The sequence below is a fragment of the Balaenoptera acutorostrata genome, chromosome 4, assembly GCF_949987535.1.
Source record: "Balaenoptera acutorostrata chromosome 4, mBalAcu1.1, whole genome shotgun sequence".
Classification (NCBI taxonomy): Eukaryota; Metazoa; Chordata; class Mammalia; order Artiodactyla; family Balaenopteridae; genus Balaenoptera; species Balaenoptera acutorostrata.
The window spans coordinates 31585925-31716580 of NC_080067.1; the positions used below are offsets into that span (position 1 = coordinate 31585925).

The 130656-nt window shown below is 36.6% G+C and overlaps 1 protein-coding gene across 2 annotated transcripts; it reads right to left on the bottom strand.

The window, feature by feature from the left end:
* Positions 1–1636: 1636 nt before the first annotated feature.
* PLOD2 (procollagen-lysine,2-oxoglutarate 5-dioxygenase 2) lies at positions 1637–108806 on the bottom strand. 2 transcript variants are annotated; one of them, XM_007188095.2, is made up of 20 exons: positions 108473–108763; positions 68398–68489; positions 65580–65716; positions 54320–54483; positions 51078–51190; positions 49472–49535; positions 48151–48248; positions 31600–31701; positions 27824–27949; positions 26037–26158; positions 22940–23044; positions 13483–13608; positions 11112–11253; positions 9894–9956; positions 8779–8892; positions 6034–6099; positions 4818–4922; positions 3500–3646; positions 3265–3390; positions 1637–3093 (listed from the first exon to the last, which is right to left on the bottom strand). In XM_007188095.2, exons 1-20 carry the CDS (start codon positions 108582–108584, stop codon positions 2938–2940), a joined length of 2280 nt encoding a protein of 759 aa, XP_007188157.2. In that variant the 5' UTR covers positions 108585–108763; the 3' UTR covers positions 1637–2937. The 2 variants fall into 2 exon arrangements, with proteins under 2 accessions (XP_007188157.2, XP_007188158.2); XM_007188096.2 differs by lacking the exon at positions 9894–9956 and having other exon boundaries at positions 108473–108806.
* Between the last annotated feature and the right edge of the window lie 21850 nt (positions 108807–130656).

Consider the following 130656-nt stretch of genomic DNA (forward strand, 5'->3'; position numbering starts at 1 on the left):
AGGACAGAGAAAGACAAATACTGTATGATCTCACATATATCTGGAATTTTAAAAAACTGAACTCACAGAAACAGAAAACAGATTAGTGATTGCCAGAGCTGAACTGTTTCAAGCTATAGCTTTCCCTATCCATCTAATCCTGCCAGATTTCCAGCTTTCAAATTTTTGACCTACTTAGGGCATTTGTCGCACTTTCACTCATTAATTATGAATTGTTCTCTTTTTTGTTTGTTTGATGAAACCTCCCCCGGAGCTTCAATCAACACCGATGTCCTCCCTCCTCCTTCCTGTTCATTTATAGCAACCATTGCTTGCAAAATGCACACATTTCCATTGTTCATGTTTTATATAGTATTTCCTTATCTGATAGTCTTTGTTTATTAATTTAACTCTGTCTCCTACACAGATATAATCCTATTAGAGGCAGGGATCATTCTTACAATTCAGTTTTGTTTTCAAAAGACTGGGAGTTAGTGGAAAAAGACAGACCTTTGGGAGCCAGACAGATCTGTGTTTACAGACAACCTCTGCTTCTGCAATTTGCCCATTGTGTGCCCTTAGGAAAGTCATTTTATCTTCTTGAGATTTCGTTTTCTTCCATAAAATGAGGATAATAAAACTTGCACTGTGAGATTGTTGTGACAATTATAGATAAACTACATAAAGTAGCTGGCCTACAGTAGGGACTCAATAAATGGCCCCAATTATTATAATATGGTGCCCACCCCATGTTATGATCAGCACTTAGTAATACTTGATGAGTAATAAAATAATGATGATAGTTGATAGGATAACAGTAGGACTAGATTTAATCTTCAGGATCAATTGTTCTATTTAAAAGTACATTTCATATCATTTCATGAAGTCTGGAAAAAGAGGAAAGGTAGAAAATGTGCTCAGCTGATTGCCTTGATCCAATTTCTGGCAACACAGCATGAGATTAAAATAGCTACTATAAGTCACCACCTACTACTGGAAAGAACTAGTATCTGGTTATGTCTTTCCTCTGAAGTGTACCACAAGGGACATTAAGCTGGCTTGCACTGGTAGAACTGTTTTTTATAACCAAAGTCTGTTCTGAATGGTTGGTATCCATGACATACCAGTACATATTTAGAATAGCAGCCCTGAAGTATAGTAATATAATTCACAAATAATTACTAAAATATCTCTTCAGTCAAGTTGATGGATAGTAGGAGTTTACTTTGGATACTAAGTGCCAATAAAGAACAAAAAGGTGATAGAACCCAACTCCTTATTTCCTAAATCCATCTCCCAGTAATATAACATCTTATTCATCACCATACCTTCAGTGCTTGGACCAGTGCCTGGCCCACAGTAAGGACTTGAAAAACACCATTGAATAAATAAATATATATCAAATAAATATTTTTGTCTCTGTTTTCTCACTTGTAAAATAAGTTAGATCAAATCCCTAGTCAGTCTGAAATTGAAGATATTACAAATTCAATTTGGAATTCAATAACTAGAATGTTTATTAAGTTCTGATATCAGTAAATGTACCAAGCAAAATTTAAAAATCACAGCCTATTGCATCCAGATATTCTTTCAGTATACTCCACCGTACATTCTCTTCTAAAGATAAATCACCAATAATAGAGAGAACAACAGAAACTTATTTTAAATTATTTTATTTTTCATAATTTTCTAACACATGGTGTTAGAAAAATGAAATTTGGCACCATGACTTAAAACTTTTTTCAAGTTTAACCTTTAAATTAAAAACAGTAGCTACAATAAGAATATTTAAACCTCACTCAGAGTAATGGTAAAAAAATCAAGTCACAAATTTTTTTGTGTTGGGGAATTTTTTAAAGTGGGATAAAAGGAAGGTAATAAAAAGAGTAAGAAGGATAAAACGGAGACTATGCTGGGAAGACAAAAAAGTGAATCACCCTCCGGAAGAAAAGAATTAGGAGGAAGACAAAGGGCAAAAGGGAAGAACAAAGGCTCACCAACTTTATTTTCCTGATATAAAATTCAAGTACTTAAAAACGTAAAAAGAGTTTTTTAAAAAAAAATCATAAAGTGTTACTACTAATCTCAATGAAATTTTCTTTTTCCTCATTATTTTCTAGAATTAAAAAGAAAAACCTTGTTTTGAGTTAAGGACACTTGCTGATCTTAAGTTGATACTTGATGTACTTTAAGAAATCGAAAGGCTCAAAAGCTTTCCTAAATCTAACATCTACTTAATATAATCCACCTTGGAAAATTCATCTGAAGGAACATAAGGCTTGATTTCTACTGCAAATGTAAAAAAATCTGTCTAACAATCTAAACAGAAATAGTTTCCACTGGATATGTACCTCAGTTGTATTTTGTACTAAGTTTCTTGAGGGAAAACATTGTGTAATATTGTTCTTTGTATTCCTTCAGTAACTACTGTAAAAGGTACCTATATAGGCAGTCAAAAAAGCACTTACACAATTAGTTGCATACAAATTCAGTTAGAACTCCAGTTTTTCAGCATTTCAAAAATTGAAATTTTTGAAATTTTCATTTATATCCATTTTGTCTACATGTTGATAAATAAAACTCTTCCCAGCCTTTTAATAAGAAAATATTATTAGTCTCATTTGTCACTTGTACATCTGTACCTGAATACTTTATCAACTGAAACACAAATTCAGAAAATTGTCATTATTCTCAGAGACAATAAGGCATAGAAATAAATATTTGCTTTTACATTTTGTTCCTTTTTCTTCTTCTTCAATCTGTGTTTTAAGGCTCAGAGCAGACATTAAGAAATATCAATTTTTTATAAAAAGTTTTTCAAATGTTTGGCCCAAAGTGAAGTTGTTCTGTGGAAGTTATTAAAATTTTCTTCTCATCGTCTCAAGCACAACTTCAAAGACATGTTCATGCCAGGCATCCATTCCGAAAGAAAACTGAATTTAATGAAAAGTAAATAACTTAGGGATCTATAAATGACACGGCAATGTATCTCGTTCCATTTTTAACAGGAAGTCCTTCATGCAAATGCGTGAGTCTCCCTGGATGCATGAAACTCCAGCCTTTTCTTGGTGACTCAATAGAGCAATTGTACCTTAGAAATTTGCATCCACCACCCTAAAAAAGATAGACCAATAAATGTATCAACTTGGTATGTTTCATTTTTAATGAGTGATAAAATTCAAATGATGATATCTAAGCAGAATCTAAAAGAAAATAAGGCAAAGCCCTTTCATAATGACGTATTTCTTTTGAAAAATGTAAAAAAAAAAAAAAAGCCGTAATTACCTGAAAATCTTCTCCCACATTATTGAGTGCAATGTTGATGGTAAATGTAGAAGCGTCATGATGAGGGCGAAGAGAGCGTTGTCTTTCAGGGGAGTATTTTACTACAAAATTCAATAGTGCAAACCCCTAAAAGAGCAAAGTAAATCAATGGATTTGCTTATCAGTAACAATATAAAATAGGACATTTGTGTAAAAACTGGTAGGAGGTAGGCAGCAGGAATGGGAGGATAATCACCTTAGTATAATAGCCTGCAAAGACCTTCAGCGTAACAGGTGCAATAAATTCCCGGATAAAATGAAGCCATACATTCTCCAGACCAATTTGCTTCATGTGGATATCATCAGTTGGGACATTTTCATAACCACCAGATATACGGCTATCCTAGAAAGAGTATTCATGACATCATAAACTGTGGTCTGTGTGCAATTCACACTTACATTATCTTGGAATTTTTTTCAACCACAAGATCATAATAGACAATAAAAATAACAGTTCAATTATGGTGTACCATCTGCTTTAATTGCGAAACTATCAAAATAACTTAGATAACATGGCTTTGCAAATGTATCAATGATGAAGCAAAGTATTACAGAGTAAGACAGCTTTCCTACTTATTTAATAGATATGTGAGGTCTGATGAGAAAGTAAATAAAATTGATTGCCAAAGCCTTCCCATGTCCCCTAGAAAATGAGTTTTTTCACGGTGAACCTTCAGGCAGTCTTAGCTGGTGATGGGCATAGATTCTGTTTGTCTGCCACTTGGATTACCTGTCACTGAAAATAAACTTTCCCTGCCACGTTCCTCACTTTTATTTTGTGGCACCCAAAGTCCTTCCATGATTGCTTTTCATTATCCTACCACCTGCTGACTTCAAGTTCTTCCTCATACTTTGAACTTCTGTCTTCCTGATCAGCTAACTAGCTGGGGAATATATAATTGAGCAGAGGCAGTGATATTCCAGAATATTCCATTAAAATTCCTCAGTACTGTGACGGAGCTGGCATCTGTGGGTTCTCAGAGGAAAAGAAATACCTTGAACCACCTACAGTAATGCTTTCAGCCAAGTCTTTGACTCTGAATGTAAATGCAAAACTGAATTACACCAAAGGCATTCAAATAGATTCCTCCTGCCTATGTTTACACAAAAAAAAATAGCTTTGGCAGTCAACCAGAGAAACTTTGTCTTGGTATTTTCACTGCAGCTCACTGCAAAAATGCAGAGAATAAAAAGTGGCCTTGGAGAAGAGCAATATCACACAATAGGCATATATTACCTTACCATCCCCAGCCAGGAGACACTGACCCTTAAGGCCTATCCAGCATAATTGGAGATGAAACTGAGGCCCGGACAGATTAAATGTTAAACAATTAGTACCAGAATTAGGCTAAAAACAAGAGTTCTCTTGACAGCCTTGGGTAGCCCCTTCATTTAGGTCTAAGACTCAGAGATGTAAGACAAAAAGGACAAACCTCCTCTACCTTCTCTAAATATCTACGCTCCTCCTTGTCCCACATACACATTTTAGTTCTTTGTGTGAAATGACAACTTACATGATGTTTCCCCCCAGACCACTGGCCATAATGCTCCATTTCTTCCACCAATTCATCGCAGGCTTTTTCAGAAAATATAGGAAACCAAAAAACATCTGGACAAGGCTATAGATAAAACATGACATCACCATTAAGAGAGTAACATTTTGTGTCTTCTTACTAAGAAATGGCATTTCAAAAGTATAGAATATTCAATATTTATCTCACGTAGATGTCTTTTTAAGAAGTTTGCCCAACATTACTGACATTACTGTTACAAACAATACTAGTTTGGGTTTTTTTTTTTTAAACAATTTCTAAGACTTATTTTCATTTATTTACTTATTTTGTTTGCATTTTAACCTCTGTGCAATCAAGACGTGTCTCAGAGACACAGTTGGCCAGGCAGCCATAGTGATGTAGTTGTTAATGCCACAGGGCATGTACACTTGGTCAGGCATTCATTCTGTCCTCACTTTGTGTGTTTGTATGTATCTATCTGTGTGTGTGCACATGCACACATTTAGTTGGCACTGCACTTGTTGACTTGCCCTTTGAAACATCTTTTTAAATGATTTACACTACCACTCATTGAAATGAAATGCTATCATGTATACAGTGCTCTGTAACATATAACATATATGCCTTAATAAGTCTAAAATAGCTCTTTCAATATGCATAAAATAAAAAATTCTAAGTGACTAGAAAACATTGCATCATAGTTTAATTGGCAGTATTTTTTTCCTTTCTCACGGTACAGAAAATAACAGAGCATCTCAGAATTAAACACATTTTAGACACTTTACATTCTCTGAAATAAGGTATTAGCAATAGTTTGGAACACTAACCTCAAACAGAGTTCATTTTTTAAAAGACCTCTCTGAGAAGAGACGTGTGGAGCTCAATTTCTTTCAAAGATAAACTTTCATTGAAAGAGGCCTACATCAGAGATCTGCCAAAAATTCCTTATTTTTGAGATAGCTATAACATTTGGGAGTATGCTAAAAAAATGGCATGATCTTAAAATTATTGTTAATTCTCATTTTTCTACATGTTTACAACTGTAGGACCCTTAAGGCTGTAAAATTGGTAATTAAGTCATATGAATTTTACCTAAAGGATAAAGTTTCTCCACTTTCACAACATCTGCTGCTAAAGCAGTATTGCATTAATAATATTCCCTGCTGGAAAATATAGCAAAAATGCTCTACATATCATAGTAATTATTAATACAAACCTGTTCAACTATATTTTCAGTGAAAATCTTTGAATAATCTCGGTTTATATACTTTTCCTTCCAGTCCTACAAAAAAATCAGTTGCACAGATTAAAGCAAAAACCTTTTCATAAATACTTTAATAGAAAATATAAAGTACATGCACTTTAGAAATTGCTCAAGCAATTTATAAATGACTACGTGTAGTAGACAAAGTAGGAATTTTCAGAAACCGCAGTTTATGCTTTTTAAACTTTGCCTGATTCTATATATGTTCACATCATTTTATGAAATGCAAAATTTTCATTTACGGAGTTTTATAACTCAGGATTGTAAAATTTGAGTAATCTTATAGTCACTATATTTGTATGCTATATTCTATGCATATACATAGGTGTAGGTAAATATGTGTGTTTTAAAAGTGAAAGATAAGGAACATAATCCTACCAACAAATATTAGTAAAAATTAATCCTACCAACAAATACTAGTAAAAATATTAGTATTAGTAAAAATTAGTAGGTAAATATGTGTGTTTTAAAAGTGAAAGAAACATAATCCTACCAACAAATATTAGTAAAACTTAATTAGTAAAAATTAGTAAAATTTGTAAAAATATTAATCAACTTGGCCTTACTTATAATTTTATAGTGAATTACTCTAAAATAATTTTGATTTTTTTAAATGTATTTAAAATTTCTGCCTTCAGTTTTAGATGTGTATCAAAGAATGATCATGGGGTTACTATTTCATATCTTTTAGTTACTGAAATTAAGGTATAAGACCATATATTGAAAAATAGCTCCTCTTCATACTAATTCATGAACCTGAATCTTCTCTTAGTCCAATCACTGACACGTAAGACACACGCTAAGATACATCAATTTTTGTCAGTATCAGCTAAGGAATCCTTTTCCTGGGTCAAGTGTTTTATTTAAAAACCCAATATTTAAAGAGTATATATTAAAATATGAGTCAATATCCAAAATGATCTTTTCTTAAATATATTTAGACCATTTAACAAAATTCTTAATTTTCTCTTTGCAAAGTACAAATTAAGTGAGCAAACAGGAAAGAACTGAGATATGGGCTCAAAATAATTCCAACCAAAATACGTTTCAAAAATATTTGTCTGAAATATATCTTTTGAGGCCACAATTCAGAAGGGCCCTGATAATTTATTTGCCATTCTTAGTTTTGCATATCTCTGCTTATATGTTACTCAGAAATTTTTGATATGGAAGAACAAAAGTTATCTTCAAATTCTTTAACAAATTTAATTTATACATAGTATATCATTATAAGGATCAAATTACTGTATTATCTCATTATTCCCTTTAATATTAATTGGTTCTCTGATTCCAAAACATGGGGGAAAATTAGCAGTAAATAATCATACATAACATTTCAGAATCTTTAAATATTTTTAAGTATTCTTTCCTGGAATCATTATAGATTTTTTGAAGTTAAAGAAACAAGCTCCTTAGATTTTACATTAAAGCATTAATATTAACTTTTCATTTTAGACTGCTTTTCAAATATCATGGAACAAACTGACTTTACTAATTTCTTAGAAGTTCTGATAATGGGATAATCATTAAATATTTTGCTATGGGATACCCCTCATGAGGCATGTCAGTCAGGCTAATTTACCAAAAACAAAACAAAGCATGGAAAGAAAAGCAGTTCCTATTATTTCTGATATATTCATTGCATACTCTCTAATGATTTGAATTCTCACACAAATATCTACAGGATATAACTTGGGACATTTTTTTCAGGAAGTTAATTATTACCCAAGAAATCAAATAATTCTGTCTCTTAAAATACCAAGAGATTCAGTGCCAAAGTAAAATATGTAATTCCACCCTCACCATTTAAAAAAAGCCTCTTTTCAATTCTATTCCTGTGAAATATGGAGATATGCAGCTAAAATGAAACAGAAGTATTTTTAAAATACCCCCAAAAAGTCAAAAGATATTCTTTTTCCTTCAACAGAGTTCCAGAGACCATTAAATTTACTATTCCCAAAAATCACCTACTACGAAATAAAAGAGAATTCTCATCAGGTGGATTGAGTCTTTGTAATTTAAAACTTTTACTATTGGGAAGGAGAAAACCATAAATAGTAGTATTACAGAGATTAGAGAGAGTATTTTCCCTTGAATAATTGTGCCAACTTGACTAAGGAAAACCAACCCAGTAAAACAAAAAAGGAATTAATGCCTACATGATTCAAATCTTTCAGAGAAGAAATAATTTTGGACTTCAAAAGGAAATCATTTCCTCAACTTAAGACTTTATATGCTGAATCCACTTACTCTGCAATTTTCTCTAGCTATCTTTGGTGTACATTCACAAAATTGTTATAAAAAACAAACAAAATGATAAAATAAAATCCATTTTCACAAATTAACTTTTTGAATTTTTTACCTGAAAGTCAAAATGTAATATTGTCATACGTGAGCTACTTGGAAACATTTTCCTCTGAAATTGTGATTAAAAATTTGTTGGAGTTTTTGAATATATAAAACAGAGATATTGGGAGAAATCAAAGAAACTGATAATTCCCTTCCCCAAACCTCATATGTCTTTAAAAAGAAAGTTCTTAGTCAAGAAATATAATTAATTATGCCTTAAAAAAATATAATTAAAAATACCTTTTAAAGCCTCTTACCATATTTTCATATTATTAACCTAATTGATTTACATCCATTTAGAGTTATAGGAAAATAAGTAATAAATGAAGCTGAGCATGAAATACATACCACAGGATTTTCAAAAATCTGCCAGAGGTCATTGTTATAATGGGAAATATTATAATTAGCAGTTGATAATAGTCTTCCAAATTCATGTCTATTAGAAATGTACATAAACACACCCTATATGCCAAAAAATAATAGTATTAATAATCTTGGAGGAAAGTACAAGAACATAAATTTAACCACAGGAAAAATATACAGAAGATATTAATTTCAACTTTTATATCTCATTCAGGAACATGCATTTTTATTTTTCACATAAAACATGCATGATTTAAAATAAAAAATAAAATTTTCATTAATTATGAATTCAGACACCACACAAAACTAATTGATAGCACTGACACTCAACTGAGAAAAAGAAGAATAACTGTTTTTGTCCCTTTCTCATTGGTCCTAAATGTAGACATCAAGGAAAAAGAATTCCTGTTTGAAAGCAGAAATATTTTTGAGACACCAAAGTGCAATTAATTGTACCTCTTTCAGCTTCTTTCCCTTTCGAAGAAGATATCACATTTTTAAACAAGAATTCAAATGTCAATTTTATTTTGTCAGTCTATTTCATACTTTTATTGTCCTGATATTTAAAGACTGAACACAGAAATTACTCCTGCATTATGAGGCAGCTAAAGAAAATCAGTCTCCTGTCCTTGCCCCAAACCAAATAAATGTGGCAAACACAGTTAAGGTAAGGTTGTTTCTTTTTGTACCTGTTTTAATAGTAAAAGAGTTAGTTAGTAATAAAAAAAAAAATGGTGAAGAGTACCCAAATCTCATTTTAATCAGGATGTACTTTATATTTACTCCTACTTCTTCTCTCCCTTAAAAAAACAAAAACTGGAAAAACTAGTTAAAGTGATTTGGATTTAACTTTCTCATTTGTCAACCATAAAATCTAAATCAGCCCAAAGAACTAAGAGGTGAATATCACACAATGCGTACCCCAACATGCAAAGCACACACATACATATACAGATTCAGAACCAACGAATACCGACCATTTACACCAAGCTAAAAGGAAAGAAGACTCTTAAACTTTACTTCTAGACAATATCTAGTATTTTAATTAAATAAACAAAATTAAATAAACCAAAACAAGTAAAAATAAATAAAAATAACACCTTTGGGGGCCTGAGCATTTGGAATGTTTCCGGAGTAGGGGAGTCTTTTTCCCTTTGTAAAGTCTAAAATGAAGAGAAGGATTGGGTAAGTTGACCTGCACACCCACTCTCTCAGGTATTCTTAGGTAAACAAAAATAGCAGCCTTTGATCAAAAGCTGACATTCTGAAATGTCCTTCACAGACAACATGCAGAACAAGCAAAGCTTACAGCGCACACAAAGAAACAACTCCAGCCCTTTTTTTTCTGTTGGTCAAACATAAATCCAAGCTCATTCCTTAGTAGAATTTTCATTAGATAACAAAATTAAGACAAAGGAAAAAATGTGTAAGAATGGCCATTCCAGGATGCGCTGTTGAGTCAAATTAGCCAGACATGAGCACAAATTACAGTCACAAGTACTGAGTATAGTCAATATAACAATGGACATAAGTTTATAGGAAAAACAAATACATTCAAACAATACATGCCTTATTAAACCAGAAAAAAAGTACTTGCCAACTTTCCTGATTTTTTCCAAAATCACATTTGCTTATATAAATTTAAATAAAATAACCCAACCATTTTAAAACAGAAAACCATATAAATGTTTTAAGATGTATTAACACATTTTGAAAAACAAACTATTTTCTACAATCACAAGTTTTATCAAGAAAGTACATTTGTAGAATAGCAATGTATCATTAATTTTTCACATAGATTAAATAGACTACATGTTTCAATCCTTCTCCCAGATTACTGGTAAGGAACATCTTTTTGAGAGTATGGGGTTAATAATGATAGAGAAAATATGGACATTGATTTCAGGACAAAAGTGTGTTTTTCTTAAATGTGTAACTGATCATTTCACCCAGACTTCATATAGTTAACTTTAATTAGGTCAGGTTTTAACTATAGAATTTCAAATGAAAGTAAAGGCAAATTCTTAAAAATGCAAAGCTGATTTGTAATAAATCTGTTTATTATTGAAAATCTTACTGTTGCTTATGAGTTAACCTAAGCACCAAGCCTAACTTTTTTCAAGTTGTTTCTATAGGTAAATGTTCCACAGGTAAATTATTCTCCATAATTGCTTCCAGTATTTCAATACGGAACCAAAAAAATTGGCTAGTACTACAAATCAGAAAGAAAAAGGGCACCAAAACAAATGACACATCAAAACTGGGAAAGCAAGCCATCTTACAGAGACATTCAAGCAAGCCATCATTGTATACCCTACCATTTCTCTAGCATTTCGGCAAAGAGCCATATCAGGATCCAATTTATCACGAACAAAATAGTTCCTTTCATTCATCTCTGATCGGAGTGTCTTTCCTTTAATTAAGTACACGTTAGCCATGTATGGGACATTCCATATCCCTCTGAAAGTAAAGATAAGACGTTCCAAAATACCACAAATACGAAGTTTTATTTTTATGTTTTTAAAAATAAATGCCTTCAATGTTTTAAAATTTTGCAGATATAAACTACTGAATCAAGTTACACACAAATGCAAACACATTTAATGATATCTGGCACATATGTACACACATACACATGAGATTACTTGGTAAACACTACATACTATGAGATAAATCACTATCTCCCTACATAAACTTCATTTTAAGGTTGATATGTTTGGCATTTTGGCTGTCATCCCTCACTCTGTTGATACAGCTAGAGTTATACTATTCTGCTGTACATTTAAGATTAAGCAGTCTGATAGCAAAAAATAGCACATCCAGCCAGTGGCATACTGCAGCCAGCTCACACTGGCTCTCCAGAGCATTTAGCTTCCCTTCTGACTTCACACTGGAAGCTTGAAGTCAGCCGTGGTAGAACTATTCAGAACACAGAACTGGGCAAACACTACAAATCAGGGCATCCTCCAACCCAAAGAGCTAGTTGTTAGACATTTACCAGCGCATCACTGAATACAGCCTAAAATTCTCCTAAAATATGGTCTTTTGAAATTCATTAAGCTACCTCAATTGTCCGTAGAAAAAGGAAGATATAAAGAAACACAGCTGGAAGTACACGAGTGTTGGGAGACACTGTTTATTTTGTCCTTCATTCTTTCCCACACTTGTCTCCTTACTCTGAACATGACTCATTTCATAAAAACAATATAATAGAGGTTCACCTGAAGGGATATGCCTTTGCTTTTAGAGCACAGAAAGGGAAGATCCTGACCAAGGAAATGTAGTTAGATATTGAAAGCAATATAGGTAACATCATTTTGTCTTACTAGATGAGCCTCAAAGGAAATGGCCAATCAAAAATATACAATGTGTCCGCTGAATTCAGAAATTAATCACTGGTATGGTAGAGTGTGCACTGTTTCAATTTTAAAGGAAAACACACACACACATACACACACACACACACACACGTCACAAGATGTCATTCTTTCATGTAGCTTTTATTCATAAGGTACATTCTTCTATTAACTAAATCAAAAACCTCTACTTTATTCTTTTCCTTACACTTTAGACAACAATTACAGGAGGTTGGACAGAAAAACACCAGTGCCTAAAACAACTTAAATGAAATATGAGTTCTCTATTTCTACTTCTGTGAAGCCTTAGCCCTGCTATACCCACAGACAATATCAGGCATATGGTCTATCCTGATCATTCCAGAATCAATTAACATACTTTGAAACAACAGAATATGATCTTAATAGCATTTTCTCAGTTATCATGCTTCTTAACTGCAGCTAACAAAAGCCTTTATCGTTTACATCATTCAAATTTACTATTACTGTTTTTACACCTATTATTATTTTCACAAGCAAAACATCTCTTTACCACTCAACTGTTCAACAAGAAGTGTGTGGGGTTTTTTTTTTTTCTAAATTTTAACCCTTTTTAATTGAGCCGATGTATCTGAGAAATTAGGCAAAGCACTTAATGTCTCAGTCACTCTGGCCCATCATCTGTATGAAAAACAGGACACATTCTTCCTTAATATTACCTTAGCAAAAAAACTACTTCAAGTGTGATTAATTTTTAGTTTAAAAAATATCAATTGTTATCTTTGAAATAAATATCAATCATGCACATACTTTGTAGTAAGTATATTCTTTTCAAACTCTAGAAATGGAACTCATACTGGCAAAGCAATTTCTCTTTAAAGCAGAATACTAGCTGCTTGCAAAAATTCTTGCAGAAAGGAAAATTCTTGCAAAAGGAAATGTTGGAAGGTTTGATTGTTGGTGTTTCTGTTTGCTCATTTATAAATTTTATAAGCTATCAAACAACCTTCACCCTGGCCACTAAAGAAATTAGCTAAACTAAATTCCCTTTCCAAACTTTAAAGAATATTCCTCTTCTAACAACCATAAGATGACTACCCATGGTAATCATACATTGTCTTTTAGTACTTCCCACAACTGAGAGTTTGCGCCTTTGAAGATTTACAACTTTAAGAACAATTTTTTAAATATTAGTTTTACACTAGTATTGCAGGATCCCAAGTGGTCTCCAGGTCTTCAAATTTCCACTTAACATAAGGAGATAAAAAATGTTTTAAAATTCAATATAATATTAACAAGACCATATCTTTAGATAAAAGTATTTTACATTAAAAGATCAAATCAAGTAACTTACACTCTATTCCCTTGAACAATATCCACATAATCTTCAGATCGAGCGTAGTATCCATCAGGACTCAAGGCCCCCCAGAAGTTGGACCACAGCTTTCCATGACGAGTTACAAGAGGAGCAATGATCTTTCTAAAGATGAGAGAAAAACAAATCCAGATAATTATTTATTTTTTAACTGCCACAGAATTATGTGTTTTGGGCTTAACGTGACACAGAAAACAATAAAGTTCATTTAGCACACATGTAGTTAGTCCAAAAAACTAAATGTAAAATAAAATAGAGAGGAATTTCCTCCCCTCACTTTTTTTAAAATAAGTACATTGCTGACTTTCAATGATGTTTTTTAAAAAAGACTAATGAGAAAGGAAAAGTAATTGAAAATGTGAATGAAAGTATAAAAACAACTTTTAAAAGTATCATACTTATATCCAAAGAGTATAACTACCTTAATTATTTAGTTATTTTAGTATTTCGAAAATTATACTAAATGAAATCAAATATTTTCATTGTTATTAGGCAGACGTAACAGTCCCTGGTGCATTAAGGTATCCAGTAAATATTTGCTGAATAAAAAAATGTATGAAGATGGGCTGAGATATTTGTAAGTAGGCCAGTTTTCCTAAAGTTAAGCCTTGAATTACTTTAAAGTATGTTTCCGTTTTTTTTTAAAACTTTTAAAATGGGTTGTGCTAGCCCCGGCAACACTAAACATTTTTCTGGTCTTTTGACTATTTTAGAAAACAAAATAGAAGGTAACTGCTATACCGTGCTGTCTCACTACCTACCAGGAAAGCAGCCCCTTTAAGACAAGTATATGTTACAAATTCAAAACATGTCAGATTTCTTTTAAGGAAATCTAATTTATAATGTGTCAACATTTTCCAAATGAGGTAACAAAATCTGAAGTTCTGTTAGAATTATTTTTAAAATGAAGTAAATTGTAGTGGTGTCATACAATTTTGAAGAAAATCTCACACAACTCCGCCAAGAGGAAGGTTATAGACCAACTATTTCCACAAAAAAACCTATTTCACAACCCTCCAATCTTGTGAAGACCAGGTGTGCCCTTTCTCTTACCTATGGAAAAGTGACACACAGTTTGTAAATACACTTCATGCAAAATAATGATTGTAGTTTATTTTTCCTGGTTCCTATTAGAATAAAATGTTAACCAGATACATTTATATTTTGTTTTGTTTAGAATACCTATAATATTGGAAATAAAAACATAAATTAGAATCTACATATTATGTTAATCTAAGGAATGAATGATAATTCAATGTTGATAACTAACAAGATCAAATATTTAATAGAAAAAAATCTTGTAATTTATAACCTTAGCTGCCTGACAGAGCTGGGGAAAGAGACACTGAAAATCAAAATCCAACAATCATCGACAGGAAGACACTGGAATGCACCAAAAAAGATACCCCACATCCAAAGACAAAGGAGAAGCCACAATGAGACGGTAGGAGGGGCACAGTCAGAGTAAAATCAAATCCCATAACTGGTGGGTGGGTGACTCACAGACTGGTGAACACTTATACCACAGAAGTCCACCCACTGGAGTGAAGGTTCTGAGCCCCACGTCAGGCTTCCCAACCTGGGGGTCTGGCAAGGGGAGGTGGAATTCATAGAGAATCAGACTTTGAAGTCTAGTGGGATTTGATTGCAGGACTTCGACAGGACTGGGGGAAGCAGAGACCCCACTCTTGGAGGGCGCACACAAAATAGTGTGCGCATCGGGACCCAGGTGAAGGAGCAGTGACCCCGGGGGAGACTGAACCAGACCTACCTGCTAGTGTTGGAAGGTCTCCTGCAGAGGTGGGGGGTGGCTGTGGCTCACCGTGGGGACAAGGACACTGGCAGCAGAAGTTCTGGGAAGTACTCCTTGGCGTGAGCCCTCCCAGAGTCTGTTACTAGCCCCACCAAAGAGCCCAGGTAGGTTCCAGTGTTGGGTTGCCTCAGGCAAAACAACCAACAGGGAGAGAACCCAGCCCCACCCATCAACAGTCAAGTGGATTAAAGTTTTACTGAGCTCTGACCACCACGGCAACAGTCAGCTCTACCCACAACCAAAGCCTCCCATCAAGCCTCTTAGATAGCCTCAACCACCAGAGGGCAGACAGCAGAAGCAAGAAAAACTATAATCCTGCAGCCTGTGGAACAAAAACCACATTAACAGAAAGACAGACAAGATGAAAAGGCAGAGGGCTATGTACCAGCTGAAGGAACAAGATAAAACTCCAGAAAAAACAACTAAATGAAGTGGAGATAGGCAACCTTCCAGAAAAAGAATTCAGAAAAATGATGAAGATGATACAGGACCTTGGAATAAGAATGGAGGCAAAGATCGAGAAGATGCAAGAAATGTTTAACAAAGACCTAGAAGAATTAAAGAACAAACAAACAGAGATGAACAATAGAATAACTGAAATGAAAACTACACTAGAAGGAATCAATAGCAGAATAACTGAGGCAGAAGAACGGATAAGTGACCTGGAAGACAGAATGGTGGAATTCACTGCTGTGGAACAGAATAAAGAAAAAAGAATGAAAAGAAATGAAGACAGCCTAAGAGACCTCTGGGACAACATTAAATGCAACAACATTCGCATTATAGGGGTCCCAAAAAGAGAAGAGAGAGAGAAAGGACCAGAGAAAATATTTGAAGACATTATAGTCAAAAACTTCCCTAACATGGGAAAGGAAATAGCCACCCCGGTCCAGGAAGCACAGACAGTCCCATACAGGATAAACCCAAGGAGGAACACACTGAGACACATAGTAATCAAATTGGTAAAATTAAAGACAAAGAAAAATTATTGAAAGCAGCAAGGGAAAAACGACAAATAACATACAAGGGAACTCCCATAAGGTTAACAGCTGATTTATCAGCAGAAACTCTACAAGCCAGAAGGGAGTGGCATGATATACTTAAAGTGATGAAAGGGAAGAACCTACAACCAAGATTACTCTACCCGGCAAGGATCTCATTCAGATTTGACAGAGAAATCAAAAGCTTTACAAAAAGGCAAAAGCTAAAAGAACTCAGCACCACCAAACCAGCTCTACAACAAATGCTAAAGGAACTTCTCTAAGTGGGAAACACAAGAGAAGAAAAGGACCTACAAAAACAAACCCAAAACAATTAAGAAAATGGTCATAGGCACATACATATCGATAATTACCTTAAACGTGAATGGATTAAATGCTCCAACCAAAAGACACAGGCTTGCTGAATGGATACAAAAACAAGACCCATATATATGCCGTCTACAAGAGGCCCACTTCAGACCTAGGGACACATACAGACTGAAAGTGAGGGGATGGAAAAAGATATTCCATGCAAATGGAAATCAAAAGAAAGCTGGAGTAGCTATACTCATATCAGATAAAATAGACTTTAAAATAAAGACTATTACAAGAGACAAAGAAGGACACTACATAATGATCAAGGGATCAATCCAAGAAGAAGATATAACAATTATAGATATATATGCACCCAACATAGGAGCACCTCAATACATGAGGCAACTGCTAACAGCTATAAAAGAGGAAATCAACAGTAACACAATAATAGTGGGGGACTTTAACACCTCACTTACACCAATGGACAGATCATCCAAAATGAAAATCAATAAGGAAACACAGGCTTTAAATGACACAATAGACCAGATAGATTTAATTGATATTTATAGGACATTCCATCCAAAAACAGCAGATTACACTTTCTTCTCAAGTGCGCACGGAACATTCTCCAGGATAGATCACATCTTGGGTCACAAATCAAGCCTCAGTAAATTTAAGAAAATTGAAATCATATCAAGCATCTTTTCTGACCACAACACTATGAGATTAGAAGTGAATTAAAGGGAAAAAAATGAAAAAAACATAAATACATGGAGGCTAAACAATACGTTACTAAACAACCAAGAGATCACTGAAGAAATCAAAGAGGAAATCAAAAAATACCTAGAGACAAATGACAATGAAAACACGACAATCCAAAACCTATGGGATGCAGCAAAAGCAGTTCTAAGAGGGAAGTTTATAGCTATACAAGCCTACCTAAAGAAACAAGAAAAACCTCAAGTAAACAATCTAACCTTACACCTAAAGCAACTAGAGAAAGAAGAACAAACAAAACCCAAAGTTAGCAGAAGGAAAGATATCATAAAGATCAGAGCAGAAATAAATGAAATAGAAACAAAGAAAACAATAGCAAAGATCAATAAAACTAAAAGCTGGTTCTTTGAGAAGATAAACAAAATTGATAAGCCATTAGCCAGACTCATCAAGAAAAAGAGGGAGAGGAGTCAAATCAATAAAATTAGAAATGAAAAAGGAGAAGTTACAACAGACACTGCAGAAATACAAAGCATCCTAAGAGACTACTACAAGCAACTCCATGCCAATAAAATGCACAACCTGGAAGAAACGGACAAATTCTTAGAAAGGTATAACCTTCCAAGACTGAACCAGGAAGAAACAGAAAATATGAACAGACCAATCACAAGTAATGAAATTGAAACTGATTAAAAATCTTCCAACAAACAAAAGTCCAGGACCAGATGGCTTCACAGGTGAATTCTATCAAACATTTAGAGAAGAGCTAACACCCATCCTTCTCAAACTCTTCCAAAAAATTGCAGAGGAAGGAACACTCCCAAACTCATTCTATGAGGCCACCATCACCCTGATACCAAAACCAGACAAAGATACTACAAAAAAAGAAAATTACAGACCAATTATCACTGATGAATATAGATGCAAAAATCCTCAACAAAATACTAGCAAACAGAATCCAACAACACATTAAAAGGATCATACACCACGATCAAGTGGGATTTATCCCAGGGATGCAAGGATTCTTCAATATATGCAAATCAATCAATGTGATACACCATATTAACAAATTGAAGAATAAAAACCATATGATCATCTCAATAGATGCAGAAAAAGCTTTTGACAAAATTCAACACCGATTTATGATAAAAACTCTCCAGAAAGTGGGCATAGAGGGAACCTACCTCAACATAATAAAGGCCATATATGACAAACCCATGGCAAACATCATTCTCAATGGTGAAAAACTGGAAGTATTTCCTCTAAGATCAGGAACGAGACAAGGGTGTCCACTCTCACCACTATTATTCAACATAGTTTTGGAAGTCCTAGCCACGGCAATCAGAGAAGAAAAAGAAATAAAAGGAATACAAATTGGAAAAGAAGAAGTAAAACTGTCACTGTTTGCAGATGACATGATATTATACATAGGGAATCCTAAAGATGCCACCAGAAAACTACTAGAGCTAATCAATGAATTTGGGAAAGCTGCAGGATACAAAATTAATGCACAGAAATCTCTTGCATTCCTATACACTAATGATGAAAAATCTGAAAGAGAAATTATGGAAACACTCCCATTTACCATTGCAACAAAAAGAATAAAGTACCTAGGAATAAACCTACCTAGGGAGACAAAAGACCTGTATGCAGAAAACTATAAGACACTGATGAAAGAAATTAAAGATGATACCAACAGGTGGAGAGACATACCATGTTCTTGGATTGGAAGAATCAATATTGTGAAAATGACTATACTACCCAAAGCACTCTACAGATTCAATGCAATCCCTATCAAATTACCAATGGCATTTTTTACGGAACTAGAACAAATCATCTTAAAATTTGTATGGAGACACAAAAGACCCCGAATAGCCAAAGCAGTCTTGAGGGAAAAAAACGGAGCTGGAGGAATCAGACTCCCTGACTTCAGACTATACTACAAAGCTACAGTAATCAAGACAATATGGTACTGGCACAAAAACAGAAACATAGATCAATGGAACAGGATAGAAAGCCCAGAGATAAACCCACGCACCTATGGTCAACTAATCTATGACAAAGGAGGCAAAGATATACAATGGAGAAAGACAGCCTCTTCAATAAGTGGTGCTGGGAAAACTGGACAGCTACATGTAAAAGAATGAAATTAGAACACTCCCTAACACCATACACAAAAATAAACTCAAAATGGATTAGAGACCTAAATGTAAGACCGGACACTATAAAACTCTTAGAGGAAAACATAGGAAGAACACTCTTTGACATCAATCACAGGAAGATCTTTTTTGATCCACCTCCTAGAGTAATGGAAATAAAAACAAAAATAAACAAATGGGACCTAATGAAACTTCAAAGCTTTTGCACAGCAAAGGAAACCATAAACAAGACGAAAAGACAACACTCAGAATGGGAGAAAATATTTGCAAACGAATCAACGGACAAAGGATTAATCTCCAAAATATATAAACAGCTCATTCAGCTCAATATTAAAGAAACAAACAACCCAATCCAAAAATGGGCAGAAGACCTAAATAGACATTTCTCCAAACAAGACATACAGATGGCCAAGAAGCACATGAAAAGATGCTCAACATCACTAATTATTAGAGAAATGCAAATCAAAACTACAATGAGGTATCACCTCACACCAGTTAGAATGGGCATCATCAGAAAATCTACAAACAACAAATGCTGGAGAGGGTGTGGAGAAAAGGGAACCCTCTTGCACTGTTGGTGGGAATGTAAATTGATACAGCCACTATGGAGAACAGTATGGAGGTTCCTTAAAAAACTACAAATAGATTTACCATATGATCCAGCAATCCCACTACTGGGCATATACCCAGAGAAAACCATAATTCAAAAAGACACATGCACCCCAATGTTCATTGCAGCGCTATTTACAATAGCCAGGACATAGAAGCAACCTAAATGCCCATCGACAGACGAATGGATAAAGAAGATGTGGTACATATATACAATGGAATATTACTCAGCCATAAAAAGGAACGAAATTGAGTCATTTGTTGAGACGTGGATGGATCTAGAGACTGTCATACAGAGTGAAGTAAGTCAAAAAGAGACAAACAAATATCGTAAACTAACGCATGTATGTGGAAACTAGAAAAATGGTACAGATGAGCCGGTTTGCAGGGCAGAAGTTGAGACACAGATGTAGAGAACAGACATATGGACACCAAGGGGGGAAAACTGCAGTGGGGTGGGGATGGTGGTGTGCTGAATTGGGCGATTGGGATTGACATGTATACACTGATGTATATAAAATTGATGCCTAATAAGAACCTGCAGTATAAACAAACAAACAAAACAACTAATACTAAACTTTCATTGGGTTATTTGTATGGAAATATGTTAATATAAATGTTTCAGACATTACATGAAATTTCTAAAAATCTTATATGTTCTGGTATAATGTTATAAGTCATAATTCTAGTTATTACTTTAAAATGTATATCTCAGAAATAACTAAATTTCCTTGTCAATTGCTCCATTATGAACTTTCATCAAATCTTTAACCGTGGTCATTTTTAAGTCTTTTGTCATTTACAGACAGTTCTGGGTGTACTCCGATGCTTTTGCAAATATGTTCCTATAAAAGGGTTTCATCTTCAAGGAATTCATAGAAAAGACTCTGACAAGTACAGGTTTCTGGTAACTGTACTGCTGAACTGAATGAATAAGCATTTTCAGAACTCTAATGAAAAACTGATGAACTCATAACAGTGCTAACAAAAGATCAAGATGAAAAAAAAAATTAATTACATGAGACTGAGTGAACTGATGAGGATGATTATAATTTTTGTGACTTTCTGTTTGAATTAAAAAAAAAATCCCACAATGACTCAGAGGCAAAGAATATACAAATCAATTTTCACTGCAAAGTAAAGGAGCTGTTACAGTGGAGGATTACTGGACTGAATGTCAATATTATGACATGGTATGAGTGTGTTTCGTGTTTGGTAATTGCAATCATTGTTGCTTTTCTTGTGGTCATCCATGTACAATGCTTGGTGTCAGTCTATTTATCTCTTGTAAAAATAAAATACAGTGTGTGTGTGTGAAAAAAAAAAAACCTTCTTCATACTTTTTAAGCTTCCTTTCTGCTTATTATATAGTTATATTCATTGAAATATATATTTCTACTAGGCTTAATACCTGTTACTTGCTGGGTAAAAATATGAATGAGCACAATAATGAAATTCTTTTACACTTATTATTTTGCTATCTGCTTTGTACCAGTTTTCATTGAAATACTTGTCTATATATATTGTGGTTACCTATACATTCACATTTATTGCATTTTGTTGCTTGTTATGCATTTTTACTGATATATCTTCTCTGTCTGTATGTATTGGCTAGGAATTCATTCAAAATCACCTTCGATCATGTTTTTTGGTTAATAGTATTCACTAAAATAGAGTGGGCAAAATTCACTTTCATAATATTGCATGTATGGTACAGAATGTCATTTGTTAGTAAATTCATTATGCTTTGATACTTGCCTCATACCCCAGTTTTCATTAATATCTATGTATTTCTTTTTTGTTATGTAATATGTTTTTCATGATTTTTCTTTGTCTTTCTAGAAATTATTGTATCTTCCTCCATATAAATCATATGCAATAAAAATAAATAAATAAATAAATAAACCATTTCTATGTTAAGCCAAAAAAAAAAAAAAAAGAAAATCAAAATCCATCTTCTGTGTACCTCAATGTTTTCAGTATGGTATTAGAAGATTAATACTGAGAGGTTTTAGCTTTTGAAATAATAACTGAATTCTCAAATTGACAAATTATACAAATGATGGATTAGTAGAGTATAACAGACTTCTTACATATTTTATTCAGCAAAATAAAAACAGTAATTCAAACATTTCACTGCTAACCGTTCCATTTGTTAAGAGAAACAATTGTGTTAATAATATATGTGAACATACACAGAGTAATACCTGGCACTTAATAAGCACTCACTAAAGGTGGGGTATTAGTGAGAGTATTAATAGTAGTAGCAGTAGTAGTAGTAAATGAAGATTAATATAATTATAAGCTGGTATAGATGGTGCCTTTTACCCATTTCAATTCAGTTAAATGAAAACAGGTACTGCCTAGAGATAATTAGTTCAGTACTAAACAAAATCACAGATCAGGCTGTGGAATAATATGTACCTCTGAAATTTCTTTCATATTCTAAGAACTTCCAACTCTGTAATAACTTTTTAGGTCTGAAGTTTTATGAAATTCTACTTTAAAAATATCTGTGGAAAATAAGACAATTCTATTTTTAGATAGATCACAATTTCAGCTAGCTTTAAATAGAAAAATAGGTCAAATATAATTGATAAACATCACATTTGTGATTGTAACTAATATTGAATATTTTGAAATTTTCATCAGGTTGTTTTCTATTTGACTTCTTTAAAAGAAAACTAATTACTTAGAATTGAAAGTTTATAAGGTGTAGAAAATAATTTCTTGTGAGTTCCCTCAATTTGCTAAACACAGACAAGTAATTATAGCATGTCCACGTAGATACAGAAAATAATTATAATTTTAAAAATAAATTGACATTGAATCATATATAGTACCTGTTTTGTTCAATCAAAATTTTTAAAGTCCTTGGATTTGTCAAAACAACATCTGCATCCACACTAAAGTAATAATCACAGTTTTCATCCTGACGGCAAAAATCCCTGTCATTGAGAAAGAAATAAAATATGCATTAAATAAAATAAATATTTGCTGGTTGAAAAATGTTAACATAAAGCTCATAAGCAAGATAAGGTTTCTCTAAAATACTTTTCTAATCAAAATAGTAAGACTATATCCAAAAGGATAAATATTATCTTAAATTTCAAAATGGTCAGTTGATCAACACAGATGTTCACGGGTAGAGTGAAACTAAAAATTTTAGGGCAAGTGAAATATATTTTCAAGCCACTAAATACTTCAAAGCATAAAACATCCAGTCAGAAGGGCAATTTATAATTCAGCATTTAATTCTCTCTAAAGAGGGAACATAATTTATATCAATGTATTTATCAACAAATTTTTTTCACAAATCAAAATGTTTTCTGCACACAGACACACAAACACACATTCACAGTGTAAAATCCTGTATATCCAACAACTCAGTTTTAATTGAATCTTGGAAATACAGGTGTATAACTCTTTAGGTGTTAATACTTTTTAAACTTGATTTGCGTGGAATTCTTTCTAAGATGGTCACTGCCCTGCTCCTTATCCGGGTACACGGACTGTGATGTATGCTTTCTTGGTAGAGTCTGGAGCGTTATCAGGAACGCGAAGGAATGAACTACTTGTGATACATGATAGGCTTCCAAGTCTTATGGTTTCTGCATTTGGAGCTCTCTCTTTCTGAGCTCTCCGCCCTCACTGCTGATCCGAGTTATCACTTTCTGCTACTGTCAGTGTTTACCTCCATGACACATTTGTTTCTAAGCAACTGTCAAGCAGGACACCAGACAGGAAAGTTTGTTAAAATTGTGCAAAACAATTAGAGGAAATTTTTTTAAAATACTGTAACTATGCACGGTGACAGATGGTAACTAGACTTATTGTGGTGATTATTTCACAATGTATACAAATATTGAAGCTGTGTTGTATACCTCAAACTAACATTATATGTCAATTATACCTCAATAAAAATGAAAATCAAATAACTTTTTTAAAAACAGCTCAAATTATCTTGGAAAAAAAGTTAAAAATTTATACCACATGATTTCAAGATTAATATAAATCCCTAGTAATAAAGTGTAGCACTGATCTTAGAGCAACAAAACAGAATTGAGAGCTCACAATCACTCATAAATACTCAGTTATCTGATTTTTGACCAAGGCCAAGTCAATTAAGTAGGAAAAGAAAAGCCTTAAATTAAAAAGGAGCATTGAAACAACTGGAATTTCATTTGCAAAGAATAAAAGTTGACCCCTACTTCACTCCAAACACAAAAATGTATTCAAGATGAATTGCAGATTGAAACATCTTAAACATAAATGCTAGAATGATAAAGCTTATGAAAGAAAAATTCCAAAGAATGTCTTCATGACACTGGAATAAGAAAGATTTCTTAAACAGAAAATAAACCCCAAAGCACAAAGCATAAAAGAAAAAGATGAAATAGAATTTTATTAAAATTAAAATTTCTTCTCATTAAAAGACAATATTTAAAAAGCAAAAAATCAAGCCATAGAATGGAACAAATATTCACAAAACATTATAGATAGAGATAGAGAGTTTAGATCGATAGGTAGATAAGATAGATAGATTTTGTATACAAAATATATAAAGAATTCCTACAAATACACAACAAGATAACCCAATGTAAACAAAGATGCACAAAAGATTTAGATACCTTTAGATACCTAACCACAGTAAGATACCTTTTCATACCCAGTAGGGTGGCTAAAATAAAAAAAGATGGGCAATATCAAATGTTGACAAACGTGCAGCAGCTGGAGCTCTATTACCTTGCTGTTACAAGTGTAAAATGTACAACCATTTTGCACTATTTAGCTGTTTCTTATAAACATACATCTATCCTAACCCTATGACCTAGTTAGTCCACTCCTTGGTATTTTCCCAAAATATACTAAAGCATATGTACACACACACACACACATACACACAACACACATATTCACACTTCTAATAAAGAATCTTCATTAGCAGCCTTATTCATAATGGCCCCAAACTGGACATAGCCCAATGTCTATCACCAGGGGCGTGTGTAAACCACTTGCAGTATATTCATATGATAAAATACTAGTCAGCAATGAAAAGGAATGAGCTGCTGATAATTGTAATGACATGAGTGAATTAAAAAACACTGTGCTAAGGCAAAGCCAGATACAACAGAGCACATACAAAAATTTTTTAAATAGAGAAAATAAGTTCTAAATGTGGACCCAAGGTACTCTCCAATGATGATGTTACGGAACCATCAGTAATAACATCTGTTTGGTTTTTCTAAGGCCCGTTTTCCTGCCTGTCCCTTTACCCCCATAATAGGCACTGTCCATCACTTTGGGCCTGAAGCTTCCACAGCGCAAGACAAGAACATCTCCTGCTGAGAAATCACTGAGTCTTACCTTTTCATTACCAGCTTTTAACCCACTGATGGGCATATTCAATTAACATTCATTGAATAAGTGATCGTTTTTGCTATTACCAGAATTTTATTAGTAATCTGTCTGAAGTATTAAAGGGGCTAAACAAAGGACCTAAAATATTTCTTCTGTGGTTATAGTACTATTTAGATCAACAGGTAACTAGAATATCTGAAACACACATTTCTGCCACACAAAAGCTTCAGATAATGTATATTTAAATCACTGCTACATCAGTCACACTACTCATCTGTCTGGGGATTTAAATCTTGATCTGAAGTTCAGTTAATAGTCTGATTAAATATATTGACTCTTAGCCATTAAAAGAAAAACGTAAATAACTTTCATGGCCCTTTAGACATAAATACACACAAACATAGATATAGTTCGAACAGCAGAGGTATGCTCATGTGTGGGCACAAACACACACAGACACACACGCACACACACAGTTGAGACATCCAAGTTTAGGACACTAATTTTGAAGAAAAGTTGTCTTTCTTTTTTAAGTTTCTTTAGTAGATACTGGTTGAATTTAAATTTGCTAAAACATACATTCCCATGTTTCTGGCTTCGGCTTGACTTAGATTTTCTTCCGGTCCTACTATTTTCATAGTAGTGATTTCATGTTTAGCTTTATCAAAAAACACCTTGATGTCCTTTTCATGATAAACTTCCTGTAACATATTTTAAAAATTGAAAATTAGTTTAAAAAAAAGGAGAAAAGTAGTGAGATAAAACACAACAAGATGACTGAAGTATTCATATGTAGGGATGACTTCACATTCAAAATTTGTGAATTCCACCATTCACATATTCACTCACTACAGGCAAAGTGATAACTATATTAAGCATATTATATTGAAATATCATCTAAATATCACATGTAGAATCTAAAATACATACATATCAATTTTTTTTAAAAAAAGATACTTCAAAATTCTTTTAACATCTACTCCTAGTCCTTGCATTAATATTTAAATCCTGAGTGCTATAAAATATTTATTTCTGACTTGAGAGGGAAAATGGCTTGTGCCCTGAGAATCTTAGACATGTTTTGTAAAATATCCATAAAAAATATCTATTAAACCTAACAGATTAACCTGTTATAATCTTTTTTATAAAATAAATATTACAATATTATTTTAAGCAGAGAGAAAATGGTCACATAAAAAGTTGTGTCTTTTACAAAAAGAAGGGAAAGTTAAAATTTTATTGATAAGAAAATATGAGAAAATAATCAACATGAAAAGTCATCAAATTAGTGTGATTCAACTGTGCTAAAATTTAGATAAGGTTATCTATCTCCATCATTAGAGCATTTCAGAGCTCTTTATGTATCATGTCTCACTAAGTATTTTTGAAAGCTTTTCACAGCTTGTTACTTATCATACGAAAGCTGCATAATTTTAAATAAAAGAAGATAAAAACTCCTGCTATCAAGAGGTTTTAGGTCCTATGAAAGGAGGAAAAATATAAATAAAAGACACAATACATAAAAACAAAATACTTCAATGTAAGTACATGTATTACAATGCATTTTACAAAGCCAATGCTCAATACATTCACCCCTTTAAACTTATGTGAGGTGGTTTTCTGCAAATATAAAATAGTCTCTGGAAAAGGCAAATGATTAGCTGATATGTACATCAGGAAGAAAGAACAATCTTAAACAAAAAGTATTAGGACAAAAGAGAGAAAAGAGCATACTTCACAGCTATTGAGTTTTTCTAGGTGATAATAAATGCCAACTGTTTTAACAGGGAAGAGACAAGCAAAATTGAAAAATATTGAGGAAAAATGTCTTTAAATTTAGATTATACGTAGGAGGTATTTGGGAGGTTCTGAATATTTTTGAAGGAAATGACAGTATCAAAATCTTTAGAGGAAGAGCATGCCATTGTGTAATTAATCAAAACAATACTGTATATGGAAGATATTTCAAGTTCTGATGTTGGGTATTATCATTAGCTGCAAACAATTTAATGATCGGTTCTATAAAAGAAAGTACCAGAACTAACCCAAAGGCAAAGGACTAGAGGCCTTTTGACATCTCTTCATTATATATTAAGTTGAACATATAAAAATGGCTGATATTCAACCATTTTTGATCTACAAAAAACTGACAGTTTCATGTGTCTCATCCCAATAGTATGATACTAGTTTCTAAACTTTAAAATCCTTAGGTCCTAAATACGCAGAGTAGTAATGACTTCAAAAATCCCCCACTGAATTTAACTCAAATTTTTAAATTTTTTTTAGACCTGACTAAATAATAACAAATAGTTTCAAATAAGATCAAAATAGTTTTCCCATAAAATATTCATTTCTCAAATACTTACTTTGTTATGAATAAAGAGTTTAATGGCTTCTTTTGGGTAATCCAGTGTCAACAATATGTCCAGAAATCGAGGTAGAAAAGGGGTTGGTTGCTCAATAAAAACACCTATTGTTACATGTGGGTGAACCTTTGTTTTGTGGCAAACATAAAAGCAAATTAGAATTAGCATGGTTTTACTTTAAATTCTATTCAAGTTTTAATCAATACAACATAAAACATACTAGAATATCAGTACAACTTAATCTTCTAAATTTGATTGCCCCATGACAATTCTCTAATACATTTTTGTGGACCCCACCAAAGTGATTTTACTGAATCACATCTTGACATTATGATTTAGGTTGAAGAGGAAACTCACTATCGTATAACATAGGGATACTGTAATTAAGGTTATTGCCTGCTCTACTATTTAACGCTTCCTTTAAGATAGTTCTAAAAGAAACTTCCTTCAGATCTGAATCTATTTGACAGCTTCATCTATGAAGCCAGAATGCTAATTGTGCTTCCATGTTTGTTTCCATGGTTTGGAAGTTTAGTGGTTAATTTGTAGCTCAAAGAAAACAATCACAGAGGACTTGAGACTTTATTTCTATCCTTGAACCTTTAATCTCATTTTATTGATAGTACTTTATTTTGCTTCATCATTATATTATATATAAGGAAAGCTACTTTCTTTCACTAATATATTTTATCTTGTATCGATTTTTAACATTTTCTTAATTTCTGTTTGGGTATGTTTTAGAGAATAGTTTCTTTCATTCATTGTATGAACAATTCTGAAATATTCACTATTAGTCCGTCCTTGTGATAAGAAACATTTTTAAAAAGGAGTGAAAATTCCTTGCTTGGAAAACTAACAAATGATTGAGGAAGACAGAAACATAAGTAAATGCCATGTAATAGTGTTATTACCAGAACCATATGAAAGATTTCTTTATAATGCTTTTTTTAATCAGTGTCTTAAAGCCTGACTTTAAAGATTATAGATTTTTAAATTACAAACTACATACAGATGGGTGGAGGAGGTCAAAAGGTAAAAAAAATAAATAAATACAGTGCATTACTGAGCAAGAAAAAAATTTTTAATAAAGATTACAGATATTTTAAAGTACCATATATGTTAAGTGCTGAATTAGGTACCTCTCCCCTATCTTTTCACACATGATACCTCACATATTCCTCTGTTATCTGGATAATAACATTATTTGTTTGCATTGAAGTACAAGTCATACACTGTTGTCCTTCTTACCAATTCATTCAGTCACCCAAATATTTATTGCTAAATCAATAAACAAATACAAACAACTAAAGACAAAATATCTACCTTCTAGGAGTTCTCAATTTAACTGGGAAAATGAGTAAAAACTAGATGACAACTCTGCCTTATCAAATGATGTGATGCATTTCATTTAAATTTTGTAATAACCTTAGAAGTTATTTATTATCCCAAATTTACACATGAGGAAAATGGGACTTAGAAGAGTTAAGCAACTCAGAACACATAAATTAGTAGGTAAAGAACTGGGCTTCAACATGCTACATCTCCACTGTCAATCTAAGCTCATTTTTATATACTAATGATAATAAGAGTACAACAGTTAGCTATTATCAAGGCTTAGCACCTCATATATATAATTTATACATATAAAATATCATTATATATACATCTATATAATTTCATTTAACCCTTCTACCAATCCTCTGAGATAGCCATTATCATTTTTACATATAAAGAAACTTGCCTATGGCCCACACCTAAGTACATGGTAGCCCTAGATCTTAACTACCCACATAATTTTAATTTTTATATCTCTGTTGCATAATTACTACACATATAAAACACATAAGAAATTTATTTTGCATAATAAAATGGTTTTCCTTTCTAACAGTCTATAAGACAAAAAAGCTTAGCTTAAGAATTAGGTGATTTTCACCTATATGCAAAAAATAAAGATAAAAAACTATAATATGAATATTTTTCAATCTTTGCACCAGAAAGTTTATGTAAAAGGATACTAAACAGATAAAAAGCTTTAACTCTCCCTCCAGAAGACTTTGCAGAAAAGATCAGGATGAATTTTTAAACATCTTCATGATGAAGCTTCAGTCAGAAAGTTTCTGGCTTTCTTTCCAGATAGGAAACATGCAGTCTGTTATTTGAGAGACTGGCCAAAAAGTCTTATTTTCAAGTAAAACAGGGTTATATTCAGAAGGTCCTAAATGTGGACAAGTTACTCTTTATCCTCCTTTTCAGAATAGAACAGAAACTATTTAATTCAGGAGCCTGAGTGCTTTACAGTGAGAGTATTTTTGTATTTGCATGGGAACAGGAGTCACCAGAACTATATTAAGGTGAATTTTATTTCTGTCTATACTTATCTGGCATGCTGTAGATACTCAATAAACCTATGGTGAATGAAGGAAAGAATCAGTCTTAATGACAAAATCATCCCTAGAATTCAATTGTTCATACACATAATCGTCTTCCAAGTTACAAGAGAAATTTTTTGGAAGAAAAACGTTACTACAGGATATCCTAAAACTGCTCTGGTTGATGAGAGAAGGATGCATAAAATGTTTAATAGACACATAATAATTACTTCCAGTTGCTCATTTACTCTCAACGTATAAACGTTAAACCATAGCTATAATTCTCTATGAAACACATGTATAAGTAGCACTGTGTCTGGCATATAATATGTACATCAATCCAAGCGAAATTGCACAGTGATCAAGATTATAGGATCTGGAGCCAGACTGCCTAAATTTAAATCCCACCCCCAACACTTAAAAAAAGTCACATGCCTTAAGCAAGTCACTGAACGTATATATACCTCAGTTTTCTCATCTGTAAAACTCAGTCAACAGTACTACCTACTTAAGGGATTTGTGAAATTAATATAAGTTACTATCTATAAAATATTAAAACAGTCCTTAGTTATACAATAATATATTATTTTAAAATCATCAAATTTGAAAATCAAGCACAGATAAAATTAGTCCATATAAATAATGAAACATTGTACCTCAACACTTTGACCAAGTTACCAGACTAAAATAAAACAAGAGCACCCAATCATAGCCAGCTAGTAAGTATTAACAACCAAGCCCTTTTCACTGGGGTCAATTATTAACTGGTTTTGCTGGAAATACACAAATCCAGCAATTTTCGGAGTCATCATGTTTTAGCTTTTTAAATCCATTATCTACCATATTATCAATACTATAAAATAATGTGCTTTTTTTCTTTCACAAATTATTGTATTTCATAACAATGTACTTTTTTTTAATAGATCTTTATTAGAGTATAATTGCTTCACAATACTGTGTTAGTTTCTGTTGCACAACAAAGTGAATCAGCCATATGCATACATGTATCCCCATATTCCCTTCCTCTTGAGCCTCCCTCCCATCCTCCCTATCCCACCCCTCTAGGTGGTCACAAAGCACCGAGCTGATCTCCCTGCGCTATGTGGCTGCTTCCCACCAGCTATTTTACATTCAGTAGTGTATATATGTCGATGCTACTCTCACTTCGCCCCAGCTTCCCCCTACCCCCACTGTGTCCTCAAGTCCATTCTCTATGTCTACGTCTTTATTCCTGCCCTGCTACTAGATTCATCAGTACCATTTTTTTTTTAGATTCCATATATATGTGTTAGCATACGGTATTTGTTTTTCTCTTTTTCACTTACTTCACTCTGTATGACAGACTGTAGGTCCATCCACCTCACTACTTTTTATTACTACGTTTCACACAGAGTCAATTCCACTTACATCTACTGCAGACAAGTCAATTGTATCCACTTCACAAAGAGTGCAGCCACTGTCTTGTGTCCATGCATTAGGTACATAGTTTCCAAAATAATTCAGGAGAATCTAGCAAAAGAAGGAAAACTGTATTAACAAAAGTAAACCTTGGACTTCCCTGGTGGTGCAGTGGTTAAGAATCTGCCCGCCAATGCAGGGGACAGGGGTTCGATCCCTGGTCCGGGAAGATCTTACATGCTGCAGAGCAACTAAGCCTGTGAGCCACAACTACTGAGCCCACGTGCCATAACTACTGAGCCCTCACACCTAGAGCCCGTGTTCCACAACCACAGCAAGAGAAGTCACCGCAATGAGAAGCCCGCGCAGCACAACGAAGAGTAGCCCCCGCTCACCGCAACTAGAGGAAGCCTGCATGCAGCAACGAAGACCCAACGCAGCCATTAAATAATTAATTAATTAATTAATTAAAAGACCCTTCTCAAAAAAAAGAAAAAAAGTAAGCCTCTCCCATCAACGTGCTTTCATTCTATAAACCTCTAACTTCAAAGCATGTTTTCTGTATCAGGATATCCCCTTAATAATTCTACTAATACAGTGTACAGTGAATGGGGCAGTGCCAGTGTGTACAGTGAATGGGGCAATGGCAGTGTGTACAGTGAATGGGGCAGTGCCAGTGTGACCTCCTACCAGCCATCACCACACAAAACAAATATTGTATATACTTTATCACCAAAAGGCACTAAACTCTTCTGGGAAACTATGTTACCCACTATAACCCAGACTTCTGGGCAGTGATTCAAGGGCGCCAACGTGAAGAAAAGAAAGCCTGCAGATTAAAACAGATCTGGAACAAGTCCTAATTAGAGCCACCTCACAAATCGTATCAATAATAAACTAAAGTGGGGGTAGAACAAGATAGCAGAGAAGGAAGACCCTGGGCTCACCTCCTCCCAGCGATACACCACAATTACAACTACAGATAGAGAACCGTCTCTGAGAATGACCTGAAGACTAGAAGAAAATACTTTCCACAACTGAAGATAAAAAGAAACACTTACGGGCTTCCCTGGTGGCGCAGTGGTTGAGAATCTGCCTGCTAATGCAGGGGACACGGGTTCGAGCCCTGGTCTGGGAAGATCCCACGTGCCGCGGAGCAGCTGGGCCCGTGAGCCACAGTTGCTGAGCCTGCGCGTCTGGAGCCTGTGCCCCGCGACGGGAGGGGCCGCGATAGAGAAAGGCCCGCGCACCGCGATGAAGAGCGGTCCCCGCGCACCGCGATGAAGAGCGGTCCCCGCACCGCGATGAAGAGTGGCCCCCGCTTGCCGCAACTGGAGAAAGCCCTCGCACGAACCGAAGACCCAACACAGCCAAAAATAAATAAATAAATAAATAAATAAATAAGAAAATCCTTTAAAAAAAAAAAAAAAAAAAAGAAACACTTACAATGAGACAGGTAGGAAGGGCAGAGATGCAGTCTAATCAGAACCCATGTACCCAGTGAAGGAACCCACAAGTGGGAGGGGTATCACAGCCCCAGAGGTCTTCCCCAAGGAGTGAAGGGTCCAAGCCCCACCTTGGGCTCCCCTTCCTGGGAGACCTGCACCAGAAAGATGAGCCCCCATAACATCTGGCTTTAAAACCATTGGGGTTTATGCGCAGGAGAGCAGAAGGGCAGTAGGAAACTGAGACTCTGCTCTTAAAGGGCACATGCACAGATTCACTCTTTCCAAGTCCCAGTGCAGAGGCAGCAGTTAGAAAAGTGCCTGGGTGATATAAGAAAGAAATTCATTTACTAATTTTAGGGCATGTGCTTGAGGGGCAGGGATCTGTTGCAACTTTCTCTGGGTATAAAGGGGCTGGCAAATGCCAGTGTTTTTATTTGTTTTGTTTTTATTTGGCTCACCTTCTATCTAGCAACCTGGCACTAGCAGGTGACATTTCTGACTCTCTCCATCAAACTTAATAGTACCATTTGCCCCACCCCGGTTTGCCCATGGACCTGACACAGCCAGCATTCCTCCAAAGTGTCCCCCTACCTTGCCAGTCCCAACAAGCACCCTCATCCAGCACCAGAGCCCCACTAAAGCAGCCCTTCACCCTGCCAGTCCCAGCAGGTACCCTTGGTCGGCACCAACGTCTCCTCAAAGAGGGTCCCATCCCATTGGCCAACCCAGTATACCAGAGTGCCCACAACAGTTGTGGCCAGGCCTTATAGCCAGTTGTACTGGGGACCAGCCCCGTACACTAGTGAACCCACAGCAACTGCAGCCCAGCCACAACAGGAAGATGCACACAGCCCACACAGAGGACATTCCTGGAGCACCTGGCATGGGTGACCAGGAAGGACCACACCACTGGGCCCCACAGAACACCTTCTACACAAAGCCATTCTTTGAAGACCAGGAGATATAGCTGATCTACCTAATACATAGAAACAAACACAGAGAATTAGGTAAAGTGAGGAGACAAAGGAATATGTTCCAAATGAAAGAACAAGACAAAAACCTCAGAAAAAACTAAACGAAATAGAGAAAAACTAGAAACTAGAGGGAACCACCAGCAGATTAGATGATGCAGAGGAAAGGATCAGCAATCTGGAGGACAGGCTAATGGAAATCACCCAATCAAAATAGCAAAAAAGAAAAAAGAATTTTAAAAAAATGAGGATAGTTTAAGGAACCTCTGGGATAACAATAAGCATTCTAACATTTACATTATAGGGGTCCCAAAAGGAGGAGAAAGAAAGGGACAGATAACCTATCTGAAGAAACAATGGATGAAAATTCCCCTAAACTGGTGAAGGAAATACATTTGAGTCCATGAATCCCAGAGAATTCCTAAAAGGTGAACCCAAGGGGATCTTCACATATACACTATCATTAAAATGTCAGAAGTTAAAGATAAAGAGAGTATTATGGGCAGCAAGAGAAAAACAACTTGACACATACAAGGTAAAACCAGTGAGGTTATCAGCTGATTTTTCAGCAGAAAACTTGCAGGCCAAAAGGTAGTGGCATGACATATTCAAAGAACTGAAAGGAAAAACACAACCAAGAACCTCTAGCTGGCAAAGTTAATGTTCAGAATTGAAGGAGAGATAAAGAGTTTACCAGACAAGCAAAAAGTAAACGAGTTCATCACCACTAAACCAACCTTTTAAGAAACGTTAAAAGGACTTCTTTAAGCAGAATAGACAAGAACATAACCAGAAATATGAAAATTATGCAAGAGAAAAATGCCACCAGTAAAGGCAAATACAAAGTAAAGGTAATGGATCAACCAACTATATAGCTAGTATGAATATTAAAATAAAAAAATAGTAAAATCAAATATATCTACAATAATTATTTAAGGACACATAAAATTTTTTAGATGTAAAATATGACATCAAAAACATAAAACATGGCAGAGGGGAGTAAAAATGTAGTGTTTTTAGAATACACTCTAACTTACGCAATGATCAACTTAAAATAGACTGCTATATACATAGGTTGTTACATAAGAACCTCATGGTAACCATAAACCAATTGATATTAGATACACAAAAATAAAGAGGAAGTAATACAAACATTAACTGTAAAGATAGTAACCAAATCACAAGAGAAGAAAGGAACACAGAAGAACAACAAAAATAACCAGAATACAACTAACAAAATTGCAGTAAGTACATACCTATCAATAATTACTTTAAATGTGAATGGAATAAATGTTCCAATCCAGAAAATAGGGTGGCTGAATGGATAAAAACAACAAGATCCATATACATGCTGCCTACAAGAGACTCACTTCACAGCTGTCACACAAAGACTAAAAGTGAGGGGATGGAAAAGGGTATTCCATACCATACAAACAGACATGAAAAGAGATTGGTGATAGCAATCCTTATATCAGACAAAATAGACTTTAAAACAAAGACTGTAAAAAGAGACAAAGATATTACATAATGATAAAGGGATCAATCCACCAAGAAGACAGAACAACACACACACGTACATACACACACCCACAGGAGTATCTAAACACATAAAGCAAATACTAACAAACATAAAGGGAGGAACTGACAGTAACACAATAATACTAGAAGACCTTAACACCTCACTTACATCAGTGGACAGATCATCCAGATAGAAAATCAATAAGGAAACAATGGCCTTAAATGACGCATTAGACCATATGGACCTTTCTTTTTTTTTTAATGTTTTCAATTTTTTATTTTTTAACATCTTTATTGGAGTATAATTGCTTTACAATGTTGTGTTAGTTTCTGCTGTATAACAAAGTGAATCAGCTATATGTATACATATATCCCCATATCCCCTCCCTCTTGCATCTCCCTCCCATCCTCCCTATCCCACCCCTGTAAGTGGTCACAAAGCACCGAGGTGATCTCCCTGTACGATGCAGCTGCTTCCCACTAGCTATCTATTTTACATTTGGTAGTGTATATATATCAGTGCTGCCCTCTCACTTCGTCCCAGTTTACCCTTCCCCCACCCATGTCCTCAAGTCCATTCTCTATGTCTGCGTCTTTATTCCTGTCCTGTCCCTAGGTTCTTCAGAACCATTTTTTTTTTAGATTTCATATATATATGTTAGCATATGGTATTTGTTTTTCTCTTTCTGACTTACTTCACTCTGTATGACAGACTCTAGGTCCATCCACCTCACTACAAACAACTCAATTTCGTTTCCTTTTATGGCTGAGTAATATTCCATTGTATATGTGTGCCACATCTTCTTTATCCATTCTTCTGTCAACGGACACTTAGGTTGCTTCCATGTCCTGGCTATTGTAAATAGTGCTGCAATGAACATGGACTTAATAGATCTGTATAGACTATTCCATCCCAAAGCAGCAAAATATACTTTCTTTTCAAGTGCACATGAAACACTTCCCAGGACAGATGATGCGCTAGGCCACAGAACAAGTCTCAATAAATTTAAGACTGAAATCATATCAAGCATATTTTCCAACCACAAGGGCATGAGATTAGAAACCAACTACAAGAAAAAAAAACTGCAAAAAATACAAACATGTGAAGGCTAAACAATATACTAGTAACCAACCAATAGGTGACTGAAAATATCAATGAGGAAATAAAAAAATATCTCCAAGTAAGAATGGAAAAACAAGGATCCAAAATCTGTGGGATGCAGCAAAAGTAGTTCTAAGAGGAAAATATACAGCGATACAGGCTGGCCTATCTCAGGAAACCAGAAAACAATAAACAATCTAACCTTACACTTACAGGAACTAGAAAAAGAACAAACAAAACCCCAAGTTAGTAGAAGGAAGGAAATAATAATAATGAAAGTGGAAATAAATGAAATAGATACTAAAAAAAAGAAAAACGTCACTGAAACTAAGAGCTGGTTCTTTGAAATGATAAACAAAATCAACAAACCTTTAGCCAGATTCACTCAGGAAAAAAAAGAGAGCCCAAATCAATAAAACCAGAAATGAAGGAGGAGAAGTTAAAAAGGACACCACAGAAATACAAAGGACCATAAGAAATTACTACAAACAATTATATGCCAACAAACTGGCCAACCTAGAAGAAATGGATAAATTCCTAGAAACATACAGGCATACCTCAGAGATATTACGGGTTTAGTTCCAAACTACCACGATAAAACGTATATTGAAATAAAGCAAGTCACAGAAATTTTTTGGCTTCCCAGTGCATATATCAGGTTTGTTTACACAATAGTGTAGTCTATTAAGCGTGCAATAGCATTGTGTCTAAAAAAAACAATGTACATACCTTACTGAAACAATACTTTATTGCTAAAAAATGCTAACCATCATCTGAGCCTTCAGTAAGTCATAATCTTTTTGCTGGTTGCGGGTCTTGCCTCAATGCTGATGCTGCTGACTGACCAGAGTGGTGGCTGCTGGAGGGTGGGGTGACTGTGGCAATGTCTTAAAATAAGACAACAATGAAGTCTGCCACATCAACTGACTCTTCCTTTCACAAATTATTTCTCTGTAGCATGCAGTGTTGTTTAATAGCACTTCACCCACAGCAGAACTCTTTTCAAATTTGGAGTAAACCTCTCAAACCATGTCTCTGCTTTAAAACTACATTTATGTAATATTCTAAATGATTTGTCATCATTTCAATATTCGATTAAAGTTTGCCATTTTATATGGGTGAGGTTCATGACACCCCAAAACAATTACATAGTAATATCAAAGATCACTTATCACCATAACCGCTAACTGGTCACAGATCACCATAACAAATACAACAATAATGAAAAAGTTAGAAATATTATGAGAATTACCAGAATCTGACACAGACACACGAAGTGAGCAAATGCTGTTGGAAAAATGGTGCTGATAGACTACTCAACACATGGTTGCTACAAACCTTCAATTTATAAAAAACGTAGTATCTGTGAAGTGCAATAAAACAAAGTGCAATAAAATGAAGTAGGCCTATACAATCTTCCAAGAATGATCAGAAAGTTATAAAAAATATAAACAGACTCATTACTAGAAATTGAATCAAACATCTAAAAAATCCCAACACATAAAAGTCCATGACCAGACATCTTCACAGGTGAATTCTGTCAAACATTTAGAGAAGACTTAATACCTATTCTTCTCAAACTATTTCAAAAAACTGAAGAGGAAGGAATGCTTTCAAAGTCATTCTATGTGGCCAACATTACCCTAATACCAAAACCAAACAAAGACACCACCAAAAAGAAAATTATAGGTGATTATTACTGATGAACATAGATGCAAAAATCTTCAACAAAATATCAGAAAACCAAATTCAATAATACATTAAAAGGATCATACATCATGATCAAGTAAGATTTACTCTAGGGATGCAAGAATGGTTCAAGATATGCAAATCACTCAATGTGATACACCTCATTAACAAAAAGAAGGATAAAAATCATATAATCATCTCAATAGATGCAGAAAAAACTTCTGACAAAATTCAACATCCATTTACAACAAAAACTCTCAACAAAGTGTTATAGAGGAAACATACCTCAACATAAGGGCCACATATGACAAACCCACAGCTACTGTCATACTCAATGGTGAAAAGCTGAAAGCATTTCCTCTAAAATCAGGAAGAAGACAAGGATGCCCACTCTCCCCACTTTTATTCAACACAGTTTGGAAGTCATTGCCAGAGAAATCAGGCAAAATAAAGAAATAAAAATCATCCAAGTTGGAAAGGAAGAAGTAAAAGTGCCACTGTTTGCAGATGGCATGATACCATATATAGAAAACCCTAAATACTCCACAAAAAAACTATTAGATCTACTAAATGAATTCAGAAAAGTTGCAAGATATAAACAATATACAGAAATCTGTTGCATTCCTATAAAGTAATAATGATCTATCAGAAAGAGAAATTTAAAAAACAATTTCATTTACAATTGCATCGAGAAGAATAAAGTACCTAGGAATAGATTTAACCAAGGAGGTAAAAGATTTGTACTCTGGAATTATAAGACATTGGTGAAAGAAACTGAAGAAGACACAAATAAAGGAAAAGATAAACTATGCTCACAGATTGGAAGAATTAATATTGTGAAAATGTCCATACTACCCAAAGCAATCTCCATTCAATGCAATTCCTATCAAAATACCCATGACATTTTTCACAGAACTAGAACAAATAATCCTAAAATTTATATGGAACCACAGAAGATGCCAAATAGCCAAAGCAATCTTGAAAAAAGAAGAACAAAACTGGAAGTATCATGCTCCCTGATTTCAAACTATACTACAAAGGTACAGTAATCAAAACAGTATAGTATTGGCACAAAAACAGATACATAGATGAATGGAACAAAACAGAGAGCCCAGAAATAAAACTATGCCTATATGGTTAATAATCTATGACAAAGAAGGCAAGAATATACAATGAGAAAAGACAGCCTCTTTAATAAATGGTATTGGGAAAACTGGATAGCTACATGCAAAAGAATCAAACTGCTTTCTCATACCATATACAACAATAAACTCACAAAAGATTAAAGACCTAAATGTAAGACTTGAAACCATAAAACTTCTAGAAGAAAACATAGGTAGTACACTCTTTAACACTGATCTTAGCAATATTTTTTGGATATGTCTCCTCAGGCAAGGGAAACAAAAGCAAAAGAAAACAATGGGACTAAATCCAACTAAAAAGCTTTTGCACAGTGAAGGAAACTACTATCAACAAAACAAAAAGGCCACCCACTGAATGGGAGAAGATATTTGCAAATGATATGTCCAATAAGGGGTTAATATCCAAAACATACAAAGAACTCATAAAACTCAACATCAGAAAAACAAACAACCCAATGAAATATGGGCGGAGGACCTGAATAGATATTTCACCAAAGAAGACATACAAATGGCCAACCAACACATGAAAAGATGCTCAACATAATTAATCACTCAGGGAAATGCAAATCAAAACCACACATGAGATATTCATCTCACATCTGTTAAAACGGCTATTATCAAAATAAAACAACAAATAACAAGTGTTGGTGAGGATGTGGAAAAAGGGGAACCCTCATGCAATGTTGATGGGAATGTAAATTGGTGAATCCACTATGGAAAATAGTATGGAGGTCCCTCAAAAAAAACTAAAAACAGAACTACCATATAATCCAGCAATTCCACTTCTGGGTATTTTTTCCAAGTACACAAAAACACTAACTCATAAAGATACATGCACCCCTATGTTCACAGCATTATTTACAATAGCCAGGATATGGAAGCAACCTAAATGTCCACCAATATATGAATATATTAATATACAGAAATGGTGGGGGCTTCCCTGGTGGCGCGGTGGTTGAGAATCTGCCTGCCAATGCAGGGGACACGGGTTCAAGCCCTGGTCTGGGAAGATCCCACATGCCGTGGAGCAACTAGGCCTGTGAGCCACAATTACTGAGCCTGCGCGTCTGGAGCCTGTGCTCCACAACAAGAGAGGCCACGATAATGAGAGGTCCGCGCACCGCGATGAAGAGTGGCCCCTACTTGCCGCAACTAGAGAAAGCCCTCACACAGAAACGAAGACCCAACACAGCCGTAAATAAATAAATAAATAAATAAATAAACCCAAAATTAAAAAAAAAAAAGTTAGCTGTTAACATAATAAAAAATATATATATACAGAAATGGTGATACATATATAAAATGGAATATTACTCAGCCATAAAAAAGAATGAAATCTTGCCATTTGCAACAACATGGATGAACCTAGAGGGTTTTATTCAAAGTGAAATAAGTCAGACAGTGAAAGAAAAATGCCATATAATTTCACTTACATGTGTAATCTAAAAAACAAAACAAATGATCAAACATAACAAATAACAGTCATAGACAGAGAACAAACAGGTGGTTGCCAGAGGGGATGGGAGTGGTGAGGTGAGAGAATTAGATGAGGGAGATTAAGAGGTACAAACTTGCAGTTATAAAATAAATGAGCCATGGGTATGAAATGAACAGTGTGGAGAATATAGTCCATAATAATGTAGTATCTTTTATGGTGACAAATGATAATTAGATTTCTTGTGGTGATCATTTTGTAATGTATAGAAATATCAAATCACTATGTTGTGCACCAGGAACTAACATGGTGTTTTAGGCAACATTTCAAAAACAAACAAGCGAACAAACAATCTCACAGAAAAAGAGATCAGATTTGCAGTTCCCAGAGGCAGGAGGCAGGGGAGAAGAAACTGGATGAAGGTGATCAAAAGGTACAAACTTCAGCTATAAGATAAATAAGTACTAGGGATGTAATGTACATGATAAATATAATTAACACTGCTGTAGGTTATACATGAAAGTTGTTAAGAGAATAAATTCTAAGAGTTCTCGGCACAAGGAAAAATTGTTTTTTCTTTTATTTCGTATCTATATGAGATGATGGACGTTTACTAAATGTACTGTGGTGATCATTTCATGATATATGTAAATCATTATGCTATACACCTTAAACTTATACAGTGCTGTATATCAATTGTAAGACTGGAAGGAAAAAAAAATAAAGTACAATATTGCTTCCCTACCTACTCTTTCCAGATCTCTCACAGCATCTCCTTTGTGACTTATCTCCCCTTCTCCTTAAGCATCTGTTGGCATTCATTTTATATGTAAAATCTGAGTCCTTGTGTGTGTTTTGGGTTTAGGAGAAGATGAGGGAAGATGGATGACAGAGAGAGGTAAACACACTGAGAGATGCTCTGAGCCCTCAAAAAAAAAAATCTTGAATATACCTAGAGTGTAAATATTTTAGGGAAAATTCTGCCAATCTTCTTTAAAAAATTACTACACATTCTACTGCAATTTTAATACCTGTAGTGGTAGGAACAGTTATAGTTTTTAATTTTTTTATTATTTCTTGTCATAAACTATAATTATCTCACCTCAACACAGTGAAGCTGAAGCAAACTAGCTTTGGCTGTAATTTTATATTACTGTTAAAAGGAAGCACCTAAAATCCTCACTATGTTTATATAATCATTAATTTTTCACTGCAAATGTGAAACGAACTCAAAAGAAAAAAATATTTATACATTAAATATGATGGTCAAAAATGTACAGAAGTGCCAACTGACTTTTTCTAGCTTCCTAAGACCCTAAAAGAGATGTTATGGTATAGAATAGATGAGGATATTAGTCCAGTACCATTTTATCCAATTCCTCTCAAATATCTGGTATTCCATCCAAATATTTCTATTGTACTAAAACTGAAGCAAATGCTATTGAAACAAGTACCGTATTAATTACAATGAGAAAACCTTTGTGTTTTACAGATATTGTAGACAGTTACATTATTCTGTACAGCACAATCATAAGACGTGGAAAAGATAACTCATTCACATCCCTTTTGAACTACGTGATAATTCAGGAAACAAATTATTCAATACAAGGCAGGAAATATGTAGTTATGACATTCATTAATGACATTTCAAGAGTCAATGTGGCCAACTGAATTTGCCTCTATAACAAAAACAAAAATTTGACTGTTGTCAAACTACAGTGCAAACATTAATTTAATCATTCATGTTCTATATAATATTATGGTTTTGAAGAAAATAAAAAGATTCATGCGAAAATGGATTCTCTATTAAGCATTATTTCTAACAGGAATTTTTTAAAAGGCTAGTGTGCAATTTTTTAAAGGCTGGTGTTTTATATATCCTGGGAAAGAACTTTTTTAAAAGAAAGAAAAAAAATCCCCCACAGATTTGGACATATCTAAAATTCCCATCTATATATAAACACTGGCACTTTCCTCATCTCAGAAATCTCATAAGAAATTAAATATTTATGTCATGAATTATTGATCAGTCTATTAGGATCCCTATGTGAATATGAAAATGATCAATATCTTTTTTAAAAGGTTAGAGCATAGAAGGCATTACATATAGCTTTCTCAGAATTAAAACTATAATATAACTTTTCTACTTTCTACTTTTCACCTAAATCTGATTTTCATAGATCATTAAGACTGGAAGCCTCCCTCTTTTAGATCTCTCGTCACACACGCAGAGGTTACCATCACCCCCACCCTCCATTTATGTCTGTTTTCTTCATTAAAAATCTCAGACATTTATGCTGGCAGCTCTGGAAAGTCCAGAAAACTGTTTATGTAGTTAGGCTGTTCCGGGCAGTCCCCGGCTACTAGGTGGTAGTGCTTTCCTGATCCTTCTTTCACAATATCAAAATGTTTCCAAGGGTGATGTCATGTCATTGGCAGAGAAACTTTTCCAAATGAATCTTTTCTTTTTTTCCTTTTTTCTTTTTTTTTTTTCAAATCATCCAATTATTCAAGGTCATAGTGACCCAAGCATTGAGGTTTATATGCACAAAATTAAGATCTCTATTTAGATTGTAAATCAAATTTGTTTCAGAAATGACTTGTTTTCATGTGCAAATTAGGTGATGTGCTCTTCTTACATTTAACTTGTTTGTATAAAAATACTGCCAATCTCATAATGACTGATATTTAAAAGAAAAAGTTAGGTATTCAAATAAGCATCTTATGATGTGTTACTAACAGTAAATAAGTTTCAAGAATAAAAAGTAAAACTTCAAACCAGAAGTCACGGTTTCTATCTAAAAACTGATTTATATTAGATTGCATCTAGACAAGCATGATAATAATTGTGTAGAATAAATTTAAAACATATTTCAAATAAAATAATTAAAAAGCACAAAATTGTTTATACACCATTATGAAAACAAATGAAAAATATGAATGCTCATATCTATATACCACAAGGATATAAATACTGAAAGCAACTATGAATGAAAACAATATGAGAGGGTAGTGGGATTATAAGTGATTTTTAAAACTGTTTATAATTTAAAAGTTGTTCTTCCTAATAGCATGAGATTTAGAGAAAGTAACTAAGAAATAAACTCACCTTTACATACTTTGGTCTATAAACACATTATAAACAATTTATCATTTACAGATTATGTATAGTTTTTTCAGACTATGTACACTTTTAAATGAAAACAAATGGCTTAAATGTTAACATTTGGATTAAGGTTATGGCTTACTGACATTATAATCATCTCTTAGTACATAAAATAATAAGTTAAATTATAAAATATCATATAAAAATCCTTTCATCTTTTATGATGGTTAAATAAAAAGGGTATATCTAAAAAGAGTAATCTGCTTTCTTTCCTCATTATCCTGAACATAGAGGAAAATGTGATATTATTTAACTTTAACATATTCCTAAATAAAGTATTAGCATTAGTTGAATGCTTATTTATATAATCCTTTCTCAAATTTTATATTATACCAAACATAATTTTTACAATAAAAAATTACTTAATTTTTATTGCCAAATAGAACCATAAGATCATGTCACAGAAAATATAATAGGATCATCATACTGCTTGAAATGCCGGAAACAGTGATAACCCAAACTGAAAATGTTTCTTGGAAGACTTAAAATTTCTTAGTACACACAGGTCTTTCTAAATGACTGAGGACTAGAGCTTCTTTTCTTAAGAGAAGTCTTTCAATCGCTTTGTAAAACTCCTATCAGCATTATCCTGGAAATTTGGAAGAAATCAGTGAAAACACTGGAATCACTGAATATCAGGCCTCACTCACAATAACTAAATTCTGGGACCAAGCGCCCTCTTTAAAGACATTTAAATTTGATTAAAATATTACATTACCAAGGAGAAATAGCACACTATTTAGTTATAGATGTCCAGTTGTAAAAGTCCATTTATCTGCCATGGGACAGTTACAGGAACCCACAGAAATTTTTTTTTTTTTTAAAGATTTGCTTATTTATTTATTTATTTATTTATTTATTTATTTTTATGGCTGTGTTGGGTCTTCGTTTCTGTGCGAGGGCTTTCTCTAGTTGCGGCAAGCGGGGGCCACTCTTCATCGCGGTGCGCGGGCCTCTCACTTATCGCGGCCTCTCTTATTGCGGAGCACAGGCTCCAGACGCGCAGGCTCAGTAGTTGTGGCTCACGGGCCTAGTTGCTCCGCGGCATGTGGGATCCTCCCAGACCAGGGCTCGAACCCGTGTCCCCTGCATTGGCAGGCAGATTCTCAACCACTGCGCCACCAGGGAAGCCCCCCACAGAAATTTTATGACTATTTTGCCCTGCCAGAAAAAAATCTACCTCACCATTCCCAAGAATAATGCTAGGTCATTAGATTATTTATAGACTCGGACATTCAATCACAATTTATTGAAAGGCTAATATATGCTACACATGTGCTGGACCCTGGCAAAACAAAAAGTGAACAGGATAGATATGATTTCTGTAATTCCTAGGCTAAAGACCCAGTAAGAGACGACAAAAAAAAAAAAAAAAAAAGTTCAGTTCCATCCCTGTCCAGCGTGTGGTATTATGTTCTGTGATGGACAAAGTTCCAGATATTATAAAGGCATTCAGGAGACTTAAGGAGTAAAGCAAAGCTGACACCTAAAAGATGAACAGCACTTAGTAGATGGGTACAGCAAGTGGGAATTAGGTCAGAGTACTCCAGAATGAGTGAAATGCATGTACAGAAGACTTGCAGACAGAGGAAACATGAAACATTTGCAAAGTTCAGATTAACTCAGTATGGCAGGAGCTGAGGGAGAGAATTATTGAGAATGAGATATTCTGTATAGATATTACAGTGCCAGGGGTGGGGGAGTAGGTAGGATGGTAGACTTGGGACCCCTAAACCAGAAGCAAAATTAAAAAAAAAAAAACCAAGTTGAGAATGTGGAACTTCATACCTAAGTCTATAGAGGGCATAACACAGGTGAGTAATGTAACTGGGTTTCTGCTTCAGCAGAATAGTCTAGTTCCAGACTGCTAGTGGGTGATTGCTACTGGCGGGAGGCTGCAGGTGGCCTGAACTAAGGAGGTTGCTCTTGACTCTAAGCAAATTAGACAAACCACCATGCACGGGAGCTAGAAAGGATGTCTCTTGGATTGGGAGTGGGAGGTAAATACAGTCAAAACAAAACCCAGGTTCTGGTTAATCAAGTGGGTGGAAGAGGAGGCAGAGCTGAAGGTCCTGACCTCCAGGTCTTGTATGACACACAGATAAATCCAACAACTGGGTATTCACACCCAGAGCTCAGGAAAGACAGGCGCTACAGCAAGGATTTGAAAATAATCAGCGCTGCTGACTTGGGAATGAAGCAGATTACCTAAGAATGCGTGTAGCTGGGGAAAGGAAAGATGTCTCAGACAGACACCTGCAGAACACTTAACTAAAACAATGCAGGAAGAGGATCACCCGACCCCTGAAACCCCCTACACACACAGAGTGTTAAATTTTTAAAATGTATATTAAAAAAAGAAAGAGAGAGAGAGAGACTGAAAAGGCCAGAAAATTATCAGACAAACCAGCAGAGCATCATGGAAGCAAAGGGAAGTATTTCAAATTGGACCAAACGGGATGAACATCGTCAAATGTTATCTTTGGATGAAAGACAAATGAGGGCTGATGAGTGTCTACTACTCAACAAGGATGTCACAACAGACCTTGACAGGAGCCATTCCTGGGGTGATGGGAAGAGGAATAGTGGTAGCAGTGAGTTGTCTCTACTAAGAGTGTGGCTGTGAAGGGGAGGGACAAAGACAGACAGGCTGGGAGGCAAGGTAGATTGAAAAGGATGTTGCAGTTTGTGTTGGCTGGGTTTCTAGGATAAGAAAGGCTTGAGGGTCTTTAAAATGCTGATGAGAAGGAGAGACTTAGAGCTGGGAAAACTGCTACCAGACAGAAAAAGGAGCCCACTGGGAAGGCTCTGTAGGAGGGCTGGAATGGGATGAAAAGCAAGGTGGAAAGATTAACTAGAGAAGGGGAATCTACTTCCTCCATTTTCACGGTGGAAAAGCTGCCAGTGTGGGCTTTTCCTTGAATGTCTTCCCACGCAGATAGCTTTTATTGGAATTCAGGCTACTCACTCCACCGAAACAGCAGACCCCATCTCCCCATCCTCTCTTCCCACAATGCAAATTTATCTGGTAATCTCTTTTCTAGGTATTTATGAGTAAGCCAGGCATCATCTTAGTATCTCAGAACATTGTTTTAAGCACTGTATTACTAAACATATATGTGTATGTTTGTGTGTATATATGTGTGCGTATATACGTGTATGTATACTTATATATACATATAACAATTCATGTTCTATTTTAATTGGATTCCGGCGATACAATCTTATTACAAATTTTGCAGTCAGTAACATTGTCAGCAAGCTCAATTATACATGTTCCAAAAGCACATAAAATTTCATTAGACAAATTATATCTTTATCAACTATAATCCATCAACCTTGTTATAGAATAAGTGCAAGAGGAAGCACTCTGGGCCTACGGTTACACCCCAACGTTAATAGAGCTATTAACTTTGACAACGGTGACTCAGGTGAAACGAATGATCCCTTATAAACCTCAACATTTCTTATTCAGAGAGGATACTCTGTATGAGGGAAATGTGGCTCACTCTCAAGTAAGCTATTACGTGAAACACTAAACTGAAATGTGTTACAAATAGAATGGAAAGTTGTCCATCTGCTGAGGAAAAATCATCGGTTTGATTAATCTAAATGAAACCAGATAATACAGTGTGTAAAAGATGAAACTAGTAAATTGTCGGCACCAAAATAAAACCTCTTAAAGATATTAAAAAATTTTTTTTTATTGACGTGTAGTTGATTTACAATGTTGTACCAATCTCTGCTGTACAGCAAAGTGACTCAGTTATACACATATAGACATTCTTTTTTTTAATATTCTTTTCCATTATGGTTTATCACAGGATATTGAATATAGGTTCCTGTACTATACAGTAGGATCTTGTTGTTTACCAAGCCTCTTAAAGATATTAAAGAAGGAGAAGGAGGAGGGGGAGGAAGAGGTGGGAGAGAAGGAAACAGGGGGAGGGGAAGAAGGAGGCGAGGGAGGGGAAGGGGGGGAGGGGGAAGACAGGGAGGAGGGGGAGGAGGAGGAGAAGTCATTCTATATATTGCTCCATAATCTATCTCCAAGAAATAAGGAAACAGAGAAAGGTCACCGTGACTCACCTTGGTGGGTCCATTTCCATTAATCACCACTGGTAATGTTTCATAAAACACATTCTTAGCTCTGGCTTTGCCATTTTCAAATTTCAGAACAACTTCATCTGGGTTAAAAAGACAGATTTTAGTAATTTAAAATGTGTGTGCATGTATTCATATATACATATACATGTATATATATCTATCTATACATCTTGTTTTTGTTATAAAATTTCTCATGCATGCTATTCCATGTGCTATACTTTTGGAAACTTTGCCTGCTCCAAGTCAGCAGATATCCAAAATGAAGGACAACACTGACACAGATACGGATTCTGAGCACCTGACTTTCTCCAACCTGGTGCTGGCAAACTGAGGTGCTAAGACACCAAGGGGTCTTGGTGGAAGGAAAGCATCTTTGCAATACTGCCTCTGCCTTTTGAGAGTGACATAATCCCAGATGAATTAAATTATTGTCTCAACTTATTCATCTATAAAATGGGATTCTTGCCTGCTTTTCTAGGCTATTATAAAGATAATAACAATATATGTATGGCAAATAGAATACTGCCAGGCATAAGCTAGGTTTCTACAACTCGCCATCACTGATAGTATTTCCAGTTCTTGAAAATCAGGCCTAATGTAAATTCCAGGAATATACAAGTCAGATGGGAGCAGAAACATTTTTTTTTTGTTTTCAAGTTCCTTTCCTCACATTTCCAGAGCACTCCAAACTAAATGCCTTCCATTCTAAGAATCTTTTTACTTATGAACTGCCTTGAAGAACTGTATTGAACTGCAATGTATTTTTAATTTGTGAAGTATTAATGCATTAATGTATGTTTATTTTTAATGTATCAATTAATTAAATTTAATGTGTTAATGTATTTTTATCAAGATACATGTCTATCAGGAAAACACATATAGGCATGCACACACGCACACACACTCACTCCACAGTGTACATGTCTCATTACCAGTTACCTTTAACCTAGGTTCAAATACTCTAATACTCTTGAGTAACTCACAATGTAAAGAGCTGATACTGAAAACCGTGTAATAACAAACTGTAATTAATTCAAAACTACATCTACAGTCCCCAGATGGTGAGATACTAAAGTCTAAGTTACCTAAGGGCAGAAGCTTATCTCTTTGTACTATTCTTAGGAAATGATTTTAACTGAATGTATTTATACCAAGCTCAGCTTGAGTACAGTATTTTTTAAAAGCTGCAATACCTACACATCAATCTTAGTCATAGCCCCAAACGAATATAACAAAAGACAGACAGTTGAAAACACAGGTGTTCATTTGCACACATGAGCAACCCAGTATTTAGGAAGCATACCTACAGCTCCATTTAAGGTCTGGAAAATTTTGCATTTGTGATCCAGTGTGATGTTAAGAGCTTCCTAAAAATGAGAATAGAAAAAATATTAAAAATGACAATAAAAACAGCAAACAACACTATCATGTTAATATAGTTTGTTTTTTTAGGGAATTTAAAGATCCTATACATAAATTATTATAGCAACCTTCTTCAGAAAGACCCCTGTTATGTGAAGCTGTTGAGGTTGGGGATTATTATTATGCAGCATAACCTCCCTGACTGCTACAATAGGTTTATAATTAATCAACCTAATCATAAAGACTAATCTGCTTTACAAATCTTATTCTCAATGTAGTTTTTCAGCTACATTGCTCTGTCATAATAATACTCCTAAAATTGTCTTTGCATGCTGTTATGGATTGAATTTTTGTGTTCCCTCAAAATTCATATGTTCAAGCCCTAACCCTCCCTCTGTCTCTGTCTCTCTCTCTACCATGTGGGGACACAGCAAGAAGGTGGCCGCCATCTATAAGCCAGGAAGAGAGCTCTCACCAGAAACCAACCATTCAGGCACCCTGATCTCAGACTTCTAGCCTCCAGAACGGTGAGAAAATAAAGTTCTGTTATTTTAGCTACGCAGTCTATGATAATTTTGTTATGGTAAACCAAGCAGACTAAGACACATGCTAACCAGATAAAATCTTATGCTTAGAGAAAAACTTAAATAGGATTTACACAACAAAAAATATTACAGACCCAGCAGTGATATTTCAGAGGAAGCATCCTAAAGCAAAAACAATTAAATAAGACTCAGAGCACTTTCACTGTTGAATTACACTCAGAAAGACAAGCATCAAGCTGCATGGGCTAGCACTCATGCCAAGAGTAGGTTTCTGCTCTCGGATGAGAGACCAAGTCGTCAGGCTAGCCGTGCCAGGCACGTAGAGACAGTAAAAAAATGGAGAGAAGAAAAACAAACATTTAAAGAATACAGTTTCTTAAGAAGTGTCTAATAAAAATATACAGATAACTGGAGTATTTATCTAAGAAAAAGCAGCAGCTACAGTTGCAAACTCACTGTAAAATATACATAAAAAAACACTTATGTTTCCTAATGACAGCACCTAGAAATACACAATTCAGTAAATTTTAGAACTGTACTGGTTATACATAGTAAACTTATGAAACATTAACTTACACTAGGTGAATATACTAAAAATATTATCAAATTAGAGAACTTTGTTTTTACTTTTCTCCAAAGTTTCATTTAAACCAGTCTCAGGAATATTGTCCTTAGGGTTTATGGCAGGCTGCTATTGTCCGCAACATTCCTCCCGTTAATAAGAGAATTCAGATTTTTAGTAGGACACATGAACTTGAAATAAAGAACAAAACTCCTTTGCATATTATGTGTAGCCAAATAAATATGTTCTGGTCAAAGAAAAGTATGAGAAAGTATTTTGTAAGACTTCTAGATAAGCTACTTAGAGAGCGCTGACACAACTGAAATAGCCCTTTATTTATTATTCTGCCCGTTAACTGCCCAGAATATGGATGCAATGGCTGGAGCACCAGTAGCCATTTCAACAAGGAAGTTACACTGAAAGTGAGAGCTATTACCTACCCTCTTCAATGGATCAATGTAAATTTTAGTATAAAATAACTGATCATCATCATTATCCTGGAGAGTCCACTGTTGAACTATACGGTTGATATATGGAGCATAACCAATAAATCCTGCAATACAAAAGAGAAAGAATAGAGGATTCAGAATTCAAAGACCAAAACTCGTGTCTATGTTAATTTTATAGACCAGTCGCACAGACTTGTAAAGCTATTAGTCCTAATCCTTAATTTTGAATTTCACAGCTCATCATGACAGAAATATGAGTTATTGGGTATCCTTTGTTTCCATATATAAACTGCAAGAGAGGAAGTTTTTACTACCAATTGCAAAATCAAAGACTCTCTTTGAATAAACGTATTCCCCAAATTAATTGACACAAGAGGGAGAACTAATGTTTTAGAAGACTTGTAAGGGAAAAAAGAGTTACTAGGAAAAAATTAGAATTAGACAGAAGAATTTTCTTTCTGACTTTCTAAAATGCTGTTCCTAGATCCTTTATAAAGGATTCACTGTTTCTGAAAAAAAAAAAAAAAAAAAAAAAAAAAAAACTCTACTACAGTGGTTTTAATGTTAGTACGCAATCAAAGGAATGTTGGATCTGTCACTGACTGCAAACATCCCAAAGAAATTTTATATCTAGGACATTTGGGGAATTTTTCCTTCACTGAGCTTGTCAGTAGTGTGTTTGCTAAACCATTTTCTGGCTGGGTTTTGTGTGTCATGGTCTAGAGAAAGGAAGTCTAAAATTGGATTGTTCACCTTGGCCTTAGAACATAAGCATTAAATATGCCAACAACAGCTGTCTGTAAAAGACACAGAAAACAGGATCATTTTTCCTGTGTTTGAGTCTTCCCCTGAATTTCAGAAATACAGCCAAACTGCTATGCTTCATTGATATGCAGTACTTTTTAAAAAGGACCAATTTTACTCCTGTGAATTGAAAGGAAACCTAGTTTGTTACCCTGAAAATTAAAATGTCCTCATAGGAATAAAATAATTAAAAGAAATAGGTCCAGGAATATTATTGTTAACTAGAGGAAAGAAGACAAAATGAAAACATGACTAAATCAATCACTGGTGGCTCACTTTTTGTGTCATTTTTGCCAAATAAAAAAATCCCAAAACACTGAAAAAGATGTATTTTTTAATTCTTATAACCAATCTTCTGTGATAAAAAACATATTCAAGAAGCAACACATGATATTTTCCAATGGTTTATACTACTGTTTTTCAAAAATTATGTTTCCTTATCCTTTTCATAAATCCCAAGTGTCCTAAAAAAGTGAAAAGGAATTACATCTATTTTCATAGTATGTGATATATATTTTATGATTTACATTTTTCTATTAAACTGTCATATTATTTCAAAAGAATTAAGTTTCTAATATTGTACAATTTTCCTCATAAGGAAACATGTTTACTCTCCATGATAAAGATTTTGTTTTTAACTAAATAATGTACCCACAAACAAAACTCATGTCTCTTAAATAACTCTCAATATATCATTCATAAACTTACACAAACTTTTACTGAACATACTTAGATTTTCTAGCATTTCTTTAATTATTTTGACTACAGAAGGCATAAGGATGACGTTTTGATGTCCTTGTACGATCACTTTCCCACTTATAAACACCTTCTCCTTAATTAAACTTGCTCACAAAGGCACTCGCTAGTGTTTTGCTGTTTCCACAGTATTGTGCATCTGTGTGAAATTCAGATTCTGGAGTAGATATATCGTTATCTAGATACATTTACATATGATATATTTCATTCTACATGTTTAGAAAAACTAATAAATACAAAGTAAAACTTATCTCAGAGTTCCATAGCTAAGCGGCTCTTAAACTACCTAGGGCTTAGGATAAGTTAAAGGTTAGCCATGTGTCACTGAGGGTCTGACAGTTGGAGATGGAAGCTGCACTCATTCCCAATTCAATTGCTCAGACAGAGAAGTCAAGAGCGGGCAGCCATCTCTACTGTAAATCTAAGAGGAAGGACTGCTAAAATACTGAGGACAAAGTGACCAATATGAGAAACCCTGGGTCCTGTCTTGAATATTGAAGTAAAATCCAAAGGTGGTAGATAAATTAGGAGAAAAATAAAATGGTCAGGAGATCCCCGAAACCATGAACTTTTTAAAAACATATGGAGATGAAGAGAAAAAGTGAGCTGAAACTAGGCAGTACACACAGGGATTTGAGGTTTCAAAAATGTAATATTTATATGGGTTGACAAAGTTCTAAGGTACCATATGGAAATGGGTTGCTCAAGTAAAATGCAGGTGAGTACAGCAGTAATTGTGGCATCTCAGAGAAAGGGAATTACTCGCTGAAAGTTTCATTGACAAAAGTAACTGATCGAAGTCTAGAATCCAGACATGCTGCTATCTCAAGCAGCACTTACTTGAACTGACCTGAATACAATCAGTTATTACATATAAATTACCCCAAAATCTGTTTTCCCAGTGTGGCTTGCAATTTCCACCCAACTTGTTTCTTTGACATGTCCCCCATCCTACAGCCATGTCTTCTGGCCGTATGTTTATATTATTCACAATCTAAGGAAAACATTTTGGAGTTATAATAAGGTCCAAAGTCAAATTTTATTTTATATTTTGAAGGGAAGAGGGAAATGTGATCATTTGTTCCTTTAATCTATGATGGCATAGCTGATGCAGTACTTAAAATACACCTAGACACTCAATGTTGAATCTTTTTTTGACTAGGGATTTCAAGATAAATAATTACTCCAATATATTTAAAATATAGATAAAATTAAGTAATGCCTATTTTTTAAAGCTACATGAGTGTAGCTTGCACTTTTTCCTAAGTAAGGGTATTTACTAAACCCATTATCCTAGAGCCAGAAAATTCTTAATGAAATTATAGTCAGAAGACCTGGATCCCTGTTGTTTTTCCTTTAATAACTAAATGTCTCTAAGAAAAGTCACTTAAATCGGGGAAACATGGGTTTTCTCACTTAAAATGCAGAAATAATAACATTTACACTGCCTAGTGCTGTTAGGAGCACCATATGATATAATAGATGAAAAAATGCTTTGTCAACTATAAAATGCACTGTGGATTTTAAACTGATATAATTTTCCCATAGGAAAAGAAGATAATGGTTATTTCAAACCTCATGTCTACAGTGACATATTTTAAAAAAGGTTGTTTCATCAATATTTATAATTTACTATGACTTGCATTACGCTTTTCTTCCAGCACCTTACCCACCTCCCGAATTCAGGTAGCGTTTCCCAATGTGCACAATGGGATACTTGTCTGCTAGTCTTTTATCTGGCCACAGAATTCCATCTGCTGCAAAGACCACTTTGTGGTTTGACTTTTGGAACTTTTTTAGAACTTCTTCTGGACCACCAGCAAATATAACATTAAAGCTGTTTGATGAGGGAAAAAAGAAGTTTTAAAATACAGTTGTCAGAATTTAGACATATAAAACCAAGAAACAGTCTCTAACAAAAGTCAGAATTTAGAATCCAACACAGGATTAAATACCAACTATTTACAGAGTAAACCAAACAAGCTTCCCTCAACTTAAATTATATGGATTGTATTAAATTATTAGTGCTTACATTACATTGGCAAATGAAATCCAAATAAAAGACAGCTTTTTTAACATTAATTTTTTTCAGTAATCACTTACTCTCCAAAATCAAAATTCTAAAACAGTGTTGAAATGTTAAAAATCAGTAACTTGCTGTATAACATAATATAAACACAATCATTGACAGAAGCTGCCATTGTAACTGCCTAATGTTTCTATCTAATTTGTACCCATCCATTATAATTTCTGAAGATTTCTTTATCTTTGACAAAATGTGTCTACCTACTAAATGTCATCAATATAAATTTATATTTGAATCACTATTTAGCCTGAAATCCGAAAATAAAAGTATATAGACAAGTGCATCTTTTTAAAGCTCAATACACTTGAAAAAAAAATGTAAAAAATGAAATTTATAGTTTCACTGATTTTTCTGGAGACTTTATTCCTCATAGTTCATCCACAGAATCACAATGACTTATAATATGAAATTATTATAATTCTTAGAATAATTCTTATAATTCTTGCTACAACTACAAATTCTTTTGCATCTTTTTTTAACATCAGAGTACCTCAAAACCAAAGGTTTCCAAAGATAATAATTTAATGACTTGACATCCCAGGTGGTAAATAAGAAGAGTAAACTAATGCTCTTTATCTTTTTTTTTAATTTTATTTTTTAATTTTTTTTAATTTTTACTATTTAGTTGGTTGCGCCGGGTCTTAGTTGTGGCAGGCGGGCTCCGTAGTTGCAGCTCACCAGCTCCTTAGTTGCAGCATGTGGGCTCCTTAGTTGCGGCATGCATATGGGATCTAGTTCCCTGAACAGGGATCGAACCCGGGCCCCCTGCATTGGGAGTGCGGAGTCTTATCCACTGCGCCACCAGGGAAGTCCCACTAATGCTCTTTAATTCAGCATCAGGTCTTCCTAATAGCCAATAGTCCAAAGGCACTGCTGTGATATCTGAATTGGGGAGTAAGGAGGCTGTTCCACATGCCTTTGCCAGACTTGCTCTCAAGGAGTTTGTTAATATGCTAGGACAGTAGTAATGCATCAGGCAACATTTAATAACTTTCTATATATGAATTATTTTTATCAAAATAAAAGACTATTTCTCATCTCTATAAAAGTAAAAATCCAATGAAACTTTAAAAAATTAGTTTAGCAAGAATAGCGTAAGTTTACACTTATGGCAGAGATGCTAAGTGACCCCCATATGCCCCCAAAGGCATTCCTATGCCTTTATTTTAATAATGGAATCCCGCACGTTAACTGGGCACATGGCTAAAGATTACTCTGAAGCCATGTGGTCACATGACCAAGTCTGTCCCACGGAGTGTGAGTGGAACGGGTGTGTCCCTGCAGTCTCCAGGTCTTGAAGCTGCCTACCCTCTGTTTCCTGTCTCTCTTTCTTTCCCTTAAAGAACCAGACTTCGCAAGTATCCACGCCCTCACCAGAGAGTCCATTTCTCAATCTTTTTTTCTTTTAAAAAGAGGATTAAAATGTTGCTAATGTGCAACTAAATTTAGTAATTATGCCTAGCCAATTTTTTAAAAACTAGTAAACGTAAAGTTGGAGTCAGAGAGATAGACTATTTTTTTCATTTTAAATTGTTCTAGAGAATTTAAATTTTATCATTGCTTTTTATTTCAGTTACAAAAAATAACTTCAAAATTAAAACATATATTGATATATGTGTACATAGATACACTTTTTGGCATATAGTTTTTTCTTTCCTCTAGGATCAATGGGCAGGAAATTTTTAATACTATTAATAACATAATCGTAAAGTGACTCAGTGCGTACAATTTGAAGTCTGCCAGTTGGGTTTCTAATTCCAGCTCTGTCACTTGTTATCTGAGTAACCACAGACAAGTTAGTAATTTAAACTCTTTATGTTTCAGTTTCTTTAAGTATAAAATGAGGGGGAAAGTAGTACCTATCTCATCAAGTTATTGTTAAAAATAAAAAATTAAGAACTATACTTGACACATTATAATCTCTCAAAAAAGTTAACAAAATTAACATTATTGCTACTATAGGAAAGGGACTGAGGAAACAAGAGGTAGGAGAAAAACTCACTTTTAAGTTTACACCAGTCTGTAGTTTTAAACAACTTTATTTTTAGCCAAATACACATACATTTTAAGATAAATTTTAAATCAGAATAAATTTGTTCTGACTAAAACCTCAAGCCAACTCTTCCCTGTTTATTTACAAAACTGAATTAATCTGACTTCACAAAATGATATTTACATAAATACATCAACTTCCTTTTTTTCTTATAAGTACAACTGATTTCATCGTATGATCACTTTAGATTTTTGTCTCCTAGGATAATCCTATCTCTTCTAACAGGGATATTTTCCTCAAGACTACTAGTCACCGATATAATTTTTTTTTAATATTGAAGATTAGGAAATAAGACCAGTTTTACGTGTAAGTGAGCCACGAGCGGTGAGGCAAGTACAGCAAACCCTCTGAGGCAGAGACTGCCTGGCAAGTTGCAGAGGAACACCAACACATTGTCTGGAGAGATGGATGAAGAGAGTTCATTATGTCAGAGAATCATATGATTGGAGACTTGGACCAAATTGATTCAGATATTTTGTAGGTAGCATCATATATTCAAAGCTATAAATGCACAGTTGGCAAAGTGATTGTTTTGTCTTTGTAATCCCAGCGAAGGATATAGTATCTCCACAGTATAGCTCAAACTATTAGCAGACGTCAGTAGCTTGAGAAGGAGGAGTGTTAGCAACTTGTGCTCTTATAATTTAGTATTTTATAAGCAGGCATTACCTTTATAAACAAAAAGCAATTCCTGTAAAGCAAAACGTAAAAGGCAAAATTTATTTTCATGTAATTCAAATGAGGATTTGACTTTGAATAAAAATTGAAGGTTGCTGAAATGTTCCCCTTTTCTTCTAGTAGCACTGTTGTTTCTGTGTTTAAGTACTTCAGGAAAGTTCTTTGAACCGATTTAACTTTTCAAAGAGCAAGAAAGGTTTTCTACTTAGAATTATTTTAGCCACAACAACCTAAAAGCTCAAACTTTCTAAAAAATGCACAACAGTCATAAAAAGTAATTCTCATAGTAAATCAGTCCATTTAAAAATGAAGAATAAAATAAAACTTTCCACAGCTTACTGTGGTAAATATTCCTGGGTCCTGCAAAAACCATAAGGTGGAAACCTCATGTGGTCATATTGAGTCCTCTAGCAGACGCGTCAGTGTTCTTTCTCTAACAGGTCACTGAAACTTTTACAAGTGTTTGTCCTTCTGTGTTCCCTGTTTCTGTGGCACCAACAACCATAGAGGCACCCAAGCTGAAAATCTTTCATTCAGCCTTGCCTCCTCCCTTTCCAAGGCTTCTCTCATCAAATCTTTTTCCAGATCCCGTTGATTCCATCCACTTAATCTACTTAGAATTTAAAGCCTCTCCACTCCCACTAGAAGTCACTAATTCAAACACCCTACAAACAAGCCTCCACATCACCCACCTTCCTCCCCACTTCCAACAAGGACTGTCTGAGAAACTCTCCTGAAAACTATTCTGTGCCAGTCCCCTGACTGAATCGGTGGTTCTCCACTGTGGTCTAAAGCAGGACTCAGCAAATATTTACTATCTAGCCTTTCACAGAAAAGACCTTAGGCTTTGAGGGCAATATGGTCTCTGCTGAATGACTCAACTCTGCCATTGTGGTACAAAGCAGCCATAGGCAATATGCAAATAATTGAGCATAGCTGTGCTCCAATAAAACTATTTACAGAAAAGAGCCTGGGCCAGTCCATAGTTTACCAAACCCTGGCCTGTAAAATAAAATCTAAATGAATCAGCCTCACACTAATAACGTTCCATTAAATAACCTGTTCTGAAGTCACACTGAATTATTTGATCTGTCCTCCGTATCTTTAATCATGACGTTTCGTCTGCTTAGCACATCTTTTGCCAATCATGTCCAAACCACTCACCCTCAAGGCCCATTTCAAAGGTCACCTCCTCTACAAACCTCTACTTGAGCAGCATAAATGTAAAAGATCGTTTCCTTCCTCTTAACCTCCACAGGTCTTTTCCTCTCCTTTTTCACAGAATGTTTTATCTTCTACTCTTCATGCTGGGATTGCCTGCTTATACTAGACTGCATGGTCTTCCTTCAGATCCATGACTTTATTCGTCTGGATGTTCCCCCTACTGGGGAGCCAGAGAAGAAAGCAACAGAAGTGTTCCCTAATCTTATTTATTTGTTCCTCCCCACTGATATAAACTTAAGCCAAAAGTTATAATCACCCAAACTATTAGCAGCTAGTGTTTAAAAGCTTAAAAGCTAATGAAACTGAAGCAAGCAAGTAGCAACACACCTGATAATTCTGTCTTTATTTTTTTTAATACATCTTTATTGGAGTATAATTGCTTTTCTATGGTGCGTTAGTTTCTGCTTTATAACAAAGTGAATCGGTTATACATATACATATATCCCCATGTCTCCTCCTTCTTGTGTCTCCCTCCCATCCTCCTTATCCCACCCCTCTAGGTGGTCACAAAGCACCGAGCTGATCTCCCTGTGCTATGCAGCTGCTTCCCACTAGCTATCTATTTCACATTTGGTAGTGTATCTATGTTCATGCCACTCTCTCACTTCGTCCCAGCTTACCCTTCCCCCTCCCCCTCCCCGTGTCCTCAAGTCCATTCTCTACAGCTGCATCTTTACTCCTGTCCTGCCCCTAGGTTCTTCAGAACCTTTTTTTTTTTTTTTTCAGATTCCATATATATGTGTTAGCATACGGTATTTGTTTTTCTCTTTCTGACTTACTTCCCTCTGTATGACAGACTCTAGGTCCTTCATGTCTTCACCTTAAACACATCTATATTTTCATAGCTAATTAATGCCACAAACCAATATTATGGAACCAGTCTCCCCACCCCCCCCCCACCTAAAGGAAAAAGCAGTTGAAAATGTCCACCCAACTGAACTTGCAGAATAGATTACAATGAAATCACAATGGAAATGATTAAATTTATTGTGGAAATTTTGAAGGAAGGGGAAGGAATTAATTAGTTCGGATAAAGTGGGTTCTATTTTAAAAACTATTACTTGGGGGAGTTTTCCTCCAAATGGTATACAATTTCATTTTCTGAATATAGAATTTTTACTGAGGCTGGGTAGAGGTAGGAGTCAAATGAGGACACTGGCTAGGTGGAGGGTCATTCTCTCCAGACAGTTTCCTGAGAGTAGCCTTGTGCTGGAGTAACGCTAGCGGAGAGGGCAGCCAAGGAGAGAATGTGGCAAAGACCTCAGACTGCTCGAGCTGCTAGCTACCTGTCATTATCACTTGGTGTTTCTGGATCCGTCTCTTTATCGTAAAATAAATGGTGAGATGAAAATCTCCCTCTAATTTTAAATGATAGTTAAACTTATCTCTGCAACACTAGAACTTTCAAATCTGGTAACTATTTGGTGCACAATAAACGTTCATTGAATCAATGAAGAAATCAAGAAGCTTTTTTTTAATCCCCAGCACTTATTAGGATGTAGCTACAGCATGCCAGATACAACGTATACAAACCTATGGATAGAAAAATGTATCCAGAGGGCAAAATTTCTGTCCCAGTCACCTCCCTGATCCAGCCACAGCAGCTAGCACCATATTTTACACAATAACAGATGTTTAATATATGTTTACTCAAAAAAAAACAAGATTCAAGGAGTAGATAATCTGGTTTGGGGGGAAAATTATATATATATATACACATACATACACACACAGAAAGTAGACAAATTAGTACCATTTATCTAGATATATATAAACAACCAATGTTTCTTTTGTATACAATCTGCTTCTTCCTTATTTCAACATACCCACTAATATACTCAGTAAACACTGATAAGAATATTTGAACAATTTGAAAAAATGTCACTCATTTCCTACATAATTCCTAATCATACTTCACACTATCATGGAGGAGCCTGAAGGCACTGCATATATCTAAGTGTCAGCTAAAGATTTCAACCTTTCCTTCAAAAAAAAGGGAAAAAATTAAAAAGCAGTATAGAAACTGAAAACTGATGTGTTTTGGCTTTCCTTCATACTAATGAAATGTTGTCCATCACTAATGACTAGGTTATTTGTGTCTGCACACTTAAACTGTCCTCACTGCCAAAAAGAAGTCCATCAAATAAATCTGCCACATAGTTAAAATTTTAGCCATCATTCTTAAAAAGCTTTGCTTTTAGAAAATTTTCACTCTGCCTTCTGTATAAACTATGTAAGACAATACAAAATGTAGGCATACTGGGAATGTAACCTAAATTATGAGAGGTATAAAATGTTTATTTCATAGAATAAAATAAGATAGGATCTGGTCCCCTGTAGAATTAATACATATAAATTATACTTCTTAATAACAAGAAAATCATAAAAATACTTTCACAAACAATTAGCAAAATGATCAAATAAAACATAATCTTTCACAATTTTCTAAAGGTAAATGATTCTAAAGAGATTATGCCAACATTCAAGTTTTTTTTGAAGACACACATTTTTCTTCTAAATTAGGTTGGTTCAGTTTTGTTTGCAGAATTAGTATAATACGAGAATTCCTTGAGGGTGGGATCTGTGTCGATCTCTTTTTCTATAGTGTTAAGTTCAATACCTGGGTCAAAGCTTCTGCTCAAGACATGTATTCTGAATGCAAAGTGAAAAATATGCTCACTGATGTCACTTCTAATACTTAATTAGAAGTTAAAAGAAACAAACACTGGTTGACATGGGAAAGATCAAAAGCAGCAGCAGCACCATTTTCATTGTTTCTAATCAAAAATCAATTTTTAACGTAATTTCTATCTTTGAGATTTAGAAAATATGGATGCTTTCCTACCTTTAAGTCACTTTATTTCTCCAAATGAATGAAGAAAAAAATCTTTAAAAATAGTTTCAAAACATCCACCATATTTCTGCCTCTTGCAAGATGTTTCTCTGTCTTTTAATGCAATATACTGTTACCCAGTATTTATTGATTCCTTGTTATTTACCCTGACAATATGTAAATCAGGTACAGCTCTAAGCTTCATTGTCTGAAGCATAAAAACAATTACAATTCAACATGAACAAAAAGCTAGCAATATACAATCAAAGTGAGATGAGGCATATACACTAACAGCAAAGATTTCTGTAACTAAGACTATCCCTCAATTTTCAACCAGTGTTTGCTGGATCAATCTCCCAGAACAGAGCCACCTAGAAAACTACTATAATATCAGCTTTACTTTATATTCATTTTAATTCAATATCAACTTTATTTTTATATTGTGACATTGACTACCATTCTAGTTTTTTTTAATTCAGTCTACCTTACTGCTATCATTAGTTAGCAAGAGCCTATAAATTGCAAAGTCAATTCCCTTATCTTACCTCAAAGTCATAGAGCTAGTCATCTTTAAACAAATACTTTAATGAACTGGGGAGTTGCTATATATAAAATCCTTGGGTAGGTATTTTCGGAGAGGAAATACTCCTTTTGGTGAGGCCAAGAACCACCACCAAATACGTCTTTCAATTATTTCATATATTGGGAGTCTTTCAAAACAAAGCACATCTGTATTCTGTTTAATGGTGTTACATTCAGTGCCACCAAAAAAATATAAATTTCTGCTCCATCCAAATTCAAACTCAAATAATTACACCAACTGTATTTCTAAGTACTTTTATTCTAAACAATTTTCTTTAGCCTTAAAGAAAGTGAATAAAACAAATGACCAAAGTTTTTATTATTTATCTGATACTCAAAAGTATTCTACAACATACTTACTTCAAGGTCTGGACTCTGCTGGTTTATGTTTTACTGTACCCAGCACAGAACAAGTTTGTGGGAATATTCAGTATGTATCAAATTTACTCACAATAACTTAAAACACCTTTCGTTACATATTGGCCTACATATTATCCTTAAAAAACAAAACAAAAAAAACTGCCCACTATGTAATAATAATTAGGTCTGACCATATGTCTTCAATGTGACTAGACTAAAAGAAATACATGTTTTACTAGGTAATTCTAAAAGTAATGCAAAGTGCCTTATTATAAATTCAAAGTGTTCAGCTACCTTGACCAAGGTGAATTATAAAATCATTATAATTTTAATCCATAGGGAATCTTCAGCTATCATGTTACAATATTTGTCCCCAAAATCTTTATGAGCCTATTTCAAAAGAACTCATCATGCTTTGTCCATTAAAGTCATTAAATCCATTATATTTACTAGTGGTTGTTCTAATCAAAGGGAGATTGTCAACTTTACAAACTTTTTTAATTGCAATAAAACACACATGCATGCGCGCGTGCGCGCACACACACAGTGAAGTATGAAATAACTTGAAAAAAAGTCTGTGGTACTTTCTCATATGGAGAGCTTCAGTTTTCATTTTGTTTTAAGTAGAACCCAAACCCTTGCAAAATATTTATTTTTATCTGAAATAAACATGATAAATCTTAACTTACAGAGTATATTTATAAACACCCAGTCTCTAATTTTAAACGTTCATCCAAAAGTCAGTTTAGAACACATAATCCCATGGAAACGATATTATAAGATTGCTTTCAAATTCACAAAAGCCTATCTAAATGAGCACAGGAATCACTGTGGGTTATTGGAAATGTTCTAAAATTGAATAGTGAAGATAACTGCATGACTCTGTAAATTTAATAAAAATTATTGAATTTTTCACTTAAAATAAGTGTGTCACAGTATATAACTTCTACCTCAACAAAGCTGTTTTTTTTTTTTAAATACTATTTAAACTATTAAGTACATAAATCTTGGTATTTTTTTCATATAGTAGTAACCTATGCTTCCATAAAACTAATTAGTACAGTTAAACTGTCCTTTAAAAAAATCATATAAGTAGGAATTTGTTTGATATATTAAAATTATAATAAATTCTGAACTGTAGCCTTAACCAGAGGTAAGCTTAATGAGGAGATTAGCAATATTGTTGCAAAATGGTTTTCCTATTTCAAATAATTTACAGTCTAATTCATTTCTCCCAGACCTTGGATTACCCACAATTTCTACTGTATTGATCACTTGTACACAGTACTTTTTAAAAAAAAAAAAAAAAGAAGAGAAAAGAGCTCTAAAGTGGCACCAGTTGTCCATCCTTCTTTATCTTGGTTACTTATTCATTTTCCCTAGGTTCCTCCAGTAGGACAGATGAGGCAGGAGGGAATGACAAGAGAAAATGTTAATGCTTCTTCCTAGACAAGGGCTTGGCTGAGTTGGGCCTGCATGTTTTCGGTTAGCTGGCCGTTCTCAGAGAGGGAGTTGTCAAGAAATTTTATCTTTGGTTCACTGATAAATCCCAAATACTAACAGTGCCTGGCACACACTGGACCTTCCATTAAAATTTTATTGTTGTCTTTTCTGTCACACTGGATCTTAAAGTATCATCTAAATAAACAAATGCAACCTCAAGCAGTCTTCAGATATCTCACAGTGTCCCTTTTCTTATTAGAAACAAATTGGCCCCTTATTAAACCAGTTTCTTCCAACCCTAAATCTCAGATGGGGGATAGCGGGGAGGGGCAGCCTGATAGGAGAGGAAAGGGAGAGGAAAAGGAGTTCTTCCTAAAATGCAGAAAGAGGTTTGGGAATCCAAAACTATTACTGGCTCATATGTGGTAACTTCTACAAGGAGAATTTGCCCCAAAGTCAAAGTCAAAACATAGGGGTGGCAAGTTCAAGCTGACCAAAATGGTTGTTTAAAATCCATGGTAATTTTAACCCAAACATACTCAATATTTAATCTAAACCGTTTATTATCAACTTCCTGCTCTTTTTTTCTAAGGGTAAAAAAATACATAATAATAGATTCTGTAGAAAAATTCTCAGTACACAAGCTAACACCATCTATACCACACCTCATGTTGCAAGAATAAATAACTATAAGCAGAACTTTATTTTTTCCCAGGAGACAGCAGAGACATTCTACAGATGCCAGTATATGGACCCTTTCAAAACCTGTAAGTGTTGACGGCACCAGGACTTCAGTATGTCCATTTCATTTCAAAATTTCTGCCTTTATTTAACATTTGCATAAAAGCATTGTTCTTACTTTCATCTGTAATAATCTGTGGTTTTGGATTTTCAAATTGAGGGAGAGATATAAAATAACTTTCCTAAGTTAAAGAGGAAAATTGCAAAGGGATTTAAAATGATGACCAATGACCAAAAAATAAAAATAAAAAGGAATGTAGAGGGACTTCCCTGGCGGTCCAGTGGTTAAGACTCCACGCTTCCAATGCAGGGGACGTGGGTTCAATCCCTGGTCAGGGAAGTAAGATCCCACACTCTGCATGGCCAAAAAAAAAAAAGTTTAAAAAAAAAAAGAATGTAGAGAAAATGGAAGAAAGAAGGTGGCAACCAATAATGGCTCATGACAACTTGATGTTATTAAAAACATGTGAGAAGAAGATGGAAACACAGTGAACACTCCAAATTTAGTAGAAGAAAAGATATTTACAGATGAGAAAGGTTTTTCTTTATTATTAAACATAGGCTTTTTTATTTCTCACTTATAACTTACATGATGTATTTTCTCCCAGACAACCAGAATCCATTGAGTTGCTCTCTCAATAGAAAAATTCAATATGATCTTTATTCCATCTCAAGTGAGGATTAAAACATGAATTTCACAAAAATTTTAGCTCATGCCCTGTTTTCCCATTGGTGTTTATGGTAACTCATCAAATTTGATCATATTACATAACTACGTCAGACCATGGTTTTATAATTGTGAGTAAAATCTACTTTTTAAAACAATGATCCCATGTGAATAAAATAATTTAATATATAATCTACAAATACGAATTTCAACTCTTTTAAAATAATTTAATACAGACTTAGAAAGCCACAGGTTCTTTCTCTTACCATTCAGTAAACAAGACAACCAGATCCTCTTGACTGGCATAATGTTCCATGACTTCTTTCATCAATCTCACTTTCTGGCCCCCTCCAATAGTATTAATTCCATCACCACCTCTCCACTCCTTTCCTTGACCAAGGACCTATAAATGAAATCAACATTTCATCCCTGGGCAAAACTCAGATTATGATAGGATTATAAAAACTGGAAGTCACCAGCAACTTGTACAGTATAACACAGTATCACTCTTTAAATGTTACACTAAGTCATGATGCTAAACAGAAAAAAATTTGATGCCTAGGTTAGGTCATAATTCTTCAATAGTATTTACCCTGTAAAATGCCATTCCTAATTTTACCATTTCAAAAGTGAAGTCTAATCCAAGGAAGCTGGGGGTTGGTGGGGGAAGCCCCAGAAATTATTTCTCACATCCTATTTCTCTTTATTCAGACTGAAATGAAAAAGAAAATGAAGAAACTTTCCATAACACTTTTCAATCTGGCAGGAAATCTGTCTGATGAACGTTGGGAGCCCTGGAAACTCAGTGATTCCTGGCCGGGGCCCTTAAGCGATTTTCCTGCTGAAACCAAATGGGTTGTCCAGGGAAACACAGAGGGCATCAAGTCAAATGTCACCTTCTTTACCTTAAAAATCTTAAGCTTAGGTTACCCTCAAAAGTTTAATAATTTATCAATACAAGAAATCGCCTAAGCACAATATTCAGAGCTAAGTCTGCAGCCATTCTCGGCTCTTGTTTGCTTAGCCTCAGCAGCTGCCTCCTGAATCATATGCCTGCTGACTCACCTGGCTGTGAGGGAGCAGGAAGCAGGTCTATGCCCCCTTCCACCATACACACACGCCTTGTATCTTAGTTTCACCAAAACAAAGTCTGAAGTTCCCCAAATAAGGATCTACTAAAAGATTTGTGAAATTCAGGGGGAGTGAAATTAAGAATAAATACAAAAGGAAAAGATCAAATTAATTTAGAAAATAAATATTATTAGTTCCAAATTTACTTAACATTGAGCCAAATACAAGAGCTCGTGGGGTTCCCAGCCTCAAATCTCTAGTGAGCACTTCATCACTACTTATACTGAAGGGATAAATGTTAACTCAAACTGTGGCAGGCATCTGGATTCATAAGGGGGCTAGTTTAATAGAATTATTTGTTTTTGCCCTAAGTGACCTCCTCTGGCCCTAAGATTTGTTTCACTTCTGTTCTACAACCCTTCTGGACTTCTCCAATATTGCAGTCATACCAGACCTAGGTGCTTCTGAGCGCCTACTCTGTGCAGCACTGTGTTGATTAAGCTCTAGTCTCTGTTTTCTATCCACAGCATCCGTGTGTCTAACTTTGGTATGCATCAGAATCACATGGAGGGTTCGTTAAAACACAGACTGCTGGTCCCTTCTCCCAGGGTCTGCGATTCAGTAAGTGAGGGTGAGCCTAAGAATCCTCATTCCTATTTCCCAGATGATGCTGATGCTGGTGGTCTGGGTCCACACTTTGAGAACCACTGCATTGCACAATGGAAAGACAGCAGGAGGATCAAAAACTCCAGAGTCAGTCAAACGGGGCTGGGGTCCAGCATTTGACGCCTTACAGGTGCATACCCTGGAGCAAGTTTTCCTCACTAATACGTAAAGTAATACCTACCTTACATGGTTTATACAACGAATCAACAGCATACCATATATGAAGGTCCTAACACAGTGCCTCACATGTAAAAAATATTCCACACTCTCCCCTTGAGATGCCCCTCATTGGATTTCAGCATTATTTTACCCTGATTTTTCTTTCATATTGCCCCCTATCAATGCATACTACAATATTTCCCTTCTAACAAACTTCTCTAACATATTTCTCATTTATCCTACATTAAACATCTACATCTCTTTTCTAGCAAAGTTAGCCTCTTTAATAGTTATTCTATATTAATAACATCTGTACCTAGTCTTCCAGTGGCTAGGTAGCAAATATTACCTTTTTTGTGCATTACATTCTGAAACAGCTCAGTTCTTCCCTAGGCAAAAAAGCAATTTTTCTCTCCCTTTTTTTTTTGTTTTGCTGTTTTGTTTTGTAAATGTACTAAGTTTATTTGTTTTCCTACCTGGGATATTTCCTTATTCTCCTCTGCATGTGAAAAAGACCTGGATGACATAGCCTAATTTCTATTAGAAAATAAATAAGTTTTTTTGTTTGGTTTTTTTTTTAAAGGCAGGCCTTTCACAGCTCAGTTTACCAGTCCTACCAAATACCCCAGGTTTCCTCTGATCATTTATCAGTGAGCTATTTCCCTGGAGATAAGTCTTCTAAAACCCTTTTATACTTTTATAATGTTATTAAATTCCTCTGAAACAAACAAACAAAAAAACAGGAAAAGCACCTCTCAATACTGGAACAGAAAAGGTATCTCCTTCACAGTAATGTTTCCAATTCTCAGGGTAGACAAACCCATTACAGAAAAAAATTCTTCAAAGTAAGTGAAAAAAATTACTGTCAAATCTTATTATGTTGTACCTGTACATGATCCCCCAAAAGAAATATAAGTATAAATATATTTTTCTGTTGTTTTACAGAACATGTTTACACAAAGCATTAGTAAATATTAAGAAATTATTGTCTGAGTGGCAGAGTATTAATAAGGCCAAAACGTATCTTTAAAACAACCAATTATAGGTAAACTGACACCATTATGTAACCCAACTTCATCATCCTTCTGGGGATTGCAGATCATGTTGTGGTTGTTATTGTTGTTGTTATGAAAAATGTACTTCTGGCACATATTCTAACATCTCCATGAATTAAAAGAGATACCATACCTTCACAGTATAATTGAAGTATTTGGCTGACTGCATAAATCGATGGAATCCATCACTTTCTTTTGTTGCTACAGTTATGACTAACAATTTATCTGCAAAGACAGGGGGAATAACATAAGACAGTTTACCAAGAGGCTAACTCCTCACACTTTACAGATCACCGCAGTGATTAGAGACCTCATTAAACCTATGGGAATGTTCTGGTTTGTTCATCTACATGAGGCTAAACAAAGAGCTGTTGAAAAACTAGGCAATTAAAGTTGGTTATATTATTGCCAAATGACAGACTGCCAAATAATGAATTATTTTAATGGTAAAAAAGTGCATTTATTTTTAAGGTAAAGCATGCCCTCAACAGAGGATTTCAACACTAAGAGAAACACTTCCATAAAATGCACAAAGTTTTTATCTGTAAAGACAAACTCTCCTAAATGTTATCTAATCAACAAGGTTCACTGTCACCTATAAGTCATCACTGATTTATTACACACATCAGTGAGTCCAAAAGCACATTATATTCCTCAAAGCACATGTACAAAAAGAAGAGATCCAATCGTGAGACTGATCCTAATTTTTTAAAATAAATTATGATGAATTGGGAACAAATATTTAGAAAGAGAATCTTAATTTTTTCCTCCTATCAATGAATTTTTGTATACGGGAAGTCTATAAAATCCACATTTATACCACCTTCAGTGCTTTGTTTTTTCTTTAAAGAATAAAAGGAACTAAAATCAGCACTGCCCTGGTAAATACAGCTTTGAGTCACCATTTTATAATGAATTATTATTTTCAATCTAACAAAACACCTCTTCTTAGTAGAAGCAGATAGATTTAAGGAGTCATTTCAAAATATCTGTAGAAGCTATTAAGGACAATGGTTATCGGGAAAAGACATGTTGGAAAAATGCATAAAAGAAACAAGTGCATCAGAAAATGCCAAAGGTTAGCAGCCAGGGCATTTTTTTTTAACCTTAGGATACAGGAGGACCAAAGGACTAAGAAAACAAAATTAACATCTTTTTAACATTCTAGGCACCGAGTTATATCATCTGACTCTCACTTGATTGTTACCAATAAGAAAAAAGTCAGACAGTGTTAAGTATCCCTTAAACAGTAGACAATCATTGAAAATGAAATATATAGCATTAATGTATTATAGGAATCAATTAAGAACAATTTCATATGACCCAAGGTAATCATCAAATTTTGAAAATACTTTAAACAAAATACACATAAGTGTAAGACACATAAAGAAATTCAAACAAGTCAACCAAAAAAAGGAAAACATTTTCATGAAAATAAATATTAACATTCTTAGATATTTTTCTAGAAATATGTATTTCTCACATAACTTTCACCATTATGAGAAGTAGATATTTAAGGAAAAATAAAAGTCATTTTCATTAAAGCTGTCAGGGCTGAAGCAAATATATTTTAAGAGTACTTTTTCAATTAACTATTCTTTAAAAAACAAAATTTCATTTGTAAAGTTTCAAACAGGGCTTAATCAATTAAGAAAACTTGACCTATTTATCATTTACAATAAATTTTGAAATAGGCAATACAAGATTTTATTTCATAAGAGTAAAAGGAATACTTTTGAAGTCTCTTTTCTGCGTAATAAAATGACTAAAGATAGCTTTCTTTCTTAACTTTTTCTACACAAAAAAAGTTTATAGATTTTGCCTGGATGGATTTTTATACTTATAATTTCCAGTACAAAACTAACAACAAGGATTTTATCATCCTTAATAGGAAAAGTAATGGGAATATATGTATACATATAGCTGATTCACTTTGTTATACAGCACAAACTAACACACCATTGTAAAGCAAGTATACTCCAATAAAGACGTTCAAAAAAAAAAAAGAAAAGTAACGTTGGCCAGACCCTTGGGTAGACAGAAATGTTATGGAATCTAATGACTCAGAAGGCAAACCTAAAAATATGTAGTCTGACGGTGTCTGGCAAGCCTATGCCAAATAAGGACTCCTGTTGCTTCAGTACTGTTGCTAATTACAAAAAAGCAAAACCAAGTAATAAATAAGTAATTCTGTCAAAGGCAGGCCTGTTCAATAACATTACGTAGAAACTTTTGTTTCTTCTTACCTGCTATTCACTATGGTGACTGTGATGAGAAATAAATCTTACTCAACTGGGGGAAGTAAAAGAAGAAAGTGCTGACGTGCACCACTCACAAGTTCTTGCCAACCAGTTCAACAGTCCAACTTGTTCACCACCTATGAAGTATGCGTGTCAAAAAATTTAACCTACAGTTGACACATACTTTAGATTCCACTAAAATTTATACCACAAATTTATCAGAAATATAAGGACAGAAGACAACTGATCTACAGAATCAATGGCAAAAGAGAAAAAAGGAAAGGGAAACTATTACAGCATATCACCAGAATTGAGACAATTCAACCAAACATACATCATGGCCTTTATTTGGGTCCTGATCTGAAAAGTCAACTGTAAAAGGGTATTTATGAGAAAATTAGGAAAATCTGAACACTAACTTGTATTTGTCAATATTACAGAATTATTGCTAATGTTTTAGTATGCTAATGGCATTGATACTTTTTAAAGAGTTCTTATAAGTTAGAGACAAGTAATAAAGTATTTACTCAATGAAAGGAAGTAATGTTTGTGATTTGTTTTAAAATTATTAGGGGTAGATGGGAGACAATGGAGGAAGAAGATAAAGAGTAAATAAGACTGCCCACGTATGATGACTATTAAAAGTGGGTTCCATTTATAAATGTTTGGAAAGCCCTACAATTAAAAAAAGAGAGAGTTCAACTTTATGCACAATCCCTAATCTTCCAATCAGAAAAATATTCAATATAAAACTCTTTTCAACAATCTGAATCATCTAAGTAAAAGGAAAAACAGAATAGACAGAAGAAATTTTCTAACTAGACAATATTATAATTTAAACAACTATAATTAGTACCCAATCCACCCACAACAACCAAAAGGATCAAGTGAGATGATTGAAGAAATGGGCTTGAATAATGGGTACCCATCAACCACTACCAAAACCAGTCTAAGATGGTGTCAAAGAAAAGATAAATGGAAGCCCAACTGTGACCAAACGTAAACTCTAAAGCCACTGCCTGACTCTTAGAAAACAGTTAATACAGTTTGCATGAGCAAGAAACATGTAAGGCATCTATAGAGTGTGGTCTATTACAACAACCATTTATCAAATGAAAATCACATCATAGCAAAAAAAAAAAAAAAACTTCTGTAATCATATTTACAAAGTCCCTCAAAATACCTAGCACCATAGTAAGGTTTAATAAATATTTGTTAAGTGGCTTAATATTTAGCCCCCTATGAAAATTTAGATGAATAACAGAATTTCTCCAAAAATCTAAATCTTTTTTATTTAGAAAGGCAAAAAAACAAAAAACACCCCGCTATGTTCTTTCTTACTAATGAACTTACAGCTCTGGGGAGGAAAAATGGCATTGTTAGTTAGTCTTTTTTTTTTTTTTTTTTCTCCAAATAGTTGTTGACATAATACCAGAATTCATCAATTTTTAGAGCTGATCTAATTTTTCTTTCCAAAAACAAATCATGGCTTTAAAACAGGAAGTTTTTTGGCTAATATATCCTATCTACAAAATGCTAAAAAAAAAAAAAAAAAAAAAAAAAAAAAAAAAAAAAAAAAATCAGCCCATAAATCCAGCTGAAATTCATTGTCTTAATAACAGGCATTACATTCAGTAACTCAGTGCCAGCCCAGCTGCCTTTGATCTCACTCAGAGGGATAATTCTCCTACTTCCCAAGAAACTTTCCCAGTCTTACTTTTAAATTTGCAAAAATCAAGAAAAATAATTCTACCACAGAAGGAGCTCTGAGTATATACTGTTCTTACTCTGTAATAACTCATTTTATGAAAGACATGCCCTTCATCTGTAAGGATCAGTGATGCTCAACTTTCTATCCAAGGAACACATTTTCTTAGGAATGGTTAGCATAGGGGCCAGCAAACTTTCACTGTAAAAGGCCACATAGTAAATATTTTAGGCTTTGTGGTCTACATACAATCTCTGTCACGATTCTCCTTTTTTCTTCCTTAAAACTTTTTTAAAATTAAAAAAAAATAATCCTTAGTTTTTTGGCTGGCTGTACAAGAACAGCCATGGGCCAGATTTGGCCTAAGGGTCATAGTTTGCCATTGTGGTTGGCCATAGGGATCTGACAACAAACTACTTGGGTTCCAGTTTCAGACCTACCATTTATTACTTGTTTGAAATTGGTCAGTTACTTAAACTCTGTGTCTCATCTGTTTCTCATCTATGTGTGTAATAATAGCACCTGATAGGCTTGCTGTGAGAATTAATGAGTTAATATATGTAAAGTGGATGATACACTTAAGTCCATACATATGTCTAATGACAGTATCTTATTATTTCCACTCAACAGATAAATGTGTAAGGGAGTTGATGTGCAAATCTCAGCAAGTTATGCAACTCAATCTTTTTCTCTACCAGAGTTATTCATTCAAGAACCAAATATCTCTTCCAACTCTCAAGATTTTATGATGCTAGTACAATACTGTCCCCTTACCCAAGATTTCTGTTACCCACAGGGTCAATCATGGTCTGAAAATATTAAATGGAAAATTCCAAAAATAAATAACTTATAAGTTGTTTAAATTGCACACCATTCTGAGTAGCATGGTAAAATCACTTGCCATCCCGTTCTGTCCTGCCTGGGATGTGAATCATCGCTCTGTCCAGTGTATCCTGTCCATTAGTCACTTAGTAGCCATCTCAGTTATCAGATCCACTGTCACAGTATCACACTGCTTGTGTCCAAGTCACCCTTATTTTACTTAATAATGGCCCCAAAGCACAAGAGTAGTGATGCTGGTAATTCAAATAAGCCAAAGAAAGCTGTAAAGTGCTTCCTTTAAATGAAAAGGTGAATGTTCTTGATTTAGTAAGGAAAAGGAAAGCACATGCTGAGGTTGCTAAGATCTACGCTAGGAACAAACCTATCTGTGAAACTGTGAAGAAAGAAAAAGAAATTCATGCTAGATTTGCTGTCTTGCCTCAAACTGTAAAAGTCATGGCCACAGTGCATGGTAAGTGCTTAATTAAGATAAAAAGGCATTAACTTTATACAATAAGATATTTTGAGAGAAACCACATTCACATAACTTTCATCACAGTATATTGTTATAACTGTCTATTTTATTATTAGTTATTGTTGTTAATCTCTTAACTGTGTCTGATCTGTAAATTAAACTTTATCATAGATATGTATGTACAGGAAAAAACAGAGTATATATAGGATTCGGTACTATCCACAGTTTCAGGCATCCACTGGGGGTCTTGGAATTTATCTGCCACAGATAAGGGGTGGAGGCAACTGTAATGGGGGAAAAAAATCTATGTAAAAACAGTTCAATTTAAACTGTGCACTAAAATAATTTAGCAAGTAACTGCAGATACACCTTCTCAAATCTTTTCATTTCTCTCCACCTCCAAGCAAGCTAACTCAAATCACGATCATCACTAGCCCAGGTTTTCACAATAGCCTCCTAAATCCCACTATACCCACTCCAATCATATCTTTACAAAGCAGACTTAATCTTTTCAAAAAAATTAGATATCTAATCATGTCACCCCATTGCTAAACATCCTTAAATGATTTTCCATTGCTCTTAGCACTGTGGCCAAGCTACTTTACCTCAATGTGGTCCTTGACTACCTCTATCCTCTCTAATCTCACCCACTATCTCTCTGCCCTTTGTTCTCTCTGCTCCAACTGCACAGTTTTTCTTTCAGTTCTCCAACAATGCCTGCTCCCTCCCACCCTGAGGAGAAGAGCCTATGCAAAACCTTTATCTAATGTCACCTCTGATCTCTTGATGCAACCACTGCCTGTTCAATTCATTGAGATTCTTACACATACGCCATTTCCTTGGGGGAAACTTCCCTGACCTACTCAAGTATGTCAGTGCCCATTACACATTTTCACTGCATTTTCTACCTCTCTTTTGGAGCACTTATGACAAATTGTATTTACATATTAATTTGCATGATTATTATTCAAGATTAAAGTCTCTTTCTCCGACTAGACTGTAAATTCCAGAAAGGCAGGATGTTTTTTGCTCAGCACTACACACCTCCAGGACCTATCAAAGTGTTTAGCATATAGTAGATTCTTAATAAATATTTGTTGAATGAGTGGATTCAGGAACAAGGGATGTTATATTTTATCTGTGTGGGTGTATAAAATAATTTGTTCCCAACAAAATCCTTATGTAGTTTGCATTATTACATCCAACTCATAGATGAAGAAAATAAGGTTAAATAGGTTAACTTAGCCAAAGTCACCCAACAAGTTACTAGCAAAGCTGGAAGTGGAACTTTGGGTATTCCTCAAACTCCATTTCTTTCCAATGTTTCATGTGGCCTCACTTGGTGGTAAGAGGTCAAGAGGCTAGAATCTGTTTAAAATTAAAATTAATATCTGTTTAAATGTACAGAAAAGAGATAACATAGCAAGCCTAAGACTTCAATCTTAGTTTGCAGGATTGATCCTCAGCTGGCATCTGGAAAGCTGGATTTGGAGAGGATTCCCACCATTCTCAGATAAGAACAGCTCATTGTATCTGAATTGTACAAACAAGGTATTTATGCTGAACACCAGCTTTCCTTCTAGGAGTTCGGAATTCTGGTACAGAGGTTGCCTCTATGACCAGCCCCGAATAAAAACCTTAGGCACTGAGTCTCTAAGGAGCTTTCCCAACAAATAACATTTCACATGTGTTGTCACAACTAGTTGCTGGAGGAATTAAGCTAATCCTCTGTGACTCCACTGGAAAAAGACTCTTGGAAGCTGTGTCTGGTTCCCCTGGACTTTGCCTATGTGCCTTTTCCCTTTGCTGACTTTGCTTGGTATTCTTTCAATGTAAAAAGTCATAGCTATCAATATGACGATATGCTAAATCATCTGTGTCCTCCTACTGAATTGCTGAACCTGGAAATTGTCTTGGGGATAGCTGACCCATTATGCTTCTAGCTACAGGCAGCATTTCTTCATCTGAAAGAGACACTATGGGCCTAATTGATTATGTCTGATACATGGCTGAGTTTTACATTCTGGGCTCAGAGGCCAGGCTAGAGACATACAGCAAAGACTCCAAATAGACTCCATAAAGGAAATATTTGGTAGATAAGACAATCATACCCTGCTCCTCCACTGATTGAGAAGCATTTCATTTTAACATAACATTACTCAAATACAAACTCAAAAATAAGCCAATGTGTGAAACTGCTGACCAAAACAAACAAATAAACAAAAACACAATCTTAACGAAAGAGGTGACGATCCCACTGTAACCTGTGCAGTTCATGTACAAGACATTATCGGACGTTTGGCCTGCTACATTAAGGAGAACTTTGACAAACATGGAGTTTGACCAGCATGGTTAGAGGTTTGGCAATCATTTCACATACTGAATAACTGAGGAAGTGAGAATTTTTCTACCTGAAATAAAAGATTCACCACCTCTCTACCTCACCATGTTTGAAGAGAAAAAAAAAAAATGGATTTCCTCTATTTTATTTTCAAAGAGATAATTGGCTAGGGGAAGAATTAATGGAGAGAAGGCAAATTTTCTATCAATACTGTCTTACTCTGTTCAGGCTGCTATAACAAAATACCACAGACGTGGTAGCTTATAAACAGCAGAAGTTTATTCCTCCCAGTTCTGGAGGCCGGATGTCCAAGATCACAGCACCAGAATGAACACGTTCTGGTGAAGGCTCTCTTCTTGGCTCATAACCAGCACCTTCTCCCTGTGTCCTCACACGGTGGAAGGGGCCAGGGACTCTGTGGGGTCTCTTTTATAAGAACACTGATCTCATTCATGAAGGCTCCGCCCTCATGACCTAAGTGTCTCCTATAGGCTCCACCTCATCGTCTTCAGATGTTAGGATTTCAACATATGAATTTTAGGGAGACACAAACATTCAGACCATTATAGTTACCAACCTGTTGACTAAAAAATATGGCTATTTTATGAAACACTTTCATCCATGGGAACTGTTATAGTGGGCAAATAAGAATAAGCTTTGGTCTCTGGATATTAGCTTAAGCAGACCTTCTAATGAATATCTTTCTCACAAATGGGATCGAATATTTCATAGTATAAGCGCCTTCATAATTTTATCATGGTGAAAGGGGATGGGGGATCTTTGGGACCTCTTTTATAAGAGCACTAACCCAATTCGTGATGACTCTACCCTCATGACTTAAGGATCTGCCAAAGACCTTTGCGGGTGAGGATTTCAATATACGAATTTTGGGTGGCCACAAACATTCAGGTCGTAGCAAATACAAAGTACAGTTAAAAGCACCCAGAATGAATAGACTGTCTTGGAAAAGCAGCATTTCCTATCTTTACAAGTATTAATATAAATAGCACAGGACCATTTTCCAGAATTTATGACTTGGAGAGCACAACTGATCCCTTCAAAAGTTATGAGATGCATACCTTGAATGTAATTTTAATGTCAAAGGAAAAAGGATCTGCCCTCTTCAAGCCAGAGCTGACTCAAATCTGTTGAATTCCAAGGGTTCAAAGGTTGCAGCAGGACTTCCCTGGTGGTGCAGTCGTTAAGAATCCACCTGTCAATGGAGGGGACACAGGTTCGAGCCCTGGTCCGGGAAGATCCCACATGCCGCGGAGCAACTAAACCCGTGCACCACAACTACTGAACCTGCGCGCTAGAACCCGCGAGCCACAGCTACTGCGCCTGCGTGCCGCAACTACTGAAGCCCGCGCACCTAGAGCCCGTGCTCCGCAACAAGAGAAGCCACCGCAATGAGAAGCCTGTACACTGCAACGAAGAGTAGCCCCCACTCGCGGCAGCTAAAGAAAGCCCCTGTGCAGCGAAGACCCAATGCAGCCAAAAATAAATTAATTTAAAAAAAAAAAAAAAGGTTGCAGCGACCTCCAAAATAGAAAGATGTACCAGTAATGAGAACCTCCTTTGAGTGGGATGATATAACCCATCTGCTGGCCAAATGCTTTAGCAGACAGTATGAACCACCTGCCAGAAATTTGGTCCCAAGGTTGTACGGTTTGTTCAAACAAATTATTGTGTTTGGTTTACAATCTGATCTACTGCTCTTTATTCCATATTATGCATAGGCACTAAAAGTATTTCCCAGACTCATCAGCAAAGGGCATCAATAATAAAGTTAATTACCAGAACAAAACAGCAGGGGCTGAGATCATATACTCCTAATTCACCTACAAATGGAAAAAAAAAAAAAAAAACCACACAAAAAAACAGTTGTCCTAGGGCAGAGAACATCCTGAGATGCACCTGTGGTCCATGTGAGACAAAGCTGCAAGGGTGAGGTGCCTGAGCCAAGATGACCTTTATTTCTCGATAATGGAAAACAAAAAAATCTTTTTAAAGACGTCTGCTTAACCTAAAGGAATGAAAATAAATCAATGTGGGACGCAAAATTAAAAGCAGACCTGACAAAGTGTGGAGGGGCTGAAAGGAAACAAATGAAAAGTCGTAACTGTAATTCATCATCTTCAACTACACAGAAACATTTGCTTCTCCCACTCCACATTGCCATGGACACATTATAATTATATATATTTTAAGAGGGCATTTTCCATTGTACCCAGGTAGCATAAAATGAGTACAATTAATCTGAGCAGCAGCCCATCCTCACCTGCCTTGAGAGTTTTATGGCATCTTTTCTGGCAGTTCAGAATCCTCCACCACAACTTGCTAGTTCCCCACAATGTCCAACAAGTTGAAGCTGCCATATAAAAGATTACTATAAAACCAAATCAGCACATTAGACATTTCAGGGACATAAAATTAAATGTAGATGATGTGACATCTACAACTATAAATACCTTCTCCTATGGAATTACTATAAGACTCCAAAATAAAGCTTTATTATTCACTTTGTGTTATAAAATGTCATAAACTATCATCTTTATATGAGAAGTGTCTTATTTCTTTGGAGTATATCCCAGAAAATAAAAGAAATATTCTAGTATTCACTATGCCAAGTTAGAGATTAAAACAATATATTTGTATTACACATGACTGCTTTTTCCTTCTCCAGCTACTTTTTGTAATTTAATTTTTGGACTGGGTGATAAAGTAGGAAATGATATTCTTTCCCAGCCCTTTCTCCCAGACATATAGCTGACTTTCCCTCAGGAGATACCGATGACATTGTTCTTATGGATGCTTCAAGAGATGTCAATGCATACAATACCAAACACTTTATAATCTATACCCCATTTTGCTTTTCTTTTCTCAATTTATTTACACTTAAAAAAAAAAAACAGTTCGCTAATTTCTTCAACCCCTCAACTCCCCAACTTTTGGCAATCACGAATCTGTTCTCTGTATCCATGAACATATATATATATGTGTACATATATATGTGTGTGTATATATATGTATATATGTATGTGTGTATATATATATATATAGTGTGTATGTATAAATATACATATGTTTTAAGATTCCACATGTGAGAGCAAACAGTATTTGTCCTTCTCTGTCTAACTTATTTCATTTAGCACAATGCCCTTAAGGTCCATCCATGTTGTCACAAACGGGAGGATTTCATTCTTCTCTATGGCTGAGTAATAATATTTCATCGTATATATGTACCACAATTTCTTTATCCGTTCATCTATCGATGGAAACTTAGGCTGCTTCAAAATCTTGGCTATGGTAAATACTGCTGTGATGAACATGACTGTGCACATAGCTTTTTGAATTAGTGTTTTCATTTTCTTCATATAAATAACCAGAAGTGGAATTGCTGGATCATATGATAGCTCTACTTTTAATTTTTTGAAGAACCTCTATAATGTTTTCCATAGTGGCTGAACCAAATTGACATTCCCACCAACACTGCACAAGGGAACCTTTTCTCTTATTACAGTCTTTATTTTAAAGTCTACATTGTCTGATATAAGTATAGCTACTCCAGCTTTCTGTTGGTTTCCATTTACATGGAATATCTTGTTCTATCCCTTCACTTTCAGTCTGTGTGTTTCCTTACATCTAAATGAGCCTCTTGTAGGCAGCACATAGATGAGTCTTGGCCTGTTGGTTTTTTTTTATTCATTCAGGCACTTTATGTCTTTGGATTGGAGAATTTAATCCATTTAAAGTAATTATTGATAGGCATGTGCTTATTGCCATTTTGTTCATTGTTTTCTGGCTACTTTTGTAGTTAAATATTTTTTTGCATCTTTTAAAAAGAATTTACATATCTTTGAGATATTTTCAAATGGAATCCGGCAGCACAGTATTCCATTACATGGATGAACCATAATTTAATTACCACCATGCTAGTGGCAGATATTAAATTATTTCCAATCTAATAATGTACTAAAAAAATCTGCATTTGATAATGATGTACATAAGTAATTTCTTACATGTAAGATTGTATCTGTAGAATAAATTCAAAATAGAATTTCTGAGTCAAAAATTTCCTCCCATTCACTATCACTATTATCATTTGACTTTGCTTTGACATATGATTTCTGCCAGGCAAAATTTCTTTTCCTACAACATTGTTTTTATCCGCCATTAACTCTTACATTCCTAGGTTCGTGTTATACTTTAAAAAGTCTTTCCACATGTTATAATTATAAAATAATTCTTCCATATTTTATTCGTTATTTTATATATATATATTTTTTTTTTTTTTTTTTTTTTTTAAAAATTTTTTTTTTAACTTTTTTGGGTTTATTTTATTTATTTATTTATTTTATTTATGGCTGTGTTGGATCTTCATTTCTGTGCGAGGGCTTTCTCTAGTTGTGGCAAGTGGGGGCCACTCTTCATCGCGGTGCGCGGGCCTCTCATTATCGCGGCCTCTCTTGTTGCGGAGCACAGGCTCCAATCGCGCAGGCTCAGTAATTGTGGCTTACGGGCCTAGTTGCTCCGCGGCATGTGGGATCTTCCCAGACCAGGGCTCGAACCCGTGTCCCCTGCATTGGCAGGCAGATTCTCAACCACTGCGCCACCAGGGAAGCCCTATATTTTTTTTATATTTACTTTTTTTATCATGTGGCTGAAGTTGAACAAATGAAATGCTGAACCTGTTGAGGCTCTCTCTCATATTATTCCAAACAAGGAAGTCCTTGGGTTCCATTCTGAACTTTATAGATAGATAGATAGATAGGTAGATAGATAGATTTTTTTTTTTTAGAATTTTTTTTTTAGCTCTCTCATTTTATTTTATTTTGTTTCATTTCATTTCATTTCAGTCCGCTCAGCATGCAGGATCTTAGTTCCCCGACCAGGGATCAAACCCGTGCTCCCTGCAGTGGAAGCGTGGAGTCCTAATCACTGGACAACTAGGAAATTCCCTCCATTCTGAATTATTAAAACCTATGTCAAATTAACACATTAATGTTTTAGAGAGAAATAGTAATTATTTCAACTATGACTGCAAGGTGACCTATGATTTTTTAAAGACAGGAAAAAACCAAAAAAATGTCTCAAAATATACAAATGCTGAGAACACTAAAAGTTAACAGGAACATAATACTGTCCCATAATTTGTTTTTTTGTAAGTAAAACTGGCTTTATAACACTATTTTGATTGGATATAAAGACCCACATAAAAGGTTCTCTACGTGCTCCTGTCTGCCACACTGACAAAAACTCCCTTAAGATGGAATTATCTCTGACCCAATCAGCTCCCTGTTGTCTAAGTGCCTGATATTCCTCCCTTCTTATTTCTTCTTTCAGTTTTGAATAGTGACTTTCTTGAATTCTGAACCAGGTCATGTGTTAAAAGGCATACATTGATGATTCTCACCGACAAGTCATTGTTGAACAAGCCTGTGGCTGATCAACCTCAGGACCCTGAGATAGCCAGCCTCCCAGAATGGCCTCAGTCACATCAGTCATGGTTCATCAGAACCCCTGCACCACACTTCCAGATCTAGGTTAATTCCATAGGGTGGGGATGGTGCAGTGTGGGTAAGCATGCACCTCAACATGGGGCTCAGAACTCTTGAAGGACAGCAGCAGAGGAAATCTACCCAATTGACCTTTCACCCTATCTCATACAAAACAATATAAAGCCCTGAACATGTTAACTTTTCTAAGTTCAGTGCCCACTATAATGTGTATGATAGGTCAGTTTTAACAGGAAGCCAAAGACCCTTCTGAACATGTGTTTATATTCTCCTGGTGCCTGAAGTACAGTTTAATTCAAGTTTGAAATTAGGGGAAAAGAATTCAAAAAGATTGGTATCATATAGCAAACACAATTATATGATTAAAATAAGTCCTTATAAAGAGCCAATTATTTTAAGTGTTTGATTTCAATCCATTATCATTCAGGCAATAAAGAGATAGAAAGATGTATACTGGTACATTACCTGTGTTCAAGTAAAATATTTAATTTGATATGTAACACATAGTTGACAGTTATTTGTTGACTTTAATGATTTCTGTGATAACCGCCCCACCCCCACCCCTGCCCTCTAAACACCACCCCTGAGGCCATTTAACCTCCATCCAAGAGTTCACACCAACCTCTTCTCAGTCCTCAGGTTCTTCCATTCCAAGCTCTTCTGCAGAGACATGTTCCTTTCCTTAATAACTGGGTTGTCTGTCCTTCACTTTTCCCATCAGTGATCAGATACCTATCATGACATATTATTTCAATAGACGACTAGAATCTGGTTTTGTACCTTCTTCCTCAATTTTAGATCCTGTCAAAATATTCCAGTCTCAGAGCTGGCACCCCAAACGCTTACCAGGAAAGGCCATATGTGCTGCCTCAGACTGTGCATGGCTTACCATTCTCAAGATGTGCCCAGCGCTAATCTCACAACTTCCAAGTTCTCTGCTAACCTTCTACTGTCCAAAATTTACTCCACAAGAAGAAAATCTGAATCATGGACATAAGCATTCACTAACAGAGTTCCATTCCCCTGAATGTTCTTTACCCTTTAGACATGTTTCCTAGTTTCTTTTTCAGAGAAAAGTTTTTGTTTACTCATTCTTGGAACATTCTACCTCTGGCCCTCCTACACCCATTTTAGTTTCCTCCCATCTCTGGGGATTGCTGAACTTCGAAGATTCAACTGGTTCCTTAATTCAGACACTCCCAGTCTGGTCCATCATGCTGATGTCCTTGCCCAGCAGTTCTCAAACGTCAGCTTGCATCAGAAATACACAAAGCCTTATTAAAACATGCATTTCTGGACCACACCCCCAGAATTTTTGACTTGCTATGTCTTAGGAGAGGTTCAGAAATAATTTCTGTGCACCAGGCATCCACACCAGGAGATGCTGATAATGCTGAACAAGGATCGCATTCTAAGAACTACGTCCTAGGTAGGCCAGTGACTATACACACTTCGGTATCTCTAATTCTAGATAACAGCCCAATGAGGAGGTTAAACAATGAAGAAAGAAATCAAAAGTAGCTGGGGGGGTAGTGCCATAGAAGAAAAAAAATTTAGGGGGGCCTCAAAGATGGGATAAGACTTAGCTAGTCAGAAATGAGGAGGAAATTATAGTGTTTTCAGTATCCAGAATGACAGGAAATGGTTAACTGCAAATCATAATTTAGGAGCGAGAGAGACCAGCTGGCAGCCGAGATGTGGCAGACCATGGAGGCCAAGGCCAAGGGCACCGAGCTCTGTAAGGGACAGGAATGCCACAGAAGGGTTTGAGCAGAGAATTAACATTGTTAAGGTGCCGTAATTTCATTCACTCCTTCAAAAAATATTTATTGTACACCTACTACATGCCAGACACTGTTCGAGAGTTTGGGGATTCCAGAGAGGACACAAGAGACAAAAAATAAATCTTTGCCGTCATGGAGTTTACATTCTAATGCAGGGGGACAAAAAACAAACAAAAAAAAACTTCATCTAACTTGCACGGCTAAAGAGAAAGGAGGAAGGGGCATAGGGAGTCTTGGATTGTTGGCATTTGGGACAGCATAATCAAGTTGCACGGAGAGGGTGATGTGAAGTGAAGGAAGTGAGTGAGCTCTGCAGGTATCTGAGGGGATGCTTTCCTGTTAAGTGGAAAGAACAAATACAAAGAATGAATGAGCCAGTTTCAGGACTCATACGTGCTTGGGGGAGAGAGGGGAGTACACTACAGGCACCAGAATACAGAGGAGACTAAGCAAGGGAGAAAATGAGATGCGTCCAGAAATCAGAGTGACGAGATTGTGCAGGGCCTAGGAGGTCATTGCAAAGACTGTGGTTTCTACTCCAAATGCAATGGGAAGCTCTTAGAGGATTTTGAGTCAAAGGATGACATAATAGTTGTTCAAATACTACTACTATTACTATTACAACTACCACTGCTGCTGCTGCTGATACTAATACTAATAATAGTGTCTACCATGTAGATACTATTAACTCTTTCAATCCATACACTACAGCTATTCCAATTTTATATTTAAATAGGTTGCCCAAGATTAAACACACCATAAATGTCAGGACCTAGATAAGAACCCAGACAGCCTAGCTCCAGAGTCTGTGCCCATAACTGCAATGCAATACTGCATTCCAAAATCTGACTAAAGTTTAACAGGCTCATTCTGGTTGCTATGACTGAAAGAGGTCAAGGGTAAAATTAGGAAGCCTGACTGGGAGAAAATGTACAACAATAATCTAGGCCATGGCACTTCCCTGGTGGCGCAGTGGTTGAGACTCAGCACGTCCAATGCAAGGGGGCCAGGTTCCATCCCTGCTCGTGGAGCTGGATCCCGCATGCCTGCCGCAACTGAGAGTTCACATGCCACAACTAAGAAGCCCGCATGCCACAACTAAGAAGCCCACATGCCGCAAATAAGGAGCCCACTTGCTGCAACTGGGACCCGGCGCCACCAAATAAATAATCTAGGCCACGGGGACATGCACCAAGGAGTAGCAGTAAAGAAGGTAAAAAGTGATCAGTCTGGATATGCTTTGATAGATTAAACAAGACTGACTGACATTAAATGTGGGATTTGAAAGAAAGGTGTGAAGGACTCCAGATTTATTTAAGAAGACTCACCTTAAAAGATTAGTCTGCTGCATGGGTAAAATGGTAAGAAAATGTTTAAATCAAAAGCGATTACTGTGACCTTCAAGATGATACAAAAGCTAAATGCCACACTCCCTGTCCTGAAGGGGATACAGTCCTTATAACTTCTCTTTCGTTACTGGTGTGCTCCTGGAGCAGTTATGGACCCCAACTATTGACAAACTAAACATAAACGAAGTAGTTTATTTTAATACATAAAATAGGATCATGGCTGAGCTCACCCTAAAATGTAAAGCTTTTCTGTACTTCATAATAGTTATTTAGATTTTCACTAGTTTTAGGCAGAAATCAAAATGCAGAGGTTTTCTCTCTTTTTTTTTTAATCTATTTTTGTAGAATAAGCAAGGCATACTTGCACATTCCTGTATAAATGCCATCACTTTAAGTCATTAGTAAGAAATGCGTTAGATTAGATTAGAACATGTACGTAGGGATTAGAACATGTACGTAGAAAAGCAACTGGGGAAAGAAATATCAGCTGCTGGCAAAGAGCACTGTTAGAGGAAGGTCACTGTGAAAACGTTGATCCCTCCCCCTCTCTTTCCCCATCTCCTGAACAATCATAGTCAATTAATACCTCACCCACTGGTTCCTCAAAAAGAAGAACAAAAACACAGCAAGGCATGAAGTAGTCATAAACAACATACATATTTAAAGCAGATGTTAATAGAATAGCTCCCTTTTGAATGCGATCTAATCTCAGCAGTATAAATCCAGTTGTGGGGAGATGCTCCTGTATGCTGGGTCAGGGTGTATCTGAATGAGTCAGCAGCTCACTCAAGGACCCTGTGTATCAGGGACAAAGATCCCCTAGTTGGAAAGCTTGGCCAGTGTCACATGGGGCCAGCTGCTGCAAAGACTCCTCGAAAGTCCAAGCTCTCAAGAAGCCTCTCCACACCAGAATCAAAGACATTCCCACTGCTGAAGGGGTGCTAGCATGACTCATCAGAGAGCTGCTCTGATGAACAGGGATAAACATTCAGTATTTCTTAGCATAGGGGTACCTCTCCAACATTCCTCACTCCCTCTTAATTCCAAAATTTCTCAAAGTAGAGGAAAACTCACAATAATGTCATTAACTGGTATATTGTTAAATATTCATATGCCTCAAAGAATCTGGATTAAATGACACTGTATTTTTTCAGAAATAAACAACGTAGCTTAAAACAAGAATAGAGAAGATTTCTCAGATTCACAAATTACTCTCTGTTAGCATTTTTGGTCATTGAGAATTCCACTTATTTAACCTGTGGAGTCTCTATCTTTTTTTTTTTTTTTAACATCTTTATTGGAGTATAATTGCTTTTCAATGGTGTGTTAGTTTCTGCTGTATAACAAAGTGAGTCAGCTATATGTATACATATATCCCCATATCCCCTCCCTCTTGCGTCTCCCTCCCACCCTCCCTATCCCACCCCTCTAGGTGGTCACGAAGCACCAAGCTGATCTCCCTGTGCTATGCGGCTGCTTCCCACTAGCTATCTATTTTACATTTGGTAGTGTACCTATGTCCATGCCACTCTCTCACTTCGTCCCAGCTTACCCTTCCCCCTCCCCATGTCCTCAAGTCCATTCTCTATGTCTGCGTCTGTCTTTATTCCTGTCCTGCCCCTAGGTTCTTCAGAATCTTTTTTTTTTTGATTCCATATATATGTGTTAGTATACGGTATTTGTTTTTCTCTTTCTGACTTACTTCACTCTGTATGACAGACTCTAGGTCCATCCACCTCACTACAAATAACTCAATTTCATTTCTTTTTACGGCTGAGTAATATTCCATTGTATATATGTACCACATCTTCTTTATCCATTCATCTGTCAACAGACACTTAGGTTGCTTCCATGTCCTGGCTATGGTAAATAGTGCTGCAATAAACATTGTGGTACGTGACTCTTTTTTGAGTTATGGTTTTCTCAGGGTATATGCCCAGTAGTCTGATCTTTCTCTAAACACTTTTTAATAGAAATCATTGTATAAAATACTATAATTAAGCAAAGAATTCCAAACAAATATAACCTCTTCCTGATGCTTCATGTTCATTTCTTACTGCACCTTCCAGTGATACAGTAATTCCCCAAAATGCATCTCATTCTCCACAGCCATTTTTCCCCATAATGAGGGGGCCCAGACATTATTTTTCACATGCTGTTTCAGATCTTTAATTTCTTGGTCTCCATTTTGATGTCTGAGTGTCAGAATGCCTGCTTCCACCAGTAACACAGCACGTTTCTCCAGTTACCTCCCCCTTATAATTTTTATACTATATTATGTACGCAGAGGTAGAGAATTCATTTGTTCATACTGTGTATTAAATAAGTTAAAGATGGCTTTCCCATCTTTAATCATAAGTAATATAAAGAAACAGCTGGAGGTTATATTAATCATGGCCAAAAAAAGAAAAGTACAAACTATATTAAAATTAAAATTGCTGTATTTTATAAGTGTTCACCAATAATAAAATGATCACTACCACACGAAGTCTTCAGACATTTATCTTGCAGCCTGCTTAAACTATATATACTCCCCAGATGCAGTTTACAAAATAAGATCTAACACTAAGGGGGTTCTACTTTATATTGAAAGAAAAGTCAGGCTGCCCTAAAACAGTCTCAGGCTGAAGTAGTGAAAAATATCTCAGGCTTCCACGGTATTTGCTGAAAATTTGTGTTGCTTTGATATTTATTCGAGTGGCACAGAAAAATTTCAAAACTCCTTCTGGGGAAGAAAATACACACACAAACATGCACACACCCTACCTACAAATTCATCTGCCAAAATAAAACAAGTAGTATTTGATGAGAAGAGAACCCTCTAGACAAAAACTCCATACTCTTCATCCTCTAGAAGATGTAATTTTGGACCCTGCATGTGTAATACAGTCACCTAAAGAGCCCAGAACTCATCTCAGACCAATTAATCATTCATAATCTCTGGGTTCTTCTTATTCACCCTTTCAGAAAGGGAGATCACCGTGGTCGGAGAGAAACTCTTGTGCATCCAAGGAGGACCACAGAGGCAGGGGGAGCAGGAAATTTCAGCCTGTGATAGGAAAAAGGAGCCCCCATCCTCAGAAGATGTTTATATTCCTGAACTACAGATTTAAGCCTTGACTCCACTCTACCTCTGAGCTCTGCAAATAATCCTCAACGACTTCTATCTTCATTCTTTCAACAACTAGTTATTAACCATTCTCTGTGAACCACGCACTGTACTAAATGTTAGAGATACAATCGTAAAAAAAAGCGTACACTAGAAATGAAGATAATCTAAACTCCAGGAGCAGATGCATCTCCAACTCCTAGCTGACACATAGCAGACACTCAATAAATAGTTTTGGAAGAATCAATCGCTGTCTTCGTGGATCTTACAATATAGTGGGGGGGTAGTAGGGCTGGGGTGGCAGATAGTAAGTAAATAATTGCATAAATAAGTACAAGTGGAAATGATGGTAAATGTTAAAAATGAATTCGAACAAGAATGAGGTGAGAGATTTTAACAGAGGAAGTTGTTTTAAATTGGAAGGTGAGGGAAGAACTCTGAGGAACTAGATTAAAGCTGAGACCTGAAGGAAAGATGACTCCAGGTGAAGAAATGTGCTATTTATATATAAGAGGGTGGAGTTCAATATAATCCAGCAATATCGACATTGCAGAGGCCCCCTCTTTGTCCTCTATTCTGGGTTTTCTCACTTCTGCCCCTAGAGAGTTAGAGGATTGGTAACAATGTCCCTTACTGTGTCACTGACCAAATGTTGCTGTCAGAAAAGCAATTACCGGGTTACAATTTAACACCATTCCTTCCTTACTTTTCAAAAGAGGAAGAAAATATTTATCCCTTTGAAAGTAACTCTAAATTAACCACAACTGAAGCTACCATCTACTGTTATTTAACGTTCTTCATAAAAAGAAACCATTTTTTTCTAAACAGATTTTTGTCACTTAAACCAATGTGTGCACAGTGTTTTCTTTTTCCACTAAGTAGACAATTAGAGAATCCAACATGTTTCCGTGTTTGATTCAATTAGCCAAAAGATTTAGTGCCAAATTCACTGTGCAGCTGTACCAAACCATCGTCCTGATGCTTCCCTCTACTATTTTTTTTCCTCCCTTCGCCTATTCGTTTTCAGTCTCTTTTTCCTGTATTTCTTCCTCCATCTGCTTGTGAAAACTAAGAGTGGCACATATCAGAATCTCTAGGGACCTTTTTCCAACTCCAGGGTAGCTGCATTTTTATGCAAAGGATCATCAGTGAAAATCCTACGAAACCCAAACCTCTCGTCTCACAAGATTAATTTTCCCACCGAACTAAAAGGAAAGCAGAGGGAGACGGGAGGACTTTCCGGTCACATGTATCTCCCAGTGCTTGTCTTTAAACATAATTTAAGCATAAAAAAATAACAATAAACACTAAATTCACAACAAAGCTTTTTGATTAATAGACTGCATCAAAGTATAAGAGAAGGGCATGGTCAACACATTCTGCTCTCCTGCCAAATCAAATGCACCGATGCCTTGGTGCAAACCACAGCTGACTCGGGGGTGCACTGCAGCAGTACTAAGCCTATAGTCACGAAGCTACATTCCCCCCACACTATTTGTTCCCATCTTACTTGCTTTGGTTACATGACAATTTCTGTAAACTTAAAATTCTGCTTCAAGCCGCTCTGTAACTTTTCAGCACTTTACCATTTTGCAGAGTGCTGGTTTCCAAACTCACAGCTCAGTGAATCACAGCAGCTGTTTTGGCCTTCTTCCTAGAGTTTAACATTCGGACTTTCCTTGCAAAGTTTCTGTTGTGGTGGCGTGTTTCTCAGCACTCACACTCTACTGAATAAACACCTCGGTACCAACATCAGAGGCACAAAAAAGACTATAAATTTAATAACGGTGATTATTAAAATAACTGTAAAATAGTCACCAAAATCCTTCACAAGGAAGTTTTAATCCATGTAAACAAGAGGGAGAATATAAAGAATGGCTGGTAGAGTTATTCCTAATTGATGCAGGCTCCGGCAAATTTAAACTTTTTTTTTTTTCTTTTCGGCCGTGCCGCGCAGCTTGCAGGGATCTTAGTTCCCTGACTAGGGATTGAACCCGTGTCCCCCTGCAGTGGAAGTGAGTAGTCTTAACCACTGGACCACCAGGGAACTCCCAAATTTAAACTTTTAACATGTAAAGTGTTAACTCCTCTGTTCCTCTCACATTCCCCATCCAATCAATCAATCTGCAAGTTCTACCAGCAGGAGAGAATCCAGCCTCGCATACCCACCTTCTCTGTGACCATCATCTCCTCCCTGGACAATGAAATGGCCTCCTAAGGGATCTCCCCGCATTCACCCATGCCCACTTCAATCTTCTCTACATGGCCACCAACCAAGACAACACGTCTACAGTTCTGTCTCTTGAGGGCCGCAGTGTACAGCTGTGCAGTTGCACTGCACCCAGCCACCCAACAGAGAAGCCAAAGGGGAGATGGGGCTGAAACCCAGCCCCACTCCATTCACAGGTGGTAACTTATTCTAATTCACACAGATCTTGTCTCTTTTTGACTCAAAATAGTTCGACAGTTTCCTTCTTTTTCTCCATAAAATCCAAACTCCGCACCATAGTCCCCAAGTCCCTAAGCAACCTGGTCCTGTCATTCTCATCTCCTCTTGCAGCACCAGCCCCTTCCTGTCCCACTGCAGGCACGTGGGAAAATGTGCTGTTCCACGCACACATCAAGCACATTCTACACTCAAGGCATTTGCCCTTGTGATCCCTGCTGCCTGTAAGTCTCGCTCTTCTCCTAGCAAAATCCCCTCCCATCAGGTCTGTGCTCAAATGTAACCAGTACGAAAAGTTTTCTCTGAAAGCAGCACCTAAAATGGCATTTCTGACCTCAGCATTCTTGCCCCAATCTCATTTTACTTTTCTTCTTAGTACTTGAATCCACTAGATACATCTATTTATTGTCCCTTCTCATTCCACTAAGATGTACACTCCGTTGATGTGAATATGCGGCTCACAGAAGAAATAGCAGTGACTAAAAAAATGAATGAAAACTTCTAGTTTGGCAAGTAAAGAAATAAGTCACCATAAATTTAAGAAATTAAAAAAGGAGGATAGAGAGAAGCAAAACTTATTTTTCCCTAAAAATTAGAAGAGATTCTTTAAAAAGTAATGCTGCTGAGAATTTCCTACTGCAGACCATCTGGTACCCTGTTAGGGGAGACGGCAATCCACACAACCTTCTGGAAAGTGACTCAAGGATGTGGAACAAGAGATAGAAGAGTTCATACCCTTTGATTTCAGTGTCTTGTTTCTTGGACCTATCCTGTAAAAACAGAAACCAAAACTCATTTCTGAGAACATCCCTACAATATTATTTCTGTTGGCACAAAATAGCAAACTATATATCCAATATTGTTACATACTGAATATTGTTATATACCTAATAACAGGATAGTGGCTATAAATATTATGGAATAATCTCATGACAGTTATCAAAATGTTACTTAAAATTCATGACTTGAAGATTATTCAAAGCCATGGGAAAATACTTACAATATAGTGTTTTGTGAATAACATAGAATAAAAAATTATCTCTTTATGCTTGTCAATATGTGTAGGTATCCTGATTTTATAAAGAAAACATATGAGGATATATGAACAGGAAAAAAAAAATACTATCACAATATTTTACATTGTTTACTAATGATAGTGAGATCAAGAACAAATTTCATCTCCTTAAATGTCTTCATTTTCAGTTATAAGCACTTATTTTCATTGTAACCAAAAATGCAAATTTTTAAGTGAAGTTATACCATTTTCATGAAGTTTGTTATATCCTAGTTCTTAGGGATTCCTACTGGTGCTTCACCATTTCTTACAAAAGATCTGTCATTTCTTACTAAAGCTTTCAGAATGATTTATAGATAAAATCATTATGAGAGAAGGTTAAACTGACTGCATACTGGGCACATGTTACAGTAGTGGGCACATGTCATCAAAATAAATCCAGATTCACCAAAGGTTTATTTTCTTCTTCATCAAAACGAAAGCAAAAATTTTGGAGGTGTTTCACTTAAACACACACACACACAAAACCAAAAAGCTAAAATTCCCATGGCAGCATATTAAACCTACATAAGTAATTATTAACCAAATCCAGCCATTTCCAATCTAGTTCTGTCTGCTTATTCATTTTAACATTGCAGTGTATGTATTTATCACCTGGAATTGTCACAAACAATAAGCAAAACAAATGTAATTAAAAAAATAATAAATGTGTAGTTGGGAAGAACCTAGAAAAGTCAAATAAGATGAAACACGTTTGCATGTCCCAACTCTAAGAAATTTTAAGGAAAAACAACATTCAAAGTCTAATGCAAGATAATCTTCTGTAGATTTGCTCAGAAGAAGTTTCAGCCACAAGCTTATTTATAGTTTCTGCTATGAGTAGAGAAACTACAAAGGTAAGAAAAATGTTACCTGAAAACCAAGCTTTCAAATAAAAATCACTAAAAATAAATGTATAATTATGAAGTGTAGCTATGGTGATCCACAAAGGTTTTGAGTTTTGTTTTGTGGGGGTTTTTTTTGTACTTTTGCTTCCATGAATACTTAAGAAGTGGAGTCAAATAAAATCCTTCCTTCCTAAATGAGCCAGAATTTTTCCATTATCTCTTGACCTTCTCAAATTCCAGAAGCCTTGAGTAAGCCCCAGTCGTTTCATCTCAGAAAAGTCGCTTTAGCCAGCTAAGTACTTACTGAAATTAATAGGGTGTTGTATAAGATGAAAGGACTAGAAAATAAAATTAAAAACTAGCTGAAAGTCAAACAAACACTACAAAATGGTAATTAGAGATAAGCTGCACTACATAAGTTATGATCCACTGGCCTAAAAATGGAGGGCAAGGGGAGGTAAATTCCTCTATTTTATGGTTTTATTTCATTTTTCCACGACTGTCTTCAGTAATTGTTGAAATTTGGGAAAGTATTCAATAATCTTCAAACTTTATAACAGAGTCCATGTTAACAAGCAGAGCACGTGTTTCACGTAATGCTGAGCCCATACTTGCATTCTTACTTTCAAAAAGACTTATAAATTTCTAAAATTATTGAATAATTTATCAAGCTGCAAGGAGAACAATTACTGAAGAAAGTCATGGGAAAAATAAATATTAAAGCTACATTTCTGGGCTTCCTTGGTGGCACAGTGGTTGGGAGTCCACCTGCCAATGCAGGGGACACGGGTTCGAGCTCTGGTCCGGGAATATCCCACATGCCGCGGAGCAACTAAGCCCGTGTGCCACAACTACTGAGCCTGCGCTCGAGGCCCGCGAGCCACAACTACTGAAGCCCACACACCTAGAGCCTGTGCTCCGCGACAAGAGAAGCCACTGCAATGAGAAGTCTGTGTACCGGAATGAAGAGTAGCCCCCGCTCGCCACAACTAGGGAAAGCCCGTGCGCAACAACGAAGACCCAATGCAGCCATACATACATACATACATACATAAATGAATAAATGAATAAATAAATAAATAAATAAATAAATTTATTAAAAAAAAAAACAAACTACATTTCCCCAACTCCTTTGGAGCTAAGCTTCTAGATGAAAATCATGCCCCTCCTTTTCAGATGCATTCCTGTGAAATTTGGAAGACAGATGGTCTTCCCACCACTGCTGGCCGATTCCATTGGTAAATACGGTCAGGAAGGTACCTCAGGGTTCCTGTCTTCCACTTTGTGGAGGGAGGGATGGAGGGCAGGAGGGAGACACAGATAGATATGCAGCAGAGGCAGTGGTTGAATTCTTTCTAGAGTCCAGTCACCAGCTTCCGGTGCAGAAGAAGTCAATGGAGAAAGCTTCCTGATCCCAGGATTACATTTACAGCAGCATACTCGCGTGGCAGTAGTTCTGATGGAGGCCTCCTGATTCCCCCCACTTGGGACTGAGGTGGTAACCTCCGAGCCTGGTTAGCTCTCTCTGCTGTTCTAGGAATCAATGCTGGAGGCTCAGCCTAAAGCCTCCTCTTCCAGCCTTTCCAACAACTGCATAAACCCATAATTACTTTTGTTAAATAATTCCCTTCTGCTCAAGATATCTAGAATGGTCTCTCTTTCCTGAATGGAATGGACAAACACAGGTGCCCACTCGCCTTGTTAGTTGTGACTGGGGTGACATGGGTTATCTGACTACCCCTCTGTAGGGCCTACAGGCAAAGAAACCTCCGGAGGCTTGGAGGTCTGAGACACAGCAATTCACAGACTTGGTACCAACAACAAGAGATACTGTCTCTGTCCTCTTGCAGTTTAAAATCCAGCGGAGAATATGAAGTTAATTCACATGAAAAGTCTGAAAATAACATACTAAATCCCTAATTAAGTAACAGATTATAAGCTAGCAAATAATGTTGCAGGAGTCCAGCATGGAGGGAAGAACAAAGAACTAGGAGATACCTTGCATATACCACTTAATACCTTCAGATGCACTTTCTTGGTCTGGAGAAGCAGAAACAGTATTGAGGGAAAGATCATCTTTAAGAAAGTTTCCAGTTCTAATAAGATGATTTTTGGAGAATAATGTGGAAAAATGTCATAAAAAACAGCTTCATGAATGGGCAAAACAGAGGACTTAAAAATGTTAAGTAGGGGGGACCTCCCCGGCGGTCCAGTGGTTAAGACTCCACACTTCCACCATTGGGAGCACGGGTTCGATCCCTGGTTGGGGAACTAAGATCCTGCACGCCCTGCGGCGAGACCAAAAAATTAAAAATTAAAAAAAAAAAAAAATGTTAAGTAGGATTTTGACAGTGAGAAGAAATTGGAAAAACAGATATCACTAAAAAATGATAAAATTGTGGTATCTTGGCTGGATGAGGAGTCCAGTGTGCATTATCAAGTGAAAAATGGGCAACAGTGATAAATACATTTGAAAATAGGGAAGGCACAGAAAGTTTCTAAACAGGGCAGTGAAATTGGATATGTGCCATCAGACAAGAGCAGAGGTTCTCAATCTTAGCTCTGCTGACGTTTGGGACCAAATAATTCTTGTGCTGTGCACTGTCAGATGTTTTACCAGCGTCCCTGGTCTCTACCCATAGGATGCCAGGAGCACCCACCACTCACGACAATCCAAAATGTCTCCAGACGTTACCAAACCTGCCATGGAGGGCAAAAAACCACTCCCAGTTAAAAGCCACTAGACTCGAGAAAGATTCGTATGGAAAGATGAGGCAAGATAATTTAACAATTTAAGAAGCAAGTATAACTGTCTTATTCTGTGATGTGTGCCCAGACCAGGAGTTGTAACACACAATAAGCAGTGAAGAGGTGGGGCGGTGCGGGGAGAGTACGGTGAACCAGAGTACACAAGTACCACCTACAGGGGGAACACCGCTCCGCATCAGCCAGCTGTGGGTGCCACGTGGGAGGGCAACTCCAGGGTCTCCAGGCCTCCTCCCCACCCCACCCCATCCCAAGAGAAATAAATTCCAGACTCTTCAGTAAATTTTCTTAATTTTTTTTTTTTTTTTTTTAGAAATTCACGTTCTTTTATTTATTTATTTATTTATTTATTTATTTATGGCTGTGTTGAGTCTTCGCCTCTGTGCAAGGGCTCTCCCCAGTTGCGGCAAGTGGGGACCACTCCTGATCGCGGTGCGCGGGCCTCTCACTATCACGGCCTCTCTTGTTGCGGAGCACAGGCTCCAGACGCGCAGGCTCAGTAGTTGTGGCTCACGGGCCCAGTTGCTCCGTGGCATGTGGGATCTTCCCAGACCAGGGCTCGAACCCGTGTCCCCTGCATTGGCAGGCAAATTCTCAACCACCGCGCCACCAGGGAAGCCCAATTTTCTTAATTTTAAAAACACAGGACTTAGTTCACGTTTTCCGAAAAACAATAAGCAGGCTGAATTTGACCCTCAAGCTGCCAGAGATCAGTAGCCTAGACTAAGGTGATGACAGCTTGAAGGGGTGTTTAGGAGAAATTGATGGATCTTGATCAAATAAACTAACTGTTAAAAGTCAGTTCTGAGAACAGGGGGCAAAAGTGAACTTGAATAAGTATTAGATGATATGAAGGAATTACTAGTGAGTGTGATAACAGTCTTAAGATTATGTTTAAAAAAAGACAGGCCTTATCTGTTTGTGACATTTAATTATATATATATGCTTTCCACTATAGATGAAACAAAAAACAGGGAGAGAGAAAAAACAATGGGTAAAACTCAACATATCTGAATATTAAGAGTAAATAAGAGGAATGAGGAAAAGTGACTTCAAAATTTTGAATTCGAATAAGCAATCAAAGAACATCACCAAAGGGACTGCACCACTAAACTTATTTATTTCCTTTGGGTTCCCCTGGAAAAAGCTATCTTTGTATCTTAACTTGTTAAAACTTATTTTCTAGAATTCACTGACAGCCCACACTTTCCTCTCCATTATCAATCAGAACACAAGAATTAATTCCATACATTATATGCTCCATTTTAGAATAATGCTAACTGGAATTATACTCTTTAAAATTATACTCTAACTAAATGATAAATTTAGTTAGTAGCACTTATTGAGCAATTTCTGTTTGCAGACTCTGTGCTAAGCCTTTTACTGGCATTATCATATTTAATCCTCAAGTCAAACCCAGGAGGCAATTACTGTTATAAAGAAACTATGATTCAAAGAGGTTAACTAACTTGTTCCCAGGACAATCAGCAAATAAGTGGCAGAGATGGGATTTAAATGCAGGCTGTCTGATTCCATAATCCCATCTCCTTAGCATTATCCTATACTGTCTTCCACGGGGTATCTTTCATAATTAGCACACAAGCAGTTTATGAACATCTGGCCTTAAAATAAATCATGTATCACAGTAAACCAGGCAAGCTCATACATACCTTTAATTCGCACTTAGAGGTGTCTAGCCCCCTTCCTGTATGGTGAACCCTCTCTGGCTATATCTAGAAAGCAAGCATCCCCTTCTGTACTGCCTTTGCAGTTGCCCTAATGTTTCAAGAGCAAAGTAGCATCTTCCTCAAATTCTTAATAATATATTCAGGATGAAAGTAGGAACAATACAGCTTTCCAGATAACTCAAAGCACAATGGACTTGCATCTTAATTTATCAGAAACACCAAGAAATGTGACGCGACCTCTTCCACCATGGAACGCATCCATGGTTGGCATCATAGAGTCACAGTGTCTAAGTTTCTGAACCTCTGCTGATTACCACAGCAACCGGCTAATTCCCCATAACCAAACGAGAAGCCAGTCCAGTACTGCATACTGTCTCAGTGTGCATGTCCCACCAGGATCCATGCACCCGGGCCTGCAGCCTGGGAGTCAGTGCATGGCAAGAATGGCTGGGACGTACGGTTTATTATGGTTAAAACAAAATGCTACACTATCAGTTAGCACAAACCAGGGAAATAAATTCCTCATATGAAACTATTCAAACCAAATTTCTGCTTAGGGAGTGTCCAGTTTTACATAAGCAAACTTCCCCTCTGCCAGCATTTGAGGCAGTGGCACTTTCAGGTATTTCTGAATTAATTGCCTGAACCCACTCGAATCACATATTGTATAATTTTCTAACAGGCTTGCAAGCAATTTCAGCTCCTATCCTCCACTTCACCTCTACTTCCCATCACCTCTTCACACTGAGTAAGACTCATTTTTCAAAAGAATCTTCTACAATTCAGATATGCTTTAAACTCATTCAAATGTGGACTATTCTGACACTTATTAAGAAAAAGTCATACCTTACATCAACGAAGAATTTAAATCCAGTTTTAGAAAAGGAGATAGAACTGTCAAGTGCGGACATTTCTTAAGTTTACATGTACGATTTAACATAAGCTTCTTAGTTTATCTCTTACCTCAACCTAAAAAAATCCCACTCAGCCGTAAACTGTAACCCGCTGTAACTGCAACCCGTGGTGCTGCTGTCACTCGCGTAACAGAGCCATTCAGCGACTTGCTATGGAGAAGAGGAGCTTGACTATTTAGGATTATATACCTTATGAAAAAAACCCATGCTTACACTTGAGGGACCTAAACGTGTCGACTATTTTATAGTAATACAAAAGTAATTATTTTAATGAAACAGATTTTTCTTCAACCTTACCGATGCTACACGAGAAACATCTGCTAATGTTTACTTGCTTATTCAATAAATCACAGTTAATCTCCAAAAACAACACCCAGACTAAATGGTTCTGTGATTTCTTGGTAATCTTATACTTGAAAAAGTAACAACTGTATGTTTTCAAAATTAAGCCACCCTCTTTCCCATCCAATTGTTTTCTTTGAACTGCTTCCTTCAATTTACATAAAATCTATCTGCAGCAGTAGGAAAAATAGCCCGAAGAGAAAAGCACCACCACCTCTTCCAAGGCCTGGGTCTAAGACTATACCATTTACTAGATATGTTTCACTCCAGGGGTGCAAACACATGCAGAATAAATGTTACTGTGACAATGAACGAAAAATATATCCAAGAAGAGTCCAGATCAAAAGGCACTCCGAATTTCTACTCCACTCTCAAGGCTTAACAGTTATCTCTGTGGGTAGCGAACACTATGCATACACACACACAATGCACACAAAAACTTTTTTCTCCCATGAGCTGATTTTCTTTTTATTTACCATGTTTCTAGTTTACTAAATGCAATCATATTTTAAAAATATTTAATGACTCTAAAAAGTAGAGCTAGGTGATTTGATAAGTGTTTCAGAACAATCTGGAGGAGGGCTTCCAATTTTTAAACAGCACATTTCATTAAAAAAATTCTTTAACTTCGAAAGAGTTATCAGAATCATTTTTGTTAACCGACAGGACTTAAGCAGTCAGGGTGGAAACAGAGGAATATACAGTTATTTTTAAAAACAGCTTACAATATTTAAATGTACTGAAGAGTATATGATTCTTCTCAGGAGATGGAAAACAGCTTCATATAAACACCAGATTGTTTTCTCCTCTCACATTAAAACACTTGAAATATTTTAAAATGTAAATTAATTATTCTTGGCCCTATTTTCTTACCTCTAAATCAAAAGTTAATTAGGAAAAGAAAAAACCGAAGCCTAAGTACAGCTCCTGATAGAATAACTAGAATATTAAACTACAAAACAACTTTGTATCTATGCTTTCTTTGGCCTAACAAAAATATCAATAGTAAATTTCCTTGAGACCTCACTTCTGATTCCTGCAGCACTTTGTCTCCACTACACATCCTGACATTTCGAATTCAAGAAACATCAAATAACAGAGCTAGAGAGATCATAAATTACAAAGAAGTCGGGAGAGGCAAGGTAATTGACTCAAGGTTAGTGAGTGGAAGGGTTAGAACTTAGATGTAGGTTTCCCGATGCCCAGATGTCTATGGTCTTCCCCACAGGCCAGGTTTCATCATAAGTGCTCTTTTGATTTGTTCAGTTTTACATATGCATTATTTTCTATGTAAGAATCTTAGAATTTCAATGTGGAACAGGAACTGAGCCTAACACATTTTTGGTTTGTCATGTTTTTTCTCTTTTTCCTCCATATAAGGCAACTTGGAACACAGACTAGCCATTCAATAAATACTCATAGAATTAAATTTTGAAATATTAATTGTGACACTTCAGAATATTACACAATAGGAATTGTTCTTAGCATGCATTTGTATCTAAGAAGTTACAATACTGCTAATTACCTCTAGAAAAAGTGTATTCTGGGAGAATTTTTAAAGTTATTTAAATAAGCGTAGATTTATTGAAGAGTGTAGATTCATATAAGCCAATGTAAATTACTACTCAAAACCAAGAAAAAAGCACTATCAAAAGAGTTGTGAGCAAAAATGCATTAAAAACTTACCCACTGAAGAAAATAAATGACTAGGGTTAGGCTGATAGGTCCCTACGAAAATATAAAAATATCTCGTGCACCGATGTCTAGAGAAAACACTATGGTGTTCTCCTCTACTATATACACACACAATACTTCTGACACCCATGTGTGGGTTTTTTCCCACACAGACCCTTTCTCCCACATCAGCTGGGTGTCCTGCAATTCAGTTCAATTTAACCAGAATCACTACAGACCCGAAAGGTTAAGGGCTCAGTCCCATAAGGCTGCCCCCACTTCAGATGCCCATCGCAAGTAGTAGGTCCCCAGGTTACCCACGACTTCTGAGTGAATTGGCTACAAATCAGAAGTTCCCAAGACCCCCCCTTCTCAGGTTCAATAATTTTCTAGAGTGGCTCACAGAAGCAAGGAAAACAGTTGACTTACTATTGCCAATTTATTACAAAAATATTTTAAAGGATACAAATGAACAGCAAGATGAAGAGATACATGGGTCAAGGTCTAGAAGGGTCCCCAGGGCAGGAGTTTCTGTCCCCTCTGGAGTTGGGGTGTACCAAGTTCCTGGCTTGTAGATGCATTCCAAGATTCAGAAGCTCTCCAAAACCTGAATTTTAGGGACCTCTGTAGCGGCTTCATCACATAGGCGTGATCGATTATTAACTTAGTTTCAAAACCCTCTCCCTCCGTGGAATATGGGGGGTAGGGCTGAAAGCTCCAAGTTTCTAATCACGGCTTGGTCTTTCTAGTGACCAGACTCCATCCAAGAGCCCACCAAGAGTTGTCTCATTAGAACAAAAGATGCTCCTATCACCTAGGAAATTCCAAGGGATAGAGGAGCTCTGTGTCAGACACTCCTATCACTCAGGAAATTACAAGGGTTTTAGGAGCTCTGTGTCAGGAACAAGGCCCAAAGGCCAAATATTAGCAGGAATGGGGCGAGGGGGGCGGCTGTTGAGACCAAAATAAACATATTTTTTTATTATTTCACAACCTAGTAACATTTATCTACCTATGAACTTCATGGACTCCAACGCTGGAGAAGAAAGAGCTGTCTGTGTAAAAGAAGTTGGTGAGGAGAAGTAGGACGGAAGAGAGGAGAAAGAAAAGCTGAGCACGGACACAGAACCTATGAATCCCCGAGGATGTGCAGGTAGGCAGGTCTTTAAGTAAAGTCACAGTAGAGTAAGAACTCTTGAGTCTCTAATTTGTAAGTCTGTTCATTGCTTTGCTTTGGTGGTTTTCCAGTTTGGGGTTTTGTTTTGTTTTGCCCTTGGTTACCCAGTAAAGTCACTGTTTAAAAAATTCCACCCCTGTTTAAACTAAACTAAGAAGAAAAGGAGAATTGTCCCTCTCTAGACGTGGCCGACAGGAATTTCAGAGGCTCTGGATGACCAAGGCACTCTGGTCACAGTTGTGGTACCAGCTGGAGGCCAGGAGAGAGGTCTGCAAGGTTAGCGCAGGAGAGCAAGGGGCCCTCGGAAGACAAGGGGCCTCAGAGCTGGCTTGGGCATGACTGGAAAATCCCATCAGAGAGCCAGTTTGCTCTCTGCGTGATGGCTCTGTAAGACTTCCCTAGGCGATTGAATTAGGGAGGTCCTTTTAATCTGCCTACAAACTGTTAGCCAGTTTCCTCCAAAAAAAAAAAAAAAATTAATTCTATATTTGCTTTTTTGTTGTTGTTGGTTTTTTTTTTTTTTTGGCATGCTAAAACAGCTGCTCGTGTTTAGTATACTGCTAGACCCAGGAAGAAAAGGATCAAATATTTAAAGAACCAGTTTTGAGAATAAATTTTACAAATCTAAAAGTAACTGGCTCCCTTCCTAGCCAGGTGTGTAGCACCTAAAAGTAATTAGCACCCTAAGGCCCAATAAAAGTTGTAGCTTCAAACCAGTAAAACAGACTAGTCCATGAAAGAGCCTGGCTGATGGGACACTGGCTCTGTGTTGGGGCTCTGTGGTCACTGGAACTGAGATGCAGAGTTTCTGGGGCTTTTCCTGGACAGTGTCCCAGAATCAGGAACTCAAGACTGCCCGGACTCCACGTCCTTCTTCCACTTGCTGCTGTGCCTGCAGACAGTGAAGCCGTGTGGCACGATGCATATTCAGTGCCTCCTCAGTACCTCTGAATGTCTGGGTCTGACTGGGGCTGGTGAGGAGAGCGATAAAAATTACATGTGCTTGCAAGTTCCTTCCTGCCGTAAGAATCTTTACCCTATGATGTCCACAGCATTAGAAGAACAGAACCACAGCACTTTAATCAGGAAAATCCCCTCCCTCTTTCTCTTTGGAAGAAATGTTGAAACAGATTAGCAGTAACTAGAAAGATAAATAGAATTCCTTTTAAAATTTTTAGTATGTAACCCTAAAGTAAATGAGCAGATGATCAGTCAATGTAATAACACCGGGCTGTCTTACACATCCAAAATAATAAAAGCAATGTTAAAATCAATATAACAAATGAGATTTAATTATAACCCTAGCCCATGTTTTTTAGAAGCACTTTCCCTGACCATTTAGCCCCCTCATTTTAGCTGTATGTCCTCAAAAACTCTTTTTGTATTAAAAGTTTCACAGAATATATGAATAGCAATAAGCATGTTCTTTCAATTGTATGAAATTAAAGTGTTTTTTTTCCATTTCTAATGAAGATTTTCATTATAAAGCAAAGATAGTCTACTCACTATTCAAAGTTTTCTCCCTAACTAGACAAAATGCAATTCCAACCCTATACAAACTAAACTTTAAACCAAATTTTTTATAGCAGAATATAAACAGTAAACAAAGTATATGTCCACACTAGCAAATTAAGCATTTTCTCATGTAATCACATCTTTTTTTAAGAATAAATTTAACGGAAATGAAGACCGAACACAGCCAAAAATAAATAAATTAATTAATTAATAAAAAAAAAAAAGAATCAACTTAGAATGAAATAGAGCTGTATTTTAAAAAAAAAGAAAGAAAGAAAGAAATTTAAGGGGGGAGATATACCCACATTTCAATTGGAATAAAAAATGATTGTTATTTTCCCATAACTGCTACAGTATGCCACTAATACAATCAAGGCCTGAAAAATACTTATGAATCAATCTAGCAACTAAGTACGTAAATGCACTAACCTGAATTAGTTTATTTTTTTAATAAAGAGATTTATATTTAAAAACTAAGTCAAAATCATTAACAGAAGTTGATGTGTCTCTTTTCACACACAAAAGAAAATATGTAATGGAAATCTTTCCTCTGGGTATACAAATAACATATCTTCACTCTTTAAATTTTGTTTTAAATAAAGTTATCCTGAAGGGGAAACGTTAAAACTTATTTAAAGTTTCCGTATTTTTTAATTATAAAAAGTATTTTTTGACGGAGCATTCCTGTGACACAGTTAATAGCATAGTGATAAATTCAGTAGCACCATTACCAAACAAAGGTTGCAACATAATAGGCCATAAGATAGTAAGTAGCAAATCAAGTGTACTTCAATTTTAAAAAGATAGTAAGTAGCATAAGGACAACAAATCATGATGCACTGTTTATAATTCTACTACTCTGGATAACTATTTCTTGGCTAATTAAAATCTCAATAGTTCTGAAAATTAGTTGTTATTTAAGTTTAGTGAGGCAAACACATCGCAGCAAATGCAAAGGGGTAAAATGCAAAAGAAAAATATCTGTCATTTTAAAAGCACCAATTTCTCAGTTTAGCCTAAGTTTTACAGCAAAGGTTGAAGAAGAATAAAAATAGTCATTGATAAATGTGCTAATCATTTCCTCCCAGGAATCAAGCCACAAATTCAGTCAAGTTTCTAGACCAAATTTCTAGAACACCCACAAGCTCTGAAACCGAAACATGCATCTCCTTTCCAATCGGCCCCCAGGGTGTTTTATTCTTTTTTTTTTTTTTTTGACATCTTTATTGGAGTATAATTGCTTTACAATGGTGTATTAGTTTCTGCTGTATAACAAAGTGAATCAGCTCTACATATACATATATCCCCATATCTCCTCCCTCTTGCATCTCCCTCCCACCCTCCCTATCCCACCCCTCTAGGTGGTCACAAAGCACCGAGCTGATCTCCCTGTGCTATGCGGCTGCTTCCCACCAGCTATCTATTTTACATTTGGTAGTGTATATAAATCCATTTTTTATCCTAAGGACACTATTTACACCAAAGTACATGTCTCGTTAGCATCAAGCACCAGGTTTAAAAAGATGTAACAGAGAAGCTCTATGTTTGAATTCAAAATGCCACAGGAATCACTGGCAAAGGCTAAAATGAAAAACAGCTCTCTCAAGTGCCCAGAGCCAGCTGCTACTGTCCAGAATGTGGCTCTTTCCAAAAGAGCAGCAGATCTGCAGGAGACATGGCTTAAGAGGGAATATCATCTCCTAAGGCAAAAGTCGGCAAAGGGTTTCTGTACGGGGCCAGAGAGCAAACAATTTAGACTTTGCAGGACATATAGCCTCTGTGACAACTACTCAACTCTGCCTTGTAGCACCAAAGCAGCCACAGATGACATGTTAACGAACGAATGTGGTTGTGAGCCAATAAAACTTTACGGACCCTGAATATTGGATTTCATATAACTTTCACATGTCATGAGATATATATATATCTATATATTTATATTTATATTTATATTTTTCCGCCATTTAAAACTGTAAAAATCATCATTAGCTCACTGGCTGTACAAAAACAGGTAGCTGTTTATAGTCTGCCGGATTTGGCCCATGGGCTGTAGTTTGTCATCCCTGGCCAGGGGCCCAGCTTTCCTTCAGCCCCTGCCTAGCCCTTTCCCCTCCATTTATATAAACCTACAAAATGAGTGCTCTTTAGCAAAGCAGCCCTTTTGCTTCTTTAGATTCCCTGATGCCCAGTCTCTATTTCTTTCCCATCGGTACCGAAAGTCCAAAAGAATAAAGGGGTCAGGAAAGACACAGAGCATGGCCTGAAGAAAGGGCACAAGTCCCTCTTGTGTTGCTTTCAGCTATCTGATCTTCAAGTAACAAACCATCTAAATGTCCATTTCACCATCTATAAAAAAAGGATCATGGTATCCAACCACATGAAAGCATTTCTGAAGGTGTGATTTTATATTGAGAAAGGTAGGTAGAGCAGAAAATATAACTTCTGGAGAAGAATTGCCAACAACTGGACTTCCCTGGTGGCGCAACCCAACATAGCCAAGGAAAAAAAAAAAAGAGTTGCCAACAACTTGTTCAGAAACAAAGCCTTGCCTGATGTTTCATGGGTAAGTTCCTTGATCATGGTAGTGCATGGGTCCCCGGGTAGAGAAAGGAAACTCAGTGAACTTAGTTAAAACCCTAGGAAAAGGAGCAGCTAGCAATCTCATTGACTGCATGCCACTTTTCATAATTCTCTGAGGTGGCCAGAAACTCAACAAACATAAACTGAGAATCTTCTTTGTGTTAAAAGAACAGGGAAGGTACTATGAGGAGTACAAAAATGAATAAGACTCAATCCTTTACTCCAAAAAATGTATTAAACATAAACATCTATGATACAAAGCAGATATGATCTGTATAAACCAACTGCATTAAGAAGTTAGAAAGAGAGCCAAACAAAAGGTAGGATGGAGAAGAATTTCTTAAACAAAGAATATAATTTCAAGGAGAACAGACAGAGGTAGAAATTTGAGAGACCTGTACATGTGTATCTAGGATGGCAGGATACGTGGATTCTCAATTCCACTAGACATTACTAAATTGTTCTCCAAAGGTGTTGTGCTTCCTGAGACTTCGCACCCTCCCAACAGTTGGTATGATCAGAGTTTATTTTTTAAATGCTTTAGTCAATGTGATGGGTAGAAAAGGGTATCTCAATTTAATTTTCATTTCTGGTCCTCACATTCTCCAGAATTGTTTTGTATGTCTATTTTTACATGAAAGAAAGGCAGAGACTGGTCGTTCTGTGTGGCTGGAGCCCAGGACACAGAAAGTACACAAAGGACAAGCCTCCCTCTCTTCTTCTCGAGTTTTTTCCAGGACCTTGGTTTTTTCCTCTCCACCCCGTAAATTGTCACTTTGCATCAGCAGATAGGGACAAACCTTTCCTTTCCTCCTTGAATGTGCCAGGGTAAATTAAAGAGTTTATAAATGAACATGGTTGAAAAATACTGGTCTTGACAGAAACATGTGAAACCATTTCCTCCATTTTTGTGCAAAACTTGGTTTCTGCCCAATTTAGATCATGGAATAGGCAGGGTACCTTAGAAAACACACCAAATGTTGATCCAGGTCTGGAGACCTAGTTACAAATTCTTGGCAGGAATACACCTTCTCTCATTGAGAAGGAAAAAAGTGTAGGAAACATAAATCAGGGTATGAACTTGATTTGCTGACGCTTGTTAGGAGGGTTTTGCCTCAAACGCTCCCATGGAGATAAAAGTTTAAGGCAAAATTCCTATAAATGATTCTAGGAGAAAATGATTGTTTTTAACCAAATTCTTATTTAGAGTCTTTCCATGCTGAGAATAAAGTAGCAATCAAAAAGGAATGAATGCAGTACACAGTAGAACTCTCAGTAAAGAGAACATAATGCAGTGTTCTCAACTCTGGTTAACGTACAGCATCAAAGCTAGGAAAAACCATATTCCAAAAATTGATTAATGTAATGTGATTCAAACAACACATTCCCTACTACAGTGGAAAAATGGAAAAATCACTATAAATATTTGTTTCCAAAAAAGAGTCGCCATTATCATTCCAGTAACACTATAACGCCACATTGCCTCAAATACACATAGATTTGTCTAATCCAGTGATTTCCCACCCTGGGCAATTTTGTCCCTCAGGAGACATATGGCCATTTTTCATTTTGAGACATATTTCATTTTCACTCCTGGAGGAGGTGCTCCTGGCGTCTAGTGGGTAGAGGCCAAAGATGCTGCTAAACATCGTAAAATGCACTGGATAGTCTCCCACAATAAATAATTATCTAGCTCAAAATGTAAACACAGCCACAAAACCCTGGTCTAATCTATTTCTTCATGGCTAGCTGGGACATGGTGACAAAAATAGCAGGTTAGAGATGAAAAGCGCTCTTCTTAAAGACCTCCTATTAAGTAAGCTAAACAACTTAGAGTTCTAAAGTTTGCTTGATATTTACATAGATGAGAAAAGTTTCCAATTTAGCAATTTTCAGTTGTAATAGTTTAGAGAGAAAATGGAACATAATCCATGATTCTTCCCATGTTATCAAGCACTGTACCATCTATATTTATTAGCTTATCACATCTACCTATACACAGTTCATAATCAAACTGGCTACTGCTGGCTCCATCTATGACAAATCAATATTTTTCTGCATTTAGATGATATCTGAATTCCCCATGCCCACCCACCAAAATCAGTCCTCAGTTGTCAGCAGTGGGTTTTACGTGGTCACTTTCTGAGAAAAGCATTCATATCTGAAATTCCCTTCTCTGATGTTACAATCCATTAAAACTTTACTGTCCAGCTCCATGAAACTTAGAAGTCAGATTAGGAAAGAAAGATAATTTTGAATGTAAACCTAAACGCAGCCACAAAGAGATGTCTTCTATAAAAAGTAAGGGGTGTTGATAATGAAGTGAAATAAAATATACAAAGGCAGAAGAGGTCCCTCTAAGAGTGGCAAAGCCCTTAGAGGTTATTTTATTTCCCAGTAAGTTTCCTTGGGTGTTTCAACAAAGAAAGTCATTTTTCTGGGAATTTTTTTTTAATGTCTCCTTTTCCAGGTTTGCTGAAGGCATTTTCTTGTCTATTTTCTAGATGTTACAGTAAAAGATAATTTTAGAGTAATGAAAAAAATTCAGTTCAAATTTAAAGAAACCACAAAGGGTTGAGAAACTCATTTTGAAGCCATCACATATATCTGAGAGAAAGAAAAGTATCCTGTAGCTGACAAAAATCTATCCAAATGCTGAAGTTTCTCAAACTAACAAAGCAAGTACTGTTTGGCAGGAATGTAGAAAGATGGGCAACTTAGGCCACTGAAGTTTTCTGAAACACTTACAGATGAAAACAAAAGTATTGCTTACATGGATTGACTGGGTTCTACACCAAATGTCAACTTCTGAATGTAAACCTAAAATAGAAATTTCTGTCCTTGTGCTTAAGTAAAGTTCAAGCAGAAAAGTGCCCTATTTACTCCCCCCCCCCAAAAATGACAGAATGATTTTAATTTTTAAACAAAAGTGGTACAGCAGAAGGACATTTAAATGCAAGATCTAATTTCAGAGGGCACAGAGTTAGAGTACAAAAGTGGAACACTCCAAGGATATCTCATGTGCAGCAAATGGCAGCAAAGTATGTTTCGACAAACATGTGGTGAGGCTCCCTTTAATCTTGCTAAATGTAAAAAGTTTTATTTTACATGAACTTGACTATTCGCTGCAGTTCCAGCTTCTGAAAACAAGGAAGGGCACCAGGCTTACGAAAAGGGTGGCCAAGCGGAAAAGCCGTGGACAGCTTCCCCTCCATAATCTACAAAGAGGAAAGCTACCTCCTGGAGGTATTGGGTAGCCAAGCAGCCTTACTGAAAACAACCACGGTTTTGAGCGTTGTTTCTGGCAGGAGGTAGGTGTTACCAGCTGCTTCCTGGGGCGCTGGAAGGAATGTGTCACCATCAATCAGAAAGTACACTAGCCCCGTGTTTAGGTCACAGAGGGAGTACTGCTTCGTCCAAAACGGATAAATCATGCCAACTCCAGCAAAGGAGGAGAAAGCAAAGTTGCAGGAAAGGTGCTGGTGCCCACCGACCTGCAAGACCAAAAGGAAACCCCAACTTGTGCTGAAGAAAACTTCGTGCGCTCTCGGGTTACGGAGAACTCCGAGAGCCCACGAGGGCGGATGCTCCCACACTCCCCCGGGGATCAGCACAGCCCGAGCACAGTTCTGGGGAAGACCTGGGCGGTCCTGGGGAGGATGGACAGCCCACCCCGACTCACCTCAGTGGTCCCGGGGAAGGACAGGTTCCCACCAAATCACCTCTGCGGACCTGGGAGGGACGGGCGCCCCCCTCCACCAACTCACCCGGCCGACCCCACGCGAAGGACCGGTGGATGAATGAACTGCCCATCCGGCCGAGCCTCGCGGGACAGGGCGGCCCGCGGAAGTGCTCACCTGTGGGGATGCTAGAGGACTTCCCCGAGTCTGCACCCAGGCAGGGGTCCCAGGGCTGGAGGACGAGCGCCAGCAGCAGCAGCAGCCGCGGCTGCACCGCGCACCGCCCCATCTTCGGCCCGTCGACGGCCCGCGCGGGCTCCGGCGCCCCTGCCGCCCTGCAGCGGCCCACCTCTCGCGAGAGTGGAGACCCCTGATCCGCCCCGGGCCGACGAATGCGGGCGGAGGCGGATGGGCCGACTGGGCGCAGGGTACCCACGCCCGGCAGCTCGAGCGGCGTGGAGAGGGGCGGGAATCAGGTGGTCTGGAAGGCGCAGAGCGGCGGGCGCCCGCGGCGCCGCGGGCAACTTATAGGCTCCCCGAGGGGGAGGTGACGGGGCGGGCCGCGCCCCGGCTATTGGCCGCCGGCTGACCCGGCGCGCTGCTGCGTGCACCGTGCGGTTGCCTGCGCTCGCCTGCCTGCGCGCTTGCCCCAGCCCCACGTCTGGGATTGTTTGCTCAATTCCGACCTATTTAAGGAGCCGTCTGCGGCTACGTGTGGAGGTTCACGCAGGGCTTCTGGCTGGAACCGGGAAGCGTGCAGTTAAGTTTGGGAGTGGGCCCGAGACAGGGGGAGGAGACGCTGGGAGTCTGGCCGACGGGCGGCGCTCCCCGCTCCCTCCTCTCTGCTTCCCCAGTGCCCTGAGCTTCCCGGTAGCCTCTAAGGGTGCGAATCTGCTCTTGTCTACATTTAGAAGCTACCCTCAGAGCAGAAGCGACGTCAAATCCATAGCAATCCTGGTTGAATGGGACCTCGCCCGACAATGAACGATGGAAATGTAGACACACCCCACACCCCGTTAACTCAGGGGCAAGTTTCTAAACCCTGTAAAAGGAAGGCCCTGTTTTTGGTTTACTCTGTAAACCGAAAGTTTTTATTGTCCATTGAACATTTCTTCCTCCTCTGCCTGTGCCAGGAGAGCCTTAGACTCTCTCCAGTAATGGCTTATCAATCCTGCGGAATCGGAGTCCAGCATGTGTAACCCGGGCTGTGCCTTACAAGATCTTCCTTCAGTCCACATGGAAAATTACTCCCAGAGATGCTGTCAGAGCGAGCGATCTCTCAGCTCCCTGGCGCGTCCTCCCCTACTTCCAGTTTTGACTCATGTCTGAGAAAATTCCTTTTAATGTATTACTTCTCAGCACATTTTAGCTAGCCCAGTGTTTAATCTGTTGGGATGAGCAGGGGCAAAAGCACAAATTAAGGCAAAAGCCTGACAATCTGCCTCGTATATTTCACGACACGACAGAAAATGGCAATATTCTATAATATTCTACCTCTATAATGTTCTACCTTTATAATATAGAAAATGGCAATATTCTATAATGTTCTACCTCTATCTTCCTAAAATGCAGGGGTGGGGGGGAGGGGAGGGGAGCTGATTTGAGCCAATACCCTTTCCAACTCTGAGCCTTTGAAGTTAAAACAGAAAATTATTGGAAAAGACGTTCCATTATGATCACATTTTGTCTGAAATTAGCATGATGTCTAGATGAGTACTAAATGGTAGCATTAAAAACAGGTGGAAAACCTGTAAAGGAATGTTGCCTATGTGTGACATTTTAGAAAAAGAATCATTTCCTGTGCCCAGCCCTAAGCCAGTTGTCATGGTGTGTATAAGGTTTGGTCTCAGTATTTTAAGAGGGATATTGGAGAAAGTTCAGAGAAGAGTAACAAATAATTAAAGAAATGGAAAGTATGACACGTGAGAATGAAATAAGGATTGTTTAGCCTGAAGAAGAAAAGGCTAAGGAAGGGATTCCTTAATAACATCCTTCGGTGTCTGGCCAGTGCCACTCTATAAAACTAGGCAGAAAACAAACAGCATCAGTCCTCTAAATCTGAGGACTCTGCTGGGATTGGCTGGTCTTTTGGCCAAATCTCAGTCTCCAGGATTCCAAATCTGTCTACTGTGCCTGAATCCTGCCAAAGTCCTTAAACTTGACTTCTCACTTTCATGGTTGTCCAGTATCTTCAAGAACTTGCGTGGTTAGAACCTAGCTTTCTGCCCTTCCAATCCCCCTCTTGCCCACATGCATGCTTACAGCCTCTCCACATCACAAGGGTATGTGTGTTTCAACTGCAAAGTCCACCAATAATTGCAGGTTACTATGACATTCCTCCTTCTCTACTGAGAGTCATAAGGTCAGGACTATAAGACTTGTATAAAGTTAAGTGATTGGATTTGTTGTGCAACAGAAACTAACACGGTACTGTGAAGCATTTATACTCCAATAAAGATCTATTAAAAAAAAAAAAAGTTAAGTGTTTCTTTGGGCTTTTCAAAATAGCCAGCCACATTTATCGCTGCCTGAAAGAGCCCCAATTCTGAAACCAAATCCTTCCTCCCTTCTTATATTTCCAGCTGTCTGCTGGACATTTCTACTTGGACATTCCACTGGCACAAACTCCAAATGTCTTTAACTCGTGAAATCCAGATCCCACTCATGGCTTCCTCATCTCTGTTAATGATACTGCTGCTGTGTAGCTCACAGAGCCTCAGACATTTTCTACTTCTCCCCTCCCACCACCTCCCTCCCCACATCACAGAGCTAGACTCCAAATCCTGTCATTTTTTCCCCTCACATTCTCTCTCCTCTATGCCTTTCCATTCTCACTGCCACCTCACTAATGCACTCCTAACTGTGCTGTTTGAACTGTTTCCTAACTGATCACCCTCCGTGTAGACCCTCCCTGCCCCCACGTACCACAGCTAGATTCATCATACTCAAATATCCTTTCAATTACTTTATCCCCAAACTCAAAGATTTCAGAAGAAATTTGGAAGCAAACCAAATCTCTTAACCTAGAATTCAAATTCCTTCACTGTCAAACCTGATCACCTCTCCCTATAGCCGATCTGGTTTGCTTTATTACCTCCCAAAGCAGACCAAAGACTGTAATTTTTATTCTCTAGAGTTTAGGAAGTAATCACCGTCTTCCTCTTCGTTCTTACAGAGGCCAACCCAGAGCCAAGTTTCAAGGACCAGTACTTTGTTGGGAGTTTCAAGGAAACGGGGTAGTTGAGGGTGAAGTGACACAGGAAAGGGAATTAGCCAATAATGGGTACATTATTAAATCTACCACAGTAGATAACCACAATCCCACAGAATTGATATAAAGTACACCCCACAGAAATACCCTAGCCAAGGGGCAGGAGAATAGGAATATATATATGCCAACACTCATCAGTCATGGATTAAGGGCTGGGGGCACTCATTCTTTCTCAGACATTCCCAGGCTGCTATGCTCACAGGCGTAGTAGCTCCCCATGAATGATGCACGTCTTAGCCATGAGAAGTGAGGTTGGCATGCTCAGAAATGGTAAGGAGATTTGAGGAGAAATGAGAAAAGCAGTAACAGCATCTGCTTAGCCACCATGCCTTGTTCAAGTTATCGCTCTATTTTAAAAGTTCTTCTAAAATAGACATCTAATAAGGACCTGCTGTATAGCACAGGAAACTCTACTCAATACTCTGTAATGACCTATATGGGAAAGGAATCTAAAAAAAGAGTAGATATCTGTATATGTATAACTGATTCACTTTGCTGTGCAGCAGAAACTAACACAACATTGTAAAGCAGCTATACTCCAATAAAAATTAATTAACAAAAAGAATTAAAGGTAAATGTTCTCAAGGAAAAAAAACAAAAACAAAAAAACTCTTGTCCAAATCTCTCCTCTTCCTTTCACTGGGCCAACTTCTGTCAGGCTCAGGTGCCACTTCCTACAGGAAGCCCAACTTGAGTGCCTCATCCTATCTCAGGATGGGTTAAGTATCCCTGCTCCATGCTTTCTAACTGTTTAAACAAAACTCTCATTTTTGACAGTCTTTTACTAGACAGTTTGTTGATCAAGGGCAGGATCCAATTTTTCTTCATCATTATACTCAGTACTGGCACATAATAGCATGTATTTATTCATTTAGTTGTTCATTCAAAATGCACCCACTGTGTGCCTACTATGTCTAGGCACTGTTCTAGATGCTGGTAAGACAGATATATCAGCGAAAAAAACAAAGTGCCTCCCTTATGTAGCTTTTACTCTTGTGTAAAGAAAGAGATAATAAACACACAATGGTGATATGTTGCAGAGAGAAAATAAATTAAGAAAGCTATCTAAGAAGGACCAAGAAGGAGAGGGCATGCTGAAATTTTGAAGTGGGCTGTCCTGAAAAGCCGTCACTGAGAAGATGATCCTTGAGCAAAGACCTGAAAGTGGTGAGGGAGAGAGGTAATCATGCTCTATGGGGGAACTGTGTCCAGGAAGAAAAACAGGAAGTGCGAAGACCCTGGGGCCAGAACATGTCTGAAGTGTTGGAAAGGGCCACGAGGGCGCTGGGCAGGAGTTCAGTGACTGTAAGATTAGTAGGATATGAAGCCTGGGTGGTAACAAACAAGGGATGGGAAAGGTAAACAGATAATCAGACAGTGTGATAGTGTAGAGCCTGATAGCAACTTTGACCTGAGGACATGATGCTAAGTGAAAGAAGCCAGTCACAGAAGGACAAACACTGCATGATTCCACTTATATCTAAAATAATCAAATTCATAGAAGCAAAGAATAGAAGGGTGGTTGCCAGGGGCTAGGGGGAGGGGGGAAGCAGAACTACTAACCAACAGGGGTGAAATTTCAGTTTCTCAAAATGAGTAAGTTCCAAAGATCTGCTGCACAGAATTGTCTCTGTAGATAACACTACTCTATTGTACACTTAAAAAATCTGCTAAGAGGGTAGATTTCATGTTTAGTGTTCTTACTGCAATTGGAAAAGAGAGAGAGCACCATTTGGATGGTTGCAAGCAGAGTAGTGACATGATTCAATGTAGGTTTTGAAAAGGATCGCAGATGCTGAGTGAGACTAAACTAAGGGAGATGGGTGGGAAAATGAACCGCAAAGTCTGGAAGCCAATTTGGAGTCTAAGGCAGTGGTCCAGGAGATGATGCTGGTTTCAGCTTGGTTGGTAACAGTAAAAGCAAGTCAGGTACGAAATAGATTTTTGATTGTAGAGCCAACAAAACTTAATGGTTTGAATGTGGGTGTAAGAGGGAAAAAAAGGAGTCAAGATATTTATTCAATGAATATTTGTTGAATGAATGAAAGGTAAAGCCTTGAAAACACATATAATAGCCCTGGGGGTGGAGAAGGAGGGAGGGGTTAAACGCAATAGATGAGAAGGAAAAACAACCTGACAGCCAAGAGCTGAAACTCGGAGACGCCAGACCCAATAGGGGGTGGAGGAGGAGAGAAGTCAGCAAAGGAGACTGATAAAGTCAGACAAACAGGAAAACATCTACAGAAGAGAGACTTGGGAAATGGGAAGAGGAAGCCTGAGAAAAGGTCATTGATTTTTAGCACTGGGGACACGAGTTTAATATCAAACTTTAGATGAGAGCAGAAAAGACAGTGAATGTAAGGTCCAAACTGGAGATGAGGGTGTGGAGGACACCGTGAAACAGAGCTTTCATTCTGTGACTCTTCAACTAAATCAGACGTCTCCTGCCCATGTCAGGGGGCCACCTTTCTAATTGTAGGGTGAGTAAGTTGCCGCCAGTCTGAAGGTACCCTCTATATATGAGAGGCTTGTGGCCCCAGCTGTTTTCTTTTTAAATTCTTTAAGTTACAACTTGGAGAGAACAATTTCCAAAGTGACTTTTCCAAGAGTTGGAAATCCAAACAAAACCAGTGTGAGAAAAGAAAGTGAACTGCTTAACAGATGGTAAGCAAAATAGATTTCTTCAGCCAACAAAAACAATTATTTATCACAGGGGAAATGTGCCTTTGTTATCTTCTGAAGGTTTTTACTCCTCCCTCTGGTTTCAAGAACCCTTTATTTATGAATCCTGGTTCTCATTCAGCACCTCTAGCCAAAGCACTATTTTTTTTTTTAACCTCCATTATATGTTTTAGTCATCTGAACATGATTATATAGAATCTTCCCTCGGCAGATATGAATTGTGAAACCCTTGTAACTAGCAGAATGATGTCAGATGTAAAACTATACACAGCCAGATTCAAAGTTAGAAGAGCAGGCCAGGATAGTAAAGACAGCCAGAGAGTATACAAGTGTTCCAAAGATGATCCTAGCAGATGTTCTGTGACTAGTCACACTGATTGGGACAGAGCTATCTAGGCCATGAGTCACCCTACAAGGTCAGCAGCAGAAGTTTGTGGCTTCTGCATTCAGTCTTCCAAACATATTTTAGCAAAGTTTTTTTTTTTTTTTTATGAATAGTGGTTAAGCAGTAACTTTTTTTTTTTTTTTTAATTTATTTTTGGCTGTGTTGGGTCTTCGTTTCCGTGCGAGGGCTTTCTCTAGTTGCGGCAAGCGGGGGCCACTCTTCCTCGCGGTGCGCGGGCCTCTCACTATCGCGGCCTCTCTTGTTGCGGAGCACAGGCTACAGACGCGCAGGCTCAGTAGTTGTGGCTCACGGGCCCAGTTGCTCCGCGGCATGTGGGGGTCTTCCCAGGCCAGGGCTCGAACCCATGTCCCCTGCATTGGCAGGCAGATTCTCAACCACTGCGCCACTAGGTAAGCCCCCAAAGTTTTAAGCTATGACATATTTATTGACATAGGTAACTCCAGAATAACATTAATTATGATTAACCTAATTACATAGCATAGTGTCAAAAATTTCTTGTTCAGCTGTAGTTTCTCATGTTTTTTTAAGGCTCTCTGCTCTTATGTTCCCTCATTCTCCTGCTTCTCAGGACCATTGAACTCCTTTCTCTGGAATCATCTCTGTCCAGAGGCAGATTTGACATGAAGCTAATAAAGTTTAAGTGCCAGTGACCCTCACTTGCAAAGGCCTCTGTGAGTGTTGGGAGTGGCTGGGGATTGTACAGCATCCTGGGTTGGGAAGGAAGCCTGTTTGTTACCAGGAACAATTACTAAGAAAGCATTTCTCAGAAACTATCCAAGGAATTTCTTAGGAAAAAAAGACTCGAGCCCAAGGATCCTGTAAATTTTTAAGTTGTTAGATTTTCTTTTCTTATCCTAAATAAGTACTCACTTCTTTACCTTATTTTATATTTGTAACTCTATTGTCTTTTTTTTTCTTAACAATTCCTAAAATGATATAAACCTCAGGCCTCATTAAACTTTGATTCGCTCCTTGTCCTATCCCTAGAATCTAGACCCAATCCTTTCCATAAGTATTGCGAATATAAGGAGTCTACAATCAACAATCTCTGGGCTCAGCACCGAGATGGGTCTTCCTTAGTCAACTAGGATCCTACACTCTGCCCACTTTCCTATAATGAAATTGTTACCTTATTCCTCTGTGACTGAGCTCTTCCTTACACACCTTTTTTTTTTTTTTAATTTATTTATTTTTGGCTGCGTTTGGTTTTCATTGCAGTGCTCGGGCTTCTCATTGCGGTGGCTTCTCTTGTTGCAGAGCACGAGATCTAGGCGCACGGGTTTCAGTAGTTGTGGCACACAGCCTCAGTAGTTGTGGTTCGTGGGCTCAGTAGTTGTGGCTCACAGACTCAGTTGCTCCACGGGATGTGGGATCCTGCCCGACCAGGGCTCAAACCAGTTTCCCCTGAATTGGCAAGCGGATTCTTAACCACTGCGCCACCAGGGAAATCCCCCTTACACACCTTAGCTCAAGCATCTTAGTCCTTATCTTGGATCACTATCTGATAGCCTACTTCATCTCAGACCGAGATCTTTACTTGTCATCTCGTAAATCTCCAGAGAACAGAGTTCTGTAACTTCCTCCCACCTCTGAACCTCCTCCAGGCCTCCTGCTGGTACTATCTTACCACCTGCTATTGGATGGTAAGGGGATGACCCCTGCCCCATTACTGGCTGGTCCTCTTGTTCTGGTCATCTCTGTCCTGGCAGAGCTGATTTTGATAGAATTGAACTTAACATATGTTGATTACAAGTGTCTGATTTAACAGAATACTATGAGTTAAATAACTGAATTATAATGTCACTTGGTGATTCCTCCAAGAATGCTTATTTGAAATGAAGCAGAGCCTAACTAAGAAAATATACAGATCCATCACACAATAAAACAGATGTAAGTAACTCTAATATTAGATGTCATAAAAAGAACAGAGAGGATAAAATAATTGAAAATCATAAAGGTTATTATAAATGGATATTATTTAGAAATATGCCATAAAAGTGCTAGTACTATTTTTAATCCATCATTCCTCAAATCTGGAAAATGAATTTTGTGACATACACTAAGGAAATATTTTGGCAATGGAACTGAAGGGGAATTTACTGTAAAGGGTGTAGCAATAGGGAAGAGCATGCCATGCCCAGTCTGAATGCAACACCCAGGATTATAACTATTGTCTTCTTTAGAGAATTTTCCATTACAGGTTTCCAAAAGGGATGGTTTGCTTCAGATATAATTTTCTGTACTATAGACACAGATCGTAATTCACAGAGCCCCTTCATACTTTTTGAAGCTAGCCATAATGATCACGTAGCCCATTTGCTGACTGCGTCTGAGCCTCTTCATATTGTATGTGAAATGTACAGTGAACTCCCTGCAGGTAGCCATTTGGTGACTGCCTTCTAATTTATATTTTACTTCAATCACAGTGTTTTTCTTAATTGCTGCTCTAGTGTTACTTTTTTTCCCAACGGTTAATATGATTCTTAAAAATCACAATTTAAAGATAACTAACGCCAATTTTAGCGCAAAGTGAAAACACTATTTAGGTGCAAAGGATTGTGGGTATTTTTTTGTTTTAGGTATAGGCTATAAAAGGCAAATAATCAGTCAAAGAACAAGTTTTTAAACAAGAATTGGGTTTTTTTCCTTAAAAATTTAAAAATCTCTCAAAATGAGAAATATTATCGAATCAATTGATTTTTAAACAAGAATATTTTTTTAAACAAGAATTGGTTTCTTTTCTTAAAAATTTAAAAATCTCTCAAATTGAGAAATATTAGCATTCGATTACTCTAATATTTCCTTTTGAATTCTACAGTCTTTCAGTAATTATAATTGATTGTATGAATCAAAACAAATTAATGTTACAACTAGCATCCACACAGAAAAATTGCCCCAAATCCATCACAAAGGCAAAAATCTCTTTTTCTCCTTATTCCACTGATGATTTCCTTAAAGTAGGTTCACAGTTTTTCAGCTATTCATGCATGTGTAAATCATTGTGCTAAATAGTAAACTAAATCATATTATGCATTTCTGTAATCTATAATATACCTAAATTAAAATGTATTAAAGAAAAAATATTAACCATCTGTTTTTTTGGATATTACATTATTTTGTATATCTTAATGTCCCAGATAAAACAATAACTTGAATTATCCTCTAAAGATAATATATTTTTGTCATTTGTTGTTTGTAAGGATAAGGTATATTGATGTTGGTATATAGTTGAATAATAGAAGTATGAAATATTATGTGCTTTCAGGTCTTTTTTTTTTTTTTTTTTTGGCCATGTCAATTCTCAGTATCAGTCTTTTTGGGAAGTATTGATATAATGTAGACCAAGGAAATAATTAATTTTGATACTTCAGTTACCAAAAAAATAAGTTACCAAAAATGTCATTTTTATTGCAAAAAATAAAGCAATGAAAGTTATTAGGGTTTTAATGTAGTCTTTACTTTTGATCAATAGGGCATGTCACTTAAATTTCATATGCCTTAATTTCTTTCTCTGTCACAAAATTAATTTTAATTTTTAAGGTATACACTAAAGATAATTCAGCAATGGTGATATGGCATTATGTTTATCTCAAATCTTTGACTCAGGACAACATGAGTTCCAATCCTAGTTCTACCACTTAGTACCTGTGAAACTTTGACTGGGTTTCTTATTCTCTTGAACTGGCTGAAATTAAAGAAAATTTACTATTGCTTATCCAAAGGTGTCCAGAAGTAGGGAGGTCCCCAGGCACAGTGTGTTAAGTCTCTGGCCCTATTTTTTTCTGATGTTCTTGACATGCCCTACTCTGTTTCTTGGGCTGGTAGTAACATGCATGCAGGGGTTCTGGGCATTACATTTACAGGAAGAAATCCAGAAAAAGGAAAGAAGCTGCTTTTTTCATGTCCAGAAGCTGCCCCCCCCCCCACAAAAAACATATCAAAAGACTTCCCCTGATGTCATTGGTGAGAATTAAGTCACATGGTCATCTTTAAACCAATCACGGTGGGGGAAAAAGATTGTTTAGCTAGTGGGGATATTTCCCTAGAGCTGTGGATAGGGTTGGCTTTCTGTGAGTCACATGAAGAGAGTTTGTTTTGGAAACAAACAAAGTTATGTTCCATTAGGAAGAATGTGTAAATGTTGGCAGCCAACATATCTCATTATCTATTTGTTGACTGGCTACCAAGGAAGTTGAGGATTCAGTACTCATCACACACACACACACAAACACACACACACACACACACACACACTTCTCCAAACCTTCCAAAGTATGTCATGATTTTAGTTAGATTAATATCTAAGGTTTGCATGATTATGACCGTGTAAATAATATTCACTGTTAAGCTAGATAATTTACTTTGGTTTTGTTTCCTTTTTTATACACTCTCTGCTTTTCCTGGAATTAATAATTACATTTTTAAAAAATTCAACTATCTTGTTTTCAGTGTGGTATTTTATATCATTTTCAGCGGATCTGGGTCCCTGTGTCCATGCCTCTCTGTTCCATATTCTGCAGAGAATAAATCTCCATTCTCCTGGAGGGTAGGGAAGGGGGAATTCATGGGAGGGATGGGTTTCTGGCCATGCCAGTTAGCATAGGGGATCTACATAGACCTTTCTATACATACCTTAAACCAATCCTTTTGCTTGTAGCTCTACCACTTAAACTTACATTCCAAGGAGTTTGATAGTTCCCAATTATGAGCCTTTCACTAGCAAGAACCGTTTTGTTTCTTGTTGAAATCCCTGCTCTGCAGGCAATCAGGTTTCAGCTTCCTCCTCCCTGCTAAGAGTTAATATGGATTTATCTGCTTTACATCTGCCCATAATTTACTGACATCATCCACTCCCATTTTATTTATATCACCTTTTGGGTTTACCCATTTGGATTTTATTCCTTCACTTACATTTTAGTGGGATTTCTGGAGAAAGTAGACCTAAAGGCATGTGTTTAATCTGCTATGTTTAACCAGGTTTCTGTTTCTTAACTATAGTAAGTCTCAACTTCCCCATCAGTAAAATGAGAATATTAATAGTACCTACCTCATGATGTGGTTGATGGATTAAAGGGGCAAAGCATGAAAAATTTTAGTATAGAAAGCAGCAACTTAATATTTATGATTATTAAGGTTATATAAGAAATATACATACATTTACATAAAATAAATAATGCATAGGAAAATATATTTCCCTCTGCCTCACCCGGCAAATAATTATCTCTTTGTGTTGGTTATAAATAATTATATTTCTGTAATCATTTCCTAAAGGAAAACTATTGATTTTAATAAAATAATTTGTGAGAGGGGGCAGATAGTGAGACTTGAAAATGGATCTATAAATATTTCTAATATTTCTAATTCTGAAACCTTCATTTATCAAAAACTGAGGGACTACCCTAATCTTGCCCGATAGAAAGTATCATCACTAAAGGATATATAAAGTCCAAGTGATCAACATATTATTAAAGGTATATTCTTATAAAACTGTATCATCAAGATGAATGCAGTCACTAAAGAATGCATTTAGTGGTGCCTGGACGTTCCATTGAAAATGGGAAGCAGTTAATCATCTAATCACTAAAGGGTTTCCCTGATCCCAGCAGCTGCAAGTCCTCCCTCCCTCTCTGCCCTGCCTGGTATTTCATCTGCATCCCTTCATCACCCTTGTTATCTCAGAGTTCATATACTTCCTCGCACATGGGTTGTATTCTCCTTTGGGGCAGAGCCGGGCCTGATTCATGTTTGTATTTCTCACAGTCCTGGCATAAAGCCTTGAAAACTGCTGGCATGCCATAAATATCTGATGAATGAATGAGTACATTTATTATTTTCTCCCTTTCTGTCACATGCAAAACTCTAATTCATTGGCCCCCTTTTCTAACCCAGGTTTCACTAATTGATATATTTTCATTTTACTTACTATACTCGGAATAGTAAAACAGGACATTGACTTTTCATACATAATTTTAACCACCCCAGATCCAAAGACTATCATAATTGCACTTCCCTGTTTTTAATTGCTCTTTTCTTTTGCATCATTATATATGAATCTCCACTTCTCCACGTCTTTTTGGTCAGATGCTAGGAAGCTGGTATTAAGCCTGTCAACGTGTATCATTTTGGGAAGAGCGATACATGTACTTTTTCAGTCCTGTGAGGGGTGTTTGGTTGAACCATACTTTTTTTTGCCCTGCCATACTCTAAACTTTTATTATAAATGAAAAACAGTGTTAGTTTGCAGTCTTACATTTTAACTTATTGTGAAACATCAGAATTTATCACAAAACCGGCATTTAAAGAATATTTAAAAACAAGTGTGATAGTTTATCAGGTTTGAAATAATATGTCAATAAGAACCAAAAATGTTTTCTATAGGAGTACCTCTCTCATTGGAATCCAAGTCAATGGAAAAGCAAGAGGCAGCTTTTAGGCAAGTTTACAAAACTATACCTGGTTGATAAAAACTTTTTCTGATTTTAATAATATATATGCCAGTACGTTATAAAGTCTACTAATCTTGACTGGGCTTTATTAATAACACGATGTCATGATGATTTCCTCAGAAGACATTCATTTTCATATCAACTGTTTACTATAAAATATTTGTTGGGCTTCCCTCGTGGCGCAGTGGTTGAGAGTCTGCCTGCCAATGCAGGGGACGCGGGTTCGAGCCCTGGTCTGGGAAGATCCCACATGCCACGGAGCGACTGGGCCCGTGAGCCACAATTGCTGAGCCTGCGCGTCTGGAGCCTGTGCTCCGCAACAAGAGAGGCCCGCGCACCGTGATGAAGAGTGGTCCCCACCTGCCGCAACTAGAGAAAGCCCTCGCACAGAAACGAAGACTCAACACAGTCATAAATAAATAAATAAAAAAGAACGTGAATTTCTAAAAAAAAAAAAAAAAAAAAAAAATATTTGTTGTTTCTCCAGTGTATAGAATTATGGAATTTTTTAAGGACAAAAGTTGCATGTGTTTTGAGGGGCTAAATATGTAAAGTTTAATTTGGGGCCATGGGAATTTATTTAAACATATTCTTGTTTTCTTATTGTATAGATAAGTAGGTCTTGGTGTGCCCCTAGCAATCATTACACATATAATAATATAATTCATTGCAATCATGGGGCTAGAAATTTCAAAAAATGAGTACAGTGTATTGGATGAAATTTGAAACAATAGAAGTATTTGAAGAAAGAATTTTTGAATTAGCAATCTTTCTTGTATTTTTAAAATGTTTCCCATGTGCCTGCCTCCAAAGCCTGAGGACCAGGACTTGCTATGTGTCTTAGTGCAGAGCAGATCCTTATCAGTACATGACGGCAGCCAGAGTTATGCTGAAGAAAACATTTTAAAATCTGGTTATTCACAGAAATGGAATCATAGTGTGGGTTCTTTGTGTCTGGCTTCTTTCACTCAACGTAATATTTTCGAGATTCATTCATATGGCTGCCTGAATCAATTGCTCCTTCTTTTGTGTTGCTGGGCATAGGAATCAGAACAGTAGTTTTTGCTGGGGTAGGAGGGGGATTGACTGGAAAGCAAGATGAGAGAATATTCTATGGCGATGGAAATTTTCTATATCTTAACTAGTGTACTGTTTACATAGGTTATATATTTGACACCGTGTTAAGATTTGTGCATTTGATATATCTATGTAATTATACTTCAGTACAACTTAAACTTGATCTAAAGGAATGAGGTGATCTGGAGAGAAATGTTTTAAAGAGGTTTTTATAATAGTCTGTGCTTGTTTTATCTGTCAATAGAAACGTATTTGTGGTTCCAACTAAACTGCCCTGCTTCATTATTGCTTTCCCTTGAAGAAATAAAATGTGCTAACAGTATTTTAAATCAACAGAGGTAGTTCAAAAGGTCTGGATGAAAACATCTTTTATGAAAACCATTTTGATGCTTTCTTAAATGCCAAATATATGAATTCATTTGTGAAGTTTTGAGCATTGTGGACATCCTGAGTGATGGGGCTAGAGTGTGTTGAACTCAACAGAAGTATTCCCAGTCCTCCTGGAACCTCCAAGCTCTCAGAGAGGACAAAGGTGGAAAGAGGAATTACAAGCGTGATAAGTGTCACGAAAGGGGGAAGCACAAAGTGCTTGGAATTGGGTGAGTGTGGGAGGCTAACGTAGCCAGGGAAGACTTTGATGAGAAAATGTTTGAACAAGGACATGAAGGGTGAGCGGATTTCACTAGATGAAGGAGGACCTGGGGAGAGAGTGTTCTGGGAATCTGAGGATCACAGCCAGGAGAGCAAATATAAATTGCTGACCAGCAATGAGCAAGGGGTGTGGGAGAAGAAATGGACTAGAGAAGGAGAACGGAGTGGGGGTGGGCGGGGTGGAGGGTTCGTACTGGCAGAGGAGACAACATAGAGCATTAAAGGCTACAGTGAAGATTTGGGCTTTGGCCCCTGGTCACCATCAAGAAAATCCAACTTGATATTGTGTTTTTCGCATCAATTGTTACTGAGACTTTCATATGTCCATCTATGAAAGATATCTATGTGGCTTTTTGATGCATCATTTGAAGAAGGGTGTTTGGTCCCATGACAGCGTGAAGAGGTTGTCATTGACATAAGACATAGGTTTTACATTTCCCTGAATCATCACAAGGCTCTGTTGATACAATTTGACATCATTGTTTGTGTCACTAACCTCTTGTGCAGTTCAGCAATAAAACATGTAGCCTCTCCTAGAGGGATGTAGCTGACTGTAAAAAGTAGGATGATTCTATTGATATAATAATGAATAAGGTCATCTTTTGTGCCTCAAGGTCTTCTGCCTCTCCACTGAGTTCTCACTGGAAATTGCCTTCTCTCACCTTCCAGCCCCCTTCGCATGACAGGCCCAGAGTTATACCAAGGCCTTCCATCTGCCTTGCAGCCTCTAACTCCGAACCAACTTCCCCCATGAAAACATTTTTCAGCATTCTGAAATATGAATTAAGTTGATATAGCATTTTAAATATACTTTCATAGAATTGCTTGAGAAATAGATATGTCATCTTGGGTTGTAACAAAAACAAGGTAGAGCCCACCATGTATTTTTAAAGTTATGTCAGTGCAATTCTGTTTTAGGGAACTTTGCGTGCTAGTTCCAGGAAAAGATTTTTGATCAAGTGTGAATTTTCAACCTTACAAATAGTGTAACTCTTGCCCTACCCTTTTAAACTACAAACTAAATTTGAAATAATCACATTGCTTTTAATCTACGGTAGGACATGCAAAAAGAAGATGGATAGTGACTTTTCTAAAAGAAAAAAAACATTGATTTGCCGTGCAGTTTAATAAGATTTACCTAAGATGTCTAACTCCAAGATGTTGTTATTATCTTTTTTATAACAACCGTTTCCTCATTTTTCATTCTTCACATGAGTTAAGCACATATGAGAGAACAAAATTCAATAACAACAAAAAAATTGTTTTTCCATAGGAAGTTTCAGGAATTCAAAAATTTATTTTTAATCATTTGCCAACATAAGACTACATGCTCCCAGGGAGTTTTCTCTCCCATTCCCATAACAGTTTGTAGAGTTCTTTACTTCTTTCCTCAAGATTCAACTCACAATTGCAATCTCAAAAGAATCCTTTGTCTTCTACTTAATAGAAAAAGTGGAAGCCATCAATGTGAAGGTTTTTGAACTACCTTCTCTCCCTATTCCCATTGCTCCGATGAAAGATGTACATTCATTCATTACCATCACTGACCCTCCCAGGCAGGTCGCTCCACCTGTGCTCTGGGATGAATCACTTCAACTCACTCACATACTGGACCTTTTTAATGGCCTTCTCTCCTATACCTGCAACACCTCTCTTTGCACTTTCCTAAAGCACTTGTATACACTACAGATTCCATTATAATAAAATCAAAAGACCCACTTTTTTGGCTCCACATAACCATCCACCCAATTTCTGGACCAGAGACTCTCAAACTTTTTGATTTTAGGAGCACCTTACACCCTTAAAAATTATTAAAGGTCTTGAAGGACTGGATGTTTGTTTGTCCCCCCAAAATTTATTTGTCCATATGCCCAAAGCTTAATCCCTAACGTGATAGCAATTGGAGGTGGAGCCTTTGGTAGGTAATTAGGTTTAGATGAAGTCATGTGGATGGAACCTCCATGATAGTATTAGTGCCTTTTTAAAAAGACCTATCTTATCCTCTGCCATGTGAGGATACAGCAAAAAGATATCCATCTGCAAACCAGGCAGAGGGTGCTTACCAAACACGGATTCTCTTGACACCTTGATCTTGGACTTCTCAGCCTTCAAAACTAAGAGAAATAAATACTTGCTATTTAAGTCACCCAGTCCAAGATATTTTGTTATAGCGGCCCAAATTGCCTAAGACAACTCCCAAAGACCTTTTGGTTATATAGGTTATAGTCATTGATATTTACCAATTCAAAATTAAAACAAACTTTTTAATAATATTTATTTATTCATTTTAAAGTACAAGTGAAAAAGCTACTATATGTAACATAAATAACATATTTTTATGAAAAAAACTATATTTTCCATAACAAAAAGTTTAGTAGGAAGAGTGGTAAATTTCTTTAATATGTGGCTTAATAGAAAACAGCTAGAGTCTCATAACTTCTTCTACATTCAATCTGTTGTAATGTTTTTGCTTTTTGGTTGAAGTATATGGAGAATATCTAGTCTCACACAAATATGTAGTCTAAAAAGACAGGATTATTGTAACTGACTTTTCATATTCTTCCTTGATGTCACATGAACATTTGAAAAGTAGCAGTTTCTGAAAGATTAGTTGCAAAGTGAAATCTCAAACCAAAACTGCTGAGATTACATTAAAATCCGTTGGTCTATTTTGCACTTTGAAAGGATCTTTGACCCACATATGATGTTATAACATTGTGCACTGGGAATTTGGAATACATTGGGTCTTTGACTTTTGCAGCTGTTCCCAATACACAGTGGAAAATTCACTGCACACTCATTAGAAAATAAGGGTGAAAAATGTCAAACTTTAATATTATTATGAAAATAGTTTTGACTATTTCTAGACTGTACGGTCTAGTGGTTAAGAGGGCAGGATCTCACGTCAGACTCCTGGATCTGACTATCAGCTCTGCCACCCTGGGAAAAATCTGTGCATCCATTTATTATGGGGATAATAAAAATACCTTCATCACTAGGACTGATGTTATATTGAAATAATATAATACATGTAACATACTGGCACACTGTAAATAACCAAGAATGATAATTCTTTTCACATTTCTTTTAGTTCCTAATTTTCTCCTGTACTTTCAATTTCTATTCTTTTTCTGTACTTTTACCTCATCTCCTCTTCAGATCTCTGACATTCGTGGTATATGTGACCTTAGGTTCAAGCCTGAAGAAAATTCTCAGAAATTAAAATCTTCAGCTAAATCCAAATTGGAGGGCCAGGAGGCAGGATAATGCATGCTTTTTAGGAAATGATAAGATTTCTAGAACTTGGGAGGCAAAGAAAATGAGTCCTTAAATTCCAAGGATCCAAAAGTTTCACAGAGGAAGGAAACAACTTATTAAGGATATTTCCTTATTAAGGAAAGGATATAACATATTAAGAGGAGTCTCTAACAATTCCTAGGGCCTCCTTGGGCATCTCTGTAATAGGAAGCAGAGTTTCTCTTCCAGGTTCCTTGGACTGATGAAACACCTGGGAAAAGCATTATATCAACCTGAGGAGAATGGTTGCATTTGGCTCCTGGGCCGTTAAAAAAAAAAAAAAGGCTGACCAGCTCTTTGTCAGAAGTCTGACTCAAATTGGGTTCAAGTTTCCAGTTTTGGTTGCTATTGCTGTGTAACAAATTACCCCCAAATTTGACAGTGCACTTTAAAACAGCCATTTTATTAAGCTCAAAGATTCTCCTGTAGAGAATTCAGACAGGGCACAGTATAAACAGCTTGACTCTGCTTCTCCATGTCTGGACCTCAGCTGGAAATATTTGAAGGTGGGGAGAAACCCTACAAAGCTGGGATCAGCTGAGGGCTCATTCACTCTCATTGTTGGTCTCAGCACCTACACATGTTGTTTCCACGGGTCTGAGGTGAACTCACAACATGGCAGCCTCAAGGTAGTCAGACTTGACACAGGGACTCAATATGAGTATTCCAGAAAACAAGTTAGAAATTGCAATGCCTTTTATGACACAGCTTCATAAGTCACATAGTATCACTCTCACCATCCTGGATTGGTTGAAACAATCTATCACAAGACTGCCTGTATTCAAGGGGAGAGGACATAGACCCCACCACTCAATAGGACTAGTGTCAAAGAATTTTGTGACAATGTTTTAAAACTGCTTGAGTTCCAGGCAAGGAAGCTATTCTTTGGAGCTTAAGGTAAAGAATGTCTAACCCTGTGAGCTTGGACCCAGGGATGAAAAATGAACAGGAACGGCTTCAGAGCCCAGTGAGTGAGAGGTAGACTTGGACAGCTTGGAACTTGGCTGGATTGGGCTTGAGAAGAATCAAGGGTTCTTTGGATGCAGAGCTGGGTATGAGGAGTTTGAATGAGAAAGCTTGGTGTGGTAAATGGGAAAATAACGTAGAAATAAAATAACATCACTCATAATCCAATCATCACCTAGAAGTGACCAGAGTTTACATTATGATGTGTTTCTTTCAGTGTTATGTCTGCATGTATGTGAGTGAGAATGTTTATGAGTTGTGTGAGTTTGTGTGTGCATACACATGTGTGTACGTATAATGTGCTGTATTTTTAAACAAAAAACATCTTTTTTTTCTTATGGTCAATGAATATGTCGAAAAAAGTAGTGTCTCATTCAAAGTAGCCATAATGGCTAGAGACGAATTATTCTAATGATGCTGTTCTCATTCATACCCTTTTAAATTCCTCTTTTAAAACTATCTTCACAGAAACTATCATATTATTTTACCTATATTCAATGGCATTTATTCAACATTCATTAGTCTCTGCTTCTTGTTCGTCACTCTTGTAGGCAGTGAGGATATAGTGATAAACATGACATACAAAATTCCTGCCTTCTCAGTAATTATTATAAACAAAAAATAATATTTCTGATGGTGTTGGGTGCCGACAAGGAGAAAGTGAATTTGGGGGACTTAGAAATATTTTAGATAGGGAACTAGGGCATGCCTTTCTGAGGAGGCGAACTGTGAAGACAAGGAAAAAGCAAACTTAAGATCTGGGAAGAATGATCCAGGGCCCGGAGAGGAAACACAGTTTGCTTTTTGACATGTGGATAAATGGAAAGTTACTGCAGCGTTTTCAGAAGGCAGTAACTTAATTTGGATAATCTTTGAGAGTAGATTTGAGATAAGTAGGTGAATGTCGTCAGTGAGTCTTTGGAGTCATAGAGTTTATGGTACAAACTGAGTTTTGTAGTTTGGGAAGTCATTTCTAAAGGATGATTTTCAAAACTGTGTTAGCAACAGAGACCCTAGAAGGCTCCCCACACCAGTCTCGCCCTCACTGAGTCCTTACAAAGAGTAAATATATCATTAACAATGGACGTATATATCCGTTGTTACATACATTGTGTATATACAGTGGAAGTATATACCACTGTTAATGAGATATACAAATATATAATATATAATGAGGGCAGATAAGTTTATAAAGAATTTAGTGTAAAGGACTGAACATGTAAATTATATGTAGCTAGATAATACGGTTACTTATATTACTTTTTAAATTTTTTTCTTTTTGGGAGGATTTAAATATACTGTTTTTTTTTTTTTTTTTTTTTTTTTAGATTCTTCATGAAAACTGTAATAGTAGACTTGACTCCAGAGCTTGTCCAAATGATTCACATTTTCAAACTTAGAGGAGCCAGATGTAATGCAGTTTCCTTGAACTCTAAAAACAGAAATGATTCTGGTTCATAAGGGAAACTTACCCTAGCTAATCTACTTAAGTATATAGACACATGGCATCCACACACATTTTTTCCATCTCACTGACTTTACCAGTCAGACTTTGGGGATCTTCCCGTAAGTCTGTCTGTGACTCATCCTTGGTTCAGATGACTTAATGCTTCCATCTAACCAAGGGAAGGGAACATGATCGTTTAACAAATCCACGATCCCCAGTTAGGATGCCAGGAGCCTCTGAAGAAACTAACCTTGTGGCTTTGGCACTTTTCATCTTTTCTTTTTCTTTTAAAAAAATCAGTGCTTACAGTTGGCCTACTAACTGGCATTTCTTTCATCCCTTGTGGGTATTTCTGGACCAGTTTGCTTTGATATCTCATAACAGACTACACAAGAGCCTGGCTAAGTTTCCTCGTATACAGACAGCAAAACAAGCCCTGTTCTTACTCTTCCTTCTTTTCTTGTACTTAGTAAAACTGCTGATGTGTGAAAAAGTCCAATTTTACACACATAAATTGTCTCACTGAAATTCTCACAATAACACTTATCAAAATAAGTCAGGCATGATGGTTTTAATTTTACAGATACAGAAGTGGTGGAGCACAAGAGCTTCATTTCAAGCCTAGTGTCGCTTAGTTAGCAAGGGCGGCTGCTGAATTGGGAGCAAAGTCTGGGCCCCGCAAAGTCTAGTACATTCTTTCCGATACAACACATGTCTCTGCAGAAAACACCCAATACTTACCTGATACAAGCTTCCCCACCCCTAACTGAATATTAGACGTATACAATTTAAACTTTCTTGTTTTCTTATCATATATTTGTTATCTATAGCTGCAATTTGTGTGGTTAATGCAGAATTCTAGACAATGAAATTTTCAAGTTGGCAGAGACAATAGCCTTTCTTTCTCTTCAACAGACCATTGACTGAAGGTGACTCTGTGGTTTATGTTGAAACTGACACTTAAAGCAGCAGTTAGCCGATAGATTTACCCAAATACCTAGTTCAACACTGACAGGCTATATACCCTGAAGCTTACATTTCCACATGAATTTTAAAAGCGGGATGACACCTAAAGAAAGGTTTCTAATAGCTCTGCACACGCGCACACGCACACACACACACACACACACACACACTGGTCAACCCATCGGAACATTTTCTCGGTTTAGTACCTTTTCTGCGTGGCTCAGATAAAAAATTAGCAACATCTGAAAGTAGGTTGATTTAGTTGGTTGGTTGGAAGGAGGAAAGATTGAGGTGGTGTGGGAGTGACAGGAGCAGAGTTTTGGAGTAACTTGCTTTATATTAAGTTTGGTGGGGAATCCAGCAAAGAAACTGAGCCAGTTGTTATAAAACTTAGGACTACTGGGTAAGAGGAATGAATAAAAAAGACTTTTTGGCTGTTTACTGGCCATTAGCAATGTGATCTCTCTTTGCTTTCTCCTCAAGGATTCAACCTCCTTTAAGATCCTTTACATACAGAGAAGGTCTACATTGCTCTTTTGTGATTTTTGGAGTAGCATTTGTTTTGTTGGTAGGAGTGCCAGATTTCACAAGTAAAACTACAGAAAGCCCAGTTAAATGTGAGTTTCACGTAAGCATTGAATAATTTGTGTGTGTGCAAGTCTCAAATATTGCATGGGATAATCTTTTACTAAAAACTGATATTTGCAATTCAAATTTAACTGAGCATCCCGTATTTTATCTAGCAACCCTATTAGTTTGGCTAAACCATGGATACAAATAAGAAAGTTTATTTTATGGGCTTATATACAAATTGGAAGGAAGTTTCCTGGAGGCTTTCAGGCTGTAACCACTGTTTGCAAGCTTGGCTGCACACATTAGAATCACCCAAGGAACTTCAGATTCTGGGGCTCTTGCTCTCAGATTCAGCCAGGGTACGGAATTTTTCAGAGCATCCCAGGTGACACTGGAATAGCAAGAAGCTGGTGACTGATGTCCAGTAAGTCTCATCCTGTACTATACAAAACAGAAATCTAAGGGAATTTTTTTTTCTGAAACATTTATATTAACATATTTCCATACAAATACAAATATAAGATTTTTAGAAATTTCATGTAATGTCTGAAACATTTATATTAACATATTTCCATACAA

What these genes read in the sequence shown, in the direction of transcription:
- PLOD2 (XM_007188095.2), bottom strand. Translation starts at nt 108,584, where the DNA reads ATGGGGCGGTGCGCGGTGCAGCCGCGGCTGCTGCTGCTGCTGGCGCTC. An exon ending in GTCCTCTAGCATCCCCACAG is followed by an intron (nt 68,490 to 108,472) that starts GTGAGCACTTCC and finishes CTGTCTTTGCAG; the next exon opens with ATAAATTGTTAGTCATAACT. An exon ending in GAAGCCAGAAACATGGGAAT is followed by an intron (nt 23,045 to 26,036) that starts GTATGTTTTAGC and finishes TCTCAATGACAG; the next exon opens with GGATTTTTGCCGTCAGGATG.